This window comes from Rutidosis leptorrhynchoides, chromosome 1 (genome assembly GCF_046630445.1).
Source record: "Rutidosis leptorrhynchoides isolate AG116_Rl617_1_P2 chromosome 1, CSIRO_AGI_Rlap_v1, whole genome shotgun sequence".
Lineage (NCBI taxonomy): Eukaryota > Viridiplantae > Streptophyta > Magnoliopsida > Asterales > Asteraceae > Rutidosis > Rutidosis leptorrhynchoides.
This window is the reverse complement of record NC_092333.1, coordinates 236,337,700-236,481,878: the sequence shown is the minus strand read 5'-3', so window position 1 is coordinate 236,481,878 and position 144,179 is coordinate 236,337,700. Positions and strand designations below refer to the sequence as shown.

The window sequence follows — 144,179 nt, the reverse complement described above, 5'->3', positions numbered from 1 at the left end:
TAAGACTTGGCCACTGGTCGATTCACGAACCTATAACAAATATGTACATATATATCAAAGTATATTAAAAATATATTTACAACACTTTTAATACATTTTGATGTTTTAAGTTTATTAAGTAAGCTGTCCTCGTTAGTAACCTACAACTAGTTGTCCAACGTTAGATGTAAAGAAAAAAATTGATATATATTATCTTGAATCAATCCACGACCCAGTGTATACACGTCTCAGGCTAGATCACAATTCAAAGTATATATATTTTTGGAATCAACCTCAACCCTGTATAGCTAAATCCCACATTACTGCATATAGAGTGTCTATGGTTGTTCCAAATAATATATACACATGGGTCGATATGATATGTCAAAACATTTGCATACGTGTCTATGGTATCCCAAGATTACATAATATATTAGAATACATGTATAATACAATATAAGTTAGCTAGGATATGATTAATATAGATTTGTTACCAATTTTCACGTTGCTACAACAAGAAAAATTATCCAATCTTGTTTTACCCATAACTTCTTCATTTTAAATCCGTTTTGAGTGAATCAAATTGCTATGGTTTCATATTGAACTCTATTTTATGAATCTAAACAGAAAAAGTATAGATTTATAGTCGGAAATATAAGTTACAAGTCATTTTTGTAAAGGTAGTCATTTCAGTCGAAAGAACGACGTCTAGATGACCATTTTTGAAACATACTTCCACTTTGAGTTTAACCATGATTTTTGGATATAGTTTCATGTTCATAAGAAAAATAATTTTCCCAAAAGAACAACTTTTAAATCAAAGTTTATCATAGTTTTTAATTAACTAACCCAAAACAGCCAGTGGTGTTACTACGACGGCGTACGTCCGGTTTTACAGTGTTCTTCGTATTTTCAGGTTTTAAATCATTAAGTTAGCATATCATATAGATATAGAACATGTGTTTAGTTAATTTTAAAAGTCAAGTTAGAAGGATTAACTTTTGTTTGCGAACAAGTTTAGAATTAACTAAACTATGTTCTAGTGATTACAAGTTTAAACCTTCAAATAAGATAGCTTTATATGTATGAATCGAATGATGTTATGAACATCATTACTACCTCAAGTTTTCTGGATAAAGCTACTGGAAATGAGAAAAATAGATCTAGCTTCAAAGGATCCTTGGATGGCTTGAAAGTTCTTGAAGCAGAATCATGACACGAAAACAAGTTCAAGTAAGATTTCCACTCGAAATAAGATTGTTTTAGTTATAGAAATTGAATCAAAGTTTGAATATGAGTATTACCTTGTATTAGAAAGATATCTTACTGTAAATAATAAATATTTCTTGAGGTTGGATGATTACTCTACAAGATTGGAAGTAAGCTAGCAAACTTGGAATTATTCTTGATTTTATGAAACTAGAACTTGTAGAATTTATGAAGAACAATTAGAACTTGAAGATAGAACTTGAGAGAGATTAATTAGATGAAGAAAATTGAAGAATTAAAGTGTTTATAGGTGTTTTTTGTCGTTGGTATATGGATTAGATATAAAGGATGTGTAATTTTGTTTACATGTAAATAAGTCATGAATGATTACTCATATTTTTGTAATTTTATGAGATATTTCATGCTAGTTGCCAAATGATGGTTCCCACATGTGTTAGGTGACTCACATGGGCTACTAAGAGCTAATCATTGGAGTGTATATACCAATAGTACATACATCTAAAAGCTGTGTATTGTACGAGTACGAATACGGGTGCATACGAGTAGAATTGTTGATGAAACTGAACGAGGATGTAATTGTAAACATTTTTGTTAAGTAGAAGTATTTTGATAAGTGTCTTGAAGTCTTTCAAAAGTGTATGAATACATATTAAAACACTACATGTATATACATTTTAACTGAGTCGTTAAGTCATCGTTAGTCGTTACATGTAAGTGTTGTTTTGAAACCTTTAGGTTAACGATCTTGTTAAATGTTGTTAACCCATTGTTTATTAAATCAAATGAGATGTTAAATTATTACATTATCATGATATCATGATGTATTAATATATCTTAATATGATATATATACATTAAATGTCGTTACAACGATAATCGTTACATATATGTCTCGTTTCAAAATCATTAAGTTAGTAGTCTTGTTTTTACATATGTAGTTCATTGTTAATATACTTAATGATATATTTACTTATCATAATATCATGTTAACTATATATATATATCCATATATATGTCATCATATAGTTTTTACAAGTTTTAACGTTCGTGAATCGCCGGTCAACTTGGGTGGTCAATTGTCTATATGAAACCTATTTCAGTTAATCAAGTCTTAACAAGTTTTATTGCTTAATATGTTGGAAACATTTAATCATGTAAATATCAATTTCATTTAATATATAAAAACATGGAAAAGTTCGGGTCACTACAGTACCTACCCGTTAAATAAATTTCGTCCTGAAATTTTAAGCTGTTGAAAGTGTTGACGAATCTTCTGGAAATAGATGCGGGTATTTCTTATTCATCTGATCTTCATGCTCCCAGGTGAACTCGGGTCCTCTACGAGCATTCCATCAAACCTTAACAATCGGTATCTTGTTTTGTTTAAGTCTCTTAACCTCACGATCCATTATTTCGACGGGTTCTTTAATGAATTGAAGTTTTTCATTGATTTGGATTTCGTCCAACGGAATAGTGAGATCTTATTTAGCAAAACATTTCTTCAAATTCGAGACGTGGAAAGTGTTATGTACATTCGCAAGTTGTTGAGGTAACTCAAGTCGGTAAGCTACTGGTCCGACACGATCAATAATCTTGAATGGTCCAATATACTTTGGATTTAATTTCCCCCGTTTACCAAATCGAACAACACCTTTCCAAGGTGCAACCTTAAGCATGACCATTTCTCCAATTTCAAATTCTATGTCTTTTCTTTTAATGTCGGCGTAGCTCTTTTGTCGACTTTGGACGGTTTTCAACCGTTGTTGAATTTGGATGATCTTCTTGGTAGTTTCTTGTATTATCTCCGGACCTGTAATCTGTCTATCCCCCACTTCACTCCAACAAATCGGAGACCTGCACTTTCTACCATAAAGTGCTTCAAACGACGCCATCTCAATGCTTGAATAATAGCTGTTGTTGTAGGAAAATTCTGCTAACGGTAGATGTCGATCCCAACTGTTTTCGAAATCAATAACACATGCTCGTAGCATGTCTTCAAGCGTTTGTATCGTCCTTTCGCTCTGCCCATCAGTTTGTGGATGATAGATAGTACTCATGTCTAGACGAGTTCCTAATGCTTGCTGTAATGTCTGCCAGAATCTTGAAATAAATCTGCCATCCCTATCAGAGATAATAGAGATTGGTATTCCATGTCTGGAGACGACTTCCTTCAAATACAGTCGTGCTAACTTCTCCATCTTGTCATCTTCTCTTATTGGCAGAAAGTGTGCTGACTTGGTGAGACGATCAACTATTACCCAAATAGTATCATAACCACTTGCAGTCCTTGGCAATTTAGTAATGAAATCCATGGTAATGTTTTCCCATTTCCATTCCGGGATTTCAGGTTGTTGTAGTAGACCTGATGGTTTCTGATGTTCAGCTTTGACCTTAGAACATGTCAAACATTCTCCTATATATTTAGCAATATCGGCTTTCATACCTGGCCACCAAAAATGTTTCTTAAGATCCTTGTACATCTTCCCCGTTCCAGGATGTATTGAGTATCTGGTTTTATGAGCTTCTCTAAGTACCATTTCTCTCATATCTCCAAATTTTAGTACCCAAATTCTTTCAGCCCTATACCGGGTTCCGTCTTCCCGAATATTAAGATGCTTCTCCGATCCTTTGGGTATTTCATCCTTTAACTTTCCCTCTTTTAAAACTCCTTGTTGCGCCTCCTTTATTTGAGTTGTAAGGTTAGTGTGAATCATTATATTCATATATTTTACTTGAATGGGTTCTCTGTCCTTTCTGCTCAAGGCGTCGGCTACCACATTTGCCTTCTCCGGGTGGTAATGAATCTCAAAGTAGTAATCATTCAACAATTCAATCCACCTACGCTGCCTCATATTCAGTTGTTTCTGATTAAATATGTGTTGAAGACTTTTGTGGTCGGTATATATAATACTTTTGACCCCATATAAGTAGTGCCTCCAAGTCTTTAATGCAAAAACAACCGCGCCTAATTCCAAATCATGCGTCGTGTAATTTTGCTCGTGAATCTTCAATTGTCTAGACGCATAAGCAATCACCTTCGTCCGTTGCATTAATACACAACCGAGACCTTGCTTTGATGCGTCACAATAAATCACAAAATCATCATTCCCTTCAGGCAATGACAATATAGGTGCCGTAGTTAGCTTTTTCTTCAATAATTGAAACGCCTTCTCTTGTTCATCCTTCCATTCAAATTTCTTCCCTTTATGCGTTAATGCAGTCAAGGGTTTTGCTATTTTGGAGAAATCTTGGATGAATCTTCTGTAGTAACCAGCCAATCCTAAAAATTGACGTATATGCTTCAGAGTTTTTGGGGTTTCCCACTTTTCAACGGTTTCGATCTTTGCCGGGTCCACCTGGATGCCTTCTTTGTTCACTATGTGACCAAGGAATTGAACTTCTTCCAACCAAAATGCACACTTTAAAAACTTAGCTTACAGTTTTTCTTTCCTCAATACTTCTAGCACTTTTCTCAAATGTTCTTTGTGCTCTTGATCATTCTTTGAGTAAATAAGTATGTCATCGATGAAAACAATGACAAACTTGTCAAGATATGGCCCACACACTCGGTTCATAAGGTCCATGAACACAGCTGGTGCGTTAGTCAATCCAAACGGCATAACCAAAAACTCGTAATGACCATAACGCGTCCTAAAAGCAGTTTTTGGAATATCATCCTCCTTTACTCGCATTTGATGATATCTAGAACGTAAATTGATCTTCGAATAAACCGACGAGCCTTGTAGTTGATCAAATAAGTCGTCAATTCTCGGCAGTGGATAACGGTTTTTGATGGTAAGTTTGTTCAACTCTCTGTAGTCAATACACAACCTAGATGTACCATCCTTCTTCTTGACAAACAAAATAGGAGCTCCCCATGGTGATGTGCTTGGTCGAATGAAACCACGTTCTAATAGTTCTTGCAGTTAGCTTTGCAGTTCTTTCATCTCGCTGGGTGCGAGTCTATAAGGAGCACGAGCTATCGGTGCAGTTCCTGGTACAAGATCTATTTGAAATTCAACAGATCGATGTGGAGGTAGTCCCGGTAATTCTTTCAGAAATACATCGGGAAATTCTTTTGCGACGGGAACATCATTGATGCTCTTTTCTTCAGTTTGTACTTTCTCGACGTGTGCTAGAACAGCATAGCAACCTTTTCTTATTAGTTTTTGTGCCTTCAAATTACTAATAAGATATAGCTTCGTGTTGCCCTTTTCTCCGTACACCATTAAGGGTTCTCCTTCTTCTCGTACAATGCGAATTGCATTTTTATAACATACGATCTCTGCTTTCACCTTCTTCAGCCAGTCCATGCCAACTATTACATCAAAACTCCCTAACTCTACAGGTATCAAATCAATCTTAAATATTTCGCTACCCAGTTTAATTTCTCGATTCCGGCATATATAATCTGCTGAAATTAATTTACCGTTTGCTAATTCGAGTAAAAATTTACTATCCAACGGCGTCAATGGACAACTTAATTTAGCACAAAAATCTCTACTCATATAGCTTCTATCCGCACCCGAATCAAATAAAACGTAAGCAGATTTATTGTCAATAAGAAACGTACCCGTAACAAGCTCCGGGTCTTCCTGTGCCTCTGCCGCATTAATATTGAAAACTCTTCTACGACCTTGTCCATTCGTGTTCTCCTGGTTCGGGCAATTTCTAATAATGTGGCCCGGTTTTCCACATTTATAACAAACTACATTGGCATAACTTGCTCCGACACTACTTGCTCCGCCATTACTCGTTCCGACACCATTTGTTCCTTTCGTTCTGTTAACCCCTGGTCCGTAGACCTCACACTTCGCCGTGCTATGACCATTTCTTTTACACTTGTTGCAAAATTTGGTGCAGAACCCCGAGTGATACTTTTCACACCTTTGGCATAGCTGCTTCTGATTGTTGTTGTTGTTGTTGTTGTTGTTGTTGTTGTTGTTGTTGTTGTTGTTATTGTTGTTGGGATGATTGTTGTAGTTGCTGTTGTTGTTGTTGTTGTTGGGCCGTCGTTGTAGTTGCGATTGATGTTGCGATTGTTGGGATAGTTGTTGCGATTATTGTTGTAATTGCTGTTGTTATTGTATTGATGATTCTTATCACCGTTTTCCTCCCACTTTCTTTTGACTTGCTTCACATTGGCCTCTTCAGCCGCCTGTTCTTTAATTCTTTCCTCAATCTGGTTCGCTAGTTTGTGAGCCATTCTACATGCCTGTTGTATGGAAGTGGGCTCGTGTGAACTTATATCTTCTTGGATTCTTTCCGGTAATCCTTTCACAAACGCGTCGTTCTTCTCTTCCTCATCTTCGAACGCTCTCGGACACAATAGGCACAATTCTGTGAATTGTCTTTCGTACGTGGTAATATCAAATCCTTGGGTTCGTAACCCTCTAAGTTCTGTCTTGAGCTTATTGACCTCGGTTCTGGGACGGTACTTCTCGTTCATCAAGTGCTTGAATGCTGACCACGGTAGTGCGTAAGCGTCATCTTGTCCCACTTGCTCTAGATAGGTATTCCACCATGTTAACGCAGTACCTGTGAAGGTATGTGTAGCGTACTACACTTTGTCCTCTTCAGTACACTTACTTATGGCAAACACCGATTCGACCTTCTCGGTCCACCGTTTCAATCCGATCGGTCCTTCAGTTCCATCAAATTCCAAAGGTTTGTAGGCAGTGAATTCTTTGTAGGTGCATCCTACACGATTTCTTGCGCCATTAGCTGCATTGCTAGATTCGGAGTTATTGTTGGTATGTAGCGCAGCCTGTACTGCGGCTATGTTTGAAGCAAGAAAGGCACGAAATTCCTCTTCGCTCATATTCAAGGTGTGTCGAGTAGTCGGTGCCATTTCCTTCAAAATAGTCAAATGAAACGAGTTAATCATATAGAATATCAAGAGTAGTCAATAGTATTTCGTAGCATAATATGAACTTATTTATAAAAGCTCTTTCTTCATATTAGCGTTTTATACTCTTTAATTCGGGTAGTACCTACCCGTTAAGTTCATACTTAGTAGCTAACATACCATTTCAACTACTACAATTCTATATGAAAAACTAATCACAAAAAAAAAAAAAAATCATATTCAAACCTTTATACAATAACTTGCAAACTTACAATACCGCTTTTTTTTTACATATAGCATGAAATATAGCACATAAAACTTTGATACAAAGTAGTTGCGAAGATAATTCTAGTTAATAAATAAGGCGTTCAGCAAAGGTAATAAAGACACGTAATTCATACGTCCAAAAACAAGTCATGCATTCTGATTTTACTAATACTGAAAGGACCCGTTCATATACATTATAAACGATTCACAATAGTTGATTACATTGCGAGGTATTTGACCTCTATATGATACATTTTACAAACATTGCATTCGTTTTTAAATGACAATCTTTCTTTACATCAAAAATTGACAGGCATGCATACCATTTCATAATATCCACTATCCAACTATAAATTGATTTAATAATAATCTTTGATGAACTCAATGACTCGAATGCAACGTTCTTCGAAATATGCTATGAAAGACTCCAAGTAATATCTTTAAAATGAGCAAATGCACAGCGGAAGATTTCTTTAACACCTGAGAATAAACATGCTTTAAAGTGTCAACCAAAAGGTTGGTGAGTTCATTAGATTATCATAATCATTTATTTCCATCATTTTAATAGACCACAAGAATTTCATTTCCAGTTCTCATAAATATACGTCCCATGCATCGAGACAAAAATAATCATTCATATGGCGAACACCTGGTAACCGACATTCACAATATGTATATAAGAATATCCCCATCATTCGGGGATCCTCCTTCGGACATGATATAAATTTCGAAGTACTAAAGCATCCGATACTTTGGATGGGGCTTGTTGGGCCCGATAGATCTATCTTTAGAGTTCGCGTCAATTAGGGTGTCTGTTCCCTAATTCTTAGATTACCAGACTTAATAAAAAGGGGCATATTCGATTTCGATCATTCAACCATATAATGTAGTTTCGATTACTTGTGTCTATTTCGTAAAACATTTATAAAAGCAGCGCATGTATTCTCAGTCCCAAAAATATATATTGCAAAAGCATTTAAAAAGGGATTAATGAAACTCATATACTGTATTTCGTAGTAAAAATACATATAATGTCATTGAACAAGTGCAAGGTTGGCCTCGGATTCACGAACCTAAATTAATTATATATATTTATGTGTTGATCAATATTTGTCTAACAAATTAGGTCAAGTCATAGTGTACCACAATCCTAATGCTCGAGACTAATATGCAAAAGTCAACAAAAGTAAATTTGACTCAAAATAATTTCCAAAAATCTATACATGATTAATATATAGTTTAAATATCGTCGTTTTATATTTTTAAATATTTTTAAAAGATTTATTAGAGTAAATAATATAATTTATTTATTAATAAATAAAATTTTATATTATATTTATATAATAAAATATACTTTTATATATATTAAGTAATAAAATTTATAGGGTTCATTTAATATTATAAAGATAATATGATAGGTATTATTAAAGTAAGTTATTACACGTAGTAAAATATGTTTGTATCAAATATTTATTTGATAAAATAATATCTATAATGATAGTAAGTAAAAGTTGTATTATTTTGTAATAATAATAATTATTATAAAAATATCAATATTTATAATTACTAAGATGACATTATGATAAAACGATAATTCTAATTATGATAACTTTAATATTTACGATAATTTTTAATATTATCTTTAAAATAATAATTCTATTTAAAATAATAATAATAATGATATTTTATAGTAACAATGACATTTTTATTAAAATGATAATTTTTATTAAAATGATAGTTTGAATACTAACGATAATTTTAATAATAATAGTAATGATAAAAATAATAAGAACGATAATTTTATCTAAATCAATATCTTATGATATTTTAATTTCATCATGATACTCTTACCCATTATTTCCTAATCGTTTCGTTTAATAGCTTTTAATCGTCTTTTATATCGTGTTCGTAATAATGATAATAATAGTAATAAAAATAATTAGGTGTTACAAATATTTGTTTTAATTACACTAATATTAATAATGGTAGTTACTATAACATTATTAACCATAATACTAATAATTATCTTAATGATAATATAGTAATAATAATAATAACAATAACAATAACCATTTTTAAATAATGATATATATATATTAATAATGATAATAATAATAATACCAATAATAATAATAATAATAATAGGATAATAATAATAATACTAATTATAACTTTAACGATAATAACGATCGTAATAATAAAAAAAAATAACAATTTTTAATGATAAATCCTTTTATTGATAAAGATAATAATAACAATAATAATAATAAGATAAAACTAGAACGACGATAATAACGACGATAATAATAATCATTTTTAATAATAATACAAAAGTTCGATGGACTATAACTTCACATCCGTTCATCGAAATCATTCGATATCTAAATGAAAGTTCTTAATTTTTTGCTACCTTTCCAACGACATGCATATCTTATACCTTATCTCAGTCGCATATATAACTAATTCAGGATTCAACATAACCTAACTAAAGGCAATATCAAAAGTACAAACATGCATAATCCTATATACTCGAGCACTAGTCCGGGATACACTATTAGTATGTAAAAGTTAAATTATGAGTACTCACGTGTCAATATTGAGATTCAATATTGCAGGAAAGGTACGTAGACGCAAAGGAGATGATAAACACTATATTGACCTCACGAGCATACCCATGAACCATACCCAATCACCTCCATAGCTATAACCCATAATTTCCTTAATCCAATCCCACTCGAAAAACAATTTCGAAATCACTCGGACAGCACTCTGACGTAATATTTTATGTATACTAATAATATCTTGAAATAATACGGAGTAAATATATATATGTAAATCGATTGAGAGAGTTTAGAGAAAAATATTTTCAAGTTTCTATGAAATAATGAAACCTATTGAATTCTATTTATAATAGATTTTTGAATTATTAAACTATGAATTATTAAAGTGAATTATTAAAGTGTGAATTATTAAAGTGAATTACTAAAGTATGAATTATTAAAGTGAATTATTAAAGTATGAATTATTAAAGTGAATTATTAAAGTATGAATTATTAAAGTGAATTATTAAAGTTAAAGTAAAGTAAAAATAAAGTAAAGGTAAAGTTTAAGTATAGTAAAAGTATAAAACTATGTACGTATAATACGCGTATAAATATATATAATATTAATTTAAATCGTTATATATATTTAATAAAATTAAATATAAATATCGTTATCTTTATCATACTGGTTAAGTAATGAGTTGTCAAAAGTGGTTCTAGATATTTATAAAAGTTATATACGTTTTAATAATAAAGTTCTTTTTAAACTGAAAACGTTTTTGTACGTTTGAAACTAAATCAAATAAATATAATAATTTTGTTTTCCAAAATCAAATATATTTTTAAGAATCATTTTGTTTAAAGGTTAAAATAATGGAAATCGTTATATCATAAAATGTTTTAGAAAAGTAGAATCATATATATTCATATTAGGTTTCAAGTTTTTAAATTACAGTTTGTTGGTGAAGCATGGGATAAAGTTCAAAGGTTAAATAAACGTATGAAATCATCTTAATGAAAAATGTCGAGTTACTTAACTTGTCGATATCCAACATCTAAGTTATTTACACTTCACGTTCTTACTTATAAATCACTTTACCATTTTCCGAATGTTGTCAAAAAGAATAGATTTCTTAAATCACAGTGGACCTCATAACATAGACCCGTAATCATATCATAATGTATCTGATAAATCAATTATTTGATATTATCTTCTAATTCCATCGATAAATATATTGAAACAAATACGTTCATGTAAAGTATTATACGTTTAATACTTTATTAATATTCTCAAGTTATAATATATATATATACATATATATACATATTTATTTATATATAACGGTTCGTGAATCGTCGGAATTTGGTCGAGGTTATAATGAATGTATGAACACAATTTAAAATTCTTGAGATTTAACTTAACAAACTTTGCTTATCGTGTTGGAATAATATAAAGATAAAGTTTAAATTTGGTTGGAAATTTCCGGGTTGTCACAGTACCTACCCGTTAAAGAAATTTCGTCCCGAAATTTGAGTGAAAAGGTCGTGAATGATAATAAGTATGTTTTCATGATGCATACAGGCTGAAAATTAGAGTTTTATCATCAGCGAATAATTTGGATAAACAATCCATTTATATGAAGAGTACGAGTGAAGCTAACATAGAAGAGTGAAATGAGTAAGTGTAGATTCATCTTATCATTTGACGTAGATATGATTGATTTCCAGATTTCAAGGGATTTGAAGAAAATCTTTGTAATAAGATTTGATTCTCCGGTAACAAAAGGAATTAGGATCCGCTTTAAATGCGATCGTCCATTTTAATTGTTCTGTCAGAGATTTTCTTATAAATTCACCTCCTTCGTTTTCTTACAACTCACACCTTCTGTTGATGCATTTTATGCAAGTCCCTAGACATCTACCCACGTCCATTGCAGGTACAATAGTTTACAGGCCACCATGATCGTTCGTTATTATCCTATCCGTGTTTGTATGTGGTTACAGCAACTGCAGGAATGAGATTTGGATGTTTGACTATGTTAGACTTAGTCAGACGTCCGAGTGAAGCCTCACTCGTACGGCTGATAGGCTCATACGCACGGTTGATGCTGAGTTAAGTCACAATTACAACCTAAATGAGAAGACACGAGTGAGTGATCACCCGTACGACTGATGAAGCTAACTCGTATGTGTGATGGATGAATCGTACGGGTGAGTCAACAGCAGGGGTATATAAGGTCTTATGTTCTTCATTTTAGGTTAAGCCTCTCATTTGTTACACACACTCAGATCTGGTGAGCTCCTCCGATTCTCTCTCAACCCAAATCACCCAGGTGGTGAATAATAGCTCTAGGTGTTGATCTAATCACACTTGATTTAGTTGTGGTATGACTAAATTAATCCCAAAAAGCTTAACCTATTCACTAGAGGGTTTGATTCACTTATTCCGTCATTGTGTGAGTTAAATCTGTTGATTTTTAAGTTCCTAGTCATGTTTCATCACCTTCTATTCTTTCCCCCTCAACTCATATTTTAAAGTATTCATCAATATGCTCCATCCAGTTCTGATTCTCGATATACTTATAACTTTCATATCGGTCATTCTTCTTTTTCATCTACCGCCGGAAGAATCTATTTACTTCTACTATACTCTTGGGTTTATAGTGTTTCTAGTTCTCCCGTGTCTTTATATTGCTATATGCATCGATATATATGGTTTATAATTTTTGATTTGTCGTTGGGCTTTATATCTTCCCTTATATTTCAAAGTCTCTGTTTCTATCTTCTATAATCATTGTTATCCACATTTAATGCTCTCTTTTATTTGCTGCAATTTATACCCCAATTTCTATTTCGGAGTTTTGTCCTTTCGTTTCTTCTTCTTGCGATTAAGCACCACTTGTAATGGTCCAGAATTCACAGATATGAATTTCGGAATGAACATTGTTAATGTTCTAGGAAGGAAATTGTGATGGCACGATCTTGACTTGTCAAATTACTAAAATACCTTGGAAAAGGCCGAATCATCAAGAAATATTTTCTTGATATTTTAGAGGTTAAATAGAATACAAGAGTCGTATAACATGGCACATGATGATGTTATGATCTGTGAATCATCACGTTCCATTTAGAAACTCAGCATGAATTACTGTAATATAATCACGTTGATCAAGTGTCATTATATTATACTAACTCATGCTTCAGTTTCCAACACTACTTCAAAAACATTCATATTTTAAACTCAAAGGTTTACAGAGTATAGGAACTAAACAGTTTCCTTTTTGATGTAATACAGATAGCGCAAAGAGATAAATGATTCCAGATAAGAATAGTTATGGAAATATCTTCAGAAATATGGAGGATATTTATAATGAAAGATACGATGATATCTTAGAATTTCTAATATCAGAGGATGATGAAGAATATTGTCTGTAAGGGTTTAGTGTCAGGAGCAAGGTATTCGTTAATGACTTCAGCAGACACTGAATCATTTGGATTCTTTGAAGGCAGGTTCAGTCTTGGTGATTTGTCCACAGCCTCCTTCATACTTTGCTCAATCCGTTTTCCAGTTCCAAAACTTCTTTATTTATGAGCTTTGTTAATACACTAATCTTTATCATCAAACTTTTTACTACTAAGGTCGTTTACAGTTTTTGTTGCTTCATCAGCATTTCGAGAACTAGTTCGCGGTTCAGAGTGTTTTTCAGAAACTTCACATTCGAAGTATGTAAGCCTTGGAAATAGACGTTATGTATAACTGTTGGCGTCAACATGCTGTGAGATTTCAAAATACTGATTGCTAATTCCCAATGATTCGTATGGCAATTCTCATTACAAGAGGCAGATGAGTAAATGATGAGGTTTCGATAAATATAAAGATTCTTCAAAATGCCCAAGATCAGTGAAGTTGTTGGTAAGTTTATTGCTAATGTGGTGGAATATGAAAGGTTCTCCGGTAACAAAAGGGTAATCACATATATCAAAATTATGATAAGGCTACTCCGAATGAAAAAATTGAAGTTGTCTTGCTGGAGCTGTGATATAATTTGCCAATTTGCAAAAGAATTGCAAGTTTATTTTTTCTAATAAATGCCAAAAGATCTGACACAGATATGTGTTGAATTATGACTTTGGTTTCAAGAGCTTTTTAAGTACATAACTGTTAGTAATATGTGGTTGGATCATCATCTCGATTGCTCATTATTTGAAGTGTCTTCAGAGATTTTCGAAGGGTTTGAACACAGATTGTAATCGTTTGTATACATTTGATGTTCTAACACACTTTTGAAGTCAAAGTATAGCTTTGAAAAATGTAGGAATCTAAAAGTGATGGTACCGGTTATATCTTGAATTGAATTCTGAGATTTTAAAATCAGAATATGTAATTGGGTTTGAATGAGTATGGTTGTTTTGATTTCTATGAAAGAATGTATATTATTGTGAAAGTAGGAAGTATAATTTATATTTTTTCTTAATCTGATTCAAAGAATGTAACATATTAATTGTGAATTTATATATATCTCTTGGGTATTACCTACCCGTTAAAAAAATTTCACAATTAATATTTTGTACATAAGAATTTTATTACAATCTTTATGAAAATATATATGTATATATTGTCCTCAGATGTAACATAGATTTTAATGAGTTAATACTAAATTAAACTCATTCGATTTACGGTTAGAACTAGAATTGAATAATTCCTTGAAGGCTTTAGAGGTTACATAAGTATTTCTTCAATAATATTGAAATTATGAATCAATACTTCATTATTTGTTGAGATGTGATGTTGGTTTTCGTTAAATTCTTGTGAACTTCGCAAAGTACGAATGATGTTATCTGAAAAGTTTCGGTTACATCAATGATGAAGTGTAAAATCAAATATATACTTGATTTATTAGGAATTGGAATTTGTTGAATTGAGACAGAGATTGTAGTTAACGATGGTTAAGTCGCGGGCGAGGGACGTACATTATTGCATATTTGTAATATGAATTAACCGAGTAGTTAAGATTCACACACAATAGCTTAGCACGGAAAGATTTATTTTTTATTTCAAAATATATATATATATATATATAAAATATATATATAATTTCTTCAGAGGGAATGAGTTAATTCTTCATAACTTGTTGATACAATATACACGTTATTGATTCGTAATGATGTCCACAGTGATTCTTGAACTGACGGAGTTTGTGATGTTATAGGTGTTGTTGATTCTGATGTTGACTGTACTGACGATGCTGGTGACGTTGACGGTACTATTGATGCTGTTGGTAAAACAAGTTTAACTTGTTAATCACACACCATTTTTGTCAGGGTTTCTACTCTTCCTTCTATCATTTTGGTTCGCTTAACTGATTTATGGTTAGGGCTAGATTAGATAATCTCTAAGACTTTAGAGATTATATAATCACCGCAGAATGTTTCTCCAATGAAGTTATGAATTAATACTTCGTCAGTTATTATTGTTGGTACTCCTTGGTATCTATGGTGCGTATGACGTTGATGCTCGTGGGACAGATTGTGAAGTTGAGGTTTACAACGCGGTTGTGGTTGGAGGTGGTAATGGTACTATTGGCGTTGATGATGGTGGTACTGGTTATGCTGCTGGTGCTGCTGCTGGTGTTTGTAATCTCTACACCATATTCTCCAAAGCTACTACTCGAGAGCGAAGTTCGTTGACTTCTTATATTATTCCAGGATGATTGTCGGTCGGAACGAGCGGATAAATAAAATCTAGAATTTGATGTAGTATATAATCGTGACGAGATACCCTGGAAATGAGAGAGAAAATGGTGTCTCGAACAGGTTCGCCGGTAAGTGCTTCAGGTTCTTCGCCAAGAGGGCAATGTGGTGGATGGAAAGGATCGCCTTCTTCTTGTTTCCAATGATTGAGGAGGCTACGAACCCATCCCCAATTCATCCAGAATAGGTGATGACTGATTGGTTGATCCATTCCGGTCACACTGCTTTCGGAGCTTGAGTGAGATTCCATTTCGGAATCCGAGTGACTTGAACTGATGACAAATTCCATTTCGTACGATTGGATAAAGGATTTTCGATATAAAATGATTTTTCGGCTATCGGGTGGTATTCTATTTACATAGGATATCTATATATAGAGATCAAAAGATTTCAAAGATTACGGAGGAATTTGCGGGATATGTCAGGCAAAGTTTAAAGTAACAGATACGATAAGATATGATTTAGCAGATACGCTAAGATATGAATTTTGTCTATACACTACTCATGCAATTAATGTAGCAAGACGTGTCTAGACTAATAATGATAAGCAGGTAATTTCCTATGGATGATAAACAGATGATTTCCGACTAGAAATGATAAGCAAAACTTTTGACATGCAGATACGGTCGAAGTCCAGAGTCACTAATGCATCCTAACGACTTATCAGTTAGACACACTAATGCAGACCTGGTTCACTAAGACCACCACTCTGATACCAACTGAAAGGACCCGTTCATATACATTATAAACGATTCACAATAGTTGATTACATTGCGAGGTATTTGACCTCTATATGATACATTTTACAAACATTGCATTCGTTTTTAAATGACAATCTTTCTTTACATAAAAAATTGACAGGCATGCATACCATTTCATAATATCCACTATCCAACTATAAATTGATTTAATAATAATCTTTGATGAACTCAATGACTCGAATGCAACGTTCTTCGAAATATGCTATGAAAGACTCCAAGTAATATCTTTAAAATGAGCAAATGCACAGCGGAAGATTTCTTTAACACCTGAGAATAAACATGCTTTAAAGTGTCAACCAAAAGGTTGGTGAGTTCATTAGTTTATCATAATCATTTATTTCCATCATTTTAATAGACCACAAAAATTTCATTTCCAGTTCTCATAAATATACGTCCCATGCATCGAGACAAAAATAATCATTCATATGGCGAACACCTGGTAACCAACATTCACAATATGTATATAAGAATATCCCCATCATTCCGGGATCCTCCTTCGGACATGATATAAATTTCGAAGTACTAAAGCATCCGATACTTTGGATGGGGCTTGTTGGGCCCGATAGATCTATCTTTAGAGTTCGCGTCAATTAGGGTGTCTGTTCCCTAATTCTTAGATTACCAGACTTAATAAAAAGGGGCATATTCGATTTCGATCATTCAACCATATAATGTAGTTTTGATTACTTGTGTCTATTTCGTAAAACATTTATAAAAGCAGCGCATGTATTCTCAGTCCCAAAAATATATATTGCAAAAGCATTTAAAAAGGGATTAATGAAACTCACATACTGTATTTCGTAGTAAAAATACATATAACGTCATTGAACAAGTGCAAGGTTGGCCTCGAATTCACGAACCTAAATTAATTATATATATTTATGTGTTGGTCAATATTTGTCTAACAAATTAGGTCAAGTCATAGTGTACCACAATCCTAATGCTTGAGACTAATATGCAAAAGTCAACAAAAGTAAATTTGACTCAAAATAATTTCCAAAAATCTATACATGATTAATATATAGTTTAAATATCGTCGTTTTATATTTTTAAATATTTTTAAAAGATTTATTAGAGTAAATAATATAATTTATTTATTAATAAATAAAATTTTATATTATATTTATATAATAAAATATACTTTTATATATATTAAGTAATAAAATTTATAGGGTTCATTTAATATTATAAAGATAATATGATAGGTATTATTAAAGTAAGTTATTACACGTAGTAAAATATGTTTGTATCAAATATTTATTTGATAAAATAATATCTATAATGATAGTAAGTAAAAGTTGTATTATTTTGTAATAATAATTATTATTATAAAAATATCAATATTTATAATTACTAAGATGACATTATGATAAAACGATAATTCTAATTATGATAACTTTAATATTTACGATAATTTTTAATATTATCTTTAAAATAATAATTCTATTTAAAATAATAATAATAATGATATTTTATAGTAACAATGATATTTTTATTAAAATGATAATTTTTGTTAAAATGATAGTTTTAATACTAACGATAATTTTAATAATAATAGTAATGATAAAAATAATAAGAACGATAATTTTATCTAAATCAATATCTTATGATATTTTAATTTCATCATGATACTCTTACCCATTATTTCCTAATCGTTTCGTTTAATAGCTTTTAATCGTCTTTTATATCGTGTTCGTAATAATGATAATAATAGTAATAAAAATAATTAGGTGTTACAAATATTTGTTTTAATTACACTAATATTAATAATGATAGTTACTATAACATTATTAACGATAATACTAATAATTATCTTAATGATAATATAGTAATAATAATAATAACAATAACAATAACCATTTTTAAATAATGATATATATATTAATAATGATAATAATAATAATAATACCAATCATAATAATAATAATAGGATAATAATAATAATAATACTAATTATAACTTTAACGATAATAACGATAGTAATAATAAAAAAAATAACAATTTTTAATGATAAATCCTTTTATTGATAAAGATAATAATAACAATAATAATAATAAGATTAAACTAGAACGACGATAATAACGATGATAATAATAATCATTTTTAATAATAATACAAAAGTTCGATGGACTATAACTTCACATCCGTTCATCGAAATCATTCGATATCTAAATGAAAGTTCTTAATTTTTTGCTACCTTTCCAACGACATGCATATCTTATACCTTATCTCAGTCGCATATATAACTAATTCAGGATTCAACATAACCTAACTAAAGGCAATATCAAAAGTACAAACATGCATAATCCTATATACTCGAGCACTAGTCCGGGATACACTATTAGTATGTAAAAGTTAAATTATGAGTACTCACGTATCAATATTGAGATTCAATATTGCAGGAAAGGTACGTAGACGCAAAGGAGATGATAAACACTATATTGACCTCACGAGCATACCCATGAACCATACCCAATCACCTCCATAGCTATAACCCATAATTTCCTTAATCCAATCCCACTCGAAAAACAATTTCGAAATCACTCGGACAGCACTCTGACGTAATATTTTATGTATACTAATAATATCTTGAAATAATACGGAGTAAATATATATATGTAAATCGATTGAGAGAGTTTAGAGAAAAATATTTTCAAGTTTCTATGAAATAATGAAACCTATTGAATTCTATTTATAATAGATTTTTGAATTATTAAACTATGAATTATTAAAGTGAATTATTAAAGTGAATTACTAAAGTATGAATTATTAAAGTGAATTATTAAAGTATGAATTATTAAAGTGAATTATTAAAGTATGAATTATTAAAGTGAATTATTAAAGTTAAAGTAAAGTAAAAATAAAGTAAAGGTAAAGTTTAAGTATAGTAAAAGTATAAAACTATGTACGTATAATACGCGTATAAATATATATAATATTAATTTAAATCGTTATATATATTTAATAAAATTAAATATAAATATCGTTATCTTTATCATACTGGTTAAGTAATGAGTTGTCAAAAGTGGTTCTAGATATTTATAAAAGTTATATACGTTTTAATAATAAAGTTCTTTTTAAACTGAAAACGTTTTTGTACGTTTGAAACTAAATCAAATAAATATAATAATTTTGTTTTCCAAAATCAAATATATTTTTAAGAATCATTTTGTTTAAAGGTTAAAATAATGGAAATTGTTATATCATAAAATGTTTTAGAAAAGTAGAATCATATATATTCATATTAGGTTTCAAGTTTTTAAATTACAGTTTGTTGGTGAAGCATGAGATAAAGTTCAAAGGTTAAATAAACGTATGAAATCATCTTAATGAAAAATGTCGAGTTACTTAACTTGTCGATATCCAACATCTAAGTTATTTACACTTCACGTTCTTACTTATAAATCACTTTACCATTTTCCGAATGTTGTCAAAAAGAATAGATTTCTTAAATCACAGTGGACCTCATAACATAGACCCGTAATCATATCATAATATATCTGATAAATCAATCATTTGATATTATCTTCTAATTCCATCGATAAACATATTGAAACAAATACGTTCATGTAAAGTATTATACGTTTAATACTTTATTAATATTCTCAAGTTATAATATATATATACATATATATACATATTTATTTATATATAACGGTTCGTGAATCATCGGAATTTGGTCGAGGTTATAATGAATGTATGAACACAATTTAAAATTCTTGAGATTTAACTTAACAAACTTTGCTTATCGTGTCGGAATAATATAAAGATAAAGTTTAAATTTGGTTGGAAATTTCCGGGTTGTCACAAATACCACTTCCCATCCTTGGTTTTGTGGAACATAACCATTGTGACCGATAGTAAGACAATGTGTTGTAACATCATCAAAAGGATGAAGGTTACGTAATGACCAACAGTCTCGTAATAACCTAAAAACCTCATTTCTTACCCCAATTACCGACTCCGTCACTTGTGGGAACGTTTTGTTTAATAGTTGTAGCCCGATGTTCTTGTTCTCACTTTGGTGAGAAGCGAACATTACTAACCCGTAAGCATAACATGCTTCTTTATATTGCATGTTAGCCGCTTTTTTTAAATCACGAAGTCCTATATTCGGATATATTGAGTCAAAATAATTTCTTAAACCGTTGTGTAAAATATCATTTGGGTTCCCCGCAATATATGCGTCAAAGTAAACACATCGTAGCTTATGGATTTCCCAATGTGATATCCCCCATCTTTCGAACGAAAGCCTTTTATAAATCAAGGAATTCTTGGAACGTTCTTCGAATGTCTTACAAACTGATCTCGCCTTAAATAGTTGTGCCGAGGAATTCTGACCGACTCTAGACAAGATTTCATCAATCATGTCTCCGGGTAGGTCTCTTAAAATATTGGGTTGTCTATCCATTTTGTGTTTTTATACTGTAAAATAGACAAGAGTTAGATTCATAAAAAAAATACTTATTAATACAAGCAATTTTTACATATATCATAAAGCATAAGCACACTATATTACATATATTACACTACACGAATACAACTATCTTATTCCGACTCGCTCGTTTCTTCTTCTTCGGTTTTGGTTCGTTTTGTCAAGTTTCTTGGGATATATGATGTTCCCCTAATACGAGCCATCGTTTTCCACATTGGTTTAGAAAAACCTGGTGGTTTAGAGGTTCCCGGGTTATTGTCACAACTTAAGAAATACGGGTGTTGACGATACATATAAAGTTCATCGTGTTTGGAATCAAATTTCTCTATTTTTATGCCCTTTCCCTTATTGTTCTCTTTTGCCTTATTAAATTGTGTTGGGGTAATTTCTATAACATCATCGGAATTCTAGTCGGGATCCGATTCATCGGAGAATTGGTAATCCTCCCAATACTTTGCTTCCTTGGCGGAAACACCATTGACCATAATTAACTTTGGTAGGTTGGTTGAGGATTTTCTTCTACTTAACCGTTTTATTATTTCCCCCACTGGTTCTATTTCTTCTTCCGGTTCCGATTCTTCTTCCTGTTCCGACTCTTCTTCCGGTTCCTCTTCGGAAACTTGTGAATCAGTCCACGAATCATTCCAATTTACATTTGACTCTTCATTATTATTAGGTGAGTCAATGAGACTTGTTCTAGAGGTAGACATCTATCACATAATATCAAACACGTTAAGAGATTAATATATTACATAATATTCACATGTTAAAAATATATAGTTTCCAACAAAAATGTTAAGCAATCATTTTTAAAGAAAACACGGTCGAAGTCTAGACTCACTAATGCATCCTAACAAACTCGATAAGACATACTAATGCAAATTTTCTGGTTCTCTAAGACCAACGCTCGGATACCAACTGAAATGTCCCGTTCATATTGATTATAAACGTTCCATATTAATTGATTTCGTTGCGAGGTTTTGACCTCTATATGAGACGTTTTTCAAAGACTGCATTCATTTTTAAAACAACCATAACCTTTATTTTATCAATAAAGGTTTCAAAAGCATTACGTAGATTATCAAATAATGATAATCTAAAATATACTGTTTACACACGACCATTACATAATAGTTTACAATAGAAATATATTACATCGACATATGTTTCTTGAATGCAGTTTTTACATAATATCATACAAACCTGGACTCCAAATCTTGTCCTTATTTTAGTATGCAACAGCGGAAGCTCTTAATATTCACCTGAGAATAAACATGCTTTAAACGTCAACAAAAATGTTGGTGAGTTATAGGTTTAACCTATATATATCAAATCGTAACAATAGACCACAAGATTTCATATTTCAATATACATCCCATACATAGAGATAAAAATCATTCATACGGTGAACACCTGGTAACCGATATTAACAAGATGCATATATAAGAATATCCCCATCATTCCGGGACACCCTTCGGATATGATATAAATTTTGAAGTACTAAAGCATCCGGTACTTTGGATGGGGTTTGTTAGGCCCAATAGATCTATCTTTAGGATTCGCGTCAATTAGGGTGTCTGTTTCCTAATTCTTAGATTACCAGACTTAATAAAAAGGGTCATATTCGATTTCGATAATTCAACCATAGAATGTAGTTTCACGTACTTGTGGTTATTTTGTAAATCATTTATAAAACCTGCATGTATTCTCATCCCAAAAATATTAGATTTTAAAAGTGGGACTATAACTCACTTTCACAGATTTTTACTTCGTCGAGAAGTAAGACTTGGCCACTGGTAGATTCACGAACCTATAACAAATATGTACATATATATCAAAGTATATTCAAAATATATTTACAACACTTTTAATACATTTTGATGTTTTAAGTTTATTGAGTCAGCTGTCCTCGTTAGTAACCTACAACTAGTTGTCCAACGTTAGATGTACAGAAAAAAATTGAGATATATTATCTTGAATCAATCCACGACACAGTGTATACACGTCTCAGGCTAGATCAAAACTCAAAGTATATATATTTTTGGAATCAACCTCAACCCTGTATAGCTAACTCCCACATTACTGCATATAGAGTGTCTATGGTTGTTTCAAATAATATATACACATGGGTCGATATGATATGTCAAAACATTTGCATACGTGTCTATGGTATCCCAAGATTACATAATATATTAGAATACATATATAATACAATATAAGTTAGCTAGGATATGATTAATATAGATTTGTTACCAATTTTCACGTTGCTACAACAAGAAAAATTATCCAATCTTGTTTTACCCATAACTTCTTCATTTTAAATCCGTTTTGAGTGAATCAAATTGCTATGGTTTCATATTGAACTCTATTTTATGAATCTAAACAGAAAAAGTATAGGTTTATAGTCAGAAATATAAGTTACAAGTCGTTTTTATAAAGGTAGTCATTTCAGTCGAAAGAACGACGTCTAGATGACCATTTTAGAAAACATACTTCCACTTTTAGTTTAACCATGATTTTTGGATATAGTTTCATATTCATAAGAAAAATCATTTTCCCAGAAAAACAACTTTTAAATCAAAGTTTATCATAGTTTTTAATTAACTAACTCAAAACAGCCCGCGGTGTTACTACGACGGCGTATGTCCGGTTTTACAGTGTTCTTCGTGTTTTCAGGTTTTAAATCATTAAGTTAGCATATCATATAGATATAGAACATGTGTTTAGTGGATTTTAAAAGTCAAGTTAGAAGGATTAACTTTTGTTTGCGAACAAGTTTAGAATTAACTAAACTATGTTCTAGTGATTATAAGTTTAAACCTTCGAATAAGATAGCTTTATATGTATGAATCAAATGATGTTATGAAAATCATTACTACCTCAAGTTTTCTGGATAAAGCTACTGGAAATGAAAAAAATGGATCTAGCTTCAAAGGATCCTTGGATGGCTTGAAAGTTCTTGAAGCAGAATCATGACACGAAAACAAGTTCAAGTAAGATTTCCACTCGAAATAAGATTGTTATAGTTATAGAAATTGAATCAAAGTTTGAATATGAGTATTACCTTGTATTAGAAAGATATCTTACTGTAAATAATAAAGATTTTTTGAGGTTGTATGATCACTCTACAAGATTGGAAGTAAGCTAGCAAACTTGGAAGTATTCTTGATTTTATGAAACTAGAACTTGTAGAATTTTTGAAGAACACTTAGAACTTGAAGATAGAACTTGAGAGAGATTAATTAGATGAATAAAATTAAAGAATTAAAGTGTTTGTAGGTGTTTTTGGTCATTGGTATATGGATTAGATATAAAGGATGTGTAATTTTGTTTACATGTAAATAAGTCATGAATGATTACTCATATTTTTGTAATTTTATGAGATATTTCATGCTAGTTGCCAAATGATGGTTCCCACATGTGTTAGGTGACTCACATGGGCTGCTAAGAGCTGATCATTGGAGTGTATATACCAATAGTACATACATCTAAAAGCTGTGTATTGTACGAGTACGAATACGGGTGCATACGAGTAGAATTGTTGATGAAACTGAACGAGGATGTAACTGTAAGCATTTTTGTTAAGTAGAAGTATTTTGATAAGTGTATTGAAGTCTTTCAAAAGTGTATGAATACATATTAAAACACTACATGTATATACATTTTAACTGAGTCGTTAAGTCATCGTTAGTCGTTACATGTAAGTGTTGTATTGAAACCTTTAGGTTAACGATCTTGTTAAATGTTGTTAACCCATTGTTTATTAAATCAAATGAGATGTTAAATTATTACATTATCATGATATCATGATGTATTAATATATCTTAATATGATATATATACATTAAATGTCGTTACAACGATAATCGTTACATATATGTCTCGTTTCAAAATCATTAAGTTAGTAGTCTTGTTTTTACATATGTAGTTCATTGTTAATATACTTAATGATATATTTACTTATCATAATATCATGTTAACTATATATATATATCCATATATATGTCATCATATAGTTTTTACAATTTTTAACGTTCGTGAATCGCCGGTCAACTTGGGTGGTCAATTGTCTATATGAAACCTATTTCAATTAATCAAGTCTTAACAAGTTTGATTGCCTAACATGTTGGAAACATTTAATCATGTAAATACCAATTTCATTTAATATATAAAAACATGGAAAAGTTCGGGTCACTACACCATGTAGTGACATTTCATGGTTGGGTCATTCCAATATTCATCATCAAAGAATACATATGAATTTTGGACAAGTTAACTATTCATCATCAATGAATATAACCAAAATTTCACATTAATCTTAATTCATGTTATTCCCATAACATGACCGATTATGGAGATTTTGAATAATCAACAATTATTCATGGATTAAACACGCTAATATAGAACACAGTGATATAAATGAAAACGATCATACCAACTATATATCAATTCATTAATATAAAACTGCTTAATATTCCAATAATATCCAAATACTAAATTACAAATGAAAAAGATCAACAGCATAACAAAGTCCAGTATTACTAGAATGATCATCATGCTTGTTGTGCATCATGGGTTTCATGAACGGGTCAGCCACATTATCATTTGTATGAACCTTTAAGAATACTAATATCATTCCTCTTAATGACTTAATGAATGTAGTCAAACTTTTGAAGAATGTGCCAGATATGTACATGTGATTCTTTCAAAAGTATATTAACAATCGAACTATCACAGTACATATTATAGAAGATTAAATGTTGTGTACTACTCTGAGTATAACAACAAACTTCCTTATTCAGACAGCTTTCTGAGCAGCTTCTCAGTCAAAAATGTATTCTGCTTTTGTTGTAGATTGTTCAATAGTGCTCTGCCTAGAGCTCTTCCAATCAACTGTTTTGCCCATCATGACAAAGAAACAACGTGACTGGATCGAGAATCATCTTGATTAGTTTGGAAACTAGAATCAGTATAAAACTTAATACTTAACTCTTCTTCCAAACCACCGTAAACCATGAACATATCATTAGTACTCTGCAAATACTAAAGAATATTCTTAACAACAATCCAATGTACTTCACCTGGATTATGTTGACAATGACTCGTCATACTCAAAACTAACAAAACATCGAGTATAGTACATATCATGGCATACATAATGGATCATATAGCCGAAGCATATGTGATACATTTTATTTGTCTCATCTCATCTGCTGTGATAGGACTTTTGAGACTTTCTCATGGTTATGCCCTTTTGCATTGGCAAAGCTCCATGCTTTGAGTTTTGCATGCTAAATCTCTGCAAGATAATGTATGTACTTTGATTTAAACCAATATGCCAATTGGATCTATTGTATAGATCCTCATTCCAATAATATAAGTAGCTTCATCAAGATCCTTTATGGAAATACATTTTTCAAGCCAAGACTTGACATCTTGCAAGTTGGAATGTTATTTCTAATAAGTAATATGTCATCAACATATAAGATCAAGAAGACTACTTTGCTCCCACTAGCTCTAATGTAAACTCAGGGCTTATCTTAGTTTTGAGAAAAATTAAACACTTTGATTTTCTCATTAAACTTAAGATTCTAGCTCATGGATGCTTGCTTTAATCCATAAATGGATTTTAGAAGCTTGTATACTTTATTAGGATGCTTAGGATTCATAAACCCTTTAGGCTGAACCATATATACGTCCTCACTTAGGTCGCCATTTAGGAAAGTGGTTTTGACATCCATTAGCCATATTTTATTATCATGATAAGTAAACATGGCAATAAGTATCCTAATTGTTTTAAGGCTCGCGACTGGTGAAAAACTTTCATCATAACATTTTGTCACCAATCGAGCTTTAAAAGTGTTTACATTACCGTCCATATCAGTCTTCCTTTTAAGACCCATTTTTACCTCATTGTCTTACAATTGGGTAGAAGATCAATCAAGTCTCATACTTGATTATCCTTCATGGACTTCATATCTATATTCATAGAATCTAGTCATTTTCAGATTCAGGATCTGATATGGCCTCACGCAGCCAGAGGGTTCATCATAATCCCTTATTGAGGTTTATCTGAATTAATCAGATAATTAAACCTCATAAGCCGATGAGTTCTACTAGATCTATAAAGTACAGGTGTAACACGTTCTGGTTCACCAACAGTGCGCTCAGTTTCAACGTGTGGATTGCTAGTGCTTACTGAAGGTATGTTACTTTAAAGTACTTGAATTTCTTTAAGATCTACTTTACTCCCACTGACTTCTTGTAAGAGAAGATCTCTTTTCAGGAATTCAGCAGACCGAGCAAGAAAACACGTTGTCTACAGCTTGGTAGTAAACGTAGTAACTCATTATTTCCTTTATGTATCGTACAAAGTAACATTAGATAGTTCTGGTTTCTAATTTGTTTGAAGTGTCATGCTTCACATACGCTTTACAACCCCAGACTTTCAGATAAGACAACTTGGGATTCTTCCCATGCCATAAATCATATGGTGTCTTTTCTACCTTCATAGTTGGAATCACATTGAGTATGCCTGCAGCAGACTCTCATGCATATCCATAAAAGACAGTAGTAGAGAAATCAGATTCATCATAAATCAAACTATATCAAGTAAAGTTTGATTTCTCTTACTCAGACACACCATCGTGTTGTGGTGTGTAAGGTGGAGTGAACTGTGAGATAATCCCACAATTCTTCAGGTGGTCCAAAAACTCTACTCATAAACTCGCTTACTCCATTGGAGCGAAGTGCTTTAATGGTCTTTCCAAGCTGATTATCTACTTCATTTTGGAATACTTTTGAATGTTAAAATAGCTTTATATTTATGTTTCAGCAAGTGAACATAATCATAGCTACTGTACTCATCAGTAAATGTAATGAATTAAAATTAACTAAATATATACATTGTTCTTAAAGGGCTACATACAACAATATTTATTAGTCCTAAAAGATCTTTAGCTCTTTTACCTAAATCGGAGAAAGAAGCATTTGTCATCTTTTCACATAAACATGACTCGCATACATCAAATGACTCAGAGTCAATTGATTCCAAAAGTCCATTAGATTGGAGTTTTGAAATGCATTGTTTGTTTATATGACCAATATGACAATGTCATAGATAGGTCTTATTCAAGTCTTTCTTGAAGACTTTGGCGATGTAGGTATACACAGAATTTTCATTTGAAATTACACTATGCATATCAATTTTAAAAATACCATCACGTAGATAGGTATTAAGATAAATATATTATCCTTAGAAACTGAAATACCTAAGTGTGAAATACAAGTTCAATACTAACATCTTTCAAACTATGTCGCTCGCAGTATTGAGAACATAATGCTATTGTTCCAACAAAACAATAAGACCACTTAGAGAAGTAAGTTCAGAGGTACCAATAGCTTTAACAAAAGCTTGATCCCCCTTGCCTACTTGCAAATCCAGTGTGTCTTTCTTCAGTCTATTACTTTTTCTCATTCCCTTCATATTGTTATAGGTGTGAAGGCCACAACCAGTTAACAAAGACCTAGGAATCACTAGAAGAAGTATATAACTATATATGGAATATACATGATTTGCTAGTCTCACCAGCGTTGCCTTTTCTCAGCTCAGATTGGAAGATAGGACAACTTCCTTCTCCAATTGCCAACTTTTCCACAATGGAAACACTCAGCGTCTTTTGTTGGGCTTTCCTTCTTGGAAGGTGGAATATTTTTTCTAGCAAATGATTTGTCATTTTCCTTCCACAAAGTATTCGGCTTATTCTTTTTCACCCTTCAATCCTATTTCTTCCTGATCATCGAACAACATTCGATAAGCATTTTGCTGAGCAGCAGCAACTACCACAACAGGAAGAAAGGATATGGGTTCTAAACTTTATTCAACTTCCATTTATGTTTGAGAACAGTTCTCAGATTGCGGTGTCAGTTTGAGAAGTTTGAACATTGAGTTTATCCTTCTCCAACAAAGAAGAAAGTGTTTTGGTTTGCGTTTTGATTGTTTGACATCTACAACAGATATATGATTCAATTTAGTATTTTCGATATTGAGCTTTAATAAATTAACTACCCAAGTTTTTATAATTTTTTAAAAACAATTAATTTACGAAAGCCTAAGATCCACATAGAGGTTTCATAGCCACATCTGTTGATCAGCTAGCAGTTATGGAGTCTATTGGTAGGTAGCGGTTACCAATAACATCACAAGTGCAACTCTTAGATCTTTATGGAACTTAGAAATATGTTAGTTCAACAAACCACTATTATCTACTAGCATGTTTGTCCCATCCTTGCCTCGAACTCAGGTCTCACCGTGAATACAATTAAGTCGTCCAATTTGAAAACTGTGGAAATTTAGCCTAGTCTCACTCGTAACTGAAAATTCACCTCGTGGCTATAATTCGATTAGGTCTCACCATAACCAAAAAATAACGAGGAGTGTTTGCAAGCTCATTGGATGTCATGACTTAAATTTGACGGGTATTTTGGAAAAAGTTTGTGTCAACGAATAATGCATGCACACAAGATTCGCTACACTATTAGTTAAAAAACATTTTAACCAATTGTATATGTCGATTATGTTTGTGATCTAATTTGTTATTTAATTTATAGGATATAAAAATAACAAATACACAAACGTGTATCGTTTTAAAACAGTTTTAAAAGATGTCGTCCATATATATTATTTGACTTTCAAAATCATTTAACATTAAACTCGTTAGAGTTTAACTTATTTTAAAATCATCAATTTTAATCTTTGAAACTCGTTTAGAGTTTTATTTAATGCTTTCATCAAAAACATATATATCTTGAGTCTCAAAATTATTTAACTCTCGTTAGAGTTTAACCTTTTAAAATCATCAATTTTAATATTTAAAACTCGTTACCGGTTTTATTTAATGTTTTCATCAAAAACATTTAGCATATATATTCTAATCAACAATTATATATAAATGCAAAATTAAAACACAACCATGCATCACACACACATAGCCTAGCCCAAAAATCCTATGCTTGATCTCATGAGCTGGGATCAAGAGGTCAAACTAAGGGTAATATCGTAGCTCCCACTTAATTCAAGAATCAAGTGAAAACTTGACAAACGCCATCGTTGTCAACTTGACATGTTCGCCATCTTCTAAGTCAATTCCACGCTGCATCTTTATCTTTAATCTTCATCTTATTACATTTATTTAAAATTGAAAAATATAACTAATCTAATACTTTTACAATTTAGAAAAAACTAAATACAATACTATGAAAATGAAAAATAAATATAATACAACTTTGGCTTCAAAATGGCATTTCTTATAAAAAATAAATGATCAATATGACTTAATATTGCCGTAATCAACAATCACAACAATCATACATAGGTCGGGGCATTATGGGCTATGTGTGCAATCACAATTTTAATAACTACATTATTAAAACCTACATATGGCTTGTCCATGGTTACAATGCATGTGTACAATCATGGAATGAAATAAACACAATTATTCAAGCCATAAAAAATAAATTCAAAATTTATAACAGTGATTTTTTTCAGATCTTATTCGTGCGTCATGAGGTAATAAACAAAGTTGACTTTTAAAACCATAAAGGTTTTGACTCTTACCAATTCACCACAAAGCTAAATCTAAAGAAAATCACGCGACAATTAAGATGGTGTAAGAGCGGCTCGGATACCACTGTTGGAAAATCGTGTGTACTTTTAGTCAGATTAACGCAGCGGATAGTTAAAATAATAATCTTTTATTATTTCATAAAACATTTACAAGATTAAATATTCATATATTTAATGAAACATGCACACGATTAATTTATCCCAATGATCCAGTTACACCACAATAATTGTCATGAATATTAATCAAAAGATAGTTAAACGGTATACCTTTTCTTGAAGAAACTGACGAACGGAGAGAAACCTACGATCAAAGGATAAGATCGTCTCTTTGGATAGTCCACTAGACTTTCAAGCGACGTCAACGGATGCTAGTCCGAACTCAAGTAACAAATTAATCAACCCTTGATTAATTGTGTGAAACAATTAAAAAATAATATTCCTCATAATCTCAATACCGATAGATTAAAGACACTTTAGATCTTTGTTTTACTAGTGCTTATGAGTTTTACAAGCAAGCACATGCTCTTGCATAGTTGCATGTGTACGTTCTAGCAGAAGTATCTTGAGACAAAGAGATAGTCTTTTTAAACCTTTAGTTATTAGTGATACTCATAATATTATAATGTAACAAAAAAAAATTAGTTTTGCTCTTCTTTCTCGTTTGATTAAAACATATGGTTTTTAGTGTAGTGGTTAAGTTTAGTGTAGTGGTTAAGTTTAGTGTAGTGGTTGAATGTCACTTTTACAGAAGACTTTGATTGAATGGAAACAAGAGCAAGTAATCACCAAATGATAAGATCTAATTAATTTAAACTATCATTTAAATATTCATTTAATCATAATTAATTAATAATTAATTCAAAATTAATTAATCATGCATTCAATTAATTCATAACGGAGTATTTTAACTAGTTTCGTTACTTGAGTAATATAATATATATATATCCTATATATACTATATTAACGTCTAGGTGTATATATGTGTGACCCCGAAGGCTCAAATGAATTTAGCCATATAGTTATATGTTGTACCTTGCACATTAATCTTACACTCAACATATCATGACGTAATCCAAACACAAACATATAACATGTAGATTTTATTCGCAACAAAAGTACCGAAAACGGCATTATTCAAACCATACTTTTAACGAAGCTCATTTTAAAATAAAAGCCCCGTAGGAACCCATATTGTTACTCAGCTTTCCATGACGACAGTAGTGGAGTATCCACGTAACTATATGCCAAAATCTGTTCGGGCATTCGAGCACCCTTGAATGAAGCCAAGGAATTAAGCTCAGCCATTTCCTCAACAGTGAGTTTAACCGCAAGAGCACCGAGGTTTTGGTTCAGGTTATCTATCTTTGTTGTACCAGGGATTGGAGCGACATCATCACCTTGGTGCAAGACCCACGCCAGTGCCAATTGGCCAAGGGTGCACCCCTTTCTTTGAGCCATTTCACTAATTCTCTCAAATACAAGTTTGTTGTGGTCAAAGTTCTCTCCTTGTAGCCTTGGTATAGTCTAATATATTTAACAGATCATGAAATAATAATATTCAGATGAATAAAAATGTGACAAGCTCCAACAACCGAATGATAAACAGTTAGCATGTGATCAATCTCTCTCAAGAAAAGGATACTTATATACCTTTCTGATGTCATTATCTGCCATATTTTCCATCAACTTCGGACCAGTTGCAAAGAACCCACAACCCAATGGACCAAAAGGAACGATCCCAATTCAAAATTCTCTAAATAAAATTAAACACAAGACATCATTCAGTACGTGGCTTTTATTAACTTAATAATATCAGTAAGATATAACATATAGCTTATTATAGCTTGTGCCTAATTACCTGCAAGTAGGAATGACCTCAGGTTCACCATCTCGAGTCCACAAGGACCACTCCAGTTGTACGGCCGTTATTGGATGCACCGCGTGCGCTCTTCTAATAGTGTCCGCACCAGCCTCTGATAGTCCAATGTATTTTATTTTACCTTCTTCAACAAGTTTCTTTAGTTCTCCCATCTACAAAGATATTGTTCTTTCTTACACACAATATATATAGATATAGATATAACTGACACTCGCCCCAAATACAATATGTGGGAGGCAATGTTCCAGCACACCCAATGGCCTGATTTCGAGCTGGCCTCAAACTTGAGTCTCCACTTGAGATTCCAAGTCTCATGCCACTGAGCTACCAATCTCAATATCAATAACTTCAAATAACTACATCATATTCTGTTTTTTCCACAGGCAAACACACACACACACACAAACACATACACACACACACACACATACACATATCACGAATATTCACGGATAGCATACCCCATAACTTGAACCCCCAAGCTTGAGGCCAATGAGATAACTCGATACCAAGGTTGCAAAATCGATACTTGGTCGAGAATGTTTAGGGAGTACATGGGAATCGGTGAGTACTCGAGAACTCAGATGTTTTCTAAGTTTAACTTTGTTCGAGTTTTGACCAATTTTCTGAGTAATCCCGAGCTTTGGATGAGTTTGACCAAATAATCTTAAGTTTTAATCGAGTGTGACCAAGTTTGACCGGGTAAATTGAGCGAGTAATCGGTACTCAGGATTTTTGTTAGCACTATACAAAGCATTGTTCAGTATGACATAAAACATAAGAGCAAAATGAGGAACTAACAGTGATTTCGATCGGGATACTTGTATCGATACGATGAACATAGTAAAGATCAATGTAATCAACATCAAGACGCTTCAAGCTTGCTTCACAACAAGCTCTCACATACTCCGGATGAAAGGACCCGTTCATATACATTATAAACGATTCACAATAGTTGATTACATCGCGAGGTATTTGACCTCTATATGATACATTTTACAAACATTGCATTCGTTTTTAAAAGGCAAACTTTATTTACATCGAAAATTGACAGACATGCATACCATTTCATAATATCCACTATCCAACGATAAATTAACTTAATAATAATCTTTAATGAACTCAAAGACTCGAATGCAACGTTCTTCGAAATATGTCATGAATGACTTCAAGTAATATCCTTAAAATGAACAAATGCACAGCGGAAGATTTCTTTCATACCTGAGAATAAACATGCTTTAAAGTGTCAACCAAAAGGTTGGTGAGTTCATTAGTTTATCATAATCATTCATTTCCATCATTTTAATAGACCACAAGAATTTCATTTCCAGTTCTCATAAATATACTTCCCATGCATAGAGACAAAAATCATTCATATGGATTGAACACCTGGTAACCGACATTAACAAGATGCATATAAGAATATCCCCTATCATTCCGGGAAATCCTTCAGACATGATAAAAACAAATTCGAAGTACTAAAGCATCCGGTACTTTGGATGGGGTTCGTTAGGCCCAATAGATCTATCTTTAGGATTCGCGTCAATTAGGCGTGCACTAATTCTCAAAATTAGTGATGTTCCCTAATTCTTTGGCTACCAAGTAAAAAGAGGCATATTCGGCTTCGATCATTCAACCATATAATGTAGTTTCGATTACTTGTGTCTATTTCGTAAAACATTTATAAAAATTGCGCATGTATTCTCAGCCCAAAAATATAAAGGGTAAAAAGGCAAATGAAACTCACCATACTGTATTTCGTAGTAAAAATACATATAACGTCATTGAACAAGTGCAAGGTTGGCCTTGGATTCACGAACCTAAATTAATTATGTATATATATGTGTTGGTTAATATTTGTCTAACAAATTAGGTCAAGTCATAGTGTACCACAATTCTAATGCTCGAGACTAATATGCAAGAGTCAACAAAAGTCAATTTGACTCAAAATGATTTTCAAAATTTATACATGATTATTATATAGTTTAAATATCGTCGTTTTATATTTTTAAATATTTTTAAAAGATTTATTAGAGTAAATAATATAATTCATTTATTAATAAATAAAACTTTATAAAAAATATACTTTTATATATCTTAAGTAATAAAATTTATAAATTTCATTTAACATCATAAAAAAATATTATGATAGGTTTTATTAAAGTAATTATATTATTTGTATTACATATTTATTTGATAAAATAACATTGATAATAATAGTAAGTAATAGTTGTATTATTTTGTAATAATAATTATTATTATTCTATTAATAAAAATATCAATATTTATATTTACTCAAATTGATATTATGATAAAATGATAATTCTAATTATAATAACTTTAATATTTACGATACTTTTTAATATTAATTTTAAAATATTAATTTTATTTAAAATGATAATAATAATGACATTTCATAATAAAATGACATTTCTATTAAAATGATAATTTTTGTTAAAATGATAGTTTTAATATTATCAATACTTTTAGTAATAATAGTAATGATAAAAATAATAAGAACAATAATTTGATCTAAATTCATATCTTATAATATTTTAATTTCATCATGATACTCATACTCAATATTTCCTAATTGATTCATTTAATAGTTCTTAATCGTCTTTTATGTCGCGTTCATTTTAATGATAATAATAGTAATCATAATAATTAAGTGTTACTTATATTAGTTTTAATTATAATAATACTAATAATAATAAATATTATGATAATATTAATACTAATAACTATTTTAATGATAATAATAATAATAATACTAATTATAACTTTAACGATAATAACGGTAGTAATAATAATAAAATAACAATTTTTAATGATAATACTTTCTATGGATAATGATAATAATAATAATAATAATCATAATAATAATAATAATAATAATAATAATAATAATAATAATAATAATAATAATAATAATAATAATAATAATAATAATAATATTAATATTAATAATAATTATATAAAAACTAGAACGATGATAATAACGACGATAATAATAATCATTTTTAATAATAATACTAAATTTCAATTGACTATAACTTCTAATTCGTTCATCGAAACCATTCGATATCTAAATGAAAAGTTCTTAATTTTTCGTTAGCTTTCCAACGACATGCATATGTTATACCTTATCTCAACAGCATATGTAACTAATTCAGGATTCAACATATCCTATCTAATGACAATATAAAAAATACAAGCATGCATAATCCTATATACTCGAGCACTAGTCAGGGATACACTATTAATATGTAAAAGTTAAATTATGAGTGCTTACGTATCAATATTGAGATTCAATATTGCAGGAAAGGTACGTAGACACAACGAAGATGATAAACACTAGGTTGACCTCACGAGCATACCCTCGAACATTACCTATCACCTCCATAGCTATAACCCATAATTTCCTTAGCCCTATCCTACTCGAAATACCCATTTGAAATTACGCGAGCAGAATCTAGTCATAGTATTTTATGTATAATACTTAATAATATCGCTCATAATACTATACTAATACTAATACTAATAATAATAAAATTAATATTAGTAATCTCAATAATAATAATAATAATAATAATAATAATAATAATAATAATAATAATTATATATATAAATATATATACGAGAGATATTGAGATATATGAATTATGAAATGAGTTCAACGAGTTCGAGACTTTATAGCCAGTTTGTGGATCCCTTGTGATGACCCGAGAATTTCCGACCAAATTTAAACTTGAATCTTATTTGATTTCGACACGATAAGCAAAGTCTGTAATGTTGCGTCTCAAATTTTTGAACCATTTAAATAGATTCATTTGACCTTTGATTATTCCCGATGATTCACGAACAATTATTTATAAATAAATATGTACAGGTGTATACATATATAAATGAAAATAAATATGATAATTTGAAATAATAAAATTTAACCATTTGAATTAAGAATTATTATTATTAAGTATTGTCATTAAGAATTATTATTATTAATATTATATATATATATATCATATAATTAATAACATGTAATGTTAATGTCTGATATAATAAATTTAATTATAAATTAAACTATAATTGTTATAGTAATAATATTATTACTTTCAATATTAACATCTACATTAATATTATTAATACTGTTATGAAAATGGATATAAATATAAATTGTTATATTATTATTACTAATATTGTTGTAATTAGTATCATTAATAATATTATTATTATCCTTTTTATAATTACTTTTATTCTTATTGATATTAGTATAACTTTGATAAAATTATTATTAATATTATTATTATTAATCTTATTATTATTATTATTATTATTATTATTATTATTATTATTATTTGTATTCTTATTAAAATTTATTAATAAAGTTATATTAATAATATTACAAAAGTTCATAAAATATAAATGTATAAACAGATATGTATAACTACAATTATATAAATGCAACTTTTTGATATAAAGTCTAGTTAGATATATATACGTATATAGGTACTAATATATATACCAAAATCAGTATTTTATTGTATTAATAATTAATAATGGTACGTATTTATGAATATAAGGATCAAACAATTCAGTTCACATCTCAATCAATTAACTGTATCTAATTTTTGTTTGAATCCTCAAATTGTTAAACATCTTAATCGATTAGTACAAGCAGGTTATCAATCGTTTTCATTTTTTTATTTATTCATTTTCTGTACGATGGATTCTATGGTCGACAAGCAAATCTTTATAACAATCTAACAATTACAGTTGATAATTATTCAGTCAACCTACTACCACTAACTATAACTTATACAATTCATTTATCTACTTCATATTGACTGAATTAAACCAAACACCCTTACCAAATTTTATTGACTTCTTTCCTTCTTAATTTCGTTTATAGAAACAGAACGTAAGGATTAATCGACTATGTAATCAACCCTCTATTTCTTTCTTATTTTATCTTAAAATATACAACCCACTTCAACCCACACCCATGGAAACCATTTCCTTTCTACAGCTCTTACAGCTCCCGACTATCATCCATCAACAATTACCGTTTAATATTACTATCAACAACTCCTTGATGTATTTGAATCTGGGAAACACAGCTGGTATCTTTACTCTGATCGAACTAGGTATTTTTCTATATTTGAAACAACCATAAATTATAACTAGAAGTTGCAGCATAAGTTACGTTTTCATCCAGCTGGTATCTCTCTTTACCTATTTTTTTTCTTAACCGAAGCCAACCATTATATTATTGCTCTTATTACAACTGCTATTCGTTGATCAAACAAACACACCATCTAGCCATCACTTCTTGTTTATCCTTCTTCAACAATCACTACTATTAATCATGATAGAACACCATTAATATTAATGCTCGATCACTCCTACTACAATTACAAATGTGGCATCTATTTTTTGTTTCTTTGTCCAACACAAACCGCACCCTATATGTTTATTATAGGGTATATAAACCGAACCATATCTTTGAATATTAAAGTGGATACTTGTTAAAGAATAAAAGGGTTGTTAGTAATGATTGTAGGGTATACAAGAAAAACGTATGAATCCATTTTCACCACATAATTTTTCCTTTCAAAAAGCCATTCCATTAAAATATATCGATTAGAACCCACAAGGAAAGTGACTATGAATTATCGATTTGTTTAATTATCTGCTTGCCACGAATGGGGTTATTAAAAAGTGATAAATGGGGCTGCAACTTGTCTTATTAATTGGGTCGAGAGATAAAATAATTGTGGGCTCCTGTATTATTTAAACCAAACCATGGCCGAAAGTTTACTTACTGGCCGACCAAAACACAACTATTGAACCCCACGAAATACTATTGGATATGGGACGGTTTGGATATAAGAGTAGAGGATAATGATGTTTATGATGATGATGATGATGATTATGACCGTGTGATATTAATAATGATATAAGGCGAAGATGATAATGATCATGGGAGGTGATTTTGATACATGAAATGATTCGTTATTGATGATGAAAAAATGAGAATGGTTAAGATAGTAATTAGCGAAGGTGTTGTTATAATTATGATTACCAGGCTCGATGATATATGTGGATGATGATAGTGATACATGGTAATGATGATGATGATCGAAGTGATGTTGGTGTGTATAGATTATGATAATAATATTATGATAGATTGTAAATTAGGATTTCCAATAATTATGTTAGGGTTATGGAGATGATATGAAATGATGATGATCCTAATGATAAGTATGATGTTAATATGATGATGGTGGTCTGTTAGTTTAAGAAGAAAAGGAAGTACAGGAAAACAGACGGTTAAATACATATACTGAGCTAAATAAACAGAAAAGTAAGAAGTGGAGGGATGGTTTGAGGGTTATATGCGGGAACTAGAGGTCGAGGGTTCGAATCCTGTCGCGGGCAGTTTATTTTTTTTAGCCTATTTTGAGGTAGTTACTTACCATTATTATTATCTTTACTATTATTGTTATTATCATTAATTATTGTTATTATAGTTAAGTTATTAATATTATTACTAACATTAAATATTATTTATATTATTATCAATATTATTATTATTACTATCAGTATTACTAAAAGTATCAATACTGTTAAATTTATCATTTTTATTAGAATGAGTATTATTATTGAAATTAAAATTTTATAAAAATTATCATTTTTGTTATTAAGATTATCATTAGAATTATCATTAAAAGTATCATTTTTTAACTCTATTATCATTATTATTATTTTTATCATTACTAATATTATTTTAGTATTATTATAATTTTAACAAACAAATGATATGTATATATTTACAAAATATATTTAATAAATATAACATAACAAAATTATATTTTTATATATAAAATGAATATATGAAACATATAGGTTATTAATATATAAAAAAATGATATAACTAATAGAATTATATATATATATATATATATATATATATATATATATATATATATATATATATATATATATATATATATATATTTGTTCGATTACCATTACATGTGTTAATATACATAATTGAATATAGGTTCGTGAATCTGAGGTCAACCCTGCATTTTTCAGTTGTTCAATATCGTTATATGTATTTTTACTACAAAATACAGTATGGTGAGTTTCATTTGCCTTTTTACCCTTTATATTTTTGGGCTGAGAATATATGCACATTTTTTATAAATGTTTTACGAAATAGACACAAGTAATCGAAACTGCATTATATGGTTGAATGATCAAAGTCGAATATGCCCCTTTTGCTTGGTAACCTAAGAATTAGTAAACCGATCTACTAGTTGACGCGAATCCTAAAGATAGATCTATTGGGCCTAACGAACCCCATCCAAAGTACCGGATGCTTTAGTACTTCAAATTTATTTTTATCATGTCTGAAGGATTTCCCGGAATGATAGGGGATATTCTTATATGCATCTTGTTAATGTCGGTTACCAGGTGTTCAATCCATACGAATGATATTTTTGTCTCTATGCATGGAACGTATAATTATGAGAACTGAAAAATGAAAATCTTGTGGTCTATTAAAATGATGGAAATGATTATTTATGTTAAACTAATAAACTCACCAACCTTTTGGTTGACACTTTAAAGCATGTTTATTCTCAGGTATGAAAGAAATCTTTCGCTGTGCATTTGCTCACTTTAAAGATATTACTTAGAGTCATTCATGGCATATTTCAAAAGACGTTGCATTCGAGTCGTTGAGTTCATCAAGATTATTATTAAGTCAATTATAGTTAGATATATTATGAAATGCTATGCATGCCGTCAACTTTCGATGTAATGAAAGATTGTCTTTTAAAAAATGAATGCAATGTTTGTAAAACGTATCATATTTTAGAGACCCGTCCTAATCCATCTGGACTAAGTCCATATCGATTACAAACGATTCACAATAGTTGATTACATTGCGAGGTACTTGACCTCTATATGATACATTTTACAAACATTGCATTCGTTTTTAAAAGACAAACTTGCTTTACATCGAAAGTTGACGACACGCATACCATTTCATAATATATCAAACTATAATTGACTTAATAATAATCTTGATGAACTCAACGACTCGAATGCAACGTCTTTTGAAATATGTCATGAATGACTCCAAGTAATATCTTTAAAATGATCTAATGCACAGCGGAAGATTTCTTTCGTACCTAAGAATAAACATGCTTTAAGGTGTCAACCAAAAGGTTGGTGAGTTCATTAATTTAACATAAATAATCATTTTCATCATTTTAATAGACCACAAGATTTTCATATTTCAATATACATCCCATACATAGAGATAAAATTCATTCATATGGATTGAAGACCTGGTAACCGACATTCACAATATGCATATAAGAATATACCCATCATTCCGGGATCCTCCTTCGGACATGATTTAAATTTCGAAGTACTAAAGCATCCGGTACTTTGGATGTGGCTTGTTGGGCCCGATAGATCTATCTTTAGGATTCGCGTCAATTAAGGTGTCTGTTCCCAAATTCTTAGATTACCAGACTTAATAAAAAGGGGCATATTCGATTTCGATAATTCAACCATATAATGTAGTTTCGATTACTTGTGTCTATTTCGTAAAACATTTATAAAAATTGCGCATGTATTCTCAGCCCAAAAATATAAAGGGTAAAAAGGCAAATGAAACTCACGCATATAAATATTGTAAAACAGTTAATAAAGCATTTGCATGTATTCTCAGCCCAAAAATGTAATGAGTAAAAAAGGGTAAATGAAACTCACGCATATAAATATTGTAAAACAGTTAATAAAGCATTTGCATGTATTCTCAGCCCAAAAATGTAATGAGTAAAAAAGGGCAAATGAAACTCACAATACTGTATTTTGTAGTAAAAATACATATGACGATATTGAACAATGCAAGGTTAGCCTCAGATTCACGAACCTATATCAGTTTTATATATATTAAAATACATAATAATAATTGAACAAATTTATATATTATTATTAATTGTTATCTTAATAAATTATATGTTTCATCAATAACTAAATTAACTGTTTTTATTCTATATACATTAGATTCATAATTAGTTTTTATTATAAAATATTCATATAGTTATGTTATATGTATTTAAATATATTTTTGTACAAATAATATTTATTTAGTAAAATAATATTGATAAATGAAAAGTTGTAGTATCTTTATAATAATACTAACAATAACTAATATTCATTTTAAAATAGTAATAATAGTAATAATAATGGTAATTTTTATAAAAATAATATTAACCCTAATAATGATAATAATAATATTAATGTTAAAACTAATATAAATAATGATAAAAATAATAATAATGATAATAGTAATAATAAAATATATAGAATATTATATGTCGATAATAATAATAATAATAATATTTGTGATAATAATAATGTTAATGATATTAATAATACTAATACTTTACTTTTAATAATAATAATAATAATAATAATAATAATAATAATAATAATAATAATAATAATAATAATAATCATAATCATAATGATAATAATATATAATATTAATAATAATAATAAATATGGTACTAATAAATAATAAAGTAACTAAATTTATAAAAATAAGGAAGGGAAATACGGAGCATTTATCTCAGTACCCCAATTATATTCCCAGGCAATCCACTTTACCCTAATTTATTTCCACAGCTCTTTATATACGCACGATTAGAAACCCTAGAGTCTTCAATCTATTTCATTCATCAACCCTAATTCGATCGTTCATTTGTTCATTCAAGATCCTCCACAGGAAACGGAGACAAGTCCTAGGTATGTTTCTTCAATTCGTTTTAAACTTAACAAACAATCATAGGATTAAATTACTTAAAAGATTTCAGTTTCTTTCAATCAATTGAAATTCGATTAGTTGATGGAAGGAGGTTTCATTTATTAATTATTGTATAAATGAATTGATTGATTGTTTGTAGCAGGAAAGAAAATTTTGGTGTGATAGAACAGGGGTTAAATCATTAGCAGTAGCGAATAATGGGTTCGAATAACAGCAATATAGCAGTGATTTGTGATAGTTTATGGTGATTGTGTTTGGTATTTCAAGGCTGAAATCACAGAAAACGAATTAGAAACTTACGATAGATACTGATGATGGTTTGTTGATGGGTTCTGCTTCAAAATAGCAACGATTAGCAGGAATAGAATTGAATCAGAAGCCTGGTTCGATTTCATTCTATTTATATTTTTTTTATTTTTAAAAAGAATATTAACAAAAACATTAGCAGTATATTCAATCGTAGGTTATGAGTTGCAGGTGCTTCAATGGGTAAAAGAAATATTATGTTTTGCAATTGTTAGTGGTGATGGTTTGAACAGGAACAGTGACACAGAAGTTTTGGTTGTGTTTTGTTGTGATCGAACAATAACAGAAGTAACCAAAAGTATAAGTGTAGACATAGTATGGGGACAGGTTGTGATGATGGTTAGAGATGGTGGTTTGTGATGATAATGATGGTATTGATACATGATCAGAACCATAAACAGATGGATTGAAGTACACAGTAACAGAAAGGGTAGCTGCAGTGATTATCAGAATGGTTTTGGATCTTTTATAGCACAAGAATAGCAACAACAAGCATAGTAGCATTCGTGATGGTGAGGGTGGTGATTAGATGGGTGGTCTGTTCGAAGTGTAGCAGGTAGATAGTGATCGTTGTTTGTTGTTTGTTTGAGATAGAACAAAAAACCATTGGAGTTTAAATAGAAAATTTAAAATGGGTCGATGGTTGGAGAGTGTAGTCATAGGAGATGGCCGGTGACGTGAGAGAGGTTCGTAGGTGGTGGAAGTTGTGGTGGTTCACAGTGAGAGGTGATGGTGTGTGATGGTGGTAACCGGTGGAGGTGGTGATGAAGATGATTGTTCTCGGGTGTGCAAACCTTATGGAGAAGGAAGAAATATAATTTGTTTGTAATTGTAGTTGAATAAGAAAACAACACAATAGGTTGTATGTGGCTTGTGATTCAAAAGAAAAAATAATAATAAGGTGCAATGTAAGATTCCACTTAGTGTATCATTTTCAGGTGGGGTATCAAAGAAGAAAAAACATAACAACCCGTGCATATATGTTGTTGTTATTCGGCCAACATCATACTCCAATTAACTAATAATTTAACTAATAATTAAACTATATACCGTAATAATAATAGTGGGTTAAAGTGTTGGGTTGGGTTTGATGAATCATACTAGTACAAAAGCAAAAGAGAAAGACAAAGAAAAGTGACCATTTGAAAAGGAAACATAATACAGAAATCTAGTAAGCAAAAGTTACACTAGTTGGGTTGTGGTGGTTTTTGTTTAAAAGAGCATGATGATAGATAAATAGAATGTTACCATTAATAATATTCATATAACAATTACATGTAACAAAAGTAAAATTTATAATCTTTAATGATACTAATGCTAATAATAATAATAATAATTAATGTAATTATAGTATAACAACTATAATTAAGCTTGTAATTACTTTTAATATATTAATTTTCCAATTAATATATGTTATATTATATGATAACATTTATTGAATATCTAATATTTATATATATATTTTTTTATTACCATATATTAATAATTATTAATAGGTATCATATGTAGATTCATATCATATATAGTTATATATATTCCTTTTAATAGTAACTTAATTATTATATTTATTATTTTACATTTTTAATTCTAATTGTTTAGAATATACTTTATTAATTCAAAATAAAATATTAATATACACTTTTATTTATTTTTATATATATTCACATATTTACTTACACATAATTGTTCGTGAATCGTCGGGAATAGTCTCAGGATAATTTAAAATATGATAACAGTTCAAAATTGTTGAAACTCAATATTATCGTCTTTGCTTATCGTGTCAAAACCATATAAAGATTTAAGTTTAAATTTGGTTGGAAATTTGCGGGTCGTCACACATATAGAGTTCAAGTACCTCGCGATGTAACCAACTGTTGTGAATCGTCTATAATCGATATGGACTTCGTTCGGGTGGATTAGGACGGGTCTCTACAGTTGGTATCAGAGCGGTGGTCTTAGTGAACCAGGTCTGCATTAGTGTGTCTAACTGACAAGTCGATAGGATGCATTAGTGAGTCTGGACTTCGACCGTGTCTGCATGTCAAAAGTTTTGCTTATCATTTCTAGTCGGAAATCATCTGCTTATCATCCTTAGGAAATTACCTGCTTATCAATATTAGTCTAGACACGTCTTGCTACATTAATTGCATGAGTAGTGTATAGACAAAAATTCATATCTTAGCATATCTGCTAAATCATATCTTATTGTATCTATTACTGTGAACTTTTCCTGACATATCCTGTAAATTCCTCCGTAATCTACGAAATCTTTGCTCTATATATATATATATATATATAGATATTCTATGTAATTAGAATACCATCTGATAGCCAGAAAATCATTACATATAGAAAAATCCTTTATCCAATCGTACGAAATGGAATTCCTCATCAATTAAAGTCCCTCGGATTCCGAAATGTAATCCCACACAAGCTCCGAAAGTAGTGTGACCGGAATGGATCAACCAATCAGTCATCATCTATTCTGGACGAATTGGGGATGGGTTCATAGCCTCCTCAATCATTGGAGACAAGAAGAAGGTGATCCCTTCCATCCACCACATTGCCCTCTTGACGAAGAACCTGAAGCACTTACTGGCGAACCTATCTGAAATACCATCTTCTCTCTTATTTCCAGAGTATCCCGTCATGATTATATACTACATCAAATTCTAGATCTTATTTATCCGCTCGTCCGAACCGACAATCACCCTGGTGTAATAGAAGAAGTCAACGAACTTCGCGCTCGGGTAGTGGCTTTGGAGAATATGGTGCAAAGGTTACAAACACCAGCAGCACCATCAGCATAACCTGTACCACCATCATCAACACCAACAGTACCATTACCCCCTCCAACCACAACCGCGTCGCAAACCTCAACTTTACAATCTATCCCACGAGCACCAATGTCATACGCTCTGTAGATATCAAGGAATACCAATAACAACAAACGATGAAGTATTGATTCATAACTTCATTAAAAAAACCTTCTGCAGTGATTATGTAATATCTAAAGTCTTAGAGATTATCTATTCTAACCCTAACCAGAAATCAGATGAGCGAACCAAAATGATAGAAGGAAGAGTAGAAACCCTGACAAGAATGATGCGTGATTCGCAAGCTAGACTTGTTTTACCAGCAGCATCAACAGTACCGTTAACATCACCAGCACATTCAGTGCCATCAGCATCGTCAGAATCAGCAACACCTATAACATCAAAAGCTCCGTCAGTTCAAGAATCACCGTGGACACCATTACGAATCAATAACACATATCTTGTATCAACGAGTTATGAAATATTAACTCATTGCCACTGAAGAATTTATATGTATATCTGAAAGGACCCGTTCATATACATTATAAACGATTCACAATAGTTGATTACATCGCGAGGTATTTGACCTCTATATGATACATTTTACAAACATTGCATTCGTTTTTAAAAGACAAATTTTCTTTACAACGAAAGTTGACGGCATGCACACCATTTGATAATACATCCAACTATAATTGACATAATAATAATCTTGATGAACTCAATGACTCAAATGCAACGTCTTTCAAAATATGCCATGAATGACTCCAAGTAATATCCTTAAAATGAGATGCACAGCGGAAGATTTCTTTAATACCTGAGAATAAACATGCTTTAAAGTATCAACCAAAAGGTTGGTGAGTTCATAGGTTTATCATAACAATCATTTCAATATATTAATAGACCACAAGATTTCTGTTTATAAATATATGTACACTCGCAAGTGTATAAAAGTATTCTATAAGTTGTAGGCACCCGATAACAAGCCTTAACATTCATGTTTTACCCTCTAAAGTACACCAGATCAGGTGTGTTTAAAATAACCTCGAAGTACTAAAGCATCCCATAGTCAGGATGGGGTTTGTCAGGCCCAATAGATCTATCTTTAGGATTCACGCCTACCGTACATAGACAAGGAGTTTAATGTTACCAAGCTAAGGGTATATTTCTGGTTTAAACCCACGTAGAATTAGTTTTAGTACTTGTGCCTATTTCGTAAAACATTTATAAAACAGCGCATGTATTCTCAGCCCAAAAATATATTGCAAAAGCAAATAAAAAGGGAGCAAATGAAACTCACCATACTGTATTTTGTAGTAAAAATACATATAACGTCATTTAACAAGTGCAAGGTTGGCCTCGGATTCACGAACCTATATTAATTATATATATTTATATGTTGGTCAATATTTGTCTAACAATTTTTGGTCAAGTCATAGTGTACCACAATCCTAATGCTCGAGACTAATATGCAAAAGTCAACAAAAGTCAACTTGACCTAAAATGACTTCTAAAATTTATACGTGTTTATTATATAACTTAACTATAGTCGTTTTATATATTTAAATATATTTATTAGATTTTATAATAATAAAAGTCATTTATTAATAAAAATTTATATTAACTTTTATATATGATAAAATATACTTTTATATATCTTAAGTAGTAAAATTTATAAAGTTCACTTAATATCGTAAAACTATAGTGGTAAGTATTATTAATGTAATTATATTACGCGTGGTGAAAAATATCTTTGTATCCCCTATTTATTTGATAAAATAATATTGATCATAATAATAATAAGTAAAAGTTGTATTATTTTGTAATAATAATTATTATTATTCTATAAAAAAATAACAATATTAATATTTACTAAAAATGGTATTATGATAAAATGATAATACTAACATAATAGTAATAATGATATTTTATAATAACAATGATATTTCTATTAAAATAATAACGACGATAGTAATAATAATCATTTTAACAATAATACTAAAATTCAGTTGACTATAACTTCTAATCCGTTCATCGAAACCATTCGATATCTAAATGAAAAGTTCTTAATTTTTCGCTAGCTTTCCAATGACATGCATATCATATACCTTATCTCAGTAGCATATGTATCTAATTCAGGATTCAACAAACCTATCTAAGGACAATATCGAATGTACAAGCATGCATAATCCTATATACTCGAGCACTAGTCAGGGATACACTATTGATATATAAAAGTTAAGTTATGAGTGCTCACGTATCAATATTGAGATTCAATATTACAGGGAAGTACGTAGACGCAACGGAGATGATAAACACTAGATTGACCTCACGAGCATACCCATAAACCATACCCATCACCTCCATAGCTATAACCCATAATTTCCTTAGCTTCAACTCATTTAAAAAAAACTATTTTGAAATCACTCGGACATCACTCCGTCGTAATATTTTATGTATACTAATAATATCTTGAAATAATACAGAGTATATATATATATATATATATATATATATATATATATATATATATATATATATATATATATATATATATAAATCGATTGAGAGAGTTTTAGAGAAATATATTTTCAAGTTTCTATGAAATAATGAAACCTATTGAATTCTATTTATAATAGATTTTTGAATTATTAAAGTGAATTATTAAAGTATGAATTATTAAAGTAAATTATTAAAGTATGAATTATTAAAGTATGAATTATTAAAGTGAATTATTAAAGTATGAATTATTAAAGTATGAATTATTAAAGTATGAATTATTAAAGTGAATTATTAAAGTTAAAGTAAAGTAAAAGTAAAGTAAAGGTAAAGTTAAAGTATAGTAAAAGTATAAAAACTATGTATGTATAATACGCATATAAATATATATAATATTAATTTAAATCGTTATATATATTCAATGAAATAAAATATAAATATCATTATATTTATTATACTGGTTAAGTAATGAGTTGTCAAAAGTGATTCTAGATATTTATAAAAGTTATATACGTTTTAATAATAAAGTTCTTTTTAAACTGAAAACGTTTTTGTACGTTTGAAAATAGATTAATAGAATACTATGGAAACCAATTCTCCACTAGCTTTTGTCTAACTTTCGTAAATGACACTTTTTATTTTTATTTATAAATAGCTTTACAAATTATTCCGAATATCGTTAAGAGGAATAGATTTTCTTAAATCATAGTGGACCTCTCAACAGAGACTTGTAATCATAATTCAATGTTTCTGATAATTCAATCATTTAATATATTTTATTTAATTTCATCGATAATCATATTGAACAAATACGTTCATATAAAGCATTATATGTTTAAATACTTTGTTGACATTTTCAATTTATAACATATATATATATACATACATATTCATATATGTTCATTTAATGGTTCGTGAATCATTGGAATTTGGTCGAGGTTTAAATGAATGTATAAACATAGTTTAAAATCCTTGAGATTTAACTTAACAAACATTGCTTATCGTGTCAGAATAATATAAAGATAAAGTTTAAATTTAGTCAAAAATTTTCGGGTCGTCACAGTACCTACCCGTTAAAGAAATTTCGTCCCCGAAATTTGATAGAGGTGGTTATGGCTAACAATGAGAATGTTATTATGACGTAACGATTATGAAGTTTTATCATGTCTAAGAAGTATGGATAAAATAATTCGATTACTATAAGCGTATGAGGGAAGTTATCGTAAATGAAGGAAATAAGATTATAGTGATTCGTCATATCTTTTGACATCATCACAATTGATCTCCGAATTTAAAGAAAATCTTTGTAATCTATGTTGGATTTGATGCTTCGGTGATTAAGGAGATTATGATTCTCTTCGAATTAATACGATATTCCATCTTGATTTCTCTGTCGGGTATTTCACTATAAATCCACCTCCTTCGTTTCCTTACAACTCACACCTTCTATTCTTTCTCCCTCAACTCATATTTTAAAGTATTTGTCAATATGCTTCATCCAGTACTGATTCTCGATATTCTCCTCACTTTCATATCTGTCGTTCTTCTTTTTCATCTGCCTCCGGAAGAATCTATTTACTTCTACTATACTCTCGGTTTTATAGTGTTTTTAGTTCTTCCGTGTCTTTATATTGCTATATGCATCGATATATACGGTTTATAATTTTTGGATGGTTGTTGGGTTTTATATCTTCCCTTATATTTCAAAGCCCCTGCTTTTGTCTTCTATAATCATTGACATCCACAGTTAATGCTCCCTTCTATTTGCTGCGATTTATACTCCAATTTCTATTTTGGATTTTTTTCCTTTCGTTTCTTCTTCTTGCGATTAAGCAACGTTTGTAATGGTCCAGTATTCGCAGATATGAATTTCAGAATGAACATAGTTAATGTTCTAAGAAGGAAATGGTAATGGCACGATCTTGATTTGTTAATTTACCAGAATTCCCTGAAAAGACCGAATCATCAAGAAAATATATTCTTGATATTTTTAGAGATTAAATAGAATACAAGAGTCGTGTAACATGGAACATGATGACGGCATGGTCTGTGAATTGTCATGTCCCATTAGAAACTCAGCATGACTTACTGTAATATAATCACGTTGATCAAGTGTCATTATATTATACTAACTCATGCTTCAGTTCCCATCACTACTTCAAAACATTCATAATTTAAACTCGAAAGTTTATAGAATATAGAAACTAATAGTTTCTTATATGATGTAACACTGATAGCGCAAAGAGATAAATGACTTTAGATAAGATTAGTTGTGAAAATATCTTCAGAAATATCGCGGATATTTATAATGAAAGATATGATAATATCTTAAAATTTTTAATATTGATGGATGGTGATGAAGATTTTTCTGTAAAGGTTTAGAATAAAGAGTAAGGTATTCGTTAATGACTTTAGCAGGCACTGAATCATTTGGATTCTTTGAAGGAAGATTTAGTCTTTGTGATTTGTCCACAGCCTCCTTCATAGTCTGTTCAATCCGTTTTCCAGTTCCAAACCTTCTCTTTTTCTCAGCTTTACCACCTTACTATTCTTTGTCATCAAACTTTTTAGTGTAAAGATCGTTTACAGTTTTTGATGCTTCGTCAGCATTTCAAGAACTAGTTTGCAGTTCAAAATATTTTTCAGAACTTCACATTCAAAGTATGTAAGTCCAGGAGATAGACGTTTTACGTACACATATAACTGTTGGCGTAGACATGCTACGAGATTTCAAAATACTGGTTACTGTTTTCCGATGATTCGTATGACAATTCTCGTTACAAGATGCGAATGAGTAAATGATGTGATTTCAATAAATATAATGATTTTTCGAAAAGTCAAAGATAATTGAAGTTGTTGGTAAGTTTATTGCTAAGGTGGCGAGATATGAAAGGTCCCCAGTAACGATGACGAAAGGGTAACGTATCTATCGAGGTTATAATAAGACTAGTCCGAATGAAAAGTCAAAGTTGACTTGCTGGAGCTGTGACAAAACTGTCTACTTTGAAAAGGAATTGAAAAGTCATTTTAGCTAATAAATGCCAAAGGGTCTGACACAGATACGCGTCGAAATATGACTTTGGCTTCGAGAGCTTTTTAGGTACATAAATGTGGGTAATATGTGGTTGGATCATCATCTCGATTGTTCATTGTTTGAAGTATCTTCGAAAACTTCGGAGAGTTTGAACACAGTTTGTAATCGTTAATATACATATGATGTTACACAGTTTTAAAGTCAAAGTATAGCTTTGAAAGATGTAGGAATCTAAGAGTGATGTCTTCTGTTAAATCATGACTTGGATTTTGATTTGTCAAAATCAGAATGCGTAATCAAATTTGGGTGAGAATGGTTGTTTTGATTACTATACAAGAATGTATATTGTTGTGAGATTTTGGGAGTATAGTTGATGATTTGCTTAATCAGATTCGAAAAACGTAACATATTAATTGTGAATTTATATATCTCTCGGGTATTACCTACCCGTTAAAAAAAATTTCACAATTAATATTTTGTACAACAGAATTTTATTACAGTCTTTATGAAAATATATATGTGCATATTTTCTTCAGATGTAACCTAGATTTAATGAGTTAATATTAAATTAAACTCATTTGATTTACGGTTGAAACTAGAACTGAATAATCCCTAAAGACTTTAGAAATTACATAACTTTTACGGAGTATTTATTCAATAAAATTGAAATTATGAATTAATACTTCGTTATTTGTTGGTGTTTGTAACCCTTGCACCATATTCTCTAAAGCCATTACTCGAACACGAAGCGCGTTGACTTCTTCTATTACACCGGGGTGATTGTCGGTTCGAACGAGCGGATAAATAAAATCTAGAATTTGATGTAGTATATAATCGTGACGAGATACTCTGGAAATGAGAGAGAAAATGGTGTTTCGGACCGATTCGCTGGTAAGTGCTTCAGGTTCATCGCCAAGAGGGCAATGTGGTGGATGGAAGGGATCACCTTCTTCTTGTCTCCAATTATTGAAGAGGCTACGAACCTATCCCCAATTCATCCAGAATAGATGATGGCTAATTGGTTGATCCATTCCGGTCACACTGCTTTCGGAGCTTGAGTGGGATTCCATATCGGAATTCGAGGGACTTGAACTAATGACGAATTCCATTTCGTTCGAGTGAATAAAGGATTTTTCGATATGAAATGATTTTTCGGCTATCGGGTGGTATTCTAATTACATAGAATATCTATATATATATATATATATAGCGCAAAAGATTTCGTAGATTACGGAGGAATTTACGGGATATGTCAGGCAAAGTTTACAGTAACAGATACGCTAAGATATGGATTAGCAGATACGCTAAGATATGAATTTTGTCTATACACTATTCATGAAATCAATGCAGTAAGACGTGTCTAGACTAAGAATGATAAGCAGGCAATTTTCGACAAAAATTATAAGCAAAACATTTGACATGCAGACACGGTTGAAGTCCAGGCTCACTAATGCATCCTAACAACTATCAGTTAGACACACTAATGCAGACCTGGTTCGCTAAGACCACCGCTCTGATACCAACTGAAAGGACCCGTTCATATACATTATAAACGATTCACAATAGTTGATTACATCGCGAGGTATTTGACCTATATATGATGCATTTTACAAACATTGCATTCGTTTTTAAAAGACAAACTTTCTTTACAACGAAAGTTGACGGCATGCACACCATTTGATAATACATCCAACTATAATTGACATAATAATAATCTTGATGAACTCAATGACTCGAATGCAACGTCTTTCAAAATATGCCATGAATGACTCCAAGTAATATCCTTAAAATGAGCTAATGCACAGCGGAAGATTTCTTTAATACCTGAGAATAAACATGCTTTAAAGTATCAACCAAAAGGTTGGTGAGTTCATAGGTTTATCATAACAATCATTTCAATATATTAATAGACCACAAGATTTCTGTTTATAAATATATGTACACTCGCAAGTGTATAAAAGTATTCTATAAGTTGTAGGCACCCGGTAACAAGCCTTAACGTTCATGTTTTACCCTCTAAAGTACACCAGATCAGGTGTGTTTAAAATAACCTCGAAGTACTAAAGCATCCCATAGTCAGGATGGGGTTTGTCAGGCCCAATAGATCTATCTTTAGGATTCACGCCTACCGTACATAGACAAGTATTTTAATGTTACCAAGCTAAGGGTATATTTCTGGTTTAAACCCACGTAGAATTAGTTTTAGTACTTGTGCCTATTTCGTAAAACATTTATAAAATAGCGCATGTATTCTCAGCCCAAAAATATATTGCAAAAGCAAATAAAAAGGGAGCAAATGAAACTCACCATACTGTATTTCGTAGTAAAAATACATATAACGTCATTTAACAAGTGCAAGGTTGGCCTCGAATTCACGAACCTATATTAATTATATATATTTATATGTTGGTCAATATTTGTCTAACAATTTTTGGTCAAGTCATAGTGTACCACAATCCTAATGCTCGAGACTAATATGCAAAAGTCAACAAAAGTCAACTTGACCCGAAATGACTTCTAAAATTTATACGTGTTTATTATATAACTTAACTATAGTCGTTTTATATATTTAAATATATTTATTAGATTTTATAATAATAAAAGTCATTTATTAATAAAAATTTATATTAACTTTTATATATGATAAAATATACTTTTATATATCTTAAGTAGTAAAATTTATAAAGTTCACTTAATATCGTAAAACTATAGTGGTAAGTATTATTAATGTAATTATATTACGCGTGGTGAAAAATATCTTTGTATCCCCTATTTATTTGATAAAATAATATTGATCATAATAATAATAAGTAAAAGTTGTATTATTTTGTAATAATAATTATTATTATTCTATAAAAAAATAACAATATTTATATTTACTAAAAATGGTATTATGATAAAATGATAATACTAACATAATAGTAATAATGATATTTTATAATAACAATGATATTTCTATTAAAATAATAACGACGATAGTAATAATAATCATTTTAACAATAATACTAAAATTCAGTTGACTATAACTTCTAATCCGTTCATCGAAACCATTCGATATCTAAATGAAAAGTTCTTAATTTTTCGCTAGCTTTCCAATGACATGCATATCATATACCTTATCTCAGTAGCATATGTATCTAATTCAGGATTCAACAAACCTATCTAAGGACAATATCAAATGTACAAGCATGCATAATCCTATATACTCGAGCACTAGTCAGGGATACACTATTGATATATAAAAGTTAAGTTATGAGTGCTCACGTATCAATATTGAGATTCAATATTGCAGGGAAGTACGTACACGCAACGAAGATGATAAACACTAGATTGACCTCATGAGCATACCCATAAACCATACCCATCACCTCCATAGCTATAACCCATAATTTCCTTAGCTCGACTCATTTAAAAAAAACTATTTTGAAATCACTCGGACATCACTCCGTCGTAATATTTTATGTATACTAATAATATCTTGAAATAATACAGAGTATATATATATATATATATATATATATATATATAAATCGATTGAGAGAGTTTTAGAGAAATATATTTTCAAGTTTCTATGAAATAATGAAACCTATTGAATTCTATTTATAATAGATTTTTGAATTATTAAAGTGAATTATTAAAGTATGAATTATTAAAGTGAATTATTAAAGTATGAATTATTAAAGTGAATTATTAAAGTATGAATTATTAAAGTGAATTATTAAAGTATGAATTATTAAACTATGAATTATTAAAGTGAATTATTAAAGTATGAATTATTAAAGTGAATTATTAAAGTTAAAGTAAAGTAAAAGTAAAGTAAAGGTAAAGTTAAAGTATAGTAAAAGTATAAAAACTATGTATGTATAATACGCATATAAATATATATAATATTAATTTAAATCGTTATATATATTCAATGAAATAAAATATAAATATCATTATATTTATTATACTGGTTAAGTAATGAGTTGTCAAAAGTGATTCTAGATATTTATAAAAGTTATATACGTTTTAATAATAAAGTTCTTTTTAAACTGAAAACGTTTTTGTACGTTTGAAAATAGATTAATAGAATACTATGGAAACCAATTCTCCACTAGCTTTTGTCTAACTTTCGTAAATGACACTTTTTATTTTTATTTATAAATAGCTTTACAAATTATTCCGAATATCGTTAAGAGGAATAGATTTTCTCAAATCATAGTGGACCTCTCAACAGAGACTTGTAATCATAATTCAATGTTTCTGATAATTCAATCATTTAATATATTTTATTTAATTTCATCGATAATCATATTGAAACAAATACGTTCATATAAAGCATTATATGTTTAAATACTTTGTTGACATTTTCAATTTATAAAATATATACATATACATACATATTCATATATGTTCATTTAATGGTTCGTGAATCATTGGAATTTGGTCGAGGTTTAAATGAATGTATAAACATAGTTTAAAATCCTTGAGATTTAACTTAACAAACATTGCTTATCGTGTCAGAATAATATAAAGATAAAGTTTAAATTTAGTCGAAAATTTCCGGGTCGTCACAATATCTTATATATATAAATTTTTAAACCATAATAAATCTTTTCGTACTAAGCTATTATGTGTGACTCTTAACTACTCGGTTAATTCATACTACTAATATGCTATAATGTACATCCTTCGACAACGACTTAACCATTGTTAACTACAATCTCTGTTTCAATTTAATGAATTCCATTTCATAATAATCAAGCGTATTATTCAAATATATGTTTGATTTTACATTTTCATCATCGATGTACTCGAAACTTTTCAGATAACATCATTCGTATCTTGCGAAGTTGACAAGAATTTCACGAACACCAACATCACGCAAAGTATAAATTCAGAATATTATTGAAGAAATACTCCGTAAAAGTGATGTAATTTCTAAAGTTTTTAGAGATTATGCAATTCTAGTTGCAACAGTAAATCAAATGAGTTTAATATTAACTCATTAAATCTATATTACATCTGAAGAAAATATATATGTAAGTATATTTTCATAAAGATTGTAAATAAAAATTCTTTTGTACAAACTGTTAATGGTGAAAATATTTTAACGGGTAGGTAATACCGAGGAATATTCAGATTTCACATTAATAAGTTACACTGTACATTCTTCGAAGCTGATTCAACAGTCGTTTACTATCCTACTACATCCACAGATATACGTATCCGTTCACCGCGGAATAATCATTTTCATTCAATTTCATATTTGGATTTTGACCTATCAGAATCCGACAAGTGGCATAATGAAGAAAATATTGGACAAAATAAAAATTGTTAGAAATAAACAAATTAACCATGAGAAAATTTTGTTAAGAATCCACGCTAACAAAATCCTAGCTAACTGTTCCTAGCTAACTGATTACATTTTATTTATCGCAGTTTATTTATCGTAATTTAATTATCGCAATTTTATTTATCGTCATTTAATTTCTGTTATTTACTTTATGCATTTTATTTATCGTCATTTAATTTCTGTATTTATTTTATGTACTTTAAATATCGGGACACGTATACAAGGTTTTGACATATCATATCGACGCATATATATATATTATTTGGAATAACCATAGACACTCTATATGCAGTAATGATCGAGTTCTCTATACAGGGTTGAGGTTGATTCTATAATAATATATATACTTTGAGTTGTGATCGAGTCTGAGACATGTACACGGGTCACGATACGTATTAATTAATTCGAATATTATATATTAAACTATATATGAATTATTGGACTGTCAACCGTGGACTATCGACTGTGGACTAATAACATTGGACAATTAAAATGAATTAAAATATTGATTATAATATATGAAACTAAACAATTCTTCAAGTTTGCCACTTGATTTCAACTTAAACCTCATTTGTATCTTGACGATTACAAACCGCGTTCAAACCTTTCATGATTCTTGAAAATATCTCAATCGAGAGGATGAACCAACCGCACTTCATCTACGGAAGAAAAGATTTATGCATATAGTATTGCACCTGAAAAACTCTCGAAAACTGAGTAAACGTTTAACGCGTAGCTGTGCTAATTCCTTTAGCGTTACTATTACCGAAAATAACTTGATAATCCCTTTTCAAAGTAGCGAATTTTGTCACAGCTCCAACAAGACAACTTAGATTTTTCGTTCAAAACAACCTTATTATAACCTTGATATATATGCGTGCTCTTTTATTGTTACCGGAAAGCCTTTAATATTCTACCATAATACCAGCAGACGTACCAGCAACCTCGTTGCTTCTTATTTTAAATCTCTCTGACAAATCACTATATTTATCTATTGAAGTCTCATCATGTACTCATCTGCATCTTGTAACAAGAATTGCCATACCAATTAACGGGAATCAGTAAATCTGTATTGTGAGTCTCGCAATGTTTCCACATCAACAGTTATATGTATCCATATAATATTTATCTCTTAGAACTATGATCTTCCATTCTGAAATTCTGAAAAGCACCCAGCCTACGAATCAGTACATTGAACTTTGAAAAAACTGAATGAAGCAGCAGAAACTCTGGGCAACCGTAAACGACCTTAATCGTCGTAAGTTTGATGATAAAGAATAGTATGTTGGAAAATCTCAGAAAAGTTGGAACTGAAAAACTGATTGAGCAAACTACGAAGGAGTCTCTGAAGGACTAAACATGTACATTAAGAATCCTGATGATTCTGTTTCTGATGAAATCTTTAGCGAATACCTTGCTTCTGACTCCAAACTCTTGCGGACAAATTTTCTTCACCATCCTTCAATATTAGAAATTCCAAGATATCATCGTATCTTTCATTATAAATATCCTTCATATTTCTGAAGATATTTTCATAACTATTCTTATCTGAAATCATTAATCTTTTCGTACTATCAGTGTACATCATATAGAAACTGTTAGTTTCTATATTCTGTAAACTTTCGAGCTTAAGATATGAATGTTATTGAAGTAATGTTAGGAACTGATGCATGATTTAGTATAATATAATGACACTTGATCAACGTGATTATATTACAGTAAGTCATGCTGAGTTTCCAAAATGAAACGTGATGATTCACAGATCATAATGTCATCATGTGCCATGTTACACGACTCTTACATTCCGTCTAATCTATAAACATATCAAGAACATGTTTTCTTGATAATCCTATCTTTTCCTTGAATTCTGGTAATTTGACAAGTCAAATCATGCTGTTATCGTTTCCTTCCTAAAACATTAACAATGTTCATTCCGAAATTCATATCTGCAAATTCTAGATCATTACAAGCGGTGCTTAATCGCAAGAAGAAGAAAAGAAGGGACAAAGCTCCGAAATAGAAATTGGAGTATAAATCGCAGCAAATAGGGGGGAGTATTAACTGGGGATTCCAATGATTATATAAAAAAAAACAGAAGCAAGGACTTCGAAGTATAAGGGAAGATATAAAGCCCGATAACAACACATAAATTACAAATCGTGTATATCAATGTTTATAGCAACATAAAGACACGGGAGGATTAAAAGCAACATAACCCCAAGGGCAAAGTAGAAATAAGCAGATTCCTCCGGTGGAAGTTGTAAAAGGAGAATGATGGTTGTGATAGTAAGGATAAGGACAAGGATCAGAACTGGATTTAGCATTTTCATAAACTTTTGAATTTGGGAATTGGGTATAGGAATGGTAAAAGTAACGGAATGGAAGAAGTTAATTTATAGTGAAACATCTGATAGAAAAATTGAGGCAGATCACCGTATTTAATTATAGAGATCTTAATCTCTTTATTCGCCAAAGAATCAAATCTCTTAGATTTCGAAGATTTTCTTTAAATCCTTGGAATTCCGAAAATCCACCGTGACTACGTCAAAAAGTTAAAGCTCTATCTCAATCTTTGTAACAGCTTCACTCGTACGCTTTACATAATCAAATCGTTTTATCTATATTACTCAATAATGATAAAACTCCATTTATCAACTCATATTCATCACGAAAACATTCTTATTGTTAGCCATGACGACCTCACTCAAATTTCGGGACGAAATTTTTTTTAACGGGTAGGTACTGTGATGACCCGGGAATTTCCGACCAAATTTAAACTTGAATCTTATTTGATTTCGACACGATAAGCAAAGTCTGTAATGTTGCGTCTCAAATTTTTAAACCATTTACATAGATTCATTTGACCTTTGATTATTCCCGATGATTCACGAACAATTATTCGTAAATAAATATGTACAGGTGTATACATATATAAATGAAAATAAATATGATAATTTGAAATAATAAAATTTAACCATTTGAATTAAGAATTATTATTATTAAGTATTGTCATTAAGAATTATTATTAATAATATTATATATATATATATATATATATATATATATATATATATATATCATATAATTAATAACATGTAATGTTAATGTCTGATATAATAAATTTAATTATAAATTAAACTATAATTGTTATAGTAATATTATTATTACTTTCAATATTAACATCTACATTAATATTATTAATACTGTTATGAAAATGGATATAAATATAAATTGTTATATTATTATTACTAATATTGTTGTAATTAGTATCATTAATAATATTATTATTATCCTTTTTATAATTACTTTTATTCTTATTGATATTAGTATAAATTTGATAAAATTATTATTAATATTATTATTATTAATATTATTATTATTATTATTATTTGTATTCTTATTAAAATTTATTAAGAAAGTTATATTAATAATATTACAAAAGTTCATAAAATATAAATGTATAAACAGATATGTATAACTACAATTATATAAATGTAACTTTTTGATATAAAGTCTAGTTAGATATATATACGTTTATAGGTACTGATATATATACCAAAATCAGTATTTTATTGTATTAATAATTAACAATGGTACGTATTTATGCATATAAGGATCAAACAATTCAGTTCACATCTCAATCAATTAACTGTATCTAATTTTTGTTTGAATCCTCAAATTGTTAAACATCTTAATCGATTAGTACAAGCAGGTTATCAATCGTTTTCATTTTTTTATTTATTCATTTTCTGTACGATGGATTCTATGGTCGACAAGCAAATCTTTATAACAATCTAACAATTACAGTTGATAATTATTCAGTCAACCTACTACCACTAACTATAACTTATACAATTCATTTATCTACTTCATATTGACTGAATTAAACCAAACACCCTTACCAAATTTTATTGACTTCTTTCCTTCTTAATTTCGTTTATAGAAACAGAACCCAAGGATTAATCGACTATGTAATCAACCCTCTATTTCTTTCTTATTTTATCTTAAAATATACAACCCACTTCAACCCACACCCATGGAAACCATTTCCTTTCTACAGCTCTTACAGCTCCCGACTATCACCCATCAACAATTACCGTTTAATATTACTATCAACAACTACTTGATGTATTTGAATCTGGGAAACACAGCTGTGTAACAACCCAAACCAAACCACAATCGAACCCGCGGAAAAATATCAAAAAAAAATATATTTTGTTCAGCAACTGGCGCGGCGCGCCAGAACACTGCTCGGCGCGCCGATTTGGTCTGTCCAAGAAGTCTTGAAATGCGAAAAAGATTGGCCACTTCCCGACATAATTAGACAAAACGCTTTTAACAACATCTTCAAATATGTAAAACTAACACGACTCAAACATAAAATGAGATTTTACAAAGCGGGGCCCACATCGACCCAAGTTACGAGTTTAATACAAAACATGAATTTCGACCACCAAAAAGTTTAAGTACCAAACTACACTACGAGCATGGTGTTTGAGATTAAACTACCCAAGTCTCGGTCAAACTCCAAAAGCTAAAATCTCCAAAAGCGTCCCCTAACACAACGAGATCTCTAATCCAAGATAATGCCCTTACCCTTGTCCACAACCGAACCTATAAAAAGGTAAACAACGAGAGGGTAAGCAAAGCTTAGTGAATGCAATAATTATATACGTACATATATAACTTACTTACTTGCAAACACTTACACCAAATCCGCATACATACTAGCTACATAATTGGCAAACCTTTCACATGCATAACGCTAAGGACCCCGATAACAAAGCTAATATAACGATAGCATATAACACAACAATACAATATGCTACAACACAAGCATAACGATGATGTTCATAACATCCATAGTACCCAAGATCTCAAGGCTAGCCCAACGAATGGTATCGTCAACATCGAACTTAAATCCCATTCGTCTACATTAATGTGGTATCGTCAACACTGAACTTTAAACCCACATATGAGGTATCGTCAACAACGAACTTTAAACCCTCATCAACGTCACTACAATAGTCGTATGGCATCGTCAACATCGAACTTTAATTCCATACGTGAGGTATCATCAACAATGAACTTTAAACCCTCATCAACAACACAATATACTCTAGGGTATGGTACCGTCAACATCGGACTTCAACCCATTCCCAAAAAGTAAATAAACTATATACATACATATATAATTATTCCACTCACCTCAAAGTCTTGGTGAGAGATAACCGAGCTTTCAACTTCAATGTAACGCACCTATTACATAATGCACATATCAATCATTCATTCAAAGTGGCCAACCACTAACTTCATTCTAGTGCCATTTTGACCCAAGGTGCAATTTCAACCCATTTGCACCCTTAACCCTAATTTTTGGGTTAACACCATCAAAACCCTAACACTAGTCAAAAATGGACTTAAAATACTTTTCAACACGAGGTTAAGCATTTTACACGCACACACTAAACAACTTAAGTCCATTATGACCCATTTGACCGTTTAAAAGTCAATACACCCATTTCGGGTAATCCACTAACCCACTTAACACCCCTTTACATATATATAAGTGTGCTAGTAATTTGACTAACCAATTTAAGCTCATAAACATAAATTAATACTTTGAAAACCCTAGTTAGTCAACTTTGAGTCTACATGACCCAAATTCACCCAAAAACCCCTAATTCACTAACAAATGGGTTTTATGTGCAACACTACCCAAACCCTAACCCTTAATACAATTAAAGTAAGAAATTAGGTTTTATAACTTACCAACACAATCACCACGTAGCTAGCGACTAGATGAACGACTTTAAAACTCGCACTAAGGGCTTGTTTACTTTTGACTTAGTTGAGATTATTATTTTAGAGGGATTATTCGGTAAGCAATCAACCTTGTTTACTTTTTGACTTAATTTTTAAAGTGACTTACCCAGGAGCAGTCGGATTAATGCAGAAAAGAGCTGTTGTCCCCATATGGCACAATTCTTTCCCCCTTTACCCTTTTTTCCTTTATAGCTCATTTCTCTTCCACCTGCTTGCTTGAGACTTCCTTAAAATTAAAAATTCATCCTATTTTCTTAAGTTATGATTCCATATCTAAGAAAATAAGATCATAAACAGATTTGTGGCAGTCCAATTTTTGGCCATTGCCCATTGGTACCCACCACCAACAACTTTTCAAAGATATAAAGTAGCCAACAGTCGTCTCCACCACCAATAATCGTTTGAAGATCTGAAGTAGCCATCGTGAGAGGGTACCCACCACCGATCAAGTAACGCTCTTCTTCCACCGATCGAGTTGGATTGTTGGTGACGGTGGTGATAATTGTGTTTGAGGAAATTAGATAATCTAGGTATCCACCACCAACAATCGTGCGAAGAAGTTACAGTGGAGATAACTATGGAGATAACTTCCGGGTTTGTCATTAGATAAATTAGGTATGTGATTGATGTTAAAGCTAAGGGGTATAAAATACTATTAAATTTTACAAGAAAATACTATTAAATACGATACAATTTTACACAAGATATTTATTTATTTATAGAATGGATATACCTAAACCTCGCTACAACACTTATAGGCAGTGTACCTAATCGTACAGTAGTGTAGTTTTTAGTAAGTCCAGTTCGTTCCACAGGGAAAAATCTTTAAACAAAGCTTAACGCTATATTAGTTTAATTTATAAAAATACAAATATATATAAGTAATATTATTATTTTAAAGGGGGGTTTTTACCATTTAATGACCGGTTTGTCAATTTTTAAAACTTTAGTCGCAGTTAAAACCTAATGTAAAATATTAAAAATAAATATAACTTAATTTAAAGCGTAAAGTAAATAACGATAATGAAATTGCGATAAATAAAAGTGCGATAAAATAAAATTGCGATAATTAAAAAGTACGATAATTAAAAGTGCAATTAAATACAATAACAATAAATAAAAGTGCGATAATTAGAAGTGCAATTAAATGTAAAATAAAGGAAATTAAATATGAAATAAAAGAATTATGCTTATTTAAACTTCCGTAATCATGATGTTTGACGTGTTGATTTTAGTTTTATTCCCATGGGTTAATTGTCCTTTGTCCTGGATTATTCAATATGTCCGTCTGGTTTTTGTCCATAACAGTCCATCAGTCATAAATATAAATTGCGAGTATCCTCGTCAAATTATCCTTATACCCGAAGTCAAATATTCCAACTAATTGGGGACTTAAACTGTAACAAGATTTTAATACTTTGTTTAATAATTACACCAAGATATCGACTGTGTGTAACCCAAGGTTTTAATACTTTGTTATAAATTATGCCAAGTGTCCTTGTACATAATTTCACCCCTGTTTTAATAATTTCATAGACTATTAATCCATTCCCGTGTCCGGTTAAATGAACGATTATTCGTACATATAAATACCCCGCCCATCGTGTCCGATCGAGTGTATATGGCTATTTATAGGGACGTACAATTGTAAATCTTTATATTAAAATTAACAAACTATCATTTAGTTAAACAAATATAAAGCCGATTAATAGCCCATAGTCTAATTTCCACAAGTGTCGTTCTTTTGTCCAAACCCCAATTATGGTGCAAAGCCCAATTACCCACTTTTAATAATTAGCCCAACATCATGATTACTTCGTTATTAAATAAGCATAATAATAACTTAGCTACGAGACATTAAATTAAAAAGGTTGAACATAACTTACAATGATTAAAAATAGCGTAGCGTTACACGGACAGAATTTCGACTTACACCCTTACAATATGCGCTAACATACCCTTATTATTAGAATTAAAATTAAAATTAAAATTAAAATTAAAATTAAAATTAAAATTAAAATTATAATATATATATATATATATTTTACGTATGAATGAGGAGAAGAAAAAGATGTGTTTTGATGTTCACCAAGCTGCGAATTTTATAGGCATGTGGGTTGGAAAAGTGGCTCATGCGATCGCATGAGCTTTACCCTTCAAGGCCATGCGATCGCATGGCCAGCTGGAGAGGCTCACATGCCTTTGTTTTTTCTGTCGACGGTTTTTAATAATATAATATATAATATATAAATAATTATAAGAATTATTTAAATATTATATTATATTTATGTGCATAGTTGACTTGTAATTTTTAGTCCGTTACGTCAAGCGTTGAGAGTTGACTCTGGTCCCGGTTCCAGATTTTCGAACGTCCTTGCGTATAATTTAATATCTTGTACTTTGCGTTTCGCGTCTTGTACTCTTGTAATTTTGAGACGTTTCTCATCAATAATTTGAACCTCTTTGATTGTACTTTGTACTTTTGAGCTTTTTGGTCGTTTGCGTCTTCAATTCGTAGAATCTGTCTTTTGTCTTCATCTTTCATTATTTAAACGAATATCACTTGTAAATAGGACAATTGCAACTAAAAGCTTGTCTTTCTTGAGGGATAATGCTATGAAATATATGTTCGTTTTTAGCATTATCAAATATTCCCACACTTGAGCATTGCTTGTCTGCAAGCAATATAGTCTTGAAATATACTAGAATCACTTCTTTATTCTTCACACTTTGTACATTAGTGATTTCTATACGGCGGTATAAACAATGGTAGTAACGATGTGGTTTACAGTCTCACATGACTATAAAAATTTAGATCCATTAAGGAAATTGGATCTTTATGAAAACATTTGATCTTTTGAAAATTCATTCTAGCTTTTACCCTAGATAAGTTTTCCAGAATAACCCTTCACCGGTGTTTGCAAATTCTTTTTGTGGGTTTGGTGGGTTTCAGATTTGAAAATTTTAGCTCAAAACTTGCGGTTTTGTGTCACCCACTTGCTAACCTTGTATTAGGAAAGCAACACGTCCAGTATACTTGCTCCGTATATTACCTTTCGGTAAACTACCGTCCGGTTGTAAAGGGAAGCGTTGAACAAGCAACTGTTAAGGCAATGTCCCCTGACATGCTTTTAATTATGGTCTATAATGTATCGGATGCAATTACTATCCTTGGTAGGAGCAATAGTAAAGCTCACCCTTATAATTTTTCGGTCTGGCACAAGGTCCTGTCTTTGACCATGCTATGCAACCACCGTTCTTACGGTTGACACCCGATTTGGTTCAAGTGACCTAATGAATTCCAGGTGAATTCCTAGGATTTTACGTTCAATGGTAAGAACGCATTGAAAAATGGGTTTTCAGAAAACAAATCGGTTTGAAATTTTGATCAAAATATTTTCTCGTTCAAGCTCGAGTTTAGATATCATTGAATTCCATGAGTTTGTAATTCTCAATCTTTAAGGTCAATCTCTAGGATTGAGTAATATCAGTCTTAAAAGCTGATTTTTGATCTTTAAGGAGATTATCCTTTCTGGGGATCTGATTCATTAGTCTCATCAAGCTAATTTGCACGGCATCCTCCTCATTTTACAAGACAGATCCTCTCATGGTTAGGATAAGTCTGACCACTTGGCGACCCTGTTTTATGCTGAGGTCCGTGGATTTCCTGCTGATTTTAGAGATGACTTTTCTAGATTTTTCGTCAACCTACAGCTGGTCTGGACGACAACTTCATGACCTAAATCAAGAAGCGCGTTTCTTTTTCGGAAGACTTTACTTCCTTTTAATGATGGAATTGATTCATCGTGTAGATCCATCTTTCTTACAGTAAATCGGGTAAAACTTTTTATTTTAGTCCAAAGCAAAAGTATCTTCAGTTATTTGTACAAAAATATGTGACATATGTTTACAATAACTTGGTAAATTTTCCCACACTTGGCTTTTATTTTTTTTATTTGCCTTTTTATTGTCCTCTATTCCATTTTAAATGAATTCTAATATTTTGGTTTGTTTCTCAATTTATGTCCTTTCCGAGGTAACAATAATTTCGGTGTTAACTCCTAGTTTTATCGTTCATAAATATGTATAAACATGATTTTGAGTTCATTTAATTGAAAATTTTGAAATTTTTTTTACTAGAAGTGGGTAGTCAGTATATAAGACTAGGGCTGTTCTTTATTATCAGAGAGCACTAGATTCTAATACAACTACTGCATTACTAGTATTTTTAATGATAACCAAGTGTTTAAGTTAAAAATTTTAAAAATTCGAAAGAATTTAACCCCTTCCCACACTTAAGATCTTGCAATGCCCTCATTTGCAAGAAATCAGTAACAATTTAAATTATTGAGGGTGATTAGCGTAGAAAAATGATTAAATTTTACCAAAGTTTCCAAACATATTGGCGTTTGTTTGCTGAATGATAAATGGTGCACATCATTTGTTCATTCCGTCTTGTTGTTACATCACATTTGTTTTTCCTTTTGTCGTCAAAAGTACTAGCTTTTGTTGAACTTAATGCTAGTCTTTGAAAATGCACTGTTTTATCCTATTTTGTACAATCGACAATATACATACAATACAAATATAAACATGTATGGCAATTTGAAATGGGACTTAAAATCCCACTTTCAAATCCTAAATGTGAAATATTAGTACACAATAATAATAAAAATGATAAAAATTACATAAATATATCCAATAACATAAGTTTAAACATGAATAATTAAAAAGATAAAAACATAAAAATAACCAATGGAACTAAATCAGTCTGGATAAGGGTTCCAGTTCCTCTCGTCAGGTGGATTCCATTGTTGGTTATAGGTGTTCTGATAGGCTTGGTTATAGTCATACCGATTAAAGGGTGGTCGGATGTCGGGGTTGTGTGGTGGAAAATGAGCAGGTCGAGTAGGTACATAGTTATTTGGTACCTGATATGATAGCTGGCTCATGATTTGGTGCTGATGAACTAACCAGTTATCGTGTTGGCGTCGCCTATAATCCTTGTATACTCGTTCGGAGTTCCACTGCTCGTACATACTATGTCTGGCTGCGCTCGTCATTGATTCATCATCTATACGAACGTGTACATCAAGAATAGCATCTCGAATGACATCCCTAATGTCTTCCGCTTCCTCCATTTCTTCGTCTGAACCCCTTTCTACCTGTGGATGATTACCTTCATAGGGAAGTGCCTGGTTGCGTCTACTCTTCAATACCTTAGCACCTACATAAACCCGCAATCCTATGGTCTCATCCTGTTCTCTACAAAGCTGTATAGGACCCCCTTGGTTCCTATCAACACCTAAATACTCTCCAATGAGAGTAACAAAAATACCTCCTCCTATTATACTCCCTTCCTGCATTCCTTCTACCATTTTAGATAAATAAAAACCAACACAGTAAGGGATATTAACAAAGCTTCTCGGGTCCCGAATACACTTTAGGTAGAATAAATCATGTAAGGTCAGTTTCTCCTTATTGTGACCTCTTTGTGTAATCGAGTTAGCCAAAAATCTATGAATCACATGAAGCTCGGCTTTGTTAATATGTAAGTAGGAGTGTTTCCCTCCTAGTGTAAAAACATTATAGTTTGACATACGCCTCCAAACGGCGTCAACGTCAAAGTTCTTATCTACCCTTTCACCCCTATAAATCAAACTTATACAATCGGGTAGTAGCAATTCACTAGGAGTGTAAATCTGTAATGCCCTGGCCATGTCCATCATGGACATCCTGTACATCCTACCGCTAAGGATAAATCTAAGAAAACTTCTATTATCTAACCTATCTACATATACATTTACCGCTATAGTACTCATCAACTCAACACACCATTCCTTATATATAGGTCTACGAATGGTGAAAAGACGTATCCAATCTGTAAAAGAAGAACTGCCATACCTTTGTACCAAATGCTATCTAACACAGTCAGCTAGATGGACCGTTTCCAAAGGATTCCAATCAATTACCCTTGGCACCTCTACCTCTTTTGTTACTAATTTGAACTTATTATTTTGATATGATGGATAATCTCTCCATCGTCTATCGAATCTCAAATTAGGATGCAATGCGTGTTCCGGAATTGTTGGGTATTCTACAGGTGGATGTGGCGGAAATACTGTCAATTCATTAGGTAACTGTAGCGGATCATAATAGGGTACGTGCTGTTCAGGTTGATGTTGTGGTTCCTGTTGTGGTTGTTGTTCAGGTTCATATTGCATTTCTGGTTCTGGTTCTGGAGCTGGAGCTGGCTGTCTAGATGATGATGCTCCTGAACCTCCAGTATCGGCTTTCTGCAAAACACATTAAACACAAAGTTTGTGCATCCAAGTATGCATTAGTGTTAGCAAAATAACAATTTAAAATAATCACAATAACATGTTAAATCAAAATTAAACTTATACACATTTTCACAATTTTTCACAATTCTACACTTTTTCAAATAAGCACATATGAAAATGTAGACAAAGTTCTAAGTATTTTACTCAAATAACATGTCAAAATAGTCATTACTAACAATTAAACAAGTCTCAATTGGCAATTATATCAAATTAATCAAGTTCATGAATTTTGGACTAAAAAGTCCACTTTAATCTCCAAAAATCATGTTTAGGATCAATGTTTGGATCATTTAACTACCTAAACATGTTACATTACTCAATTTAGCAATAATTCATGACAAAAATCGGCCATAACCTGTTTATATTAAAAAGCCCCAAATTGATCAAGAACACAAACCCTAGATTTCTAAAAATTTTCAAGTTTTTGGCTTCAAATCATGTTAAATAGCATCAATATAGGTTATAAATGCATAAAATACTAACAATTTAATACTAATTACACTAGAAATCAACAAAATTGCATTAGGTAAAATATTGGTAATTATCACAAAAACTAGCAAATTTATGAGTTTAGGGGTGTAATTTTTAACTTTTTGCTGAAGAATGAGAATCTAGGCATGATTAGAGCAAGAAAAATGATGAATTACAGTGGAAAAATGATGAAATGTGAGAGGATTTTGAGTGTTTTTCGTGTAAGTATGTGTGTTGTCGTGTAGAAGACAGCTCGCTGGAAGTTTTGTATCAGGCCTGTTTTCCAGCTCCATGCGATCGCATGGAGTTGGAGTGCAATACCCATGCGATCGCATGGGTATCCGGGAACAGTACTTTGGCCTTTTTTTTTTTTTTTTTTTTTATAAAACCTTATAACTTCTAAAACATATAATTAATAAAATTCTAAAAATTTTGTTTTCCTTTAGGAGGGAGGGCGTTTCGGATCGTTGTCCTAGTCCGTCCCTCGACAAAAATTTTAAAATTTGTCACTTTTAAGCGCGGTTTTAAAAGCAAAGATTTTTGGATTTTTTAATGTTTTTGGCATACTTTAATTCAATAAGATTAAAAATAATAATAATAAAAGTTCTCGTCCCTCCCTTGGGTAGAGCAATTTCGGTTCAACGACCTAGTCTTCAACTCACGACGAATTTTAAAGATCATATTTTTAACTTACGAAATAAAGTAAATTTTTGTTTTTTAAATTCACATCAAACTTAAATTTAAAATGCATGAAATTAAAAATTCATATTAAAAATTCACACCAAACTTAAATTTAATTTTGTTTTTATACATACAAACTTATATTAAAAATATTAATTTTTCAGATATTTACGATTTTAAAGAAGTTTACAATATTAATTTAATATTTATATATTAAATTTAAAAACAAAGTAAAAATAAAATTAAAATTTTTTTTGGTCTTTTATCCCACTTTAATCAATCAAATATTATCAAAAATATACGCCCCTCTTTTCAGTAAAGTAATTTCGGTTACATAACCTAGTTTAACTCATGACGAATTTTTGAAATATTTTGAGTTGATTGATTAAAGATATTTATACCTTAAGAATAAACGTTAAATTTCGCAGTGATGTAATAAATTTTTGAATGATATCAATAATTTCGGTCGCAAGACCTAATTTCATCGAATACCAATTTAATACTTTATAGCGAACAAATTAGCATTTATTATCAAAAGGTTAAAAATAAAAATAAAAATAAAAATGAAAACTGTACAAACTTACCTGTGAAATATATTTCTTAGTGATATGCTCTAGCCCACTCATAAGATAGTCGGACTAATTGATTTTCCATGGCTACATAGGCGTAACCTCGAGCATTCAGTGTTTTTTCTTCTAAACATATGAACGGTCCATCTCTGCATAAAGTAATAAATTCGGTGTTTGAATAGGTTTGATTATTTGAACATTTACCTTCGTGTGACCATTTTTCGCATTTGTGACATTTTTCAAGGTGTCGTGCTCTTCTTTTCGCTGCGGATTTTGATTTTCCTTTACCAAATTGTAACTTATTATCTTTGCATCTGATTCTTTTCTTACTCCGTCCAATTTACCTCTGATTAATGATACTATTTCACTTGGAAGTGTGTCATTATTACGTTTAGTGATCAAAGCGTGTAGCATTAGACCATGGTTTAATTCACAGGAAGTCTTCATTTCGTAAAAACCTAAAAAACATAAAAATTCAGAATGGGGGGAGAAGACTAGTTCTTTAGAGTCTGCTAGGGAAAGACCATTCGGGATCCATTTTCGAGAACTACACGAAAACAGAAAATCTAACTCTAACAAAAAAACATATTATCCTTTAAAAGACTTGATTCTCCCCACACTTAGTTAGCTGTGGTGTCGAAATTGTGATTAACTTCGTTGTCAACTTCCATTGGACTATCTATGTAACGTTTAACTCTGTGACCATTAACCTTAAATTCAATCCCATTTGAATTTATTAATTCTACAGTTCCGTATGGGAAAACTCTTTTGACTATAAATGGTCCAGACCATCTTGATTTCAATTTTCCAGGAAATATCTTGAATCATGAATTGAAAAGAAGAACTCTGTCTCCTTCTTTAAATTCTTTTGAACTTCTGATTCTTTTATCATGCCATTTCTTCGTTCTTTCCTTATAGATTAACGAATTTTCGTATGCTTCATGTCTTAATTCTTCTAATTCGTTTAGTTGACTTAACCGTAGACGTCCAGCTTCATGTAAATCAAGATTACATGTCTTCAAAGCCCAAAATGCTTTGTGTTCAATTTCTACTGGAAGATGACATGCTTTTCCGTAAATGAGTCTAAAAGGTGTGGTTCCAATTGGAGTTTTGTAGGCTGTTCTAAAAGCCCAGAGTGCATCCTCCAATTCATGGACCATTCCTTCAGATTTGATCCTACGGTTTTCTCTAGAATACGTTTTAAAGCTCGGTTGGTATTTTCAACTTGTCTACTTGTTTGTGGATGATATGCAGTGGAGATTTTATGAGTTACTCCATATCTTTTAAGAACTTTCTCAAGTTGATTATTACAAAAATGAGTTCCCCGATCACTTATTAAAGCTTTCGGTGTTCCAAACCTTGCAAAAAGACGTTTTAAAAAGTTGACTACAACTCGTGCATCGTTAGTTGGGAGAGCTTGTGCTTCCGCCCATTTAGATACATAATCAATGGCTACGAGAATGTATAGATTATTATGAGATTTTGGAAATGGACCCATAAAGTCAATACCCCAAATGTCAAATACTTCACATACTTGAATGACATTTTGTGGCATTTCATCACGTTGACTTATTTTTTCGGCCCTTTGACATGCATCACGGGATTTGCAAAGAAGGTGTGCGTCTTTGAAAATTGTAGGCCAATAGAATCCAGCATCATAAACTTTTCTTGCTGTTAGTTGTGGCCCATAATGCCCTCCTGTTGGTCCTGTGTGACAATGGTTTAAGATTTTACTAGCTTCATCTTCGAATACACATCGGCGTATTATTCCAACGGGACAACTTTTAAACAAATGTGGATCTTCCCATAAATAGTGTTTTATATCACTAAAGAATTTCTTTCGTTTTTGGTACGATAATCCTTTTCAAGGAATCCACATACTAAGTAGTTTGCATAGTCTGCAAACCATGGAATTTCATTATAATCTATCTTCAATAGATATTCATCAGGAAAGTTGTCATGTATAGCCGATTCATTTAGAACTTCTAATTCAGGATTTTCAAGACGAGAAAGATGATCAGCGGCGAGATTTTCTGCTCCCTTTTTATCTCAGATTTCAATATCAAACTCTTGTAAGAGTAAGATCCAACGGATTAATCTTGGTTTAGCATCTTGTTTTGAAAATAGGTATCTAAGAGCAGAATGGTCAGTATAGACCACCGTTTTAGCTAGAACGAGATATGAACAAAATTTGTCAAAAGCAAAGACAATAGCAAGGAGTTCTTTTTCAGTAGTTGTGTAGTTTGTTTGTGCTCCTTGTAACATCTTACTAGCATAATATATAGGTTGAAATCGTTTTTCAATCCTTTGTCCTAAAACGGCTCCCATTGCAAAATCACTTGCATCGCACATAAGTTCAAATGGTAGATTCCAATTTGGTGTTATCATAATCGGCACATTAGTGAGTTTCTCTTTAAGAATATTAAAAGATTTGATACATTCATCTGAAAATATGAATGGAGCATCTTTTTCTAGGAGTTTATTCATAGGAGTGACAATTTTAGAAAAATCTTTTATAAAACGTCGGTAAAAACCGGCATGCCCTAGAAAACTCCTAACTCCTCTAACATTGGTGGGATGTGAAAGTTTAGCAATTACATCTACTTTAGCTCTATCCACTTCAATTCCTTCCTTTGAGATTTTATGACCAAGAACGATGCCTTCTTTAACCATAAAATGGTATTTCTCCCAATTAAGTACTAGATTTGATTGTTCGCATCTAATAAGCATTCGTTCAAGATTAGCTAAACATGATTCAAATGTATCACCGAAGACTGAAAAGTCATCCATGAAAACTTCCATGCATTCTTCTATCATGTCTTGAAAAATCGCCATCATGCACCTTTGAAAGGTTGCAGGGGCGTTGCAAAGTCTAAATGGCATGCGTTTGTAAGCAAAAGTACCATAAGGGCACGTGAATGTGGTTTTCTCTTGGTCCTCGGGTGCTATTGGAATTTGAAAATATCCGGAAAATCCATCAAGAAAACAATAGTAACTATTTCCGGCTAATCTTTCTAACATTTGATCAATGAAAGGTAAGGGAAAGTGATCTTTTCTGGTGGCATCATTTAATTTTCTATAATCAATACATACACGCTATCCTGTTACAGTCCTAGTAGGAATAAGCTCATTTTTCTCATTTGTAAAGACAGTCATGCCACCCTTCTTAGACACGCATTGAACTGGGCTTACCCATGGTCTATCAGAAATTGGATAAATTAAACCTGCATCAAGCAGTTTAATAATTTCTTTCTTAACTACATCTTGCATATTAGGATTTAGTCTTCGTTGGTGTTGCACATACGTTTTATGACCTTCTTCCATAAGGATTTTATGTGTGCAATACGAAGGACTTATTCCTTTAATATCATGAATCTTCCATGCAATAGCTGGTTTATGAGCTTTCAACACAGAAATGAGTTGAGATTTTTCATTTTCAGTAAGAGAAGACGATATTATTACAGGTAATTCAGATTCACCATGTAAATAATCGTATTCCAAATGGTTTGGAAGTGGCTTTATCTCTAATGTCGGAGGTTCTTCTATCGATGATTTATATCGATATCTGTCTTCTTCTTTTAGCATTTGAATTTCTTCTGTTGTTGGTTCATATCCATTAGCAATTAGTGTAGCTAACATTTCAGTTTCATCAATTAGTTCATTACCTTCTCCTAAAGAACATTCTCCTGTTCCTTGTAATTCTGGAAATTCTTCTAACAATTTTGCATGTGAATCTATAGTTTGAATATAATAACATGTATCATCTGCAGATTGTGGTTGTTGCATTGCTCTATCAACTGAAAAGGTAACACTCTCGTCCTCTATACTTAGGGTCAGTTTCTTACCAAACACGTCTATCATTGCTTTAGCCGTGTTTAAGAATGGTCTTCCTAATATGAGAGGAACTTGAGAATCTTCTTCCATGTCCAGAACAACAAAATCTACTGGAAATACTAAAGTACCAACTTTAACTAGCATGTTCTCCATTATCCCTCTAGGATATTTTATTGATCGATCGGCTAGTTGTATGCTTATTCTTGTTGGTTTCAATTCTCCAAGGTCTAGTTTAGCGTATAGTGAATACGGCATTAAATTTATACTAGCACCTAAGTCTGCCAATGCTTCTATTGAACTAAGACTACCCAGAAAACATGGAATTGTGAAACCTCCTGGATCAGATAGTTTTTATGGTATCTTATTCAACAGCACTGCTGAACAATTAGCATTCATAGTAACGGCCGAGAGTTCTTCCACTTTCTTTCTATTTGTGATTAAATCTTTCAAGAATTTAGCATATCTAAGCATTCCTGAAATCACATCAATGAAAGGAAGATTTACATTTATCTGTTTAAACATATCCAAGAATTTGGATTGCTCGGCTTCAAGTCTTTCTTTTCTCAATTTACTTGGGTAAGGAAGTGGTGGTTGGTATGGTTTAACATAAGGTTTAGCTTTAACTGTGTTATCTTCATTAACCTTTTCAACTACCGGTTCTTTTTCCTTATCTTGTTCAGGTTGTGGTTCTTGTGGAGTAGGAATAGCTTCATCAGAAATTACAGGTATTTCAGGTGGTTTAAGTGTTGTACCACTTCTTGTGGTAATGGCTTTAGCTGTTTCATTCCGGGGGTTAGCATTTGTATCACTAGGTAAACTTCCCGGTTTTCTTTCACCTATTAACCTTGCTAGGTTACTCACTTCTTGTTCTAAATTTTGAATAGAAGCTTGTTGATTTCTAAATGCTTGAGCATTTTGTTCATTAGTTTGTTTCTGAGATGTGAAAAACTGTGTTTGAGATTCAACTAGCTTCGTCATCATATCTTCTAATTTCGGCTTTTTATCATCGGTTTGTGGTGGTTTGTTTTAAAAATTAGGTCTTTGCTGGTTATAAGTATCGTTGGATACTTGTTGATTACTAGGACCTTGTTGGTTGTTGTATGGAACATTGCGATTATAATTCTGGTTTTGATTGTAAATCGGTCTTGGCGGTTGATAATTATTCTGATAATTATTTCCAGGCCTTTGGTTCAGATATGAAACATTCTCTCTTTGTTCCATTGTTAGTTCAATACTGAGATAATCTTTTGTCAAATGTGGTCCTCCACACTGCTCACAACTAATTCGTATTGAGTGGATATCTTTAGTCATCTTTTCCATTCGTCTCTCGACAGCATCTATCTTTGCAGAAATGGAATCTAAGTCATGGCTAGAATTGGCTCTAGCTGCTTTAGATGATCTAACGATATCTTTTTCTTGATGCCACTCATGTGAGTGGGAAGCAGTGTTATCAATAATTTTGTAAGCATCAGTTTCTGTTTTCTTCATAATAGAACCACCAGCTGCTATATCGATGCCTTTTCTTGTAGTGATGTCGCATCCTTGGTAGAATATTTGTACTATTTGACAAGTGTCTAAACCATGTTGCGGACATCCTCTTAATAACTTTCCAAATCTTGTCCATGCCTCATATAGAGTTTCATTTGGCTTCTGTGTGAACGTAACTATTTCTCCTTGAAGTCTTACGGCTTTAGATGCTGGAAAGAATTGTTTAAGAAATTTTTCAACTAAAACATCCCATGTATCAATCGCCCCTTCAGGTAACGATTCTAACCAATCTTTGGCTTCTCCCTTTAAAGTCCAGGGAAATAACATGAGATATATCTGTTCATCCTCCACTTCTCGGATTTTAAATAGTGTGCAGATCCTATTAAAGGTACGAAGATGTTCATTTGGATCTTCCTTCGGCGGACCACTAATTTGGCATTGATTAGTCACCATGTGTAGAATTTGTCCTTTGATTTCATAATCTGGCGCATTAATGTCAGGATGAGTAATTGCGTGACCTTGGCCAGTGCGTTTAGCTCTCATTCGGTCTTCCATACTTAAAAGTTCCAGATTCTCCATGATTGAATTTGTTGAATCTAAATCACTAGAGGATTCTGATTTAATGGTTCGTTCCTCAACAATCTCTGTTTGAATGATTGGTGGTTCCGTAGGAAAGATTAGTGGTTCAGGATCTATGAATTGTCCCTGAATATTCTCCGGATTCTCAATTGTGAGGTCGGGTTCAAAAAATGGATTATCGTAAATTTGAATTGGAGTACTTGGTCGACTGGATGACGATTCTAAAGAAAAATCAACGGCGACAATATTTGTTAGATGTCTTGATCGAGTTACAGGTGGTGAACGTACAAAAGGTGGTGAACGTCTTGCTCGGTGCATTCACTGAATATCCTATTAGTTTTTAAAAAGGAAGAAAAATTATATAAGTTATCCAATTAATAGACTTTTCTGATTTTGCCCAAGTTTCGAATAGCCAAAAGATGCAGCAGAGGGGCAGGATTCATTTGGTCTCAATATAATTGAGTACTGTTTGGCTCCAATAACCCGGTCCACGTACAAATCCAACTATTACTACGAACCAGAAAATTTTGATGTCTATCAATTTAACCACTTAAAATAAATTTTCATAATTTTAAGAAATTTAGATAAGAAATAGAGAAAATTCTAAGTCCTAAAAACTAGAATGGCGAGAAATGAGAAAGAAAAAGAGCGCGTCGGTATTAAAATTAAAATTGGAGAAATAAGAAAGAAAAAGAGTGACTTATAAAACTTTAAAACACTCGACTAACCCAACCTTATTATTATCACTAACTTAAAATTAAAATTGTAAATTGAAATTACTAATTGGAGTGATAATTGATACATAAGTAAAAGGCGTCGAAAAATAAAAATAAAAATAAGAAAGTAGCGCGTTGAAACTTAAAAAGAAACTAAAAACTAAGAATTAAAAGTTGCGTCTAAAAATATTAAAGCTTAAAAGTAAAACTATATCCCAAATGGCAATAACTTAAAAAGGAACTAAAACTTAAAAAGGTGTCGCAAAATTCTAGAGCACCTAAATCTTAGTCTAAAGAAAAAGCACTTAAGGGATTTTACGGCAAAGCCTAAAAATCTAGAAAAATAAAAATAACTAAGGCAAAAACTATATCTTAAAAACTAAAAACGAGCGAAAAATACAAATATTACGCTAAAAACAAATAAAAAGAGACAAAATATAAAAATATACTAAAATTTGTAAAAAGTACAATTTTTATAAAAATATTATTTTTATATTATTTATTTTATAAAACTATTAATTTTAAAACTAATTAAACTAAAATAAAACAAATTAAAAACTAAAATTAATTAATATTAAAAGTATAACCCTAATTAGGGTTAAAGTATAATAATAATAAATAATACCCCGTAATTAATGCAGTACGATGTCATCTGTGGCGTGTCAGCAGGGCTCATGCGATCGCAAGAGTCCTAAGTTACCCGGCCATGTGATCGCATGGGCTAGGGTTTCGGGCCAGACACTGGGCTGCTACAGTACTGGACTCGAGTTTTAATATATTTTTTTTTCTGTTTTGCTGTATTATATATTTATAATATATTTATATAAATTAAATAAAAATTATATTTTTACAAACTAAAAATAGAAATAAAGAAATTTTATAAAACTTAAATATTTAACAAACTCTTAAAAATATTTATATTTTCATTTTTCTTTTTATATTTTCGAATATTTAAAACGTATTTTTACAAAAGCGTAATTTTTTTTTTATATTAGCGTTGCGCTTCCGGCGTTTAAGCAAGAAATTGGATTCCCCGGCAGCGGCGCCAAAAATACTTGATGTTATGCGAGGTGTATATGAAATAGCTTTATTTTTACAACTAAATACTATTAAATACGATACAATTTTACACAAGATATTTATTTATTTATAGAATGGATATACCTAAACCTCGCTACAACACTTATAGGCAGTGTACCTAATCGTACAGTAGTGTAGTTTTTAGTAAGTCTGGTTCATTCCACAGGGAAAAATCTTTAAACAAAGCTTAACGCTATATTAGTTTAATTTATAAAAATACAAATATATATATAAGTAATATTATTATTTTAAAGGGGGGTTTTTACCGTTTAATGACCGGTTTGTCATTTTTAAAACTTTAGTCGCAGTTAAAACCTAATGTAAAATATTAAAAATAAATATAACTTAATTTAAAGCGTAAAATAAATAACGATAATGAAATTGCGATAAATAAAAGTGCGATAAAATAAAATTGCGATAATTAAAAAGTACGATAATTAAAAGTGCAATTAAATACAATAACAATAAATAAAAGTGCGATAATTAGAAGTGCAATTAAATGTAAAATAAAGGAAATTAAATATGAAATAAAAGAATTATGCTTATTTAAACTTTCGTAATCATGATATTTGACGTGTTGATTTTAGTTTTATGCCCATGGGTTAATTGTCCTTTGTCCTGGATTATTCAATATGTCCGTCTGGTTTTGTCCATAACAGTCCATCAGTCATAAATATAAATTGCGAGTATCCTCGTCAAATTATCCTTATACCCGAAGTCAAATATTCCAACTAATTGGGGACTTAAACTGTAACAAGATTTTAATATTTTGTTTAATAATTACACCAGGATATCGACTGTGTGTAACCCAAGGTTTTAATATTTTGTTATCAATTATGCCAAGTGTCCTTGTACATAATTTCACCCCTGTTTTAATAATTTCATAGACTATTAATCCATTCCCGTGTCCGGTTAAATGAACGATTATTCGTACATATAAATACCCCGCCCATCGTGTCCGATCGAGTGTATATGGCTATTTATAGGGACGTCCGATTGTAAATCTTTATATTAAAATTAACAAACTATCATTTAGTTAAACAAATATAAAGCCCATTAATAGCCCATAGTCTAATTTCCACAAGTGTCGTTCTTTTGTCCAAACCCCAATTATGGTACAAAGCCCAATTACCCACTTTTAATAATTAGCCCAACATCATGATTACTTCGGTATTAAATAAGCATAATAATAACTTAGCTACGAGACATTAAATTAAAAAGGTTGAACATAACTTACAATGATTAAAAATAGCGTAGCGTTACACGGACAGAATTTCGACTTACACCCTTAAAATATGCGCTAACATACCCTTATTATTAGAATTAAAATTAAAATTAAAATTAAAATTATAATATATATATATTTTACGTATGAATGACGAGTAGAAAAAGATGTGTTTTGATGTTCACCAAGCTGCGAATTTTATAGGCAAGTGGGCTGGAAAAGTGGCTCATGCGATTGCATGAGCTTTACCCTTCAAGGCCATGCGATCGCATGGCCAGCTGGAGAGGCTCACATGCCTTTGATTTTTCTGCCGACGGTTTTTAATAATATAATATATAATATATAAATAATTATAAGAATTATTTAAATATTATATTATATTTATGTGCATAGTTGATTTGTAATTTTTAGTCCGTTGCATCGAGCGTTGAGAGTTGACTCTGGTCCCGGTTCCGGATTTTCGAACGTCCTTGCGTATAATTTAATATCTTGTACTTTGCGTTTCGCGTCTTGTACTCTTGTAATTTTGAGACGTTTCTCATCAATAATTTGAACCTCTTTGATTGTACTTTGTACTTTTGAGCTTTTTGGTCGTTTGCGTCTTCAATTCGTCGAGTCTGTCTTTTGTCTTCATCTTTTATTATTTAAACGAATATCACTTGTAAATAGGACAATTGCAACTAAAAGCTTATCTTTCTTGAGGGATAATGCTATGAAATATATGTTCGTTTTTAGCATTATCAGTGATGATAATTGGTATTTACGGTTTATATTGTAATTTCTTTAAATTCTCATATTAAATTAGATTTGCTGTTAGGTAAATAAATTAACTTTTAATGTAGGGGCAAAATAGTCATTATCATTATTCAGGCCATTCATTGAGCACAAAAAGTAAACAAGATTTTTTATTGACTGATTACCATATATAGTCATCCCATATCCATTCTGCCATTTTTTGTAACAGACTGAAAACCGGGCTAGTTGTAAGTTGTCTATTTTTGCCTTTAGGGTTTGTGCTTAGTCTTAAGTGCTTTTTATTTTAATTATTTTATTAGTATTTTAATATAATTGTGTTGTGACCAGTTTGTGACAAGGGTCCCAGAACAGGTTTGTTTATTTTATTTGGATCTCGTTGGAGTTACCTAATCTTGTGCGAAAGATATCAGATAACTGGTAAATACCCGTGTGTGATGGGGTATTGTGTTTTAACACAAATATAAGCTAGTGACCAGCTCTTTTCTTGAGGTTTCCTGAACTTTCCTCTCACTCACACATTCACCTAACCTAAACTTCACCATCTTCATCTCAACCCTAAATCATTTGATCTCGAATTGAAGCTTGATTTTAGTGTCAAATCGTTCCTTGTGTTGTTGTGATTCTAACAAGGTAAAGTTTGTTTAATTTCGTGATCAAATCAGTGTCAAAATGGGTGTTTTAGTCAAGTTTTATGAAAATGGGGTTTTGTGTCAAATTGGTAGAAATTGATGTTGTTTGTGTTTGAATGTTGTGGGTTTATGTTCCAAAAAGTTTAGTGTACGAGTTGTGTTCAGTTTTGAGGTCAAAAACGTGTCTAAAGTCGAGATTTGGTGATTTTGGGTTGAAACCCGTCGCTTTGCTGCTATTGTAGCTGATGAACTACCTTCGGCCGATGGTCGTTGACCATCGACCGATGGTGAGGGACGATCGGCCGGTGGATAGGACCATCGACCGATGGTGTATGACTTCTGACCAACTGATGTAATTTTGACGATCGACCGATTGGGGGAGACCATCGACCGATGGTGTGTTGACGATCGGCCGATGGATGGGACCATCGACCGATGGTCTTAGGCAGTGAGATTTTTACTAAGTGTTGATTTTTAGCCGTTATGCTGTCCGTGTGTTTTTATGATTTTCAGGATGTAAATTCTGAAAATGCATAGGTGTTAAACATGAAAATTTTAGCGGACGCAAATTTTTACTAATTTGCTATAACTCGCTGTCCGTGTGTCTAACCTTGATGGGAACACTATTCTAACTTGGTTTTTGCTGTTCTCAGGAGATAAGGACAAGGAGGAAGCTCAGAAATAATAACTGAGCAGCTGCTGGTAATTGGTGAGTGGGTCTATCTACGGATAGAGTTTAAGTAGCATATCATGCTACTGTGGTTGACTCTTTTACCATGCATAGTGTAGAAATTGCCATGTTAGAATAATAATATCGTTGCCTGATGTTGTATGTGAATTTTGTGTACACTGTGTGAATAGCACCAGTCGGGCCTAGGGAGACTGGGGACTCGAGACCGTGCCTGGGAGAGGTTAGAGTCCGTATGAGGTCAACCGTGCCTAGGGGAGGTTGGGTCCATAGGCTACTAATTGTGGAGTATAGTGTGAACGATGCACCCCCTGCATCTGGATAACTATACTGTGAATTGAGTAGCAGGGACTATCGGTAGACTCAGGCCCGATCAGCTGGGAGTCGTGTGCTCGTACAAGCCGCCGATCCTCGTATTGTCTTATTGTATGCTAGTTGGTAGTTAGCAGGTATTGTTGATGTATATAGCTTGTGTGTGGCTTAAGCTATATCTGCTAGATAGATTCCATTCACTTAGCGGTGCGCTAATCCCCCACATGTTTCCCCCTTTGCAGGTTTAGGTACTGCTAGTCGGGATGGGTATGGATGCAGAAGACATGTTTGACAACCCAACTCTGATGTGAACTTTTGTATAAATAATGTTTTGTAATAACGTAACACCGTTGTGTAAACTTAAACTTAATTACTCAGATTAATGTAATGACGCGACTTATAGTGTGTTTGTTAATAAAGTCTTCCGCTGTGTGTTAAAAAAAAATGGCCGGTGTTACAAGTTGGTATCAGAGCATGGTTTGGCGGCAAATACTTGCGCGTATTTTGTTCCCAAACCCTGAGGCAAGTCAAACATGTCTGTGGGAGTGGGGGCTAAGTGAAAATAGGATATACGTGTGTTAGTTGTGATTGAACTAACTGTTATCCACTAAGCTTTTGTGTAAGCTGTTTTGTAGCACAGGTATGGCTGATAGAAACGCAACTGGCCCATCTAACCCCGGAACATTCAGAGCACTAGAAGAGGGTGTTGAGTCTGATGATGATCAGAGTAGTTACATCCTTCAATTAGAAAGTAAGCTAAAAGAGGCTGAGGACAAAATTAATGAGCTTGAATTGGCAAGGCATTCTGGAAATGAAGATACACCACCTGGATTCCCAACCGTGCAATCCCAAACGATACCTAATGTGCACCAGAACCAGTTTCAGAATCAAATACCTAACCAATATTATATGCCACCGCAAAACACTTTTACTTACCAAAATCCCATGATGATGAACCCGTACCAAATGCAAATGTTTCAACAACCTTACATGCAACCACCCAAAAAGTGTACTTATAAGAACTTCCGTGATTGCAAACCCTCTGAGTTCTCTGGAAGTACTGATCCGACTGTAACTCTCAATTGGTTGCGAGAAGTTGAAAGGGTATTTGAAGCGTGTCAGTGTGAACCCGAGCTGAAGGTAACATATGCTAGTAGACTGTTGAAAGGTAGGGCTATGATTTGGTGGGATTCTTTGATTTCTAGTATACCAAAAGAGCAAGTGAGTATGATCACATGGGAGCAGTTTCATGGGAAGGTGTGTGAACAATATTGTAATCCATTTGATATGAACCGAATCAAGACTGAGTTTCTTGAAATGAAGATGACACCTCAAATGACGATCGATGAGGTAGTAGAGAAGTTTATGGATAAACTGAGGTTTGTACAACAATGGGTGCCAGACGAAGCGTCTCGTATCCAGCATTTTGTTAATATCATTCTGCCTGAGTACAGAACTTTTGTTAGAACAGCTACATCATTGTCTCAAGCTGTTGTGATGGCTAAGATGGTAGAAAGTGATGTTCAGGCTGCCAGAAATAGAATGTTTGGTAATGTGCTACAACAAGGTGGACAAGTATCTGGTCAATCAGGATCTAAATTTAAGAAGTCTAGTGGGTTTAAATTGAAGGGTAAAAGTGGTCAGAGTAGTACTGGATCTGGATCAGGTAAAGGGAATTGGTGTCACACGTGCCGATCTTCTCACAGTGGTCAGTGTTCTGAGGCTACAAGAAGGTGCTTAAAGTGTGGTGTGGTTGGGCATGAGTCTTCAGCATGTCCGTATCCGAATAGTGTGTGTTGGAGTTGTCATAAACCAGGGCATCGTGCAGTTAGTTGTCCATCGAAGAGTGGTAGTTCCGGGGCAGGGTCAGGGGCGCGTTCAACATCAGCCGTAGGGTCAACTGCCTCGAGTGGGCAGAAGAGGAAGAACCCTCCAACAGCAGAGGCTAGAGCTTTTCAGATGTCAGTTGAGAATGCTGTGGCAACCGACGAAGTGATCACCGGTATGTTTCTAATCAACTCAATACCTGCTCGTGTATTGTTTGATTGTGGTGCCAATAGGTGTTTTATGTCCCTAGATTTCTATGCTAAGTTGAATTTACCAGCTAATGTGTTACCCAAGCCGGTTAGTGTAGAAGTACCCGATGGTAAGATCACACCAGTCACAACATATGTGTCTGGGGTTTGTATAGAGATTGAAGGGAAGTCTTTCCCGGTGACTTGTTTAGTGTTACCTATTCCTAGCTTTGATGTAGTATTAGGGATGGATTGGTTAAGCTCGCTTAGGGCTAATATTAAGTGTGATAGGAAAATGATTACCTTTCGTTCGACCGATGGAACCCGTGTTGTGGCCCGAGGGGAGCGGGGAGGGTATAATTTTCTGTTGATAACCATGATGAAAGCGAAAAAGTTGATGGCAAAGGGTTGTGAATCATTTCTTGCATATGTGATTGATGCGAAGAAAGAAAAGAAAACAGTGGCCGATATTCCGATAGTATCAGAATTTCCCGATGTGTTCCCAGATGAGTTACCAGGTCTGCCGCCGGTAAGGGAAGTTGAATATAAGATTGAATTGGTTCCTGGAACAACTCCAGTTGCAAAAGCTCCATACCGATTAGCGCCGTCTGAAATCGGTGAAATGATGTCACAGATTCAAGAACTATTAGATCGTGGGTTTATCCGACCGAGTTCTTCACCGTGGGGTGCTCCGGTATTGTTTGTTAAAAAGAAAGATGGGTCAATGCGTATGTGTATTGATTATCGTGAATTGAACAAAAGAACTGTGAAGAATAAATATCCGTTACCTCGAATAGATGATTTGTTCGATCAGTTACAGGGTGCTTCATTCTTTTCTAAGATAGACTTACGATCCGGATATCATCAGGTTCGTGTTGCTGAATCAGATATATCGAAAACAGCGTTTAGAACTAGGTATGGTCATTATGAATTTCTTGTCATGCCTTTTGGGTTGACGAATGCGCCAGCAGTCTTCATGGATCTAATGAATAGAGTGTGTCGTCCATTCTTAGATAAGTTTGTGATTGTGTTTATTGATGACATATTGGTGTATTCGAAAACAGAGAGTGAACATGCTGAACATCTGAGGTTGGTTTTGAACTTGTTAAAACATGAGCAACTATTTGCAAAATTTTCAAAGTGTGAATTTTGGTTACGTGAAGTGCAGTTTTTGGGTCATGTGATTTGTACCGAGGGTATAAAAGTTGATCCGACAAAGATAGAAGCGGTAATGAATTGGAATTCTCCGAGGACTCCGACTGAGATTAAGAGTTTTCTGGGATTGGCTGGTTATTATCGCAGGTTTATCAAAGATTTCTCTAAAATAGCGGGTCCATTGACTAAGTTGACTCGTAAAGATGTAGCCTTTCGATGGACTGATGAACAGGAAAAGGCTTTTCAGATTTTGAAACAGCTACTGTGTCAGGCACCAGTGCTAGCTTTACCAGAAGGTTCAGACAACTTTGTGGTATACTGTGATGCATCATATGCTGGGTTGGGTTATGTATTAATGCAAAGAGATAAAGTAATCGCCTACGCCTCGCGACAGTTGAAAGTTCATGAGAAGAATTATCCAGTGCATGATCTTGAAATGGCTGCAGTAGTGTTTGCTTTGAAACTGTGGAGACACTATTTGTATGGAACTCATTGTGTTATTTGTACAGATCATAAGAGTTTGCAATATATCTTCTCACAGAAAGAATTGAATATGCGTCAGAGACGATGGCAAGAGTTGATCAAAGATTACGACTGTGAAATTAAATACCATCCGGGTAAGGCAAATGTGGTTGCAGATGCGCTAAGTCGTAAAAAGTCAAGTGAAAATGTGAAATTTCTTAGTTTGAATATAACTTCAGATTTGATTAACAGCTTAAAAACCATTCAGGCCTGTGCTTTAGAGGACGAACATATTAAATCTGAACAAATGACCAAACGAAAAGTGGACTTAATTGATGACTCACGTGGACTAAAGACCTTAAACAATCGTGTTTGGGTGCCTAAGCTTGGAGATTTGAGGGATTTAATCATGACGGAAGCTCACAAATCCAGATTGACAGTACATCCGGGTAGTAATAAGATGTATCATGATTTGAAAACAGTGTATTGGTGGCCGACAATGAAAACAGATATCGCTCGATATGTCGAAAAGTGTCATATTTGTGCTCAAGTGAAGGCAGAACATCAGAAACCTTATGGTTCGCTACGTCAGTTACAGATTCCAGAGTGGAAATGGGAACATATAACGATGGATTTTGTGACCAAATTACCTCGAACTCAGAAACGACATGATATGATTTGGGTAATAGTGGATCGTCTAACTAAAAGTGCTCATTTTCTTGCTACTCGTGAGACAGCTTCGTTAAGTGAGTTAGCCGATTTGTATGTGAAAGAAATAGTTAGTCGACATGGTGTGCCGTTATCGATCGTTTCAGACAGAGATTCCAGATTTGTGTCGAATTTTTGGAACAGTCTTCAACAAAAGTTGGGTACACGTGTGAATTTAAGTACAGCTTATCATCCTCAGACAGACGGTCAGAGTGAAAGAACGATACAGACTTTGGAGGATATGTTAAGGGCTTGTGTGTTAGAATACGGTGGTTCGTGGGATACACAGTTGCCGTTGATCGAATTTGCGTATAATAATTCATATCATTCGAGTATAGGGATGCCGCCCTATGAAATGTTATACGGTCGTCGTTGCAGAACTCCGACTTGTTGGTCAGAAGCCGGGGATAAGCAGTTTGCAGGTCCCGAAAGTGTTCAAATGACAGCTGAAAAAGTTGCAATTGCGAGAGAAAAGTTGAAAGCCGCTAGAGATAGGCAGAAAATGTATACTGATCCGCGTAGACGTCCGGTAACTTTTAGTGTGGGTGAACGAGTGTATCTGAAAGTTTCGCCGTGGAAAGGGGTTATCAGATTCGGTAAACGTGGTAAGTTAGTACCGAGATTTATTGGTCCATTTCTGATCAGTGAAGTGTTGAATGATCAGACTGTGGTACTAGATCTTCCGCCAGAGTTAGCCGGTATTCATAATACATTTAACGTGTGTTATCTTCGAAAGTGTAAAGTCGATGATGAAACACAACTTCTTCCTTTAGAAGATTTAAGGGTCGATTTGAATAAGTAATTGGTGGAAGAGCCGGTCCGTGTAGTTGACCGAAAGGTGACTAAGTTGAGAAATAAAGAGATACCGATGGTATTGATCGAGTGGAAACACAGTTTGGGTTCTAATCTTACGTGGGAAACGGAAGAGTTGATGAGAAACCGCTATCCTTATTTGTTTGACCAAGACCAGATTCCTAGGACGGAATCTCCTTAAGGGGGTGGATTTGTAACAGACTGAAACCCGGGCTAGTTGTAAGTTGTCTATTTTTGCCTTTAGGGTTTGTGCTTAGTCTTAAGTGCTTTTTATTTTAATTATTTTATTAGTATTTTAATATAATTGTGTTGTGACCAGTTTGTGACAAGGGTCCCAGAACAGGTTTGTTTATTTTATTTGGATCTCGTTGGAGTTACCTAATCTTGTGCGAAAGATATCAGATAACTGGTAAATACCCGTGTGTGATGGGGTATTGTGTTTTAACACAAATATAAGCTAGTGACCAGCTCTTTTCTTGAGGTTTCCTAAACTTTCCTCTCACTCACACATTCACCTAACCTAAACTTCACCATCTTCATCTCAACCCTAAATCATTTGATCTCGAATTGAAGCTTGATTTTAGTGTCAAATCGTTCCTTGTGTTGTTGTGATTCTAACAAGGTAAAGTTTGTTTAATTTCGTGATCAAATCAGTGTCAAAATGGGTGTTTTAGTCAAGTTTTATGAAAATGGGGTTTTGTGTCAAATTGGTAGAAATTGATGTTGTTTGTGTTTGAATGTTGTGGGTTTATGTTCCAAAAAGTTTAGTGTACGAGTTGTGTTCAGTTTTGAGGTCAAAAACGTGTCTAAAGTCGAGATTTGGTGATTTTGGGTTGAAACCCGTCACTTTGCTGCTGTTGCAGCTGATGAACTACCTTCGGCCGATGGTCGTTGACCATCGACCGATGGTGAGGGACGATCGGCCGGTGGATAGGACCATCGACCGATGGTGTATGACTTCTGACCAACTGATGTAATTTTGACGATCGACCGATTGGGGGAGACCATCGACCGATGGTGTGTTGACGATCGGCCGATGGATGGGACCATCGACCGATGGTCTTAGGCAGTGAGATTTTTACTAAGTGTTGATTTTTAGCCGTTATGCTGTCCGTGTGTTTTTATGATTTTCAGGATGTAAATTCTGAAAATGCATAGGTGTTAAACATGAAAATTTTAGCGGACGCAAATTTTTACTAATTTGCTATAACTCGCTGTCCGTGTGTCTAACCTTGATGGGAACACTATTCTAACTTGGTTTTTGCTGTTCTCAGGAGATAAGGACAAGGAGGAAGCTCAGAAATAATAACTGAGCAGTTGCTGGTAATTGGTGAGTGGGTCTATCTACGGATAGAGTTTAAGTAGCATATCATGCTACTGTGGTTGACTCTTTTACCATGCATAGTGTAGAAATTGCCATGTTAGAATAATAATATCGTTGCCTGATGTTGTATGTGAATTTTGTGTACACTGTGTGAATGGCACCAGTCGGGCCTAGGGAGACTGGGGACTCGAGATCGTGCCTGGGAGAGGTTAGAGTCCGTATGAGGTCAACCGTGCCTAGGGGAGATTGGGTCCATAGGCTACTAATTGTGGAGTATAGTGTGAACGATGCACCCCCTGCATCTGGATAACTATACTGTGAATTGAGTAGCAGGGACTATCGGTAGACTCAGGCCCGATCAGCTGGGAGTCGTGTGCTCGTACAAGCCGCCGATCCTCGTATTGTCTTATTGTATGCTAGTTGGTAGTTAGCAGGTATTGTTGATGTATATAGCTTGTGTGTGGCTTAAGCTATATCTGTTAGATAGATTCCATTCACTTAGCGGTGCGCTAATCCCCCACATGTTTCCCCCTTTGCAGGTTTAGGTACTGCTAGTCGGGATGGGTATGGATGCAGAAGACATGTTTGACAACCCAACTCTGATGTGAACTTTTGTATAAATAATGTTTTGTAATAACGTAACACCGTTGTGTAAACTTAAACTTAATTACTCAGATTAATGTAATGACGCGACTTATAGTGTGTTTGTTAATAAAGTCTTCCGCTGTGTGTTAAAAAAAAAATGGCCGGTGTTACATTTTTATCCATACATGACTTAATGAAAAAAAAAAGTAAACAGCCCCTAAGACCCGATTCAACCTCCTTCTTCCTTTAATGGAGCTTTCTCACTCTAGAACTTCCTCTCTCTCTAGGATTTAATGGAAAGTGATAAGGTAGATGGAAATGGAGTAAATGAGACTCCAACAACTGATCCCAAGCCTTAAAGTCGGGTCCCATTTGAATTTACCAAAAAACCCTTAAAATATCTAATTTAAAAGCAAGAGATGAGTTGTCAGCCCGTAATGGCGCGGCGCGCCACTGGCCCGCGTGGCGCGCAGATCGCCGAGTCCAAATTCTTCTCTATTTTAAAATACACAACGAAAACCCCACAACTTGAATAACTTAATTACACATATGTACAATGAAATATTTGGGTCTTACAACTCTCCCCCACTTGAATCGGAGCGCATCCTCGCGATCCAAGCCACATGACAAGAAAAAAGATAAACCAACACAAACTCTTCGGGCTCCCAAGTAAACTCGGAACCCTTACTACGACGCCATTGAACTTTAAAGGTCCTAACCTCTTTATGTCTCAACCTTTTGACCTTCTCATCAAGTATAGCAATCGGCTCCTCAATATACTCTAACTTATTGTTTAGCTCAATCTCGTCTAATGGCACCCAAGATGAATCATCCACAAGACACTTACGGAGATGGGAAACATGAAATGTATTATGAATCCCCGCAAGCTCTTCGGGTAATTCCAAACGATACGCGACTTCAGTAACACGAGCTAAAACCTTAAATGGTCCAATAAACTGAGGAGCTAACTTTCTCCATTTTCGAAATCGAATAATACCTTTCCATGGCAAAACCTTAAGCATCACCATGTCACCTTCTTGAAATTCGATCGTTCGTCTACGTTTGTCGGCATACGACTTTTGTCTATCTTGAGCCTTCTTCAAATGATCCCGAATAATATCAATCTTGTTATTCGTCTCCAAAACCAAATCGGTACTCCCGATTTCTCTTTGACCTACTTCACCCCAACAAATTGGAGTTCGACATCTTTGCCCATATAGCATCTCATAAGGTGGTATCCCAATACTAGTGTGATAACTATTATTGTACGAGAATTCCACCAAAGGCAAATGCTCATCCCAACTACCACCGAAATCAATAATGCACGCCCGTAACATATCTTCCAAAGTTTGATTCGTACGTTCGGTTTGACCGTCCGTTTGAGGATGATACGCCGTGCTTAATTTTAATTGCGTACCTATATCTTCATGAAACTTTTCCCAAAACCGTGATGTAAAACGAGTATCTCGATCCGAAACAATAGATATAGGAACCCCGTGTCTCGATACCACTTCCTTGACAAACAACTTAGCCAAGGCCTCTGACGATATTGCTTCTTTAATGGGAAGAAACAAAGCACTTTTCGTCAATCTATCAACTATCACCCAAATCGAATCAAATTGGGTTCTCGCCGTTTTAGGCAACTTTGTAATGAAATCCATGGTAATGTGCTCCCATTTCCACTTCGGAATTTCTAACGGTTGCAACTTACCATACGGCTTTTGGTCTTTGGCTTTTACTTGCAAACACATGACGCATTGCTCAACATACTTCACAACATCACGTTTCATGCCCGACCACCAATAATCCTTCCTCAAATCATGATACATTTTCGTCGCGCCCGGATGAATGGAATACTTTGACTTATGTGCATCATCAAGTAGCACCCGCCGGTAATCACCCATCTTAGGCACCCAAACCCTTCCTTGAAAAAACAACAAACCACGCGAACCCATAGTAATGAATTCCGATTGCCTCACAATTCGTTCCGCATGCTTGTTGTGAACGTAAGCCTCTATTTGAGTCACACCAAGTTTTTCAAGAAAATCGTTAGTAATAATCATACGTAACAATCCCAATCGTAACGCCGGGTGATGACTCTTTCGACTTAACGCATCCGCGACCACATTCGCCTTGCCCGGATGATAAAGTATTTCACAATCATAATCTTTCCCCACATCCATTCACCTACGTTGGCGATAATTCAAATCTCGTTGATTGAAGAGGTGTTTCAAACTCTTATGATCCGAATAAATCGTACTCCTGACACCATACAAGTAATGGCGCCAAATTTTCAACGCATGTACAACCGCTGCCAACTCAAGATCATGAGTCGGATATCTCGTTTCGTGTTCCTTTAGTTGTTGAGAGGCATAAGCGATGACTCTACTTCTTTGCATTAGAACACACCCGAGCCCATTTAACGAAGCATCACAATAAACCGTCATGTCTTCCACTCCTTCCGGCAACACTAACACCGGAGCTTGACACAATTTCTCTTTTAGCAATTGAAAAGCAATTTCTTGCTCGTTCTCCCAAGTAAATCTCGCGTTCTTCCTTGTCAATTTAGAAAAGTCTAACCGGCCAATCCGAGAAAACTTCGGATTTCCGTAGGCGTAGTCGATCGTTCCCAACTCTTCACCGTCTCTATCTTCCCCGGATCTACTTGAATACCGTCTTTGTTCATAATGTGGCCAAGGAATTGAACCTCCCTTAGCCAAAATTCACATTTGGAGAACTTAGCATACAACTTCTCCTTTCGTAACGTCTTCAATACTTCACGCAAATGACGTTCATGTTCGTTCATACTCTTCGAATAAACAAGTATATCGTCGATGAACACAATTACCGACTTTTCCAACATGGGTTGGCACACTCGGTTCATAAGGTCCATGAATGCCGCCGGTGCATTCGTAAGACCAAAAGGCATAACCACAAACTCAAAATGTCCATAACGCGTTCGAAAGGCCGTTTTCTCCATGTCTTCCTCACAGACCCGCATTTGGTGATAGCCGGACCGTAGGTCGATTTTCGATAAATACGTTACACCTTGGAGTTGGTCAAACAAATCGTCAATCCGAGGTAATGGATAACGATTTTTGATCGTCACTTTATTTAACTCCCGATAATCGATGCACATCCGCATACTACCATCCTTCTTCTTTACGAATAAAACCGGAGCACCCCATGGCGAAGCACTCGGTCGAATGAAACCCTTCTCAAGTAACTGTTGGTTTTGATTTAACAACTCTTGCATTTCCGTCGGCGCTAAACGATAAGGAGTTTTAGCAATGGGGATAGCCCCTGGAACCAACTCAATGCGAAATTCAACTTGCCTTTCTGCCGGAACACCCGGTAACTCATCCGAAAAAACGTCTTCAAACTCACTAACCACCGGAATTTCACGAATGGGTGGTGGCTCATCACAAGTATCAACAACATGGGCAAGAAAAGCCATGCCACCACTATCAAGGAGATGACGTGCCCGTGCAAAAGTGCATATCGGCACAAGTCTTCTCCGCTTATCACCGTGAATAATCAACTCTCCCCCACTTGGGGCTTTCATACGAATGTATTTTTCATGGAATGCAATATCGGCTCTATTATGATTGAGCCAATCCATACCAACAACGATATCGAAATCACCCAAAGTCATCGGGATAGGATCAATCTTAAAGTTTTCGGCACCAAAAACGACATCACAATTTCTACACACATCAACCACTAGCACCGTTTTGCCGTCCGCTATTTCAACTTTCACCGGATGACTTAACTTAGCTAACAGTCTATTAAGTTTAGGCAGAAATTTTGGGGACACAAACGACAAATTTACACCGCTATCAAAAAGAATCCTTGCCGGAGTAGAGTTAACCATAAAAGTACCTGAGACAACTTCGTTGGATTGTTTTGCTTCCTCATTGGTCATCAAGTAGTTGCGACCCCTAGCCGTGCCTGCCGCCTTTTCCAGCCTTTTAACATTATCGTTGTTCAACTCGGGACACTCTGACTTTCGGTGTCCTTCTTTGTTGCAATTAAAACAAGTGAGCTTATTTGTTGAAGTTGGCTTCGAACAATCTCGAGCCATATGTCTACGTACCCCATAATTATAGCAAGTAGGGACAAAGTTCCCAAAACCACCGGTAGCGCCCTTCTTCACACTATTGACACTTTCGGAACCCTTCTTGTTCTTGTTCTTCTTGTTTGAAAAGTTAGAATGACTAGAACCTTCAAACTTTCTTTTGGAAAAAGCGAAATTACTCTTTCTTGGAACCTCCGGCTCAAAACCCCGAGCCAATTCAAATAACTCCTCAAAAGACTTAGCCATACCCCGGCTAATCTTAATCTTGAACTCATTATTCAAAGTACGATAGAAATCTAGCATCAACTTGTGATCATCACCAACATACTCTGGACAAAAATGAGTCTTTGCCAAGAAGGTAGACTTGAGAGTAACCAAGTCCATTGAACCTTGTCGCAAATTGTGCAACCCGTCCCGGATTTTATCAAGATCGGAAGAAGTTCGGTATTCTTGGAAAAATTCCTTCTTAAACTCCTCCCATGTCAAGCACATGTATTGCTCTTCTCCATATAATTTGATTTTATCGTCCCACCATAACTTGCCCTCTTCGTGCAACATACTAGACCCATACCTCGTCTTCTTCTCGGGAGGACACTCCGCAGTACGGAACGCTCCCTCGATATCGGAAATCCAACAAGTGCTTTTCAATGGATCACTCACCCCATTAAACATCGAAGGTTGAGTATCCTTGAAATTTTTGTAGTGGAAGTCCCGCCTTCCACCCCCACCATTACCCTCACCCCCTTCGCCTCGAGGATAAATGTTTCTAGCCTCTAAAGCCTCCTCTATTGCGGCTTTCATTCGTTCATTGATCACTTCGGTCACTTGTCCATCAACCGACTCTTGAAAAACCTTTCGAACGTCGTCAAGAAAATCCTTCTTTAGCCTTTTAAAGATGGCCTCAACCATGGCCGTGAGTTCAACGTCCTCACTCGTACTTCCGTCGTTGGTGTCGTGTCCATTTCTCATCTTCATTCTATAAAACGAAGTAAATTAAGCAACCAAACAAAAAGGACTTAACACATATGTATATACATATACACCACACTACCCCATCTTGCTCAACAATCATCGTACATATCTTGTTTGACACGATTTGAACCCGTAACAATGGTAGCTAATCATTGTTACGCGATCACTTCGCATTAATTCGCTAGTACAATGTCTATCTCGCTTGATGATTGCTAAAACAACATAAAACAGTTAGTGCAAGGTTAATTAACATAATCACTAGCACTAGCAAATTCCCGTTCCGACCCAAAGTCCTACAAGTCCCACATAAAGCGCACGTACAATAAAGTCTAAGTCTAGGCACCTATCTCAAGTCGCCTAAATCCCTTAGACCATGCTCTGATACCACTTGTAACAACCCAAACCAAACCACAATCGAACCCGCGGAAAAATATCAAAAATAAAATAAAATTTTGTTCAGCAACTGGCGCGACGTGCCAGAACACCGCGTGGCGCGCCGATATGGTCTGTCCAAAAAGTCTTGAAATGCGAAAAATATTGGCCACTTCCCGACATAATTAGACAAAACGTTTTTAACAACATCTTCAAATATGTAAAACTAACATGATTCAAACATAAAATGAGATTTTAAAAAGCGGGGCCCACATCAACCCAAGTTACGAGTTTAATACAAAACATGAGTTTCGACCACCAAAAAGTTTAAGTACCAAACTACACTACGAGCATGGTGTTTGGGATTAAACTACCCAAGTCTCGGTCAAACTCCAAAAGCTAAAATCTCCAAAAGCGTCCCCTAACACAACGGGATCTCTAATCCAAGATAATGCCCTTACCCTTGTCCACAACCGAACCTATAAAAAGGTAAACAATGAGAGGGTAAGCAAAGCTTAGTGAATGCAATAATTATACACGTAGATATATAACTTACTTACTTGCAAACACTTACACCAAATTCGCATACATACTAGCTACATAATTGGTATACCTTTCACATGCATAACGCTAAGGACCCCAATAACAAAGCTAGTATAATGATAGCATATAACACAACAATACAATATGCTACAACACAAACATAACGATGATGTTCATAACATCTATTATACCCAAGATCTCAAGGCTAGCCCAACGAATGGTATCGTCAACATTGAACTTAAATCCCATTCGTCTACATTAATGTGGTATCGTCAACACCGAACTTTATACCCACATATGAGGTATCGTCAACAACAAACTTTAAACCCTCATCAACCTCACTATAATAGTCGTATGACATCGTCAACATCGAACTTTAATTCCATACGTGAGGTATCATCAACAACGCACTTTAAACCCTCATCAACAGCACAATATACTCTAGGGTATGGTACCGTCAACATCGGACTTCAACCCATACCCCACAAGTAAATAAACTATATACATATATATATAATTATTCCACTCACCTCCAAGTCTTGGTGAGAGATAACCAAGCTTTCAACTTCAATGTAACGCACCTATTACATAATGCACATATCAATCATTCATTCAAAGTGGTCAACCACTAACTTCATTCTAGTGCCATTTTGACCCAAGGTGCAATTTCAACCCATTTGCACCCTTAACCCTAATTTTTGGGTTAACACCATCAAAACCCAAACACTAGTCAAAAATGGTCTTAAAATACTTTTCAACACGAGGTTAAGCATTTTACATGCACACACTAAACAACTTAAGTCCATTATGACCCATTTGACCGTTTAAAAGTCAATACACCCATTTCGGGTCATCCACTAACCCACTAAACACCCCTTTACATATATATAAGTGTGCTAGTAATTTGACTAACCAATTTAAGCTCATAAACATAAATTAATACTTTGAAAACCCTAGTTAGTCAACTTTGAGTCTACATGACCCAAATTTACCCAAAAACCCCTAATTCACTAACAAATGGGTTTTATGTGCAACACTACCCAAACCCTAACCCTTAATACAATTAAAGTAAGAAATTAGGTTTTATAACTTACCAACACAATCACCACATAGCTAGCGACTAGATGAACGACTTTAAAACTCGCACTAAGACCCGATTCCACCTCCTTCTTCCTTTAATGGAGCTCTCTCACTCTAGAACTTCCTCTCTCTCTAGGATTTAATAGAAAGTGATAAGGTAGATGGAAATGGAGTAAATGAGACTCCAACAACTGATCTCAAGCCTTAAAGTCGGGTCCCATGTGAATTTACCAAAAAGCCCTTAAAATATCTAATTTAAAAGTAAGAGATGAGCTGTCAGCCCGTAATGGCGCGGCGCACCACTGGCCCACGCGGCGCGCAGATCGCCCAGTCCAGATTCTTCTCTATTTTAAAATACACAACGAAAACTCCACAACTTGAATAACTTAATTACACATATGTACAATGAAATATTTGGGTCTTACAAGCTGTATCTTTACTCTGATCGAACTAGGTATTTTTCTGTATTTGAAACAACCATAAATTATAACTAGAAGTTGCAGAATAAGTTACATTTTCATCCAGCTGGTATCTCTCTTTACCTATTTTTTTTTTCTTAACCGAAGCCAACCATTATATTATTGCTCTTATTATAACTGCTTTTCGTTGATCAAACAAACACACCATCTAGCCATCACTTGCTGTTTATCCTTCTTCAACAATCACTACTATTAATCATGATAGAACACCATTAATATTAATGCTCGATCACTCCTACTACAATTACAAATATGGCATCTATTTTCTGTTTCTTTGTCCAACACAAACCGCACCCTATATATATATTAAAGGGTATATAAACTGAACCATATCTTTGAATATTAAAGTGGATACTTGTTAAAGAATAAAAGGGTTGTTAGTAATGATTGTAGGGTATACAAGAAAAACGTATGAATCCATTTTCACCACATAATTTTTCCTTTCAAAAAGCCATTCCATTAAAATATATCGATTAGAACCCACAAGGAAAGTGATTATGAATTATCGATTTGCTTAATTATCTGCTTGCCATGAATGGGGTTGTTAAAAAGTGATAAATGGGGCTGCAACTTGTCTTATTAATTGGGTCGAGAGATAAAATAATTGTGGGCTCCTGTATTATTTAAACCAAACCATGGCCGAAAGTTTACTTACTGGCCGACCAAAACACAACTATTGAACCCCACGAAATACTATTGGATATGGGACGGTTTGGATATAAGAGTAGAGGATAATGATGTTTATGATGATGATGATGATTATGACCGTGTGATATTAATAATGATATAAGGAAAAGATGATAATGATCATGGGAGGTGATTTTGATACATGAAATGATTCGTTATTGATGATGAAAAGATGAGAATGGTTAAGATAGTAATTAGTGAATGGTGTTGTGATAATTACGATTAATAGGTTCGATGATATATGTGGATGATGATAGTGATACATGGTAATGATGATGATCGAAGTGATGTTGGTGAGTATAGATTATGATAATAATATTATGATAGATTATAAATTAGGATTTCCAATAATTATGTTAGGGTTATGGAGATTATATGAAATGATGATGATCCTAATGATAAGTATGATGTTAATATGATGATGGTGGTCTGTTAGTTTAAGAAGAAAAGGAAGTACAGGAAAACAGACGGTTAAATACATATACTGAGCTAAATAAACAGAAAAGTAAGAAGCGGAGGGATGGTTTGAGGGTTATATGCGGGAACTAAAGGTCGAGGGTTCGAATCCTGTCGCGGGCAGTTTATTTTTTTTAGCCTATTTTGAGGTAGTTACTTACCATTATTATTATCTTTACTATTATTGTTATTATCATTAATTATTGTTATTATTGTTAAGTTAATTAACATTATTACTAACATTAAATATTATTTATATTATTATCAATATTATTATTATTACTATCAGTATTACTAAAAGTATCAATACTGTTAAATTTATCATTTTTATTAGAATGAGTATTATTATTGAAATTAACATTTTACAAAAATTATCATTTTTGTTATTAAGATTATCCTTAGTATTATCATTAGAATTATCATTAAAAGCATCATTTTTTAACTCTATTATCATTATTATTATTTTTATCATTACTAATATTATTTTAGTATTATTATAATTTTAACAAACAAATGATATGTATATATATACAAAATATATTTAATACATATAACATAACAAAATTATATTTTTATATTTAAAATGAATATATGAAACATATAGGTTATTAATATAAAAAAAATGATATAACTAATAGAATTATATATATATATATATATATATATATATATATATATATATATATATATATATATATATATATATATATATATATATATATATATATATATATTTGTTCGATTACCATTACATGTGTTAATATACATAATTGAATATAGGTTCGTGAATCCGAGGTCAACCCTGCATTTTTCAGTTGTTCAATATCGTTATATGTATTTTTACTACAAAATACAGTATGGCGAGTTTCATTTGCCTTTTTACCCTTTATATTTTTAGGCTGAGAATATATGCACATTTTTTATAAATGTTTTACGAAATAGACACAAGTAATCGAAACGGCATTATATGGTTGAATGATCGAAGCCGAATATGCCCCTTTTGCTTGGTAACCTAAGAATTAGTAAACCGAAACCCATCCAAAGTACCGGATGCTTTAGTACTTCGAATTCATTTTTATTATGTCCGAAGGATTTCCCGGAATGATAGGGGATATTCTTATATGCATCTTGTTAATGTTGGTTACCAGGTGTTCAATCCATATGAATGATATTTTTGTCTCTATGCATGGGACGTATATTTATGAGAACTGAAAAATGAAAATCTTGTGGTCTATTAAAATGATGGAAATGATTATTTATGTTAAACTAATGAACTCACCAACCTTTTGGTTGACACTTTAAAGCATGTTTATTCTCAGGTATGAAAGAAATCTTCCGCTGTGCATTTGCTCACTTTAAAGATATTACTTGGAGTCATTCATGGCATATTTCAAAATACGTTGCATTCGAGTCGTTGAGTTCATCAAGATTATTATTAAGTCAATTATATTTAGATATATTATGAAATGGTATGCATGCTGTCAACTTTCGATGAAATGAAAGATTGTCTTTTTAAAAACGAATACAATGTTTGTAAAACGTATCATATAGAGTTCAAGTACCTCGCGATGTAACCAACTGTTGTGAATCGTCCATAATCGATATGGACTTCGTCCGGGTGGATTAGGACGGGTCTCTATATCCCTGATCTCCGCGACTATGGAGTTGTTTAGGGTGTTAGTCCCGCAATCGCGACACTGTCTCCTCCAGCTCACTCCCTCGATGTTTAATGGCTGCCGACACTTTAATATATAATTATTATTTATTTAACTAATTTATATAATTAATTATATATTATATTATATTTACGTGCATAGTTAACTCGTAAAATTAGTTCCGATATTTCGTACGTTGTCACTCGACTCATGTCCCGCTTTCGGTTTTTCAAACGACGTTTCGTACACTGAGAAAACTAGCCTTTTACGTTTAGTGATACGTTCCCTTATCAAAATATAATTCTAAATCACTAATAAACAATATTACACGAAGTGTAACTTATGCATTTTGAGTGTTGTGGTCATTTGCTTCTATAATTCAGTGACTCTTTGTTTGTCAAAATATATTATCTTAAATCAGGACATTTTATGACTAAGTTAATATATATATTTTCATTTCAAAATATAAGTTTGAACTCTTTACTTAATATATAGTTTTTCAAAACTAATGATATTCAAAATTTACGTGTTTAGGAATTGTTTAAATATCAAGAATTACTATTTCGTAACATTTGTATTTTTAAAGTTTAAAATTGATATACTTTATTTATATAAAACGTTTACAAAGACATTTTAGTATTCCAATTACTTTATATTCCAAATCATTTTATCACAAAGGTTATAATAGTAGAAGTTGTTATGTCATAAGACGTTCTTAAAAAGTCTATTATATCAAAATGACGTTTTCGTTTATGAAAGTAAAAATCATATAAAAATCATAACATGTTTCAAGGTTTTAACTTCCAGTTTAATCATGACTCGTAGGATTAAGTCTAAAGGAAAATCAAACGTAGGGAATCATCTTAGTGTAAAATGTTGATCTATTTAACTTGTCAAAATCTATTCTCTAATTTACCTATAATCCCTAATTTCACTTTCACAATACCTAATATGAAGGTTAATCTTATCAAAAGTTACGAGGCAATTATTGTAAGGCATGTATTGGAATTTAACAGAAATTTCCACCAATCTGACTTGCTCTCACTACTTGACACTTTGTCCTTACTCGAAGATCACTTTACCATTTTCCGAATATGGTTAAAAAGAAAAAGTTTCCTAAATCAAAGTGGACCTCTTAGTAGAGACTCGTAATCATAATTCAATGTATCTGATAATTCAATCATTTGATATTATCTTTTAATTCCGTCGATAATTATTTTAAATTTATTTTAAAACAACAACGTTCATGTAAAGTATTATACGTCTAATACTTGTTAACGTTTTCAAGTTATAATATATACATATATACATATATAATCATATCCGTTCCTATAATGGTTCGTGAATCTTTGGAATTTGGTCGAGGTTAGATGAATGTATGAACACAGTTTAAAATTCTTGAGATTCAACTTACAAACTTTGCTTATCGTGTCGAGAATATATAAAGATTAAAGTTTAAATTTGGTCGAAAATTTCCGGGTTGTCACAGTACCTACCCGTTAAAGAAATTTCGTCCTGAAATTTGATTGGGATGGTCATGGCTGACAATAAGTATGTTTTCATGACGCATATAAGCTGAAGATTAGGGTTTTATCATCATTGAGTAATATGGATAAAACCATTTGGTTTTGTGAAGAGTACGAGTGAAGCTATTACCAAAAGAGTGAAATGAGTAGGTATAGATTCATCATATCTTTTGACGTAGATAGGATTGATTTCCAAGTTCAAGAGATTTGGAGAAAATCTTCGTAATAGGATTTGATTCTTAGATAATCAAGGGAATTAGGATCTGCTTTAAATGCAATTATCTGCTTTGATTTCTTTGTCGGATATTTTACTATAAATCTACCTCCTTCGTTTCCTTTTAACTCACACCTTCCATTATTTCTAACTCATACTTTAAAGCATTCATCAATATGCTCCATCCAGTTCTGCTTCTCGATATATTCCTAACCTTCATATCAGTCATTCTTCTTTTTCACCTACCACCGAAAGAATCTATTTACTTCTACTATACACTTGGTTTTATAGTGTTTTTAGTTCTCCCGTATCTTTATATTGCTATATGTATTGATATATACGGTTTATAATTTCTGGGTGGTTGTTGGGTTTTATATCTTTTCTTATATTTCGATGTCCATGCTTCTGTCTCCCATAATCATTGTCATCTCCAGTTAATGCTTTCTTTTATTTGCTGCGATTTATACCCCAATTTCTGTTTCGGAGCTTTGTGCTTTCGTTTCTTCTTCTTGCGAGTAAGTACCACTTATAATAGTCCATAATTTGCAGATATAAATTTCGGAATGAACATTGTTAATGTTCTAAGAATGAAATGGTAATGGCACAATCTTGTTTTGTCAAATTACCAGAATATCCTGGAAAAGACCGAATCATCAAGAAATATTTTCTTGATATTTTTTAAAGGTTAAATAGAATACGAGAGTCGTGTAACATGGCACATGATGACGTTATGATCTGTGAATCATCACGTTCCATTTAGAACTCAGCATGACTTACTGTAATATAATCACGTTGATCAAGTGTCATTATATTATACTAATTCATGCTTCAGTTCCCAACATTACTTCAAAAACATTCTTACTTCAAACTCAAAGGATTCAGAATTTAGAAACTAAACAGTTTCATTTATGATGTGATACAGATAACGCGAGAGGATAAATGATTTCAGATGAGGATATTTATGGAAATATCTTCAAAAATATGGAGGATATTTATAATGAAAGATACGATGATATCTTAGAATTTCTAATATCAGAGGATGATGAAGAATATTGTCCGCAGGGGTTTAGAGTCAGGAGCAAGGTATTCGTTAATGACTTCAGCAGATACTAAATCATTTGGATTCTTTGAATTCAGGTTCAGTCTTTGTGATTTATCCACAGCCTCCTTCATACTTTGCTCAATCCGGTTTCCAGTTCCAAAACTTCTCTTTTTCTGAGCTTTGCCAATACACTATTCTTTATCATCAAACTTTTTACTGTTACGATCGTTTACAGTTGTTGTTGCTTCATCAGCATTTCAAGAACTAGTTCGCAGTTCAAGGTGTTTTTCAGAAACTTCACATTCAAGTATGTAAGTCCAGGAGATAGACGTTATATGTACATATATAACTGTTGGCGTATAGCAATTCTCATTACAAGATGCAAATGAGTAAATGATGAGGTTTCGATAAATATAATGATTCTTCGGAATGCCCAAGATCAGTGAAGTTGTTGGTAAGTTTATTGCTAATGTGGTGGAATATGAAAGGTTCCCCAGTAACGATGCTGAAAGGACAACGTATATATAAGGCTATAATAAGGCTGTTTCGATAGAAAAGTCGAAGTTGACTTGTTGGAGCTGTGACAAAACTGGCTACATTGAAAAGAAATCGCAAGGTTATTTTTGCTAATAAATGCCAAAGGATCTGTCGTGGGTACATGTTAAACTATGACTTTGGTTTCGAGAGTTTTTCAGGTGCATGACTGTGGGTAACATGTGGTTGAATCATCATGTCGATTGCTCATTATTTGAAGTGTCTTCAGAAATTTTTGAAGGGTTTGAACACAGATTGTAATCGTTAATATACATTTGATGTTCTAACACAGTTTTGAAATCAAAGTATATCTTTGAAAGATGTAGGAATCTAAAAGTGATGGTACCGGTTATATCTCGAATTGAATTCTGAGGTTTCAAAATCAGAATATGTAATTGGGTTTGAATGAGTATGGTTATTTCGATTTCTATAAAGAAATGTATATTATTGTGAAAGTAGGAAGTATAGTTGATAATTTACTTAATCAGATTCAAAGAATGTAACATATTGATTGTGAATATATATATCTCTCGGGTATTACCTACCCGTTAAAAAAAAATTCACAATTAATATTGTACAAAAGAATTTTATTACAGTCTTTATGAAAATATATATGTATATATTCTCTTCAGATGTAACATAGATTTTAATGAGTTAATACTAAATTAAACTCATTCGATTTACGGTTGGAACTAGAATTGAATAATCCCTTGAAGGCTTTAGAGATTACATAAGTATTTCTTCAATAATATTGAAATTATGAATCAATACTTCATTATTTGTTGAGGCGTGATGTTGGTTTTCGTTAAATTCTTGTGAACTTCGCAAAGTACGAATGATGTTATCTGAAAAGTTTCGAGTACATCAATGATGAAAGTGTAAAATCAAATATATACTTGATTTATTATGAATTGGAATTTGTTGAATTGAGACAGAGATTGTAGTTAACGATGGTTAAGTTGCGGGCGAAGGACGTACATCATTGCATATTTGTAATATGAATTAACCGAGTAGTTAAGATTCACCCTAATAGCTTAGTACGGAAAGATTTATTATGGTTTAAAGATTTATATATATAAGATATACATATAGATCCTTCAGTGGAAATAAGTTAATTACTCATAACTTGTTGATACAATATACTCGTTGTTGATTCGTAATGATGTCCGCGGTGATTCTTGAACTGACGGAGCTTGTGATGTTATAGGTGCTGCTAGTGCTGATGCTGACTGCACTAGCGATGCTGGTGACGCTGACGGTACTGATGATGCTGTTGGTAAAACAAGTTTAGTTTGTTATCCACACACCATTTTTGTCAGGGTTTCTACTCTTCCTTCTATCGTTTTGGTTCGCTTAACTAATTTATGGTTAGGTCTAGAATAAGTAATCTCTAAAATTTTCGAGATTACATAATCACCGTAAAATATTTCTCCGATGAAGTTATGAATTAATACTTCATCGTTTGTTGTTCTTGGTCTTTCTTGTTATTTATAGGGCGTATGACACTGATGCTCGTGGGACAGATTGTGAAGTTGAGGTTTACGACGCGGTTGTGGGTGGGGGTGGTAATGGTACTATTGGCTTTGATGATGGTGGTACTGGTTATGCTGCTGGTGCTGCTGCTTGTTTTTGTAATCTTTGCACCATATTCTCCAAAGCTACTACCCGAGCGAAGCTCGTTGACTTCTTCTATTACACTGGGGTGATTGTCTATCATAACCCGACCTTAACCATAAGGAAGAATACAATAACATATGATTTCATCGCGAGGTATTGACCTCTATATGCGACGTTTTTCAAAAACTGCATTCGTTTTTACAATACAAACCATAACTTTTATTACAAATACAAGGTTTAAACAAGATAATAATGATTATCGTTTAGCGATAATCTTAGACTTACAAACTTTACATGTGATAATAACAATACGACTTCCAACATATTTTACATTACAAATCCTCCGATATGCGGTTTTATTTTTGACACAAATATGCGTACTCAAGATCTTGCTTAAATTCAACATGTTGCAGCGGAAGCTTTTAGTTATCACCTGAGAATAAACATGCTTAAAATGTCAACATAAAGTTGGTGAGATATAGGTTTAATGTCGGCATCGTTATAAATATAGACCACAAGATTTCATATATAAACGTTTTAATAAAAATATTCTAAGTTGTTGAGCACTTGATAACCATACTTAACATTTAATCAACGTCGCATATTCCCTTTATTATGAAATCTTACTACACCGTACCAAGTGTAGTCACCGAAACGAAGTACTGTGCAACCGTTAAATACTGGTCGTCCAGTCCGGTTGGGGTTTTCAGGCCCGATAGATCTATCAACAGGATTCGCGTTTACAATACCTCATGTAAATAGTAGTTACCAAGTTACAGGGAAGTTTGCCAGTGGTACAACTCAACGTAGAATATATATTTTTAATCACTTGTGTCCATAACGTAAATCATAAAATGCATGTATTCTCATCCCGAAATATTTAGAGTTTAAAAGTGGGACTATATACTCACTTTTGCCTTGAAGGTATTTATCACGACTTGGTCTCCGATATATATCACGAACCTAACCATATATATAATATATCAACATATTTTCTTTTTAAGTAATCGTTATATATATATATATATATATATATATATATATATATATATATATATATATATATATATATATATATACTTTTAATATTTTCTTAGTCCGTAGTTAGCAGTCCGATGTTAGTGGTCCACAATTAGTTGCTCAATAAAACAAATAAAGACCCCATCATATTCGTATTGATCAGAATTAATCTTGACCCATGGTACAATGTTGTCAAATGACGTGTTGCGTACATAAAGTACCGTGTTTTCAAATAACGTGTTGCGTACAATCATGAGGTCTTATGATTAATCTTCTCGTGTTGTTTATGGGTGGTCCTGAAATATATAAAATCAAATCATAAGAAAATATATATGAAATATCATATTAATTAGAAATATATGATTAATTTAATTTTTCTCCAAATATTTTCGTAGCTAAACTAGCTTCGGATACCCGATCTTGTTTTAGTCGTAGTTTCTTCATTACAACTACGTTTTTGTTGGTTCAACTTGCCACTTCCTTGGATCGAGTCAATTTTTAAGAATATGAACTGAAATACCTTAGGTTGTATTCAAAATCACAGGTTATAGGTCAAACTTTGGTGAAACTTATGAAAGTGATCATTTTCCATCATAAAAACAACATTTAATGATCATTTTTCTAAAAATACTTACACTTTGAGTTAAACCATGAAATTTTTATGTGTTAACATATTCATAAGAAATATCATTTTTCCAGAATATGAACTTCCAATTCAAAGCTTAAGATAGTTTTTAATTATCCAACCCAAAACAGCCCCTGGTTGCACTCCGACGACGTAGATTCGGTTTTTAAGATGTTCTTTGTAAAACCAAGTTATATCTTGTTAAGTTAGCATATCATTATGATATATTATAGGTCTTGAAGTGTTTTAAAAGTTAAGTTAGAAGGATCTATTTAGTTTGCAAACAAGTTTGAAATCATTCAAACTATGTTCTTGTTGTTAAAATTTTACAACACAAAATAAGATAGCTATATAAATATGAATCGAATAAGGTTATGAACAAGGTTACTACCTCAAGTTAATTGGACAAAGTTACTGTAAAATATGAGAAAAATCCTAGAACCAAAAGAGTGGTGGAGTTGGATCAAAAGGTTGGAAGTAAACTTGTATTTTTGGAAGGATTATTGAAGTTTTCTTGTAAGGAATTTATTATGATGATTAAGGCTTGTTTTTGAAGCTAGATCTTCATGGTTATTTGCTGAGATTGTGAAGAACACTTAAGGTTCCTAAGAGTGTGTTTTTGGTTAGAGAAAATGTGTAGTAAAAATGAAATTGGAATGGAGTATAAATGGTGGTGAAAAGATGTATAAATTTGTAATATTGTGCAAAAGTCTTGTAATATGCCAAATTGATTAATCATGAATGCTAAGATCCAAAATTGGCTGACTCATGGCTGCTAATAAAGTGATTGTGATGTGTATATACTAATAGTAAATACGTATAGAAACTGGGTATGATACGGGTACATATACCCTAGATGTACGTATAGAAATCTTGAGAAAACGGAACGAGGATTCAAAAATAGCTATCTTTTGTAAATATACTTATTTTGTTTTATGTATATAAGTCCTTTAAAAGTGATTAAATACATATTTATACGATACTTGTATAAGTATTATAGGTTAAAGGTATATATGTCAAATAACGTTACGTATAGTTATCATTTTGAAAACTTAAGTTAGTAGTCTCAAAGTATACTTATAACTTATTGTTATTAGTACACAATGAGATGTTAAACCATTCTTAGATCATGTTAAATATATATAAATACATATATATACACAAACATATAATTATCGTTTGTTATATAGTTCGTGATATCATCGGTCAAATTGGACGGTCAAACGTTGTGTAAAACTCTTTTTAAAAACATAAGTCTCAACAATTTAGATTGCTTATCATGTTGGTAAGGTTTAATTTATGTAAATATTAATCTCATAAGTATAATACGATCGGAAAAATTCGGGTCGTTACAGTACCTACCCGTTAAATAAATTTCGTCCCGAAATTTTAAAATTGTACCTATTTTGCGTTCTCGGGAAACAAATGTGGGTACTTTTGTTTCATCTGATCCTCTCGTTCCCAAGTAAACTTGGGATCCCTTCGAGCATTCCAATGAACCTTAACGATCGGTATGTTGCTCTGCTTGAGTTGTTTAACTTCACGGTCCATGATTTCGACTGGTTCTTCTATGAATTGTAGTTTCTCGTCGACTCGGATTTCTTCAAGAGGAATGGTGAGATCTTCCTTTGCAAGACATTTCTTAAGGTTTGATACGTGAAATGTATTATGTACTCCGGCGAGTTGTTGCGGTAACTCGAGTCGATAAGCTACCGGTCCAATGCGTTCGATGATCTTGAACGGGCCTACATACCTTGGGTTCAGTTTACCCCTTTTACCGAAACGTATTACACCTTTCCAAGGTGACACCTTTAACATAACCATGTCACCGATCTTAAACTCTAATGGTTTCCTTCGGACATTGGCGTAGCTCTTTTGGCGACTACGGGCTGTTTTCAATCTCTCCTTGATTTGTACTATCTTCTCAGTCGTTTCGTGTATGATCTCGGGACCAGTTAATTGTCGATCTCCTACTTCATTCCAACAGATAGGGGATCTACACTTCCTTCCATACAATGCTTCGAATGGTGCAGCTATAATGCTCGCATGATAACTGTTATTATACGAGAATTCTGCTAATGGTAGATATTCATCCCATCCGTTTCCAAAATCGATCACACATGCCCTGAGCATGTCTTCAAGAGTCTGAATTGTTCTTTCACTCTGCCCGTCAGTTTGTGGATGATATGCGGTGCTCATATCCAAACGAGTTCCCAGGGCCTCCTGTAGTGATTATTAAAACTTTGATGTAAATCTACTATCACGATCGGATATAATGGAAATAGGTATTCCATGCCTTGATAAAATTTCCTTTATGTATAATCGTAATAGTTTCTCCATTCTATCCGTTTCCTTTATAGGCAAGAAATGTGCAGATTTGGTGAGACGATCAACTATTACCCAAACGGTGTCATAACCCCAGGCAGTCTTAGGTAACTTTGTGATGAAATCTATGGTAATACCGTCCCATTTCCATTCTGGGATTTCTGGTTGTTGAAGTAACCCTGACGGCTTCTGGTGTTCTGCTTTGACTTTGGAACAAGTTAAACATTCCCCAACATATGTTGCAACGTCTGTCTTCAAATTAGGCCACCAATAATGCGTCTTAAGTTCTTTATACATCTTTCCAACTCCAGGATGTATCGAGTATCTTGTCTTATGTGCCTCATTCAATATCAAATTCCTTAATCCACCCAACTTCGGTACCCAAATACGGTTTGCAAAATATCGAATTCCGTCTTCCCGTATAACGAGTTGCTTCTCATACTTCTTCATTATTTCATTTCCTATGTTTTCTTTAGTAAGAGCTTCTCGTTGAGCCTATTTGATTTGTGAGTTGAGATTCATGCAAATTTTTATGTTCATCGCTCGTACTCGAATTGGTTCCCGTTCCTTTCTGCTTAGAGCGTCGGCCACTACATTCGCCTTCCCGGGATGATAGCGAATCTCACAATCATAGTCGTTTATCAGCTCGACCCACCTACGTTGCCTCATGTTCAGCTGTTTCTGATCAAAAATATGTTGAAGGCTTTTATGATCAGTAAACACAGTGCATTTAACCCCATATAAATAGTGTCTCCATATCTTCAATGCAAACACTACTGCTCCCAATTCTAAATCATGCGTCGTATAATTCCGCTCGTGAATCTTCAATTGTCGAGATGCGTATGCTATAACTTTCTTCCGTTGCATAAGGACGCAACCAAAACCTTGTCGCAAAGCGTCACAATATATCTCAAAATCATCGTTCCCTTCAGGTAACGATAAAATAGGCGTTGTAGTCAACTTTTTCTTCAGTAATTGAAATGCACTCTCCTGCTCAGAGGTCCATTCATACTTCTTCCCTTTTTGCGTTAACGCTGTCAACGGCTTAGCTATTCGGGAAAAATCTTGAATAAACCTTCTATAATAACCAGCTAAACCCAAAAATTGGCGTATCTGCGTTGGTGTCTTAGGAGTCTCCCATTTTTCAATGGCCTCAATTTTAGCTGGATCAACCTGAATTCCTTTGCTACTAACAATGTGGCCAAGAAATTGTACTTCTTTCAACCAAAAAGCACACTTAGAAAATTTAGCATATAAATGTTCTTTTCTTAACAGCTCTAATATTAACCTTAAATGCTGTTCATGCTCTTGTTCACTCTTGGAATAGATAAGAATATCGTCAATGAAAACGATAACAAACTTATCTAAATACGGACTACAAACTCGATTCATGAGGTCCATGAATACAGCTGGCGCATTTGTCAATCCAAACGGCATAACTAAAAATTCGTAATGACCATAACGTGTCCGAAAAGCTGTTTTCGGAATGTCTTCTTCTTTGACACGTAATTGATGATAGCCCGATCTGAGGTCGATTTTTGAGTACACACATGATCCTTGCAATTGATCAAATAAGTCGTCAATTCTCGGTAATGGATACCGATTCTTGATAGTTAACTTATTTAATTCACGATAATCTATACACATCCTAAAAGATCCATCTTTCTTCTTAACAAATAAAATTGGAGCTCCCCACGGTGAAGTACTTGGTCGTATGAATCCTCAATCCAGTAATTCTTTTAACTGACTCTGAAGTTCTTTTAACTCAGACGGTGCAAGTCTATATGGAGCACGAGCAACCGGTGCAGCTCCTGGTACAAGATCTATTTGAAATTCTACAGACCTGAAAGGAGGTAGTCCCGGTAATTCTTCCGGAAATACATCAGGAAAGTCTCTTACTACATTTACATCGTTAATATTCTTCTCCTTTTCTTCAACTTTCTTTACATGTGCTAGGATGGCATAACATCCCTTTTCTAAGCACTTTTGAGCTTTCAAACAGCTAATGAGATTCAGGTTTGGGTTACCTTTGTCTCCGTAAATCATTATCATTGATTTATCTTTTCGGGAAATGCGAATTGCCTTTTCAGCACACACTACTTCGACTCTTACTTTGGACATCCAGTCCATGCCGTTAATTACGTCAAAACTTCCTAATTCTATGGGTATCAAATCAATCTTGAATGTTTCTCCGGCTAAATTAATTTTACAATCACGATAAATTTTATCGGCTTTAATTAGTTTACCATTAGCTAACTCAATCATGTACTTAGCATCTAGAGGTAATGATGAACAATTCAATTTAGCATAAAAGTCTCTACACACGTAACTTCTATCTTCACCAGTATCAAATATAATAGATGCTGATAAGTTATTAATGATAAACGTACCCGTAACCAGCTCCGGGTCTTCATACGCCTCTCTAGCATTAATAATAAATGCTCTTCCACATGCAGATCCGTTATTCTTCTCTGGATTCGGGCACTGGCTCTTATAATGACCCTATTTCCCACACCCATAACACGTAACCGTGGCCAAGGCAGTTCTATTTGCATTGGTGGTAGGAGTCTTGGTGCCATTGGTATTTGTAACAGGAATCCTACAATCTTCACCAAGATGACCCCTTCGATTACAATTTTCACACATCACATTACAATAACCAGAGTGATGTTTGTGGCATCTGTTACATAAAGGATTTCGTCCTTAGTAACCTGAGTTTGAACCGCTACCCGCACCTTACGTGGTTTCTTGTTTCTTGTTGGATTGTTGATGATTACCTTCCCACTTTCTTTTTTTTCCCGATGTCTTGACATCGGTGTTCTTATCCAGAATAATCTGGTCCATCAATTCGTTCGCCATGGTGATAGCTTCATGAATAGTCTTGGGTTTGGATGCTGTAACATTTGCCTTGACCTTTTTAGGCAAACCGTCTTTGTACAGTTCAATCTTTCGTTCTTCGGTTGGTACCAATTCGGGACATAACAAAGCTAATTCCATGAATCGCTGATTGTAGTTGGTGAGTTCTGTACCAACAACTTTCAGGCTTCATAATTCAACTTCCAACTTCCTAACCTCGTTCCTTGGACAATATTCGTTGATTAGCATTGTTTTGAATTCTTCCCAGGGAGTATCATAAGCTACATCTCCTCCTACGACCTTCACATAGTTTTTCCACCACGTGAGTGCACTATATTGTAAGGTGCATGATGCATACTTGGTCATGTCCTTCTCAATACAACCACTGATTTTAAACACAGACTCAATCTTTTCGATCCACTGGGTTAAACCGACCGGTCCTTCTGTTCCACTGAATGATGAGGGCTTGCAACCTTGAAAAGTTTTGTAAGTGCATCCCACACGAGGATTTGGGTTAACTGCAGCACCTCTTACAGCCTCGACCCATAACATTCTGTCGTTCACTCGCTGATTGATGAGTTCCTGGATTTCTTGTTCCGTCATTCGGTTCAATCGCGCCATAATCTTCAATAAGAATGAAAAAAAAAATTATTCACATGGAATATTATAGATGTAGTATGTATTTACAGTACATCATAGCTTATTAATAATATGAACCAGTTATTATTATAAAAGCCTTTTCTTCTTATTAGCGTTTTATAATTATACCAAGGGTAGTACCTACCCGTTAAAGTTCATACTTAATAGCTTAGTACGAAAATCAATTACTATCACCCAAATAATACTCAACCATGGAAAATTATTGCATTTCACACTTCACTATTTTACATATGCTTATCTTACATCAAATATTAAGCAAACCACACTAGTAATATTATACAAAACATTATATGATCCCATGGTTTAAAACAACAGCGCATCATTTAACCCAAAGCATTTGTGTTCAAAGAAATCGTTTAAAGGTTATCCTGGTTGTCTCCCTACGTTTTGGCTAAGGAACCGAAGAACTGAATGTCGGGATAGAACTAATAGGAATAGCGGGAATAGGTTTAGAAGTATCTGGTGGAGTTGGTGCCACAACATCCTCTCTAAACTCGGGATTTGGATTTTCCAATTCAGTAGCCTTTCGTTTCTTTCCTCGTTCGAACTTGTCTTTCGTAATTTCCTGTATTTCTTCCTCCTCAGGATCACCTTCTGGTTCCTCTTCAATTGATTCATCCAGAACTTGTGAGTCTTCCCCAAAGGTGTCGTTTTCATCATCGGATAGGTTAATGACTGGAACACCATCTGAAGATTCTGGTTCGGAGTCGCTGAATGTGATAACAAGTTCTAAGCCATACATCTATCACATAACAACTAGTATATTAGTATCACATAATATTTACATATTAATTTTTAACCAACAATGATAAGCAATATTTTTCAAAATCAAACACGGTCAAAGTCCAGACTCACTAATACATCCTAACAAACTCGATAAGACACACTAATGCAAAATTTCTGGTTCTCTAAGACCAACGCTCTGATACCACATGTCATAACCCGACCTTAACCATAAGGACGAATACAATAACATATGATTTCATCGCGAGGTATTGACCTCTATATGCGACGTTTTTCAAAAACTGCATTCGTTTTTACAATACAAACCATAACTTTTATTACAAATACAAGGTTTAAACAAGATAATAATGATTATCGTTTAGCGATAATCTTAGACTTACAAACTTTACATGTGATAATAACAATACGACTTCCAACATATTTTACATTACAAATCCTCCGATATGCAGTTTTATTTTTGACACAAATATGCATACTCAAGATCTTGCTTAAATTCAACATGTTGCAGCGGAAGCTTTTAGTTATCACCTGAGAATAAACATGCTTAAAACGTCAACATAAAGTTGGTGAGATATAGGTTTAATGCCGGCAGCGTTATAAATATAGACCACAAGATTTCATATATAAACGTTTTAATAAAAATATTCTAAGTTGTTGAGCACTTGATAACCATACTTAACATTTAATCAACGTCGCATATTCCCTTTATTATGAAATCTTACTACACCGTACCAAGTGTAGTCACCGAAACGAAGTACTGTGCAACCGTTGAATACTGGTCGTCCAGTCCAGTTGGGGTTTTCAGGCCCGATAGATCTATCAACAGGATTCGCGTTTACAATACCTCATGTAAATAGTAGTTACCAAGTTACAGGGAAGTTTGCCAGTGGTACAACTCAACGTAGAATATATATTTTTAATCACTTGTGTCCATAACGTAAATCATAAAATGCATGTATTCTCATCCCGAAATATTTAGAGTTTAAAAGTGGGACTATATACTCACTTTTGCCTTGAAGGTATTTATCACGACTTGGTCTCCGATAGATATCACGAACCTAACCATATATATAATATATCAACATATTTTCTTTTTAAGTAATCGTTATATATATATATATATATATATATATATATATATATATATATATATATATATATATATATATATATATATATATATATATATATACTTTTAATATTTTCTTAGTCCGTAGTTAGCAGTCCGATGTTAGTGGTCCACAATTAGTTGCTCAATAAAATAAATAAAGACCCCATCGTATTCGTATTGATCAGAATTAATCTTGACCCATGGTACCATGTTGTCAAATGACGTGTTGCGTACATAAAGTACCGTGTTGTCAAATGACGTGTTGCGTACAATCATGAGGTCTTATGATTAATCTTCTCGTGTTGTTTACGGGTGGTCCTGAAATATATAAAATCAAATCATAAGAAAATATATATGAAATATCATATTAATTAGAAATATATGATTAATTTAATTTTTCTCCAAATATTTTCGTAGCTAAACTAGCTTCGGATACCCGATCTTGTTTTAGTCGTAGTTTCTTCATTACAACTACGTTTTTGTTGGTTCAACTTGCCACTTCCTTGGATCGAGTCAATTTTTAAGAATATGAACTGAAAATACCTTAGGTAGTATTCAAAATCACAGGTTATCGGTCAAACTTTGGTGAAACTTATGAAAGTGATCATTTTCCGTCATAAAAACAACATTTAATGATCATTTTTCTAAAAATACTTACACTTTGAGTTAAACCATGAAATTTTTATGTGTTAACATATTCATAAGAAATATCATTTTTTTAGAATATGAACTTCTAATTCAAAGCTTAAGATGGTTTTTAATTATCCAACCCAAAACAGCCCCCGGTTGCACTCCGACGACGTAGATTCAGTTTTTAAGATGTTCTTTGTAAAACCATGTTATATCTTGTTAAGTTAGCATATCATTATGATATATTATAGGTCTTTAAGTGTTTTAAAAGTTAAGTTAGAAGGATCTATTTAGTTTGCAAACAAGTTTGAAATCATTCAAACTATGTTCTTGTTGTTAAAATTTTACAACACAAAATAAGATAGCTATATAAATATGAATCGAATAAGGTTATGAACAAGGTTACTACCTCAAGTTACTTGAACAAAGTTACTGTAAAATATGAGAAAAATCCTAGAACCAAAATAGTGGTGGAGTTGGATCAAAAGGTTGGAAGTAAACTTGTATTTTTGGAAGGATTATTGAAGTTTTCTTGTAAGGAATTTATTATGATGATTAAGGCTTGTTTTTGAAGCTAGATCTTCATGGTTATTTGCTGAGATTATGAAGAACACTTAAGGTTCCTAAGAGTGTGTTTTTGGTTAGAGAAAATGTGTAGTAAAAATGAAATTGGAATGGAGTATAAATGGTGGTGAAAAGATGTATAAATTTGTAATATTGTGCAAAAGTCTTGTAATATGCCAAATTGATTAATCATGCATGCTAAGATCTATAATTGGCTGACTCATGGCTGCTAATAAAGTGATTGTGATGTGTATATACTAATAGTAAATACGTATAGAAGCTGGGTATGATACGGGTACATATACCCTAGATGTACGTATAGAAATCTTGAGAAAACGGAACGAGGATTCAAAAATAGCTATCTTTTGTAAATATACTTATTTTGTTTTATGTATATAAGTCCTTTAAAAGTGATTAAATACATATTTATACGATACTTGTATAAGTATTATAGGTTAAAGGTATATATGTCAAATAACGTTATGTATAGTTATCATTTTGAAAACTTAAGTTAGTAGTCTCAAAGTATACTTATAACTTATTGTTATTAGTACACAATGAGATGTTAAACCATTCTTAGATCATGTTAAATATATATAAATACATATATATACACAAACGTATAATTATCGTTTGTTATATAGTTCGTGATATCATCGGTCAAATTGGACGGTCAAACGTTGTGTAAAACTCTTTTTAAAAACATAAGTCTCAACAATTTAGATTGCTTATCATGTTGGTAAGGTTTAATTTATGTAAATATTAATCTCATAAGTATAATACGATCGAAAAAATCCGGGTCGTTACATTGTCGGTTTGGATGAGTGGATAAATAAAATCTAGAATTTGATGTAGTATATAATCGTGACGAGATACTCTAGAAATGAGAGAGAAAATGATATTTCATACAGGTTCGCCGGTAAGTGCTTCAGGTTCTTCGTCAAGAGGTCAATGTGGTGGATGAAAGGGATCTCCTTCTTCTTGTCTCCAATGATTGAGGAGGCTACGAATCCATCCTCAATTCATCCAGAATAGATGATAACTGATTGATTGATCCATTCTGGTCACACTGCTTTCAGAACTTAAGTGGGATTCCATTTCAGAATTCGAGGGACTTGAATTGATAACGAATTCCATTTCATACGATCGAGTAAAGGGTTTTTCGATATGAAGTGATTTTTGGCTATCGGATGGTATTCTAATTATATAGAATATCTATATATATAGAACAAAAGATTTCGTAGATTACGGAGGAATTTAAGGAATATGTCAGGCAAAGTTTACAGTAACAGGTACGATAAGATATGATTTAGCAGATATGCTAAGATATGAATTTTTGTCTATACACTACTCATAAAATTAATGTAGCAAGACGTGTCTAGACTAATAATGATAAGTAGGTAATTTCCTAAGGATGATAAGCAGATGATTTTCGACTAGAAATGATAAGCAAAACTTTTGACATGCAGACACGGTGGAAGTCCAGACTCACTAATGCATCCTAACGACTTATCAGTTAGACACACTAATGCAGACCTGGTTCGCTAAGACCACCACTCTGATACCAACTGAAAGGACCCGTTCATATACATTATAAACGATTCACAATAGTTGATTACATCGCGAGGTATTTGACCTCTATATGATACATTTTACAAACATTGCATTCGTTTTTAAAAGGGAAACCTTATTTACATCAAAAATTGACAAGCATGCATACCATTTCATAATATCCACTATCCAACGATAAATTAACTTAATAATAATCTTTAATGAACTTAAAGACTCGAATGCAACGTTCTTCGAAATATGCCATGAATGACTTCAAGTAGTATCCTTAAAATGAACAAATGCACAGCGGAAGATTTCTTTCATACCTGAGAATAAACATGCTTTAAAGTGTCAACCAAAAGGTTGGTGAGTTCATTAGTTTATCATAATCATTCATTTCCATCATTTTAATACAAGAATTTCATTTCCAGTTCTCATAAATATACGTCCCATGCATAGAGACAAAAATCATTCATATGGATTGAACACCTGGTAACCGATATTAACAAGATGCATATAAGAATATCCCCTATCATTCCGGGAAATCCTTCGGACATGATAAAAAAAAATTCGAAGTACTAAAGCATCCGGTACTTTGGATGGGGTTCGTTAGGCCCAATAGATCTATCTTTAAGATTCGCATCAATTAGGCGTGCACTAATTCTCAAAATTAGTGATGTTCCCTAATTCTTAGGCTACCAAGCAAAAAGGGGCATATTCAGCTTCGATCATTCAACCATATAATGTAGTTTCGATTACTTATGTCTATTTCGTAAAACATTAATAAAAATTGCGCATGTATTCTTAGCCCAAAAATATAAAGGGTAAAAAGGCAAATGAAACTCACCATACTGTATTTCGTAGTAAAAATACATATAACGTCATTGAACAAGTGCAAGGTTGGCCTTGGATTCACGAACCTAAATTAATTATGCATATATATGTGTTGGTTAATATTTATCTAACAAATTAGGTCAAGTCATAGTGTACCACAATCCTAATGCTCGAGACTAATATGCAAGAGTCAACAAAAGTCAATTTGACTCAAAATGATTTCCAAAATTTATACATGATTATTATATAGTTTAAATATCGTCGTTTTATATGTTTAAATATTTTTAAAAGATTTATTAGAGTAAATAATATAATTCATTTATTAATAAATAAAACTTTATAAAAAATATACTTTTATATATCTTAAGTAATAAAATTTATAAAGTTCATTTAATATCATAAAAAAAATATTATGATAGGTTTTATTAAAGTAATTATATTATTTGTATTACATATTTATTTGATAAAATAACATTGATAATAATAATAATAAGTAATAGTTGTATTATTTTGTAATAATAATTATTATTATTCTATTAATAAAAATATCAATATTTATATTTACTCAAATTGATATTATGATAAAATGATAATTCTAATTATAATAACTTTAATATTTACGATAGTTTTTAATATTAATTTTAAAATAATAATTTTATTTAAAATGATAATAATAATGACATTTCATAATAAAATGACATTTCTATTAAAATGATAATTTTTGTTAAAATGATAGTTTTAATATTATCAATACTTTTAGTAATAATAGTAATGATAAAAATAATAAGAACAATAATTTGATCTAAATTCATATCTTACAATATTTTAATTTCATCATGATACTCATACTCATTATTTCCTAATTGATTCATTTAATAGTTTTTAATCGTCTTTTATGTCGCGTTCATTTTAATGATAATAATAGTAATCATAATAATTAAGTATTACTTATATTAGTTTTAATTATAATAATACTAATAATAATAAATATTATGATAATATTAATACTAATAAATATTTTAATGATAATAATAATAATAATACTAATTATAACTTTAACGATAATAACGGTAGTAATAATAATAAATTAACAATTTTTAATGATAATACTTTCTATGGATAATGATAATAATAATAATCATAATAATAATAATAATAATTATATAAAAACTAGAACGATGATAATAACGACGATAATAATAATCATTTTTAATAATAATACCAAATTTCAATTGACTATAACTTCTAATTCGTTCATCGAAACCATTCGATATCTAAATGAAAAGTTCTTAATTTTTTGTTAGCTTTCCAACGACATGCATATCTTATACCTTATCTCAACTGCATATGTAACTAATTCAGGATTCAACATATCCTATCTAACGACAATATGTAAAAGTTAAATTATGAGTGCTTACGTATCAATATTGAGATTTAATATTGTAGGAGAGGTACGTAGACGCAACGGAGATGATAAACACTAGGTTGACCTCACGAGCATACCCTCGAACATTACCCATCACCTCCATAGCTATAACCCATAATTTTCTTAGCCCTATCCTACTCGAAATACCCATTTGAAATTACGCGAGCAGAATCTAGTCGTAGTATTTTATGTATAATACTTAATAATATCGCTCATAATACTAATACTAATAATAATAAAATGAATATTAGTAATCTCAATATTAATAATAATAATAATAATAATAATAATAATAATAGTAATAATAATAATAATAATAATAATAATAATAATAATAATAATAATAATAATAATAATAATAATTATTATTATTATTATTATTATTATTATTATTATTATTATTATTATTATTATATATATATATATATATATATATATATATATATATATATATACGAGAGATATTGAGATATATGAATTATGAAATGAGTTCAATGAGTTCGAGACTTTATAGCCAGTTTATGGATCCCTGATATCCGTGACTGCGGAGTTGTTTAGGGTGTTAGTCCCGCAATCGCGGCACTGTCTCCTCCAGCTCACTCCCTCGATGATTAATGGCTGCCGACACTTTAATATATAATTTTTATTTATTTAATTAATTTATATAATTAATTATATATTATATTATATTTACGTGCATAGTTAACTCGTAAAATAAGTTCCGATATTTCGTACATTGTCACTCGACTCATGTCCCGCTTTTGGTTTTTCGAACGACGTTTCGTACACTGAGAAAACTAGCCTTTTATGTTTAGTGACTCGTTCTCTTATCAAAATATAATCTTAAATCAATAATAAACAATATTACATGAAGTGTAACTTATGCATTTTGAGTGTTGTGGTCATTTGCTTCTATAATTCAGTGACTCTTTGTTTGTCAAAATATATTATTTTAAATCAGGACGTTTTATGACTAAGTTAAAATATATATTTTCATTTCAAAATATAAGTTTGAACTCTTTACTTAATATATAGTTTTTCAAAACTAATGATATTCAAAATTTATGTATTTAGGAATTGTTTAAATATCAAGAATTACTATTTCGTAACATTTGTATTTTTAAAGTTTAAAATTGATATACTTTATATATATAACGTTTACAAAGACATTTTAATATTCTAATTACTTTATAATCCAAATCATTTTATCACAAAGGTTATAATAGTAGAAGTTGTTATGTCATAAGACGTTCTTAAAAAGTCTATTATATCAAAATGACGTTTTCGTTTATGAAAGTAAAAATCATATAAAAATCATAACAGGTTTCAAGGTTTTAACTTCCAGTTTAATCATGACTCGTAGGATTAAGTCTAAAGGAAAATCAAACGTAGGGAATCATCTTAGTGTAAAATGTTGATCTATTTAACTTGTCAAAATCTATTCTCTAATTTACCTATAATCCCTAATTTCACTTTCACAATACCTAATATGAAGGTTAATCTTATCAAAAGTCACGAGGCAATTATTGTAAGGCATGTATTGGAATTTAACAGAAATTTCTACCAATCTGACTTGCTCTCATTACTTGACACTTTGTCCTTACTCGAAGATCACTTTACCGTTTTCCGAATATGGTTAAAAAGGAAACGTTTCCTAAATCAAAGTGGACCTCTTAATAGGGACTCGTAATCATAATTCAATGTATCTGATAATTCAACCATTTGATATTATCTTTTAATTCTGTTGATAATTATTTTAAATATATTTTAAAATAATAACGTTCATGTAAAGTATTATACGTCTAATACTTGTTAACGTTTTCTAGTTATAATATATACATATATACATATATAATCATATCCGTTCCTATAATGGTTCGTGAATCTTTGGAATTTGGTCGAGGTTAAATGAATGTATGAACACAGTTTACAAATCTTGAGATTCAACTTACAAACTTTGCTTATCGTGTCGGGAATATATAAAGAATAAAGTTTAAATTTGGTCGGAAATTTTCGAGTTGTCACACCGGATCCCCTCGGATTTTCACCCCAAAACCCTCCCCAAATATGATCCCAAATTTCGTAGCCAATTGAATTTGGTCTCTCTTTAATCCCTTCAACGCCTATAGAAAAAAACTCCTCAATCAGTCTAAGCTTAATTATTATTAATTTTTTTACTCTGTTGTTTAATAGTCAGAAAAAAGAGCAATCAAGTGGGATAACTAACAAACCTTGCCAACAAGGATTTTGTTAATGTGAGGACCGTACATATCGGAGGTGTCAAAATGGGTGACACCATAATTAACGGCGGGATGGATAACGTTGATCATTTGTTCATCAGGTTTAACGGGGCCGTATGTCACGACCCTACTTTTTCCGTTATCTTTTACCGTTAATTATTTAACGACCGTTACCTGTTAATTGTGTTACGTCATTTCATGACCTATATTATTATTTTAGTAATAATATATTACTTATTATGTGTTATGTGAATATATGTATTCATATTTTAAAACGTACATTTATACGAATCGCGGATTTCTATCCGGCGAATCTTTTCGGTTTTTAAACCAACGGACGCGTTTTTAGGATATTTAAATCCTAATTATTTTAAATATGATATTTTAAGATCATATTATTATATAGTGTATAAATATTTATTTTTCGTCGCGCGTTTGTTAACTTTCCGGATTTTTAATCGCGTAAGTGCGTTTTCGCGTTTCGGGACTCGTTCGGGCTTTCGGGCCATCAGGAATTTACATTTAAGTGAGATGGACCAAGTGGGTCCCACCCCACTAAGAATTTCGGCCGAAGCCTCATGGGAGGGGGGAGTAATTCCCTTGATTTCTTTTTTTTGACAATTTATTTTATCATTCCACAAATAATTCCCTAAACCTAATTTTCATTTTTCTCTCCTCCTTCTCCCTCCTTGGCCATCACCATTCATCACCATATCATCATCATCATCAACCAAAATCAAGCTTGGATCAAGAGATCATCTACATAAATGCGTTCCTCGTTCCGTTCTCTACGCGATTATACTTCTCGTTTCTTGATTAGGGTATAAACCCTAACCCTAGAACTTTTAATTTTTCCTTACTTTTCTGTATTTTGATAATTTATTAATAGTATGATGATTATTAGTTTTTGCAATGTTGATTGTATGCGTAGAATTGCTCGTTTACATATGTTTTCGGCTTGATATAATTTGGACAGCAGCTTTTTCGTGTGTTTCTGACTCTGTAACTGATATAAAAGTAAAAATAAAGTATATAAATGAGTTCCTCTCATCAAGACATTAATTTTAGACACCGTATTCATGTCGTTTCGATTCCCGAAACCCTAGTTATGATCAAAGTGGTATTTTGTTAAGATTGAATGTGATTTTGGTATGAACCAGGTTTGGCTCGTCTTTGTGACCATATTTGGTGACTTTAGGGTGTGTTAGTGTGTTAGTACTGATGGTGGGGCGAACTTTCATGTTTGGGTCATCTCAATCCGAGCCACGAATCACCCGTTACGTCCAAAACACGTTTTTGATTAAATTGAAGTTGCAAGTAGTGTGTTGGCTGTATAACATGACTTGTGGACTGTTCTTGGGGTGTTCTTGAGTATACCAAAGTGTCGGGTGGTTTACTTAGGCGGAGATACATGTAAGGCTCGCCGAAAACCGACACCCGGGGCTCAGGATACGACCCGATGAACTTTTGATTTAAAACTTTTGACTAATTATTAAACTTAGGATATAAATAATGGATTTCATTATAATTTAATTACTTATGATAAAAAAAGTAATTATTATTATTTACAACTTATGATATATATTTATTATATCATTTAATTAATACTTATGATTTAATTAACATTTTAATTAAACATATGATTAATAATACTTCATTATTGATGGAAAAATACTTATGATAAGTATTAAACTTATATTATGAGATTATTATAATAAGACTTATAATAAGGATTAAATAATTATTTAATTATTATAAGACTTAGTTATTATTTAATTATAATTTAATACTTATGATTTAATAATTATAATTAGAAACTTATGATATGATTAATAATTCATTATTAATTAATAATACTTATGATATGATTTAAAAATTATTATTAATTAATAATACTTATATTATGACTAATATTTAATTAATTAATCAAATACTTATGTTATATTAATTATATCATTTGAACTTATATTAACTTTAATAATTCATTTTAATTTAATTAAACTTATGTTATGACATAATTAGACATATTTAACTTTAATAAACGTTATAACTTATATTATTATTATAACTTACACTTTTAAAATTAACGTTGACTATGTTTAACCAAGGTTGACTTTTGAGTTAACTTTCGGTTGACTTTGACTTTCAGTTGACTTTTGTTGACTTTCTAATTAAGGAAACTTTCCTAACTTATAAATTTTCCTAAAATAACAACTTTCTATATTTGGAAACTTTCCAAAAATAGAAACTTTCCAAAAATAGAAACTTTCCAAAAATAGAAACTTTCCAAAAATGGAAACCTGCTAAAAATAGAAACTTTCTAAAAATAGAAAGTGTGTGTCCGTAAGCTATTCCGATCAAACCGATGCATATTGAGTAATGTTCTATGACTACTTGCAACATGTACAATAGCTATCATACTAAAACTTGACCTAAGTTAGTTATTTATATCGACCTGCTTTATTTATAGGTCGGCGCTGTGATCATTCCTGATCACTGTACTCATTTGCTGTTCGCTAAATTGTGTTGGTTACTTCGTTACTACTAAGGTGAGTTATAGTCCCGTTTTTACATACTTTTCAAAGTATATTTTTGGGATGTGATTACATGCATTTTATTTTACGTTTAGACACAAGTGATAATTAAATTTAAATTATTCATTATGAGTTGGACAAAAATATTCCCTAGTCTGGTAACTGTAATCATTAGTTTCTACCGGTGAACGCGAATCCTACGGATAGATCTATCGGGTTTGACAACCCCATTTCGAGCTAGTCGCGCTAGCAATTTATAATCGGAATGTTTAGTACTTCGTATTTTATTGTAGATACACTGTCCAGTGTATATTTTTATTGTGTTTGGCAAGGGTAAATAAAGGGTTAAGTGGTTACCAGGTGGCTCATCGATAATGGAATAATATTTAATATTTTCTAACATTTTTAAATCTTGTGGTCTAAAGTTTATTTAATTATTTAAACCTATAATTCACTCAACCTTTGTGTTGACAGTTTACTCGCATGTTTTCACAGGTACTTGAGTTTATGTGATGCTTTCGCTGTATTTAGAAGAGTCTGCATGCATTTGGGCAGATTTTTATGAAACTTTGGCTTGCATTCGATTTTTGAATAATTAATACTTGTGGGTTGTTGACAATGTTTTTGTGTCAACTTTGGATTATTAATATGTTGGGTTACTTTTAAACTACATATTTTGGTATGCTTTCCTTTTTGGGAAACTTTTGAAATAAAAGAATGCAATGCCGTTTGTTAAATTCATTTAAGTTCAATCAAGCTGTGGGACCAAGTGACGGAGCCATTAAGTGTTTTGACGGGGCCATCACAGTTGGTATCAGAGCTCTGGTTGTAGGGAACTAGGCGGTCTTAATGTGGTCAACCCGTGATTCTTAGGGTGCATTAGAGTCTAGTCTACAGCCCGACCCTTTTGCTATAGCATTATTATGCATTTCATTTCGGATATGTTATATCATTAGCATTTATATCTTTTAGTATGTGGTTTGCGGTTTTACTGTTTGCAGATGTCGACTTCAAGCGATAACTCAGTTGCTGCTCCTGCTCCTCCGACTGCTGCCAGACACCGTGCTGATCAACCGGAGATCGATGATCCTGTTCACTACTACTTTTCCACCCTTACCCATATGAACAGGGCTTACAATGAAGTGACACGTATTAATGCTCTCAGTGATTGTATGTGTACTTTGCCACATAACGAGATGATGGACCATATACGAGCTAGTATGGATTCGTTTGTTAGCTTCAAGAACAATGTTGGGATCGAGAGTCGTAAGCGTAACCGTGAAGTTAACGCTAGGTTCGAGGCTCTCGAGAGCACAGTTCGTGTTTAGAAGGAAGAGTTGGAAGAAGTGAAAGGAAAGTTGCAAAAGTATGAGCCTTCTGCTGAGACTCATGCTGGCCCAGCTAATCACACCCGCTCTAAGCAGATGTGATATGATGATTCATGATTGATAATTTATTTCATAAGACTTAATGTCCTTTCATACATACATTTTTGGGTTATGTACGGCGTTTTGCCGAGGATTTTATTAAGATTTTGTTATGGGATGTTTTTCATTATGTATGGATGGTTATTTTTATGACATCTATTATCATTATCACATTTTATTTCTGATGTTGTGACTCTTGGCATGTTATATTATGCGTAATGTAGATCATGTATGTTAGGTGCTATGTATGTTGTATGATGTTATCATAAAATATGTATGCATGTGGTGGTTATTTCTATAACAATCATAACTGTCATGTTATTACTCATAGTGGTTACTGACTATTATTTTAATGGTTAATCTTTTCGTGTTCGATCTATTCCTTTATAACACTGGTATTATTCTTAGTACTAACGATTGTGTTATTCTGTTTTGAAGATCATGCCTCCTAGAGAGTCCAACGAAGCCCGTATCCAACGTCTTGTTACCGAAGGGATAGCTGCTGCTATGGCAGCGAATGCTAATGCAAATGCTAATGCGAACAACAATCAGGTGGGATGCTCCCACAAAACATTCATGGCGAGTCGCCCACAGGAATACAGTGGTACAGAAGGACCCATAGGACTTACCCGCTGGTTTGAGAAAATCGAGTCTATTTTCAGGGTTAGTCGAGTTCGAGAGGAGGACAAGGTTAGTTTTGCTAGCTGCACTTTGAAGGATAGTGCATTGACCTGGTGGAACAACTTGGTTAACAGTTTAGGAAATGATGTGGCTTATGGTTTAACTTGGAATAATTTCAAGGAAAGAATGATCACCCGCTACCGTCCTAGGGGTGAGCTTAAGAAGTTAGAGGTTGAACTTAAAAACTTGAAAATGAAGGGCACCGAATTAGATGCCTACGAGCAGAGGTTCTTTGAGTTGACTTTGTTATGCCCTAATGTTTATGCCGATGAGAATCTTAAGATTGAAGCTTACATTGATGGATTTTCTGAGAAGATTGAACATGGAGTTGAATCTAGTGAGCCCCAGACTATTGAGGCCGCGATGTCAATGGCTCATAAGTTGAATGATAAGATCCTGAGAAGAAGCAAGGCTGCTGTAACCGAAACCAGTGAAGAGGCTGTTAAGAAAGCTGATAATGGGAAGAGAAAGTGGGATAATAACCGCAATCAAAACCAGAATCAGCAGAAAAAGCAGGATACTTCTGGTTCGAATAACCGCAGTCAGCGTGTGTGTCCACGTTGTTACAAGGCTCATGATGGTTTCTGTACCGTGACTTGCAAGAGGTGTTCCAAACAGGGACACATTGCTAAGGATTGTACGGTGCTTCTGACGGGTTCTGCTACTCCTGCTGCAGGTGGTAATAATGGTAATAATGCTGGTAATAGAGGTGGTAATGGTAATGTTAATGGAAAGTTGAATAATGGTGGTAATCCGAGAGTTTGTTACGAGTGTGGGAAGCCGGGGCATTTTCGTGATGCCTGTCACAACAAGAAGACTGCAGAGACTGCGCGTGGTAGAGCGTTCAACATTAACGCCAGGGGTGCTGAGGAAGATCCTAAACTTATTACTGGTACGTTCTCGGTCAACGATTTATCAGTTTATGTACTATTTGATTCAGGGGCTGATTGATGTTATGCGAGGTGTATATAAAATAGCTATTAAATTTTACAAGAAAATACTATAAAATACGATACAATTTTACACAAGATATTTATTTATTTAGAGAATGGATATACTTAAACCTTGCTACAACACTTATAGGCAGTGTACCTAATCGTACAGTAGTGTAGTTTTTAGTAAGTCCGGTTCGTTCCACAGGGAAAATCTTTAAACAAAGCTTAACGCTATATTAGTTTTATTTAAAAAAAATACAAATATATATATAAGTAATATTATTATTATAAAGGGGGATTTTTACCGTTTAATGACCGGTTTGTCGATTTTAAAACTTTAGTCGCAGTTAAAACAAAATGTAAAATATTAAATAAATAAAAGACTTAATTTAAAGCGTAAAGTAAATAACGATAATGAAATTGCGATAAATAAAAGTGTGATAAAATAAACTTGCGATAATTAAAAAGTACGATAATTAAAAGTGCAATTAAATACAATAACAATAAATAAAAGTGCTATAATTAGAAGTGCAATTAAATATAAAATAATGGGAATTAAATATGAAATAAAAGAATTATGCTTATTTAAACTTCCGTAATCATGATGTTTGACGTGTTGATTTTAGTTTTATGCCCATGGGTTAATTGTCCTTTGTCCTGGATTATTTAATATGTCTGTCTGGTTTTTGTCCATAACAGTCCATCAGTCATAAATATAAAGTGCGAGTGTCCTCGTCAAATTATCCTTATACCCGAAGTTAAATATTCCAACTAATTGGGGACTTAAACTGTAACAAGATTTTAATACTTTGTTTAATAATTACACCAGGATGTCGACTGAGTGTAACCCAAGGTTTTAATACTTTGTTATCAATTATACCAAGTGTCCTTGTACATAATTTCACCCCTGTTTTAATTATTCTAGTGGCTATTAATCCATTCCCGTGTCCGGTTAAATGAACGATTATTCGTACATATAAATACCCCGCCCATCGTGTCCGATCGATTGTATATGGTAATTTATGGGTACATCCAATTATAAATCTTTATATTAACATTAACAAACTATCATTTAGTTAAACAAATATAAAGCCCATTAATAGCCCATAGTCTAATTTCCACAAGTGTCGTTCTTTTATCCAAACCCCAATTATGGTACAAAGCCCAATTACCCAATTTTGGTAATTAGCCCAACATCATGATTACTTCGGATTAAATAAGCATAATAATAACTTAGCTACGAGACATTAATGTAAAAAGGTTGAACATAACTTACAATGATTAAAAATAGCGTAGCGTTACACGGACAGAATTTCGACTTACACCCTTACAACATTCGCTAACATACCCTTATTATTAGGATTAAAATTAAAATTAAAATATAAAATATAAATATAAATATTACGTATAGATAGATGGATGGATATATATTGATATCTAAAATGATCAGAATTCGTTTGCTTTTATAGGGATTTTTGTCCAGGTGGACTCCGCGACTCGCGTAATTTTTGCACTGCAAACTCCGCAACTCGCGGAGTTTGCTTTTACAGCTCACACAAGTTTGGAGCATTTCTTGCCGACGGTTTATAATATATTATATAATATATAAATAATTATAAGAATTATTTAAATATTATATTATATTTATGTGCATAGTTGACTTGTAATTTTTAGTCCGTTGCGTCGAGCGTTGAGAGTTGACTCTGGTCCCGGTTCCGGATTTTCGAACGTCCTTGCGAATAATTTAATATCTTGTACTTTGCGTTTTGAATCTTGTACTCTTGTAATTTCGAGACGTTTCTTATCAATAATTGGAACCACTTTGATTGTATTTTATACTTTTGAGCTTTTTGGACCTTTGCGTCTTCAATTCGTCGAATCTGTCTTTTGTCTTCACCTTTTATTATTTAAACGAATATCACTTTTAAATAGAACAATTGCAACTAAAAGCTTGTCTTTCTTGAGGAATAATGCTATGAAATATATGTTCGTTTTTAGCATTATCACTGATTTAAGTTTTGTGTCGAGTAAATTAAGTCCAAAAATCAAAACACCGTTAACTCCTTTAGACAATACTTATGCTGTTGAAATAGCTAATGGTAAGGTACTCACTGCTAAGACTGTGCATCGTAAGTGTAACATTAGTTTAGCTAGTAGAGATTTTGAGATAGATTTGGTACCGATTGAACTTGGTAGTTTTGATGTTGTTATTGGAATGGATTGGTTATCTGCGAATCGTGTTGAGATTGTGTGTTATGATAAAGCTATTCGTATTACTGATGTGGTTGGAGAGCCGCTAATGGTTTTTGGATATAAGAGGTGCCGACAGTTAAATCTTATTAGCTGTCTGAAGGTTCTTAAACATCTTCGCAAAGGCTGTCATGCTATTCTAGCCCATGTTGTTGATTCCGAAAGAGAAACGAAGAGTGTTGGAGATTTTCATGTTGTTAGAGATTTTCCCGAGGTATTTTCCGAAGATTTACCTGGCCTTCCGCCGCAACGCGCGGTAGAATTTCAAATTGATCTTGTTCCCGGTGCTGCTCCTGTATCACGTGCTCCTTATCATCTTGCGCCTTCTGAACTTCAAGAATTGTCAAGTCAACTCCGTGAGTTGTTAGATAAAGGTTTTATTCATCCTAGTTCATCCCCTTGGGGAGCTCCTGTTCTATTTGTTAAGAAGAAGGATGGTTCTTTTCGTTTGTGCATTGATTATCGTGAGTTGAACAAGCTTACTATTAAAAACCGTTATCCTCTTCCGAGAATTGATGATCTGTTCGATCAACTTCAGGGTTCATCTGTTTATTCAAAAATCGATCTTCGTTCCGGCTATCATCAGTTGCGTGTTAAAGAATCTGATGTTTCGAAAACTGTTTTTCGCACCCGTTATGGTCACTTTGAGTTTCTTGTTATGCCGTTCGGATTGACGAATGCACCTGCTGTGTTCATGGACCTCATGAACCGTGTGTGTAGACCCTATCTGGACAAGTTCGTTATTGTGTTTATCGACGACATCCTTATTTATTCGAAGAGGGATGAAGAGCACGAGGAACATTTGAAGTTAGTGCTTGATCTGTTGAGAAAAGAAGAATTGTACGCTAAGTTCTCTAAGTGTGCATTCTGGTTACGAGAAGTTCAATTCCTTGGACATATTGTTAGTAAGCAAGGGATTCAAGTTGATCCTGCTAAGATTGAGGCGATTGAAAGGTGGGAAACTCTAAAAACTCCTACCCAGATTCGTCAGTTCCTAGGATTGGCAGGTTAGTATCGAAGGTTCATTCAAGATTTCTCTCGTATTGCAAAACCTCTGACTGCTTTAACGCATAAAGGGAAGAAGTACGAGTGGAAGGATGAACAAGAGACTGCTTTTCAGATTTTAAAGAAGAAGTTGACTACCGCTCCGATATTGTCACTACCTGAGGGTAATGATGATTTTGTTGTTTATTGTGATGCTTCGCTTCAGGGCTTTGGCTGTGTTTTAATGCAGCGAAATAAAGTTATTGCGTACGCATCACGTCAGTTGAAGATTCACGAGCAGAACTATACAACTCATGATTTAGAGTTGGGGGCCGTTGTTTTTGCACTTAAGATTTGGAGACATTATTTGTATGGGGTCAAGAGTACTGTGTACACAGATCACAAAAGTCTTCAACATATCCTCGATCAGAAACAGTTGAACATGAGACAACGAAGATGGATTGAGACGTTGAATGATTACGATTGTGAACTTTTGTATCATGCGGGTAAGGCCAATGTTGTGGCTGATGCGTTGAGTCGTAAAGAAAGGGCTGAACCTCGCAGGTTTAGAGCCTTAAATATGACAATTAGAACAAACCTCGCAAGGCAGATTCTTGAGACACAACAAGAAGCCTTAAAGGAAGAGAATTTTGTGAAAGAGAACGTAAGAGGTATGGCTAAGAAATTTGAGATTCGAGCAGATGGTACTAGGTACTTTGCAGGACGTCTTTGGGTTCCGAAGTTTGGTGAACTGCGACAACTTGTTTTGGATGAGGCTCATAAGTCTAGGTACTCTATTCATCCTGGTTCAGGAAAGATGTATCATGATCTTAAGGAGTTGTATTGGTGGCCAAATTTGAAAGGTGATGTGGCTACATATGTGGCTAAGTGTTTGACCTGTGCTAAGGTTAAAGCTGAACATCAAAAACTGTCTGGACTGTTGGTACAACCCGAGATTCCCGAGTGGAAGTGGGAAGGAATTACAATGGATTTTATTACAAAGTTACCGAGAGTTGCGGGTGGCTATGACACTATTTGGGTGATTGTAGATCGACTCACTAAGTCGGCTCACTTTTTGCCGATCAGGGAAACAGATTCAATGAAGAAGCTTACTCGTTTATACTTGAAGGAGATTGTTTCTAGGCATGGTGTTCCTGTATCCATTATTTCGGACCGAGACAGTCGATTTGTATCGAGGTTTTGGCGATCTTTACAGGAAGCCTTGGGAACTAGGTTAGATATGAGCACCGCTTATCATCCTCAAATGGATGGTCAGAGTGAAAGGACCATTCAAACGTTAGAAGATATGTTACGAGCGTGTGTTATTGATTTTGGTAATGGGTGGGATAAATATTTGCTGCTAGCCGAGTTTTCTTATAACAACAGTTATCACGCAAGTATTCAAGCCGCACCATTTGAAGCTCTGTACGGTAGGAAGTGTAGGTCTCCTGTCTGTTGGAATGAGGTTGGGGATGCTCAACTCACAGGTCCAGAAATTATTCACGAGACTACCGAGAAGATTGTACAGATTAAGGAAAGGTTGAGAACCGCTAGAAGTCGGCAAAAGAGTTATGCCGATAGGGGAAGGAAAGATGTGGAATTTCAAGTTGGTGATCGTGTTATGTTAAAGGTTTCACCTTGGAAGGGTGTGATCCGTTTTGGTAAGAGGGGAAAGCTAAGTCCTCGTTTTGTTGGACCGTTTGAGATTGTTGAGAGAGTTGGACCGGCGGCTTATCGTTTGAAGTTGCCACAAGAACTCAGTGCTGTTCACGATGTTTTTCATGTATCGAATTTAAAGAAGTGTTTGGCCGAGGCCGACAAGACTATTCCTTTAGAAGAACTTCATGTTGATAAGCAACTACACTTTATTGAGGAACCTATTGAAATTATGGATCGAGAAGTTAAGACTCTTAAGCAGAGCCGAATTCCTATTGTCCGGGTTAGATGGAACGCTAGACGCGGTCCCGAGTTCACTTGGGAGCGTGAAGATCAGATGAAGCAGAAGTACCCGCATTTGTTCCCAGATGCTGAGTCAACCCCTGCACCTGCTTAAATTTCGGGACGAAATTTCCGTAACGGGAAGGTATTGTCACGACCCTACTTTTTCCGTTATCTTTTACCGTTAATTATTTAACGACCGTTAACTGTTAATTGTGTTACGTCATTTCATGACCTATATTATTATTTTAGTAATAATATATTAATTATTATGTGTTATGTGAATATATGTATTCATATTTTAAAACGTACGTTTATACGAATCGCGGATTTCTATCCGGCGAATCTTTTCAGTTTTTAAACCAACGGACGCGTTTTTGGGATATTTAAATCCTAATTATTTTAAATATGATATTTTAAGATCATATTATTATATAGTGTATTTATATTTATTTTTCGTCGCGCGTTTGTTAACTTTCCGGATTTTTAATCGCGTAAGTGCGTTTTCGCGTTTCGGGACTCGTCCGGGATTTCGGGCCATCAGGAATTTACATTTAAGTGAGATGGACCAAGTGGGTCCCACCCCACTAAGAATTTCGGCCGAAGCCTCATGGGAGGGGGGAGTAATTCCCTTGATTTCTTTTTTTTGACAATTTATTTTATCATTCCACAAATAATTCCCTAAACCTAATTTGCATTTTTCTCTCCTCCTTCTCCCTCCTTGGCCGTCGCCAATCATCACCATATCATCATCATCATCAACCAAAATCAAGCTTGGATCAAGAGATCATCTACATAAACGCGTTCCTCGTTCCGTTCTCTACGCGATTATACTTCTCGTTTCTTGATTAGGGTATAAACCCTAACCCTAGAACTTTTAATTTTTCCTTACTTTTCTGTATTTTGATAATTTATTAATAGTATGATGATTATTAGTTGTTGCAATGTTGATTGTATGCGTAGAATTGCTCGTTTACATATGTTTTCGGTTTGATATAATTTGGACAGCAGCTTTTTCGTGTGTTTCTGACTTTGTAACTGATATAAAAGTAAAAATAAAGTATATAAATGAGTTCCTCTCATCAAGACATTAATTTTAGACACCGGGTTCATGTCGTTTCGATTCCCGGAACCCTAGTTATGATCAAAGTGGTATTTTGTTAAGATTGAATGTGATTTTGGTATGAACCAGGTTTGGTCCGACTTTGTGACCATATTTGGTGACTTTAGGGTGTGTTAGTGTGTTAGGACTGATGGTGGGGCGAACTTTCATGTTCGGGTCATCTCAATCCGAGCCACGAATCACCCGTTACGTCCAAAACACGTTTTTGATTAAATTGAAGTTGCAAGTAGTGTGTTGGCTGTATAACACGACTTGTGGACTGTTCTTGGGGTGTTCTTGAGTGTACCAAAGTGTCGGGTGGTTTACTTAGGCAGAGATACATGTAAGGCTCGCCGAAAACCGACACCAGGGGCTCAGGATACGACCCGATGAACTTTTGATTTAAAACTTTTGACTAATTATTAAACTTAGGATATAAATAATGGATTTCATTATAATTTAATTACTTATGATAAAAAAAAGTAATTATTATTATTTACAACTTATGATATATATTTATTATATCATTTAATTAATACTTATGATTTAATTAACATTTTAATTAAACATATGATTAATAATACTTCATTATTGATGGAAAAATACTTATGATAAGTATTAAACTTATATTATGAGATTATTATAATAAGACTTATAATAAGGATTAAATAATTATTTAATTATTATAAGACTTAGTTATTATTTAATTATAATTTAATACTTATAATTTAATAATTATAATTAGAAACTTATGATATGATTAATAATTCATTATTAATTAATAATACTTATGATATGATTTAAAAATTATTATTAATTAATAATACTTATATTATGACTAATATTTAATTAATTAATCAAATACTTATGTTATATTAATTATATCATTTGAACTTATATTAACTTTAATAATTCATTTTAATTTAATTAAACTTATGTTATGACATAATTAGACATATTTAACTTTAATAAACGTTATAACTTATATTATTATTATAACTTACACTTTTAAAATTAACGTTGACTATGTTTGACCAAGGTTGACTTTTGAGTTGACTTTAGGTTGACTCTGACTTTCAGTTGACTTTTGTTGACTTTCTAATTAAGGAAACTTTCCTAACTTATAAATTTTCCTAAAATAACAACTTTCTAAATTTGGAAACTTTCCAAAAATAGAAACTTTCCAAAAATGGAAACCTGCTAAAAATAGAAACTTTCTAAAAATAGAAAGTGTGTGTCCGTAAGCTGTTCCGATCAAACCGATGCATATTGAGTAATGTTCTATGACTACTTGCAACATGTACAATAGCTATCATACTAAGACTTGACCTAAGTTAGTTATTTATATCGACCTGCTTTATTTATAGGTCGGCCATGTGATCATTCCTGATCACTGTACTCATTTGCTGTTCGCTAAATTATGTTGGTTACTTCGTTACTATTAAGGTGAGTTATAGTCCCTTTTTACATACTTTTCAAAGTATATGTTTGGGATGTGATTACATGCATTTTATTTTACGTTTAGACTCAAGTGACAATTAAATTTAAATTATTCATTGTGAGTTGGACAAAAATATTCCCTAGTCTGGTAACTGTAATCATTGGTTTCTACCGGTGAACGCGAATCCTACGGATAGATCTATCAGGTTTGACAACCCCATTTCGAGCTAGTCGCGCTAGCAATTTATAATCGGAATGTTTAGTACTTCATATTTTGTTGTAGATACACTGTCCAATGTATATTTTTATTGTGTTTGGCAAGGGTAAATAAAGGATTAAGTGGTTACCAGGTGGCTCATCGATAATGGAATAATGTTTAATGTTTTCTAACATTTTTAAATCTTGTGGTCTAAAGTTTATTTAATTATTTAAACCTATAATTCACTCAACCTTTGTGTTGACAGTTTACTCGCATGTTTTCACAGGTACTTGAGTTTATGTGATGCTTCCGCTGTGTTTAGAAGAGTCTGCATGCATTTGGGCAGATTTTTATGAAACAATTTATGAAACTTGTGATGACTCGGGAATTTCCGACCAAATTTAAACTTAATCTTTATATAGTTTTGACACGATAAGCAAAGTCTGTAATGTTGATGTTTTCAAAAACTTTGAATTATGTTCATGTAATCAATTACCCTTGACTATTCCCGACGATTCACGAACCATTATGTGTAATATATATATATATATATATATATATATATATATATATATATATATATATATATATATATATATATATATATATATATATATATATATATATATATATGCAAGGTATATTGATTGTATATTTATATAGTTTTGAATTTATTTAGTAAACGATAGAAGTACTCGTTTATCTTTCGATGGTCATTTAAATAAGTTAAATTCAAACTTAGATAATTTTAAAATAAACCGTAATCCGAATATGAGTAATATAAATTTTAAGCTTATTAAAAATATATTCAAAAGCTAATCAATAAATTTAAACATTTTTATATTTTACCCACAAATGAGAGGGACAGTTGATGTAAGTTTTATTTAATAATTTATGATCAAATTTGATACCATAATGACCAAAATAGATACATATAGTTAATTTAAAAATATGGGATTTTTCTGAAGACCTTTATTCTCCACTAATTAACAACGGAAAATAAAATTCAGTCCGTGAAAGGCGACGGCTAACAATCTACACGTTTATATTTCTTTAATTATTATTATATTATTAATCTTATTATATATTATAGATAATAAATCTCAATTTGAAATATATATCCATGTTATAGTGTCTGCACAATCCAACAAACACAGCGGCTGCTAACTAATAAAATACTGTGCATATAATTGGAGTAGGTTACTGTTGCACTTTTGCTTCTTTTCACCAACTGATTTGTATGGATATATACATAAATATATGCGACTATTTTACTCATGAATTGTGGTACATGTGTATGTGTATTAACTATTTAGAATTGTTATTGTATACATGTGCACGTATTAGGTGTTCATTGGTTTGATGTCACTAAAGCATTACGCATTCAGTTGTTGGTATTTTGTCATTGAGCGTGAAGCATTTTACCTATTTGGACCCATTTAATTATTTTACTATTACTCCATTATTTGCATCTTACATTCACAACCCTCGATCTTGTTTGCACATAACCCGTGATCTAGGGGAAGCAAAAGATAGGTAATTCACATAATAAGTGGAATAATACACGATAAGAAAACACATAGATCGTACTGTAAATTTTATACAAAATCAAAGAGACAATCGACATAATTTTTTTTATAAATATAATATGTTATTATGCATGAGGCATATAGATATATTCCACCTTCTTCCTCTTCTCTCTACAAATCGGCCACTATGCCATCACCACCAATCCCACAACCGGCCACCATCACTTTCATCACCTTTCACCACCATCACGAACCACCTCAATCACTCTCTCTCACTCACCCTTATTCAACCACGAGCTTCAACCATGGACAACTTATATTTCTTGCTTCCTACGAACACCACTCAAACCCACTACCATCTTCACCTCTCTCTCATTCTCATCTCTCGCTATATCTCTCCTCTTTATCTTTTGCTTTGAATGTGATCAATCAACCAAATCACCTTCGAATAATTACCACCATAACTGCTACCACCAAGAACCACTTCAACTACATCGACTTATATACTGTTACTGTTTTAAACGCTTCCAATCTGAGTCAACGACCACTCACGGTCACCTGCTCAGTTTTTTTTTTTCTTTTCTTTTAACTGTAGCAAGGAAATGATAGTATATTATTGATGAGCTGTTGTCTCCACTAAAGCATGTTTATTTTATTGTATAACAACAAACCGAATCGTGCAATATTGTGCAGCACGTACGTAATGGTATAGGATTTATGGTGTACCACGTACTAATGTTATAGGTAGGGTCGGTCTTGACATTTTTAGTGCCCTGAGCGAGTAGGAAAAAAAAGGCCCTTAGTAGGCCGATTAGAGACTCTCAAGACAATAGGTTAAGGAGAGGCTTATTTGGACAAACTTTTTCATTCATATCACTAGTGGACATAGGATCAGTGGCGAGTTGATGGGAGCAATTTTTTTTTTTTTAACTTATGCAACGCAAAAATGACGTAAAATATCACTAAAATGTTAGAGTTAATGATCTATTTATCGATAAAGCTCATAATAGTTTTTAGAAAAGCTAAATACGATAAGTTTTTCCAATTAGATTTTGTATGTATATTTAGTATAGTGTTATGTATTTTATACAAAGTGTTAAATTTGTATGCATTATATTTATCCGTTATAGTACTATTTGATTTTCTAAAAGATGAGTTTTATAGTTATATAATAAAGACTTTTATTTTTATATTAATTTGCAACTACTCAAGAGCAAAGTTATTTTTATAAAAATAATATACTCCCTCCGTCCCAGATTAATTGTCCCCAAACAAAAAACACACAGTTTAAGAAATGTCATTATCACACTGTACTTTTTATGTACTTTTTTCTTACTTTACTGTTTTACCCTCAACTAATTAATTAGAAATCTCTCTCACCTTTGTAATTTAATTAATTCATGAGGGACAATATTGTAAACATCATCAAATTTACTTTCCATATTTGGAAGTGGACAATTAATTTGGGACGTCCCAAAAAGGAATACTGGACAATTAATCCGGGACGGATGGAGTAACATATAAGATATATAAGACTATATAGTAAAAAGTAAAATTAAAATAAAGTAAAAAGTAAATGGCTGATGTTCAAGTATATATTAAATTAAGATCTACTTGAGGGCTAAAATAAACAATTAATAAAAGACAAGGGTTTAATATGAAATGTTTATAAAAGTTACTGCATCAAGATAGTATGTGTAGTCATATTTGGCTCCAGATATCCCACATCGGTAATTTATAAAAGAAATGTACTCTTTAAAAGTCTCACGGAAATGCGGTGTACCATTTTTTAAGGGTTATAAAATTAAAAATTTATTAATAATGTACATTCTGTTTTTTTGGAATAAAACAACTATTAATTTCTAAATTTTATTATAAAAAGAACAATCAAAATTAGTAGAAGAGCGCATTTTATTTTTCTTATTTTCAAAACATAAATATATACTGTAATATTTATGGACGCTTTCTATTTTCAAGTTTTTCAATCAAACCTTTGTGACCCATGATGAGTTTCGTAACACTGTTTTAGATGGGTGGTTCAAGAGGTGGATGGACATCACATGTATAAAGTGGTCAAAAAGCTCCGTATGCTCAAAAAGTCGACTAGAAAAATTATGTGGCAGAAGGGGAACTTACATGAGCGTGTTTTAAAACTGCAGATGGAACTAGATGCAGCTCAACTTGCCCTTGATTTAAACCCTTTCTCAGTTGACATTCATGAGGATGAATCTCACATGTTACAAGCTTATAACGGTGCTTTGTTAGATGAGGAGCGGTTTCTTAAATAAAAGGCAAAAGTTGAATGGTTACGAGTTGGTGATAATAATTCGCGTTATTTCCACAATGTTGTCAAGAGTAAAATAAACAGGAGTAGAATTCAGGTTGTGATGGATGCTGATGGTAATATGATTGTTGGCAATGAAGTTTCAAATATGTTTGTTAATTGTTAAAATCAATACTGCAATCTTACCTTTATTTTATTAAGAGTAAAATAAACAGGAGTAGAATTCAAGTTGTGATGGATATTGATGGTAATATGATTGATGGTAATGAAGTTCCAAATATGTTTGTTAATGTTAAAATCAATACTGCAATCTTACCTTTATTTTATCTTATTGTGTTTGGTTGCTTGTGTAGGGTTCCAAGTTAAATAAAAGATGATTTTGGATGGCTAAAGTGAAAATGTGGATGTTTATGCTGCTTATGTCAAGTTGTTGACAATGAATATTGTCTATTATTTGTGGCATGCGGTTTTAGTGTTACTAATGTAATAGGTAATTTACTTGTTATGTTATTAGTTAGTTTAACCATGGTAAATGTAACTTACCATGTCAAGTTACCACTTGAAGGTTGCTAGTTTAAAAGCAACCTCCCACTCTTATTTGTAACTAGTTCAGTTAATTACTAGCTGAAGTTATTCTCTCTCACACATTATCTCTTTAACTTCTCACTAGTTAATCACATCTTCAAGTAAATCACTACCAAAACCCATAAACACTTAATATAAACCGATCGGACCCACGAATTGGGGCTAACAATTGGTATCAGAGCGGGTCTAAGCTCTTTGCATAGAAAATCCGTTGCTCGAAGGTCTCCATCGCGTTTTCAAGGTGTTCGTGTTCATTTTCGGTTTAGGTACCTATATAACTCAACTCATCTTGTTATTTTTGTTGGTTTAATACTTGTTTCATAACATACTTGTTGATAAACCTCTTAAATTACTTGATTTTGTGCTTAAATTCGGACCTAAATACATACATATAACTCACTGTTTGTGTTTATCCATATATATGTGTTTAAAGTGAATCTTGAACTTAACATCATTGTACACCCACTGTTTCGTTCAACCCATTAAACCTTTAAACCCACTGATTAAAGGTTTTAGTACATAAAACCGTGATAAAAACAACCTGTTTGAACTCAGTTTAGTGCAAATTTTTTTTTTAAATTTAGTGCTCGAAAACATTAATTTGGACAGATTACTACTCGAAATATTGTAGTTATGCTCGAAATTCTGAGTTTGTATCACTAGTGCCCGAAAATCTTGAAATTTTGGCTCCAAATTAGACTTTATTTTGGCTCCATAATTTTATCCCTTGGATAATATCCACCGAAAATCATTTATTTTGTGGATATTAACCACTAAAAAAGGCATCTTTGACTTTTATTTGTACAACCCATGCATGTCAACTTCCATAGGGTTATAAAAAGGACAAGGGACAAAAGGACAATACTTTTATTTGGCTTTTAAAATCTTGTTTGGTGTGCTCGAAATCGTTGACAATACTCTGCTCGAAAACTTAGATAAGTTAGAACACATCAGTATGCTTATTTGAGTTTGAATTTTTCTGTGTTTAACTGCTCGAAAACATAGTGCTCGAAAACTAGTGCTCGAAATCTTGGTGCTCGAAAACTTAGTTAAACAGTGCCTGAAAACTTACTGCTCGAAAACTTGATCAAAATTACGTGCTCGAAAAATTAACCTGCTCGAAAACGTGCCCGAAAACATAGTTTTACAGTGCTCGAAAACTTCAGCTAAACTGTGCTCGAAAACTTTCAACCTTGTGCTCGAAAACTTGACCAAAACCTTGTTCCAAAAATTGACTAAAGAGTGCTCGAAAACTTGGTCAACCTCCTGCCCGAAAACCTCCTGCCTGAAACCCTTATAAAGTCCAAAAAAAAAAAAAAAAAAAAAAAAAAAACTATCAATAGACGTGATAGGTGAAGAAGGTTCTTCATACGAATGTGGGTGAGACATGCATTTCAAGTCTCCAGCTGTCAATTACTCAGTCAACACTGATGTTAATTTATCTAATAAAAAATTAATTAACTTATCCGCTAATTATTTTCTATTAATTATTTAATTGTGAATGGAAGATAAGAATTTTTTTATTTCCCACCAAGTCGGCTACGTAATGAGTTGATTAAAGGTAATGCGTTTTTGCATGTAAATTACTTGAATTACCTTTTGTTTTACGTTTTTTTTATCACGCGCGATGTATTTTATTATCTGGTTTAACTTAAAAACACATGTTTAAATTTAATTTACTCTAATACGGTACATCTAAAAATAAATCATCGTGAAGATTAAAAATTCGATTCTATAGATAATTGTATTATTTCGTACAAATAAGTACGAATTCGCTTATTGAAAGATACCAGTATCACTGAGCAACTTGTCTCGTATGCTTGTTATAGCCTTTGTATTTGGGTGTTTCTAGAAGCTTTCACAAACTCCTAGTGTGATATTAGCTAGGAAGTTTACATTTTAGGTATTGATTTGTACACAATCAGAAATTACGCATACACAATCAATTATGCTTTAAGTTGTTGTATATTACACAATCAATTATGAGTAAAAAGGCGGAAAAACGTGAGTAAAATTTAAATTTTGCCTTGGATTAAAAAGCTCATTTTTACGCGAGATTTAAATTTTTACGACAGAAAATTTTTCGGCCCCCGCAAATCACCCAAAAACGCACAATTTTGAACGAAATTTCATGAAAATTTTTCGGAAATTTCAAATTTTTTTTCTCAACCTCCCGAACACTCATACGTTCATTTCTCTAAAGTTTACGACATAAATTTTTGTCGATAAATTTTGGAGGGAAATTCATAACGGACACTTAACGGACACTTAACGGAAAAGTTAACGAAAACCAACGAAACCTCATTTTCAAAATTTGATTCATGTGAATCATATTTTGAGGGGGAGAAAAGTGATATTTCTTAAGTTTATTTGTCGTTTCGCGGTTTGCTCGTAAACTTTGTCTGTCCTGACCCCCTTGTTGAACACCCGTCCTGTTAACATGGAAAATCGTGATGATCACGTGTCCTCTAATGTCGAGGAAGAGGTACAATTATACACTGATATTACTCATGAATATTACAATTCTGTGCACAATAATTCTGTGCTTATATATGATGTATTGCGAACTTGTCCTGAAACACCTCTTGATCAAAATGATACAATACCATGTAGCTCTGCTTGTCATACCTCACTCCCACATGTCCAAATAAAACTGCCCATCAAATCTGAATATGTGCATTTTAATGACGAATGTGTGTTTCCTATACTACCTGATATGTATGTAGACAACTTTGCCAAGATGAATATAGACCTTAGATCATTTGCTAGTCAAATTAGCGAACTCAAAAATGATAACTCTAGGTTGAAATCAGAATTGAAAACAAAAGTGTCAAATCATACTTATTTGAAAATAAAACAAGATCTAGCTGATAAAGTAACTAAATTAAGAGAGCTAGAAAGTAGTGTGAAACCCATACGGATAGAAAGGACATATTTTAAACTGAGGAATGCAGTTCTCACGAAAAAAGTTAACAACGCTGAAAAAGAACTTAAGAAGCTTAATGATTCTAAGAAACTTTTCCTAGAGACTGTAGAACAGAACACTAGAAAGCCTTTGAGTGACCTGGCCGAGAAGACTTCTGAATGCTCTAAGTTAGTTACAGAAAACTTAGACTTGAAAACTCAACTAAGTTTACTTGAAGAAAAATTTTACAGAACTGACCAAGCTAAAGTAGTCTTAGATGGCCACATTTCTAAACAAGCTCTGTTCTTGAATCGACCCAAAAACTCCTACCAAAAACACCAGGGGTTGGTGTTTGAAAATCCTCAAATACAGTCCAAGATCTCCAAAGCCGAACCTTGTTTATATGATGGTAGATACATTAAAAAGGTTTGCCAGAGCGACTCACTTTTGCCAATGAAAATGAGATTGAGGAAAGAATAGCCAATCGATCAACAAAAATGAAACGTGATGTGTCGTTAATTTATTACAAAATAAATGCAAATTACATGAGAAAAGATGGTTCATATTATAACACACCTCTCGACTTATTCAATGATTTTGAAAGTTTGAATGATCAAAATTGTCCTAAAAAGCGTATAATCTATTTACCAACCTTGGTTTTAGAAAGATACATCATCAGTCTGGAGGACGAACTTGATCAAAACAAAATCAAATATTTTGACAACGAACTCAAATTTCAAATGATCATTAAGGCTTTACAACACCAAATCTCTGTCATTGAATCCCAAAACAACAAACTGGTCTCCAATGTTCATAAACTTGAAAATCAAATTGCAAATCAAGTTATTAATTTTTGTGAATTGATTTCAAAGAACACTGAATCACGGGACTCAAACCCAAAATCCGTGAATGACACAATCAATTGTGAAGGTCTAGCACAAGAACTCAAAGACTTTAGTGATTCTCTTTTGACCAAATTTGACATTGTTGAATGCAGGTTAGAATCATTTAGGTCTAAATTTCTAGATCACTTCATAGAATCTCAACCCAAGATTCCAAAAGTTAAGGTAGAACCACAACCCGAGAAAGAACCTATATCTTTAGGAGCTCAGGATGTTGAGGCTGACCTTACTCAATTTATTGATAAGCTAGAACGAGAAAACATAGATCTTTAGGTTAAATGTGAGACCTACAAGAAAACTTTAGCAACAATTGAGAAGATGCCTGTAGTTCCCAAAGTAGAACCCACTTATGATTTTAAAGACTCTGTAGTAGTTTCTGTTGATGACCTTGTCTAAGAAATTCAGGAGTTAAAAGCTCATGTGAATCTACTTAAGGAAGAGAATGAGACCTTGCATGACCAATGTGATTCACTGGAAAGTATGGACTTCGTGACCAAGACCATATATTCAAAACCTGGTTCTTACAAGATCTGTCCTGGTACTGAGACTATACTGACCTCCACTGACACTCCAAAATCAAATGTGTCAGTTGGTTCCCGAGTTACAAAGTCTGAGTTGTCTAATGCTTCAATGTCTACTCCCAAGGCTGTGAAAAAGCATGTGACTTTTGCCAAGACCAATCCCAAACCCATAGCGTTCCAATCCTCAATGTCCTCAAAGACTGCTTTACGAAAAACACCAAAGACCCTGGAGGCTCCAAAACCGAAAGATAACGGTCATCCTAAGTCTACACAGACAACGAGAAAATCCCCCATGAAACAAAAAGTCTACATGGATACGCCACCCAAACCAAAAGAACGAGGTTCTCCAAAGTCAATGGTAACTCTGAAAAAAACATCCTCGAAACCAAACGAACCCAAAGTTACTCAACCCAAACCAAAGGAACCTAACGTTGCCCTACCCGTAGCATCCAAGTTCCCAAGCAAAAAGATTTACTCCAGTTACCAGACCAAGATCAATCGTCCATTTATGAAAACAACTTATGGGAAAAATGAGGAGATTACAGGGCTTCGTGATCAATATGGTTGGCTTCCACACAAACCCATAAAGTCATCAATAGGTCCGAGAAATACCCCACGTACGAAAACTGACCTTGTTTCTAAACACTCAAAGAATAATCTTGCTAAACAAGTGTCAAATAAGAAGTGAACACCCAAACCATTTTCAACACTAAGATCCACTTCCTCTTCAAAACCATCTAAGTACTCTTCGTCTGAGCTACTTAAACTTACGCTGAGATTCGTTTCTCTGGCTATGTCAAAAGATTTTCAACCATCCTTGATTCCACAAAATCAACTTTCTACAGATACGCCGTGTATCAGACCCAAGTGGACTCAATGTCCATAAGTCAGATCGACAATGCCTATAAATGGTATTCTAAATTGACTTTCAAAAATTGATTTGACTTCAAGATGGTTCTTGGACACAATGGTTCAAGACCCGGACTTAACCCGCTGACACCTGAATGTACACTCAGGCATGACCCACTCACAACCTCAGATGACCTGATGTGTTACTTAAACCTTTCTTTCCTCCAACCTCGTATAATCCCCGCCCGAATCCATATCCTTTGGTACACCTACTTCAGTAGTTGTAGGCGAATCACCATCCGTTGAAAATGACTCATCTGAGTTTCTTCTCCTGGATGAACTTGACAACTGCACGTGTCTAGGGGGAGCAATGCATATTCCTAGGGGGAGTAATGCATGTACCTAGGGGGAGCAATGAGACCCGCAATGAAATGACGGTTATCAAAATCTGAAACGTCAAGTTTTTTTTAGGGGGAGAAGGGGGGAATGTAGGTTCCCATATAGATCTGTATGGTTCCCATATATATCTGTATGGGACTCGTACTTCAAAAAAGGTTTTCACCAAAACTTTATATGGTGTATGCACTGATGGTTAAAGCTAAGGGGTATAAAATACTATTAATTTTTAGCAGGAAATACTATTAAATACGATACAATTTTACACAAGATATTTATTTATTTATTTATAGAATGGATATACTTAAACCTTGCTACAACACTTATAGGCAGTGTACCTAATCGTACAGTAGTGTAGTTTTTAGTAAGTCCGGTTCGTTCCACAGGGAAAATCTTTAAACAAAGCTTAACGCTATATTAGTTTACTTTTATAAAAATACAAATATATATATAAT

At 32.7% G+C, this 144,179-nt stretch overlaps 1 pseudogene; it reads right to left on the bottom strand.

Annotated features, from left to right (window-relative positions):
• Positions 1 to 31,631: 31,631 nt before the first annotated feature.
• Positions 31,632 to 137,286, bottom strand: LOC139895940 (probable aldo-keto reductase 3; annotated as a pseudogene).
• Between the last annotated feature and the right edge of the window lie 6,893 nt (positions 137,287 to 144,179).